Below are 111,118 nucleotides of genomic sequence, written 5' to 3' on the forward strand. Positions count from 1 at the left end.
AGAATCTGCCTGTCAATGCAGGAGATGCAGGAGACCTGGGTTCAATCCCTGGGTCAGGAAGATCCCCTGGAGAAGGAAATGACCACCCATGCCAGTATTCTTGCCTGGGAAATCCCATGGACAGAGGAGCCTGGCAGCCTGGCAGTTTACAGTCCATGGGGCCACAAAGAGTCAAACGTGACTGAGCACTCATGCATGGTTTATTGAGAAGATGAAGCAAGAAGGAATATGTAAAGTACTTAGTACACCACCTAACATACTCAAGAGCAGAAGAGGTCTAATCTTATTCTGAAATCAAAGCCATCAAAGAGGACTAAGAGTACCTTGAATATACTGAGTTGTTTTGCTGAAGTAGAGGTTTTCGTGTGCTATGCAGCCTGCTAAATTAATGGCATTTCACCGGGGCATCTCATGCTCTCAAAAATTTGTTTTCAAAAAAAATAACATGTAAGATACTTTAGTGCTTATTGCAAAGAAGTAAGAGGCTAAGAGTGTAATGTGCTGCAGGTACCCAAGCTAACTCCTCCCTACAAAGCAGATAGCAGCAAACTTCATCCTTAGGCTGTTTGGATTTGTTGAATGATAAGTGTGGACAGTTATCAGTGATAAGATATAAGAAAGAAAGTTCTGAAGAGACCAAAAAGCTTCTCAGACTATGTAGAGACTTTGTGGTTGTCAGGAGAGGCAGGTGGGAAATATTCCTTTCTTTTTCTCTCTTTTCATAGAGCAAAGGGAACCATTTCTTACTTTAGAAATCCTGAACAATTTCCTTCTAGGGCCAATTTAACACCTTGAACATTGGCTTTATGTTATCAATATCAAGGTGCTATTTTCAGAAAACAAAGACAGCAAGTAATGACATTGAACACAACATGTCAGGGCTTTGAGAAAGTGTCTGTTAAGAGAAAAGGCCAGTTTCTTAGAGTTTATCAGTTTGACAGATCGTGGTTTAGAAATCCCAGCACAATCAATAACTAACTTCTTGCTCACATCAGGATCTGCAATAATCCCCATTCTCTAAGAAGGTCAGAGAAATCATTCCATCTACAGTTGTTCAGTTGCTCAGTTGTGTCCGGCTCTTTGCAACCCCATGGACTGCAGCATGCCAGCTTCCCTGTCCTTCACCATCTCCCAGAGCTTGCTCAAACTCATGTTCATTGAGTCAGTAAAAGGCATAGGAACCAGAGATCAAGTTGCCAAAATCTGCTGGATCATCGAAAAAGCAAGAGAGTTCCAGAAAAAACATCTACTTCTGCTTTATTGACTATATCAAAGCCACAACAAACACTGGAAAGTTCTTAAAGAGATGAGGATACCAGACCACCTGACCTGGCTTTTGAGAAATCTGTATGCAGGTCAGGAAGCAACAGTTAGAACTGGACATGGAACAACAGACTGGTTCCAAATAGGAAAAGGAGTACATCAAGGTTGTATATTGTCACCCTGTTTATTTAACTTATATGCAGAGTACATCATGAAAAATGCTGGACAGGATGAAGCACAAGCTGGAATCGAGATTGCTGGGAAAAATATCAATAACCTTAGATATGCAGATGACACCACCCTTATGGCAGAAAGTGAAGAAAAACTAAAGAGCCTCTTGATGAAAGTGAAAGAGGAAAGGGGAAAAGCTGGCTTAAAGCTCAACATTCAGAAAATGAAGATCATGGCATCTGGTCCCATCACTTACTGGCAAGTAGATGGGGAAACAGTGGAAACAGTGTCAGACTTTATTTTGGGGGGCTTGAAAATCACTGCACATGGTGATTGCAGCCATGAAATTAAAAGTCACTTGCTCCTTGGAAGGAAAGTTATGACCAACATAGATAGTATATTAAAAAGCAGAGACATTACTCTGCCAACAAAGGTCCATCTAGTCAAGGCTATGGTTTTTCCAGTGGTCATGTATGGATGTGAGAGTTGGACTGTGAAGAAAGCTGAGTGCCTATGAATTGATGCTTTTGAACTGTGGTGTTGGAGAAGACTCTTGAGAGTCCCTTGGACTGCAAGGAGATCCAACCAGTCCATTCTGAAGGAGATCAGTCATGGGTGTTCATTGGAAGGACTGATGCTGAAGCTGAAACTCCAATACTTTGGCCACCTGATTTGAAGAGCTGGCTCATTTGACCCTGATGCTGGGAAAGACTGAAGGCAGGAGGAGAAGGGGACAACAGAGGATGAGATGGTTGGATGGCATCACCGACTCAATGGGCATGAGTTTGAGTAAACTCCAGGAGTTGGCAATGGACAGGGAAGCCTGGGGTGCTGCAGTCCATGGGGGTCACAAAGAGTCAGACATGACTGAGTGACTGAACTGACTGAACTGAATGCCATCTGAGGCCATCCAAGGCCACTCCATCTATAGAGTTTGCTGGAAACTGGTACATGTGCATCTATGTTATTTCCATTTAGAGTAGCATTTTCTTTATAAAAGCTTATATACAACCTACACATATTAACATTTTATATTGAATAGTTTTACCTTGAGTAAACGAGGAATGTATCCACAACCTAAAATTCTAGCCCATATTTTATGATGTGAAAGGACTTAAGTCTTCTCTAAGTTAACCATTTTAAACTGAAAAAGCGAGAATTTCCTCTTTTGTTGTTGTTTAGTTGCTAAGTCATGCCCAACTCTTTGTGACCCTAAGGACTATAGCTCGCCAGGCTCCTATGTCCATGGGATTTTCTAGGCAAGAATACAAGAGCGGGTTGACATTTTCTTCTCCAGGGGGTCCTCCTGATCCAAGGATCGAACCTGCGTCTCCTGCATGGGCCTCATCTCCTGCATTGGCAGACAGATTCTTTACTGCTGAGCCACAAGGGAAGCCCAATATTTCTTCTTTAGCATCATGAAAAACACAGTGTGTTCACATGGACACCCACCCAGCACAGGAAAACCCTTTACAAAAATCCTGCAAATGGTCATCTAGCTTCTCACTTAATGCTTTGAAATGACAGCAAGCTACTCACTAATTTTCAGGTATCCTTACAATTGTTTGCCATATTTATATTTATACCCCTTGACACTTATTATGCTTCTGAGGTCAAAAGAACCATTTCTGATGCTAACCCTCGGATTTAAAAGAGAAATATAGTTCAGTTACCAGCTTACCCAGAGGATTTGTTTCAAGGAAAGACACAGTTACAGAGACTAGTTTTGTAATCAACTTACAGATAATGCAGCTGACATAATCCTGCAAAAGATTTATAGTGAAAAGCATATTCCTGGAACTGGTCTTCAATTTTTGAAAAAAATGACTACCTCTCATAACAAAATACCCTTTCAAATACATGACAGTGGTCATCATGTCCACCCTATCTTTTCTATACCCAGCTAAACTTTTGAAGTACTCTCAGAGATTTTTTCCAGCCCCATGAACATCTGGAACATCTTCTATTTTGTCAGAATCTCTCTCTCTCTTTCTTTCTTTTTTTTTTTTTTTTTTGATAAGTTGGCATATGGGATCTTAGTTCCCTGGTCTAGGATCAAACCCATGCCCCCTGCATTGGGAGTGTAGAGTCTTAACCACTGGATCACCAAGGAAATCCTATGAGCATCTCTCTTGAATCTTCACATTAGGAACTGAACTGAATAACCCAGAACAAGATACAGAAGAACTTTCTGGCCATGGGATGTGGCCAGTGCCTTCCAAGGCGGTGTGAGCTTTTTTTGGAGATAATACCACACCATTGGCAACTACTTTAAAAATGTCAAAATGAACTGCTTTACTTTGAGATGTGAGATTTCACTTACAGTCTCACACATGATCTCCATTTTCTGTAAAGCTACATTTACTGAAGTAGTTATATTATAGGCTACCACTGACCTTGTTGCTGTTTAGTTGCTAAGTCATGTGCGACTCTTTGCAACCCCATGGACTGCAATACAACAGCTTCCATCCTTCACTGTCTCCCAGAGTTTACTCAAACTCATGTCCATTGAATCAGTGATGCCATCCAGCCATCTCATTCTCTGTCACTACCTTCTCTTCCTGCCCTCAATCTTTCTCAGCATCAAGGTCTTTTCAAATGAATCAGCTCTTCCCCTCAGGTGGCCAAAGTATTAGAGTTTCAGCTTCAGCATCAGTCCTTCCAATGAATACCCAGAACTGATCTCCTTTAGGATGGACTGGTTGGATCTCCTTGCAGTCCAAGGGACTCTCAAGAGTCTTCTCCAACACCACAGTTCAAAAGCATCAATTCTTCAGTGCTCAGCTTTCTTTATAGTCCAACTCTCACATCCATACACGACCACTGGAAAAACCATAGCCTTGACTAGATGGACCTTTGTTGGCAAAGTAACGTCTCTGCTTTTGAATATGCTGTCTAGGTTGGTCATAACTTTCCTTCCAAGAAGTAAGCGTCTTTTAACTTCATGGCTGCAATCACCATCTGCAGTGATTTTGGAGCCCCCCAAAAATAAGGTCAGCCACTGTTTCCACTGTTTCCCCATCTATTTGCCATGAAGTGACCAGACCGGATGCCATGATCTTCGTTTTCTGAATGTTGAGCTTCAAGCCAACTTTTTCACTCTCATGATGTACAGAGTACATCATATACATATATGACCGCTGGAAAAACCATAGCTTGAACTATACAGACCTCTGTTGGCAAAGTGATGTCTCTGTTTTGACCTTAAACAAAATCAATTGTAAGAAGTTAATTGCTAATGCTGGACAGGAAATGGTTCTTTTGTTGGCAAGCAGAAAGGTCACTAGATGTCTTGCATAGAAGTAAACTAAAACTGTCTTTCAAATTGGTCGTTTTCTATGACACGGAGAAAGAATGAGAAATGATGTGTACAGCAACTTCCTAGACTGGAAGAAAAATAATGAGCCATGAAAAGCAGGAAAGTCATATAAAATGACACTCACTTTAATTAAGTGACACACTGTGCAAAGACTGGATAAAATAAAAGAGAAGGAAAAGCAACATACCATTTTTGATGCCAACCCCCTGATTTAAGAGGGACAGCTCAATCACTGGCTACCCCAGAGGATTCGCTTCAGGGGAAGATGCAGTTAGAGACATGGGTTTTTTAAGTCAACTAGTGGACAATGTGCCCGACAATAATCCTGCAAAAGATTTATAGTGAGAAGCATGTTCCTGGGAAGAGGGCTCCAATTTAAAAAAAAAAAAATTTAAAACATTCTAATTTCTCTTTTCTCTCTCTCTTTGAATATATCTCAACTATAGTTGTTAAAACTATAGGTTGAAGCAGGACAATTACTCTTTAAAGAAGGGTAGCTTACAAAACAAGAGCTGCTGCTGCTGCTAAGCCGCTTCAGTTGTGTCCGACTCTGTGCGACCCCATAGATAGCAGCCCACCAGGCTCCCCTGTCCCTGGGATTCTCCAGGCAAGAATACTGGAGTGGGTTGCCATTTCCTCCTCCAATGCATGAAGGTGAAAAGTGAAAGTGAAGTCGCTCAGTCGTGTTGGACTCTGAGCAGCCCCATGGACTGCAGCCTACAGGGCTCCTCCATCCATGGGATTTTCCAGTCAAGAGTACTGGAGTGGGGTGCCATTGCCTTCTCCGCAAAACGAGAGCACATGGCATGAAAATGAGAATGATTATTGTTAAGCAAGGGTCAGACGCTATGTACTTTCTGACGAAGATGTTGACTGGATGTTCTATGTGTACTCAGTAGTGTCTGCCTCTTTGGGACCCTATGGACTATATAGCCTGCTAGGCTCCTCTGTTCATGGAATTTCCCAGGCAAGAATACTGGAGTGGATTGCCATTTCCTCCTCCAGAGGATCTTCCCATCTCAGGGGTAGAACCCGAAGTCTTCTGCCTCTCCTGCTTTGGCAGGCGGACTCTTTACCCCTGAATCACCTGTGAAGCCCTGACTGGATGTTTGTGTCCTCTCAAAATTCATATGTTGAAATCCTAACCCTCAAAATGATGGCATTTGGAAGCAGGGCCTTTGGGCGGGGCTTAGGTCATGAGGGTGGAGCCACTATGAATGGGATTAGACACCCTGGAGCGTTTGCTGTGTCCTTGGGAAGACACAAAGAACCAAGAACAAGATACACTTACCAAGGTCCTCACCAGACAGTGAATCTGCCAGCATCTTGATCCTGGGCTCCCCAGCCTCCAGAACTGTGAGAAAGAAATGTTTGTTATTTAAGTTGCCAGTCTATGTTATTTTTGTCATAGCAGCCTGAGTTAAGGCATGATAACCAAGTGTGCTATGAAAATGTTCCAGAAGAGAACCATGAGTTAAGTACTCTAACCACAGCCACACCTTTCAGAAATAAAGATAAGTTTCTCACATTATCAGAGGAGCTTCCGTTTAGTATAACTTCATGTGAACTCCCTCTCCCCACAGGTACCCAAAACCACTTTTTTTAGCCTCCATGGATTATCTGAAGCTTAAGAAGAACATTTGTACCTGACTGATTTCAATAAGTGTAATTATAAAGCACACTATTTGACGTAGGTATTAAGCATGAAGTGTATGGTCTATATCCACTCTGAGAGTTCTTGGGCCACTCTTCTTTTTCCCATTATTTTCTCTCCCAAATATCACCATTTGATCACTTTCCACTAGCTCAAAATCACCTCCTGTCTGCTATGGGACTAATCTTCTGGTTGTATGCCTGTATCACAGCTTATTACATACTATTTCTGTTCTCTTGTGTACGTTAAGTGTTAAACAAGGATATTCCCAGTTACATCTCTGAAGTGATAGATTTCAGGCCTACCTGCATATTAGAATCACTTGGGAAGCTTTCTTATAATTAAAGTACCAGGGCTTCAACCTCAGAGATTCTAATTTAATGGAAAGCCCTGACACCAGTAATTCTTAAAAGCTTTTTGGGTAATTCTAATGTGAGCCAAGGTTAAGAATTACTGTGCTAAGGCTTTAACTTACCTGCAAGCTGTGATGTAAGCCATCAGTAAAAGGTTCTCATGACTTCAGTTACTTTAGGGCAGAGGGAGGGATATTCCTAGGATAGACAGTTTCCAACAGAGTCCCAGAACACCTTCAGAAATAAACAAAATCAAGAATGAAATGTCTCATAAAAGATGTTCCCTAAAAGGCACATGGGAAAATAAAGGCTAAGAAAACACTGACAAGGAAGAGTTCTGGGGAGGACTAGCTGATCAGATGTTAAAGCAAACTACAAAGCCTCTATAGTCAAATCAGTGTAGTATTGGTACATGAGTAGAAAACAAATCCAAGAAATGGAATGAAAAGCTCCCACACAGATTCAACTACATATAAAAATCAAGCACATGATAAAGACAGGATCCCAAATCACTAAAGCAAAGATAGTCACTTTTAATAAATGAGATTGGGACAATTGGATGGCCATTTGGGAAAAAATCAATGCTTATACTAGATAAAAGAATAAATTTAAAAAGGATCAGAGACCCAAAAAAGTGAAACTACACAAGTAAGGGAAGAAAACATGAGTGAATCCTCTCTAACTTCGGAGCAGAGAAAGGTTTTCTAATTGTGACTCAAAATTCAGAGGCAATAAAAGAAAAGATTGGTAAATTTGACTACATAAAGAAAAGAATAAAAACTTTTGCATGGTCAAAAATACTGTAAACAGTCAAAAGACAAATGATAGATTGGGAATAAATATCTGTAATATATATCAAAGCTAATATCCCCAATTTATCTTTTTAACTTTTTAAATTGAGGGGAAATGTCCAAAAATAAGTAAAATGGGCAAAAGACATGAACAGACAATTCATAAAGGGATTTTAACATAGACTTTGAATAAATGAAAAGATGTTCACTTACAATAAGTGAAATGCAAAACTTTAAAACTTTACTGAGATAGCATTTATCACCTATCAGTTTGAAAAACAAAATAAAAATGTTGCAGTGCCCTCACTGGACAAGACTGTGGGGAAAACCGGCACTCCCACACATTGCTGACGGAAAAGTAAAGTGAAATAGTCCCCAAGGAGGGAAATTTGGAAATATCTTTAAAAAACTACATCAAACTAGTAATCGCATTTGTGGGAATTTATCCTAAAGATACACCCACAATAGTACCAACATATACGTGCACATGATTATTCATGACCGCATTACTTGTACCTGCAAAATATTGGAAACTTCCTAGATGTCCGAAACAAGGGAATTGGTTGCATACATTATTGTATGTACATCCAAGGGAGTACCATGTAAAGAAGAAAGAGCAATCTCCCTATGAACTGAAGCAATTTCCAAGAGACATTAAGTTACAAACACTTTTTGAGGAACTTCCCTGGTGGTCCAGTGGCTAAGACTCTGTGCTCCTGACGCAGAGGGCCTGAGTTCAATTCCTTGTCAGAGAAGTAGATTCCGCATGACACAATGAAAACCCAGAGTGGCCAGATAAATAAATAAAAGGAAGTATTAAATTTTTAAAAAAATATGTTAGCCTTCATAGGTGAAAAGTAGAAGGGACTTTTCATTGTGCTGGCACTCAAGAACTGTTGATATCCACTAGTTTGCTTTCTATATTTATATTTGTGAGTCCAAGTGGTTACCAGTGGGGAGAGGGAAGGGTAGAGGAGCAGACAGAGGTGTGGGATTAAGAGGTACAAATACTAATGTGTAAAATAGATAAGCAACAAAGAAATATTGTACAGCAACAGGGAATATAGCCATTATTTTGTAATAACTTCAATGGACTATAAGAATATTGAATCGCTATGCTCTACACTTGAAACTAATATAATATCTTAAATCAACTATACTTCAATTTAAAAAGAGAGAGACATTAATAAACATCCTTTGAACTCTGGACTTTAGAGGTTGCCAGGAAGCTCAGAGACCCATCAAGAAATTAGTATTAGTCAAATTTGTATTCCCTGTGCCTGCTGAAGAGTCTAGCATTTAACAAACGTTTGTTCAACTCAAATGAATTGCACGTCTTTGGTTATAAGTCACCCAAGTCCTTTTGCGGAATGAAGAGGATAAATAAATGGAAATGTGAAATTTTGTGGGTGAGAAAGAAGTAAATCTACTTCTCAGGAAAAGGAACAGTCCTTCTTAGAAATTCCCTTTTGTAAATCGTAGGTATCACAGTAGTGAGAAAAAGGACAGGGACTTTATCTGATAATGAACTGGCTGGTTTGACTTGTGGAAAATAAACCTCTAGTGCCATCTCTCTGGGTGACTGGGATTTTCATGTGAGAAAAAGCAGCTAATTATTCACTGCTTAATTATAGCACTGTCTTGCCTAGAAATGAGAAAAGTAATATATTGAGCTGTGTTGACCTAAGGCGAGAGCTTATAGGAACATTAAAGTCAATGTAAGGAACAAATCACATTCCCTATAAGTTATATATTGCCCAAACTTGTGTTCTTTGTTTCATTATGGCAGTAATGAGCTACTTGAGTTGTGTTGTTGCTGTTGTTTAGTCACTAAGTCATGTCCAACTCTTTGCAACCCCATGGCCTGTAGCCTGCCAGGCTCTCTGTCCATGGGATTCTCCAGGCAAGAATACTGGAGTGGGTAGCCATTTCCTTCTCTATGGGATCTTCCCGACCCAGGGATTGAACCCTCATCTCCTGTGTCTCCTGCATTGGAAGGCAGATTCTCTACCACTAAGCCAGCCACCTGGAAAGCCCAAGCTATTTGAGTTGTTTTTAGTCAGACACAGAAGAGGTTTCTTATCCTTGAAAATTAAGGAATGAAATGTTCATTTGATTTTGTCACCTCTGAGGAGTTCATCTCTCACTCCTTTTCATGAGGTCTGGTGTTCTTCCTATTCCTATACAGCATTAACAGCTTTTCTGGAATGTGATTATAAAGGCACCACACTCTTATACATTTGGTATCTGTGTTCTTAACTAATGCCCACTCTGCCTTTGCTATAGTTTCCCAAGTAGCCTATTTTCCTTTGGGTGAGTGTTTCTCAGTTTCTTAACTTGGAGCATAAAATCCAGTCCAAATATTGATACATTTCAATTTGATGAATTATGGAGTATGTTTATCTTTGCACCCCAGAGTGTGCAGGTTCAGGGGTTCTTAGAGTCTGTCCCCTGCTCCTGCCAATGATAGAATGCTATAGCTGTGAGGTCATCTACCTTTCCAGAATTTCCCTGGTGCCCGCCAATGCAGGAGACTTGAGTTTAAGCCATGGGTCATGAAGATGCCCTGGAGGAGGAAACAGCAACCCACTCCAGTATTCTTGACTGGGATATCCCACGGACAGAGGAACCTAGCCTGGCCGGCTATAGTCCATGGGGTCACAAAGAGTTGAATATGACTGAGCAACTCAAGAAGAGCAACAACATCAACCATTCCAGTCTGAGAGATTTTAAAGCCTGAGCATCAGCAGAAGGGAAGAGCCAAAAAAAAAAACAACAGAGAGGAAAGATGGGCAAGCAGAAGGGAAGAGGGGAAAGGAAGAACTGAAACAGCACAAGGCTGGTGAGGGGTAGAGGAGTCCTACCAGGAATGGCCCCTGTATGAATTCTCCTATTCAGAAAGGGAATCTGAATTGACTTCTTCCAGCAACTACTATCAAATGACAGAATATTCTATACCCTAACACCACCTTCACTTTAAAACCAGCAACATATAGAGGAAGTGTGTGGAAATATAGTTTGGAAAAACTTGGAATTTGAAGCCAGAAGGCTGGGTTCAGTTCACATTGACCTGACCATGCAAAGATGCAATAGTAATATCAAGGATTTGTTGGTGTTGTTCAGTTGCTAAGTAGTGTCTGACTCTTTGTGACCGCATGGACTGCAGCACACCAGGCCTCCCTGTCCCTCACTATCTCTTGGAGTTTGCCCAAGTTCATGTCCACTGAGTCAGTGATCCTATCCAACCATCATATCCTCTGCCACCCTCTTCTCCTCTTGACCCCGTGGACCGAAGCCTGCCAGGTTCTCTGTTCATGAGATTTCCCAGGCAAGAACACTGGAGTGGATTTCCATTTCCTCCTCCAGGGGATCTTTCCGACCCAGGGATTGAACCTGCCTCTCCTGCATTGGCAGGTGGATTCTTTACCACTGAGCCACCAAGGAAGAGGGAAAGGAACTATAACAGGCATCGAATGTCAGGAAAGCTGGGTCAGACGAAGGTGTCAGATATGGCTCCTTATGTGATCTTCTTGGAAGAAAAGCATTAGATTAAAAAGATTCAGATTTATGTCTTCCCCCTTCACAAGAATCTTGGCCCACCAGACACAAAGTAACTCATCACTCAAACCAGTATTTCCATTTCTTGTCAGCCCACACAGTCTTATACATTTGGTGTTAAATATTATAGTTCTTTTCCTCTAGTAGAATCTGAATCATCAGAAAGAGGAAAGTTAAAATTTTCACAAATAAACAGTGATGACTTTGACAGTAAATGACTGAAGGGAAATTCCTTTGCCTGTGACATCCTGTGCCATGGTTTCCTACCCCAAATAAAAATTAAATAAAGAGCATGTCTTTAAATGCTAGTTTCATATACACATACATATACATATATTTATGTATATGTGTACATATACATATATGCATGCTAAGTCACTTCAGTCATGTCCGACTCTGTGCAACCCCATAGACGGCAGCCCACCAGGCTCCCCCATCCCTGGGATTCTCCAGGCAAGAGCACTGGAGTGGGTTGCCATTTCCTTCTCCAGTGCATGAAAGTGAAAAGTGAAAGTGAAGTCGCTCAGTTGTGTCTGACCCTCAGCGACCCCATAGACTACAGCCTTCCAGGTTCCTCCGTCCATGGGATTTTCCAGGCAAGAGTACTGGAGTGGGGTGCCATCATACATGTACATAATATATACATACATATATACATATATATACACATACATATATGCTGAACGCGGGAGACCTGGGTTCAATCCCTGGATCGGGAAGATCCCCTGGAGAAGGAAGTGGCAACCCACTCCAGTACTCATGCCTGGAAAATTCCATGGATGGAGAAGCCTGGTGGGCTACAGTCCATGGGGTCACAAAGAGTTGGACACGACTGAGCGACTTCACTTCACTTCACATATATACTGAGGCCATCATAGCTCAGTTGGTAAAGAATCAGCCTGCAATGTAGGAAATCCCAGTTCGATTCCTGGGTTGGGAAGATTCACTGGAGAAGGGATAGACTACCCACTCCAGTATTCTTGGGCTTCCCCTTTGTGGCTCAGCCAGTAAAGAATCCACCTGCAATGTGGGAGGCTTGGGTTCAATCCCTGGGTTGGGAAGATCCCCTGCAGAAGGGAAAGGCTACCCACTCCAGTGTTCTGGCCTGGAGAATTCCAATGACTATACAGTCCATGGGGTTGCAAAGAGTTGGACACGACTGAGCGACTTTCGCTCACTTCATATACACACAAGAACACATAGGAAGTTGGTATGTAAGAAAGACAACATTCCAAAATTGGTGAAATGGATGAAATAGTAAACAAACTGTGTTTGCAAAGTTGGCCAACAATTTAGGGGGAGTAAATTTCTGCATTCATAACTCAAGTTCAGACCTTATACCAAAGAAATGAAATTATATTATAAATTAAGTCTTTCAAAATATGTCATGAAAAGCAGAAACCACAAAGACTGTACATTTGAGTATATTAAAAAGTACGTATGAGAAAAATACTGTATGATTCCACTTATATGAGGTATCTAAAATAGTCAAACTCACAGGAACAGAGTAGAGTTGTGGTTTTCCAGGGGCCGGGGTAGGGGACATGAGCTGCTGTTCAACAGGTGTCAAGTTTCAGTTATACAAGATGAACAAGTTCTAGAGGCTTGCTCAACACCAGGGTACCTACAGTTAAGAATACTATCTATGTACTTAAAATCTTGTTGAAAGGGTAGATTTCCTACTGTGTTCTCACAACAACTTAAAAAAACTACATATGATGAAACATTTGCAGTATATAACAAATGGCTAATCTCAAATATGCAAAAAGTTCTTAAATATCAGTAAGAATGAACAATCACTGGAAAAATAGTCAAGGAGCATGACGTGGAAGTCATATACACAAGCTTCTCCACAAAGGACTAGTAAACAGATGAAAGTCCAGCCAATATTAAACAGGAAGAATCTGGCTTTTGCCCATTTGGAGTTAGGAGCGCACTGTTGTTAAACCTTGGAAAAACCATATGCACTGCAAATGGGAGAGTAACCAGTACAGATTTTCTGCAAAGCAGCTCAGTAACTGCCATGGAAATATTACATAGAGTTATGCTTTGGGCCTTCCTTGGTGGCTCAGTCGGTAAAGAATCTGTCTCCAAGGCAGCAGACCCCAGTTTGATCCCTAGATTGGGAAGATCCCTAGAGAAGGAAATGGCAACCCACTCCAGTATTCTTGCCTGGAGAATCCCATGGACAGAGGAGCCTGGTGGGCTACAGTCCAAAGGGTGGCAAGAGTTGGACCCGACTGAGAGACTAAACCACCACCAGTTATGCTTTTACACATCTATTCCACCTACAGGTTTTTATCTGAATTAACCACGTGATGAACATATGCACCAGAGCATTCACCTCTGTTATTTATAATGTTAAAACTGCAAACACTGGACTTCCCTCGTGGCTCAGTGGTAAAGAATCCGCTTGCCAATGCAGGAAACACAGGTTCCATTCCTGGTATGGGAAGATCCCATGTGCTGTGGAGCAACTAAACCCGTATGCCACAACTACTGAGTCAGAACTCTAGAGCCTGGGAACCACAACTGCTGAAAGCCTGAGCACCCTAGGGTCCACGCTCTGAAAAGAGAAGCTACCGCAAAGAGAAGCCCACACACCACAGCTAGAGGAAAGCTTGTGCAGCAATGAAGACCCAGCAGGGCCATAAATAAATAAATAAAATTATTTTTTAAATGTGGAAAGTAAATGTCAATAATACAAGACTAGGTTATGTAAAACGGTAGTATGTGTATTCTTTTGTGTGTGTAGCCATTGAAAGTGATGCAGACCTATATCGGACACCAGGGAAAGTGGTCCAAGTGTTTTACTGAAGAAAAGCGAATTATAGAACATTATATATAATTTGATCCCATTTATGTAAAAGTATCGGAGAAGGCAATGGCACCCCACTCCAGTACTCTTGCCTGGAAAATCCCAGGGATGGAGGAGCCTGGTAGGCTGCAGTCTATGGGGTCGGTAAGAGTCGGACACGACTGAGCGACTTCACTTTCCCTTTTCACTTTCATGCATTGGAGAAGGAAATGGCAACCCATTCCAGTGTTCTTGCCTGGAGAATCCCAGGGACGGGGGAGCCTGGTGGGCTGCCATCTATGGGGTCGCACAGAGTTGGACACGACTGACGTGACTTAGCAGCATGTAAAAGTATATGTGTGTGTATGTGTGTGTGTACAAATGTTCATATGTAGAGAAGACCAGAGGTAAGTTTACCAAACTGTTAACAAGTCATCTCTGGGATCTGGCTTTGTCATTAATTTTTTACTTGTCTTATACTTTCTGTATTGTTGGGGGTTTTTGTTTTTACAATGAGTGTGTATCATTTTCACTAAACCAAAGGTCTCTTTTTGTAAGAAAATGCTAGTTTTGAAAGGTTGTTGTTGAATCACGTGAAGACACCGGGATTCTTGGCCCCCGGAGGAGAAGAATTCAATCCGGGGCCAGAGACGAGGCTTGATCGCTCAGAGCTTTTGTGTAATCAAGTTTTATTAAAGTATAAAGGAGATAGAGAAAGCTTCTGACAGAGGCATCAGAAGAGGGTAGAAAGAGTACCCGCTTGCTAGTGTTAACAATGAAGTTATATACTCTCCAGTGAATCCAAAGAATGTCTGGAGGTTGTAAAGACCTCATCAGACCTACTCCCATAATTTACATTTTAAGATAACACTGTCTTCAGGCAAGATACATCCTTGTAAAGACCAGGTCTACTCCCATAATTAACATTTTAAGATAACAGAAGGTTGAATCCAAAGACTGTCCTTAGGCAGGATACATTATTGTTATATAATCCTAAGGAATGTGGAGAAAGAAAAAAAGTTTGTCCTTTCTTCCTCCTTGAGAATTCCAGACCCCTCTCTCCTTGGGGACCCCTAGACTTCCTATCAACCTGCCTAGGAAATGACTCTCTCATTCCCCCCTTTTCTTTTAGGAGAATTATGTTGCCTAGGGAAAAGGGGCGTTGTTTTCGTTCCATAACTGCTTCCGAGCTGACAAGGGGCGTTGTCCCTAAATTGGTGAGGCAACATATTCTAATCCTCACATTGAGGATATCTGATCCAGGGGCCCCAAATAGTAGCTGGAGGAAGCTACAGCAGTAGCAGGAGTTTGAGCAACCATTTGTAACTTAAAAGCTTTCATGCAGCTAGAAACAAATCCAGTTATACAATTACAGATGCAGGGAGCAAACAGCAAAAACAAAACAACCAGAATTATTGTAATTAAGATAGTTGTCCACCATGGGGAACTAGTTAATGTCTCCCAAAGTGAGGCAATTGAGGAATCAAAATTAAAAGTCACATTATGTCCATAGTTAGAGTACAAAGTTGCACCAGTCCATTTTAGGGTTGGTAGATGTCATCAGATGAAGAAGAGGCATCGCATGTGATTGTTGTCGAAGGTTATTCACAGACTTGGAGAAAGTCTTTTTCTTGAAGTGGGGATGTCCACCACAGGAAGCCTTCCACTGACGAAGAGGGGAGCTCTCTGCAGACCCAGCAGTTAGACCAATTGTGGAATGCAGCATAGGAGTGAGCCCAGGACAGGAAGATATTGTCTTGAGGATACAACAGCAGACTCAGGATTTTTGGAGTCAGCAGAAGTAGACTCACATAGATTATCAGGCCCATCCGCTGCCCTTTGTCTAACTCTAGAGCTCGGGTCAGAGCCACAAGCTCCACTAACTGAGCACTGGTTCCCTAGGGGAGAGATTTTGCTTCCAAAACCTGTTCAGTAGTCACCACGGCGTAACCTGCTTTACGCTTTCCATCCTGAACAAAAGAACTGCCATCTGTAAATATTTCCATGTCAGGATTGTCTAATGGGGTATCCTTTAGATCCTCCCGAGCTGCATAGTTTAAAGTTAGGAGTTGAGAACAATCATGATCAGGTGTTTCATTTTCCTTCTCAGGAAGGAAAGTGGCAGGATTTAAATTTACACAAACTTTAAGCTTAGTTACTGGTCCTTCTAACAACAATGACTGATACTTAAGAAGCCTACTGTCTGTCATCCAAATATTAACCTTAGAATTTAAGATTCCACTCACATCATGAGAAGTCAGTACAGTAAGGTTTCGTCCATTAATTATTTTTAAAGCTTCAGATGCTAATAAAGCCGCTGCCCCAATTACTCTTAGGCAGTGGGGCCACCCACGTGAAACTACATCTAATTCTCTGCTTAGATAAGCAATAGGTTGCTGATGAGGCCCTCAGGGTTGTGTCAAAACTCCCAATGCCACACCTTTTCTTTCAGTGACAAACAAATCAAATTCTGACCCTGTGGGCAAGCTCAGAGCTGGAGCTAGCAGGAGAGCAGTCTGAAGAACCTTAAAAGCCTTTTGAGTTTCTGGAGACCAAACCAGTTTGTCGGTTTGGGCCTGCTGAGTTTCAGCTATAAGTTTATATAAAGGCCGGGCAAGTTCCCCGTAACCCGGAATCCAAATTCGACAGTAACCTGTGATTCCCAAAAATCCTCTCAATTGTCTTAAAGTCATAGGTAGGGGGTGATTTAGTATAGGTTTAATTCTCTCAGGGCCTATGGCCCTAGTCCCTTCTGATATGATTAGGCCCAGATATCTAACCGATTGTTGACAAAGCTGAGCCTTTTCTCTTGATGCCTTGTAACCACAGCCTGCCAGAAAGTTTAAGAAATCTTCTGAGGCTCGCGAACAAGCTTCCTCTGTCTCAGCACAGAGCAAAATATCATCTACATATTGTAACACCACTGCTTCAGAGCTATTAAAATTTTGTAGATCACGTGAGAAACTGTCCGAATAAGTGAGGACTGTCACGAAATCCCTGGGGCAAAACTGTCCAGGTTAACTGAGAAGCTGGCTGCGTAGGGTCTTCAAAAGCAAATAGGAATTGACTTTCTTCCGCCAAAGGCGCTGAATAGCAGGCATCCTTTAAATCAATTACTGAGAAATATTTGGCCCGTTCAGGAATTTCAGACAATAGAGTATAAGGATTAGGCACCACGGGGTGTAAAGGAACTACAGCCTCATTTATTATTCGTAAATCTTGAACTAGTCTCCATTTACCATTCGATTTCTTTATACCCAAAATAGGAGTGTTGCAAGGACTGTTACAGGGAATTAATAGTCCCTGCTCCTTTAAATTTTCGATGATGGGTTTTAACCCTTCTTTAACTTCAGGTTTCAGTGGATACTGCTTCTTATGTGGAAATACGTGTGGGTCTCTGAGCTTAACAACTACAGGAATAGCATTTTGTGCTCGACCCACAGATTTCCCATCAGCCCATACTCTAGGATTTACATTTTGTTCAACTAAAGGGAGAGAAAGGGAGGGCTCCATATTCATGAAAACAGAGGCATGGACCTTGCTCAGTATATCCCTTCCCAAAAGGGGTGAGGGAGATTCTGGCACGATCAGAAACTCGTGTGAAAACAGCACAGAATCCCAGTTGCAAGATAAAGAATAACTGAAATAATACCTTTTGGCTCGTCCAGACAGTCCCATTACGGAAGCGGATCGGGAAGAAAGTGGGCCAGGGGCTTCAGTAAGCACAGAATAAGTTGCCCCAGTATCTAAAAGGAATTCGACGGATTGGCCCCCCAAAACTATTAATACCCGGGGTTCCTCAGGTGTAATTAGGATGGGAGCTTGTGTGGGGACCCCCGGGCACCTTCAGTCCTGATTGTCTTGAGAGTCCAACCCGGGAGACCTATGCCTCTGGGGGCAGTCTCTCTTCCAGTGTGGTCCTTTGCAGACCAGACATGGAGCCGGGGGCGGCTTAGATGCCTGAGAGCAATCACGCCTGAGGTGCCCCTCCTTTCTACAGTAGTAGCAAGCCCATCCCTTTTCACCTGGGCCCCTCTGGGCATTTTTCTCAGGCTGTTTAAGAATTCCAGACCCCTCTCTCCTTGGGGACCCCTAGACTTCCTATTAACCTGCCTAGGAAATGACTCTCTCAGTTTCATCAAGCACATAATATCAAAAACAGAATGAAAGGATGCTTCCTGCTTTTGGAGTTCATCAGAGAAATAATCATGCAATATTCAAGGTTTGTCTCCAGTTTCCTTCGTATGAAACGTCCACCCCATCAACCTGGAGCATGCTGCCTGCACACGCAAGATCTCAAATGGTGGTCAGGTAACTCCTACTAAAATGTTGATAATGTCAGGGCTCAGTTAGCATCATGAAACTCAGGGTACTCCTGGCCCTTTCATTGCATTCCCCTCTAATTCGCTAAACAGATAAATTTCTACATAAAAGTCAACTAGATTCTAGGGCATAAAGAAGTCATGTGGCTTTTTTGATGAATTGCAATTGCTTCAGAGATTTACAAAGCTATATCACAATGTTCACTAGAAACTATTCAGTTAAGCCTTTCAACCCTAGATGTTTGCTTACATCCTACTTCCAATTCGTGTGTTTACATTCTCACAAACTGGATGTGACGGAGCTTCTCTCAGTCCTACTGAAATTGTGATCTGTGTGGACTAATGCTGATCCATGAACAGTTCACAAACCTCAAAGGCAGAAGCAGATATTTTAGGGTAAGCATTTAGAAACCCTTATAGCAATTTGAAAGAGCAATTTTATGCTGTTGAGTCAAAAATAAGTAAAAGATTCAGGGCTCATACTTTGCATGCTTTTTAAAATTTTATTTCTTTAGTAATAGTTTTTATTATTAATAGTGTGCTATAAAACAATCAGTCCGTGATAGATTAAAAAGGTATAAATTTCTAATTTTTAAAAAAAGCTCCTTCACCTCAGTTTAAGGGGTGAAACTCATTTCCAGCAGTCTGAATATATTAGCATATAAATTTCCCATTGCTGCCATAACAAATGACCACCAATTTTAGCAGCTTAAAACAACACAAATTTATTATCTCCCAGTTCTATGGGTCAAAAGTCCCAGTGGGCTTTTCTGGTTTCTCTGCCCAGTCTCACAAAACTGAAATTAAGGTGTCAGCCAGCTACGTACACTTTCATTAGGAATGCATCCAACTGTTAGCAAAATCCAATTCCTTTTGCTGTGGACTGAGCCCTTTCCTCACGGACTGTCAGCTGAGGACCATCTTCAGTTAAAGGCTCCTCTCCAGTCCTTGTGCCCTGAATTCTTCTCATGTCTGGAATTCTCAGCTTCCCCTTTGAATGCATCTCTCTTGCTTCCAGTTGGAGGCCGTTCTCTGCTTTTAAGGGCTTGAGTGACTGGGCCTTGCTACGGATCAAGTATCTGTGCCCCCCAAAATTCATATACTGAAACTTAATGCCCAATGTGATAGTCTTAGGAAGTGCTCCTAGGTCCTTAGGTCTTTAGGAGGTGCTCAGGTCTTCAGTGGAGAGCCCCTAGGAACTAAAGGATTAGTGCTCTTATAAAAGGAACCCCACAGAGCTCCCTCACCCCTTCCAACATGTGAGGACATGGGGAGAAGGTATCAACTAAGAACCAGGAAACAGGCTCTCACCAGACACTGAATCTACTGGTGCCTTGATCTTAGACTTCCCAGCTTCTAGAGCTGTGAGAAACACTTTTCTGTTGTTTATAAGCCACATAGCCCATGGCATTTCACTATAGAAGCCTAAATGGACTAAAAGAGGCCCACAGGGATAATCCTGGATAATCTTCCTCTTTTAAAAGCCACAGCCTTAATCTCATCTGCAAAGTCCCTTTGTAATGTGACACAGGCACAGTTAGAGGGATTAGGATGTGGGCTTCTACGAGGGGCTATTGTTCTGCTGACCACAGACAGGGCAAGGTGAAGTCCAGGAGACCTCACATATTTGTTCTTGAAGCAGAGAACCAAAAGGCTAAAATGAAAGGAATAAAGTATAATGAAGGAATGACAGACAATGGAGGTGACTGTGGAGGACACATGGAACTCCTCCAGGAAGCTGACTGACCGGATCCTGACAAGCTGGACCCTAACAGTCTTGTGTCTCCAAGATGGCTGCTTACTGAGCAGTTTGCTGCCGCTGCACCATCAGTGGAATCGTCAAGTGAAGGAAGGCAAATGGGGGTGTCTCCCCTTGACTACCTGAAGGGGACACAGGACGCAGGAATACAGCAATGTACACACACGATTGAAACAAGTGAAAAATGGAAAGAAGCTGGTTATGCGTGAAGAAACAAAGAGTTGTCCATGATCTTACCTCCTTATGAGGCAAAGCTGTAAGAAAGCCCTTCAAAGTCTTCAGAGCAGAAAAAGATGCTGTCAGAGCCGGCTGTTTGAAAAGGAGAACAAAGACGGCCACAACCTCAATTCCGAGAACATTCAGACAGTAAGGCAAATCCTGGTGCTCAAGGACACTCGGCTTTATCTCGTTCTCTCCTGCATCACTGCAGACAAGCCTTCACTGCCCAGTTCTCTCCTCTCCAGGCTGTCACTTAGATGCCAACTTTTACATCATTATTATTTTATCCCTTCACGTTCACCACTTCGTTTTAAATCAAACATGAAACAAAAATTGATTTCCCAACCTTTCATCTTTCCTCATTTTATATTGCAAACCTCTAAATCTCATTTCAGGTTATCACCACACGATAAATTACATACATCTGAAAATTGATTTTTCCAAAGGTCTTTTCTCACCCTTTACGTTTCAACATGACCAAAGAGCATGATTCTAATTACAGCCCGGCACACCTGACCCATAGCCGACTAACATTTACGCTCATGATTTTTAACTTTTCTTTAAATAGAATTCTCAGCCAGGCAAAGGACTCACTAAACAGCTCACTAAAATGTGAATAGCTTCAATGTACTGCTGGAGTTGTGAGTGTCGCTTCTCTCTTTTTGATTTTCGCTTGTTTTCTCCCTTAGCATGTGTGGGTTTTTTAAATCCCATCTGCTACAAAGCACCAGTATCTATCAAGCTTACTGCTCTAGATTCTATAGCTATAAAGTTGATATAATCAAAATTGGCTATATTCTATGGAGAAACTGGAGAAGTTTATATGGTTCAGTTCAGTTCAGTTCAGTCACTCAGTCGTGTCCAACTCTTTGCGACCCCATGAATTGCAGCACACCAGGCCTCCCTCTCCATCAGCATCTCCTGGAGTTCACTCAAACTCACGTCCATCGAGTCGGAGATGCCATCCAGCCATCTCATCCTCTGTCGTCCCCTTCTCCTCCTGCTCCCAATCCCTCCCAGCATCAGAGTCTTTTCCAATGAGTCAACTCTTCACATGAGGTGGCCAAAGCACTGAAGCTTTAGCATCATTCCTTCGAAAGAACACCCAGGGCTGATCTCCTTGAGAATGGACTGGTTGGATCTCCTTGCAGTCCAAGGGACTCTCAAGAGTCTTCTCCAACACCACAGTTCAAAAGCATCAATTCTTCGGCGCTCAGATTTCTTTCTTCACAGTCCAACTCTCACATCCATACATAACCATTGGAAAAACCATAGCCTGGACTAGACGGACCTTTGTAGGCAATGTAATGTCTCTGCTTTTGAATATGCTATCTAGGTTGGTCATAACTTTCCTTCCAAGGAATAAGCGTCTTTTAATTTCATGGCTGCAATCACCATCTGCAGTGACTTTGGAGCCCAAAAAAATAGTCTGACACTGTTTCCACTGTTCCCCCATCTATTTCCCATAAAGTGATGGGATCAGATGCCATGATCTTCGTTTTCTGAATGTTGAGCTTTAAGCCAACTTTTAGATCCATATAATTGTAACTTAAAAGAATTCAAATATTAAGGGAGGTTTTCTTTCCACATGAAGCAAGTAGGGCTGTAGGGAAGGAAGCCTCAAGACTGAGTAGAGAACATTGATGAGTGTCACAGGCGCATCGCACTTAACTATACTTGACTTCATTGTGTTTCACAGAGTCCGTGAGTTTTACAAGTTTAAGGTTTGTGGAACCCGTGCCTATGGGTGCCATTTTTCCAACAGCATTCGCTCCCTTAGCATCTCTGTGTCACATTACGGAATTCTTGCAATATATCAAACTCTTTCATTTTTATTATATCTGTCTTAATGATCTGTGATCAGTGATCTTTGAAGTCACTAATATGACTCATGGAGGGCTCAGATAATGGTCTGTATTTTTTAGCAATAATGTTGTTTTTATTAATTTTTTGATGTGGACCCTTTTTAAAGTCTTTATTAAATTTGTTACAATATTGCTTCTGTTTCATGTTTTGGTTTTTTGGCCACGAGGCATGTGGGATCTTAGCTCCCCAGTTCAGTTCAGTCGCTCAGTCGTATCCGACTCTTTGCAACCCCATGAACCACAGCACACCAGGCCTCCCTATCCATCACCAACTCCCGGAGTCCACCCAAACCCATGTCCATTGAGTCAGCGATGCCATCCAGCCATCTCATCCTCTGTCCTCCCCTTCTCCTCCTGCCCTCAATCCTTCCCAGCATCAGGGTCTTTTCAAATGAGTCAGCTCTTTGCATCAGGTGGCCAAAGTATTGGAGTTTCAGATCAAACCCACACCCCCTGAAATGGAAGGTGAAGTATTAACCACTGGACCACCAGGGAAGTCCCTGCAGTAAAAGTTTTTTAAATGAAGGTATGTACGTTGGTTTTTAGACATAATGCTATTGCACACGTAAAACCACAGCATATCTTGGAAAAACAAAAAATTAGTATGACTCCCTTTATTAGATATTGACTTTATTGCAGTATTCTAGAACCAAACCCACATTATCTCCAAGGTGTGCCTGTATGTGTGCTTGGGGGATGAGGAAGGAGGGTGTATAAGTAGACACCAGTCAGTTATCTCCACTCTCTCTTCTCCACAGAACTGACTTCTTTCCCCACCATTACATTATAATCATTCTTACCAAGATTAGTTATAGCCTGCCGCTTCAATTCCACTAGTTTTTGTCCGGTTACCTGACTTCTCAGCTGTAACTGATACTATCAGTGTCCACCATTCAAGCAGGGTTTGAACATTAGCAGCCAAGGCACTCTCCTCTCAGTGGTCCAAGCCTCAGAACTCTTCCAAGATCCTAGATGCTGGCCGCACTCACCTTCTGTGATGGCCCACACTGTCTGTAGAATGTGCTTCTCTCTGAATAAATCCACTTCTTACCTGTCAAAAAAAAAAAAAAAAGAAAGATCCTAGATGCTCATTACATCTCAGTCTGAGCAGCTATGGATCTCTGAAGTCAGCATCCACGGTTTGCTTTCAGTACCCAGCACACATTGTGATTTAAAATATGTCAACAAACTCCTTGATATTTCCCTCTTCAAGAATGGAGATGAATTCCCTTCTTGTAGACTGAACTTAGTGATTCTTTTTTTCTTAAGGTCTTTAAAAATATATATATATCTATTTATTTAGCTGTGCTGGGTCTTGGTTGCAGCACCTGGAATCTGTTAATCTTTGTTGCGACATGCGAGATCTTTAGTTGCGTGTGGCATGAGAACTTAGTTGTGACGTGTGGGATCTAGTTCCCTAACCGGGGATGGAACCTGGAGCCCCTGTGTTGGAAGCTCAGAGTCTTAGCCATTGACCACCAGGGAAATCTCTGGACTTACTGATTCATTTCTAATGGTGTGTCACAGAAGGGACAATGAGATGAGAACACAAATATCTGAGGTTAGAACACAAAAGGCAGGGCGACTTCCTTCTTGTTCCCTTGGATCACACGCTCCGGAGGCGGCCAGCTGCCCTGTCACAAGGACAGTCAAGCAGCCCCGAGGACAGGCCGACACGGGGAGAAATGGAGGCCAACGGCCATGAGCGGGGGCCATCGTGGAAGCAGTCCTCAAACCTGCAAGGAAGTGCATCACCAGGACCACCACCCAGATAAACTACTTCCAAATTTCTGACACATACAAACTGTGAGGTTAAAATTTTGTTATTTGAAAATCACTAGTTTGGGGATAATCTATTATGCAAGAATAGATAAGAAAAAACTAGTATTACCAGGAGCCTGTATTACATCCTCTCTAACATACCAAGCAGTCTTTAATTCCTGACTAGACCCAACCAAAACAAATGTCAGTATTTTCTGAGCTAATCACTGGCTGGCGTTTTTTGGAATGATTTCTTTTTTTAATTAAAAGCTAAAGGCTTTGGACTTTTAATTATAACTATCACAATTCTAAATGGTTCAATGGCTCTGATTTAGTCTTTTAATGTATGGCTGGGAAGACAGACCATATGATATAGGTGGTTTGAACATATGTATGTTTCATGTTCTCCCTATATAACTGCCCCCCTTCCTCTCTTTGCCTCTATCTCCCTCTCCCCACTAAGTAATTCTAGCGAGGATGAGAAAGGGGCTAAGGAAATTGAGGTACACTGAAATTTAGAAACTTGACCAGCTTATATAGCTAGTAAGTAGTGGAAGCAAGATTCAAACCAGATAGTCTACTTTCAAATTCTGTGCTCCCTTATTGTGCTATGCTGCCTCTCATGTGTGTGTGATCACATTTCAAGAAATAAGTAGAAGTTCTCAAATTCACCAGTATGTTTACATACAGAGTCTACTCCTTGGCTGATATTTCCTCCCATGGTACTTAACCTGTTAATAGTTAAATTATCAACTGTCCTATGCAATGAAGATGGACATCTACACACACACACACACATGTATGAACTGGGACACCAAGGACAGCGTAGGCTTTTCTGGAGAAGAGCACCAGATGGCACACACATAAACAGTGGAATTCAAGTGAAGTATCTTTAGACTGCTTTATTATATGCAAGTATCATTCCTAGTACACAATCTACAAGTCAGTTCCTCAGAGGTATTTAGTGCAATGATAAACATATCACTTTTTACTGTGTTTACTTAAAAAGGAAAAAAAAATTAATCCAAATCACATTGGGAGATCTTTATTAATTTAAATTGACATTGTTAATTTTGTCTGCCAAGTCCTTAGTAAATATACCTTTACTTGATACAAACTTCCAGGTTCTCAATAACACAGGATCATCATGAGGACTAGCAGTTATCAAGAGTTTTGTAATGATTAAAACAATGTTCAAATAATTCATAAGTTACTTCACTGAAATACATAAAAGAATATTCTGGGGAGTGTTTGAAAGATCTGCTTATAAATAGCGACTGATATACTTAGTTAAGTATTTGGTGCTGAAGATAAACACTTCTTATATAAAACATTGTTTTAATACATTGTTCTACTGATGAAACTAGTTTATTAGATATAATACATTTCTAACACTAAAGAATAAAGTTTTATCTTCATATTTATTTTATTCATAAGACTCTTTATCAATGAAGAATGCTGTACCCAAAAATAATAAACTGGCATACTGCAATAATAAATGGGCATATTCTGTAAAAGTGAAAAAGAAAGCTGCAACAGAACAAACTAGATAACTGCCTTACACATTCTTTATACAAACAGCCCCTTTTGAATAGAAATAAACGCGGACCAAACGCTTTTAGTTTTTATGCCCAGGTGGTAATTACAAAGCTTCACACGCTGAAGAGAAAAGGAACAATAGTAATACAGAACACAGTATTTTTAACAATTATAACACATTTAACATCCTCAGTTGACCACTGGATTCTCAGATCAGATTGGCAACTGAAATTTCACATCCACCTGGGCTTGCTTGGCTAAGGTCACTATCTCAGAGAGCTTTACAACCTGAAAGGAAAAGAAAACAATCTTTGTCTCTATTTTCACCAAAACATAGAATCAGAACAATTGGTCAATGCGAAATTAACTGCATCTTCAATCCTTTTCATTTAAAACATCTGGGCTATTCTGACATTGGTATAAACCACTTCACAGTCTCAGAAGCATTTGCCACTCTGGCATGCATCCATGCTAGGTTGTTTCAGTCGTGTCCAATGGTTTGCGACCCTATGGACTGCAGCCTGCCAGGCTCCCCTATCTGTGGGATTCTCCAAGCAAGAATACTGGAGTGGGTTGCTGTGCTCTCCTCCAGGGGATCTTCCCAACCCAGGGATCGATCCCACATCTCTTACCTCTCCTGCGCTGACAGGAGGGTTCTTTACCACTAGTGCCACATGGGAAGCCCTTGCCACTCCTAGAAGGACAGTCAAATCTAACACTTCATAACCTGCATATTATAACCCACACTACATTTTATTCACATATATAAAATCAGAAGGTATTAAATGGATACATGTCTGATATATGTATATACCTCTTTTTCATTGCCCTATTTATATCTATCTTTATTTTTTTCCTCTTTTAAAACTGAATTTTAGTTGATTTACAATGTTGTGCTAGTTTCAGGTACACAGCAAAGTGATTCAGTTATTCATATATAGATTCTTTTCCAGATTCTTTTCCCTTATAGATATTGACTATAGTTCCCTGTGCTATACAGCAGGTCCTTGCTGATTATCTATTTTATATATAATAGTGGATATATGTTAATCCCAAACTCTTAATTTATTCCCCTCCCCCTCCCTTTCACCTTCGGTAACCCTACGCTTGTTTCCTATGTCTATGTCAGTTTCTCTTTTGTAAGTAAGTTCATTCGTGACATATTTTAAACTCCACATGTAAGTGGTATCATATGGTATTTGTCTTTCTCTGACTTACGTCACTTAGTATGATGACCTCTAGGTCCATGCATGTTGCTACAAATGGCATTATTTCATTCTTTTTTATGGCTGAGTAGTATTCAATTGAATGTGTGTGTGTGTGTATACATACATACATATATATATGCATCGTCTTTATCCATTTGTGTGTTGATGGACATTTAGGTTGCTTCCATGTCTTGGCTATTGTAAATTTGCTCTATGAATACAGAGGTGCATTTATCTTTTCCAATTACAGTTTTCTGCAGATATATCCAAGAGTAGGACTGCTGAATCATATGGTAGTTCTATTTTTAGTTTTTTGAGGAACCTCCATACTGTTTTCCATAGTGATTTCACCAATTTACATTCCCACCAAAAAACGGTAGTACATTTCCCTTCTCTCCACACCTTCTTCATCATTTGTTATTTATAGACATTTTAGTGATGGCCATTCTGACTGGTGTGAGGTAATACCTCATTGTAGTTTTGCATTTCTCTAATAATTAGCGATGTTGAGCATTTTTTCATGTGCATGGTAGCCATCAATCTGTATATTTTCTTTGGAGAAATGTCTATTTACATCTGCTGCCCTTAACTATCAGAGAAGGCAATGGCACCCCACTCCAGTACTCTTGCCTGGAAAACCCCATGGGCAGAGGAGCCTGGTGGGCTGCAGCCCATGGGGTCATGAAGAGTCAGCCACGACTGAGCGACTTCACTTTCACTTTTTACTTTCATGCATTGGAGAAGGAAATGGCACCCCACTCCAGTGTTCTTGCCTGGAGGATCCCAGGGATGGGGGAGCCTGGTGGCTGCCGTCTCTGGGGTCGCACAGAGTCGGAAACAACTGAAGTGACTTAGCAGCAACAGCAGCCCTTAACTATCTTTGACGACAGAAATAGTGACTGTCTTGGCTGGATACTACACAACGCAAAGCACATCTAAATAAAAGTTTGGGGAATTCCCTGGTGGTCCAGTGGTTAGGACTTATAGTTTTCACTGCCAGGGCCCAAGTTCAATCCCTGGTCAGAGAACTAAGATCTTGCAAGCCACATAGCATGGCCATAAATAAATAAATAAGAGCTGATTTTAAAAATATGTATATAATCCTAGAATGTTGGGATAGGGGCTTGAATCTAGAAGTTACTATTTTACTTTCTGTCAGTAAGTTAACAATTATCAACCTGAATTCCAATGTTCTCTCTATAAATCTATCTGAGAATATTCAGCTGGTACCATATAAAATACACAAATTAAACATATCTAAAACCAAACAACAAATTTAGCTTCTCTCCTCTCCAGCAGAATAGTTAAGAGAAAGTTTTAAAGTTAGACACCTTGAGTTCAGGTCCCACTCTGATGTTTACAACATGTGATCCTGAATAAGATTAATGTATCGAGCTTTTGTTTCTTCATCTATAAAAGTGGATATTATATCACCAAACTTATATTAAGTCAGGTAATAGTGGAAGGGGAAAAAAAGGCTTAGCATTGCATGCATAATAAATTATAAATGGTAGCAATTGCTAATATTATCACCATATTATTAATACTGTCATGACTTCCATAACCTCTTATTCACTAGAAAAACACTACAGATACAACTTAAATCAACTGTTCACTTTTATCTTTCACGGTCTATTTGATCAAGCTCCTACTGACTCTTATCCTTTCTCTCTATGTCCAAAAAGCTTTTCCTAATTCAGGCTCTCACTGCAAACAAGCATATTTTCAGAGAAAAGTTCTAACCTATTCATTCCCTTCACCTCACCTCACATCTAATTACTGAACTAGCCAGACTCCTACTATCCCTCAAGTCTATAGATTGAATTACCAGTTTACAGGAAGTATAGGAGCAAAGGAACATGTTAACGCATTACTGACCAGGGGATTTTTTGCAGAAACTAACACCTGTGACCAGCAATATGTTATGTAAGTTAATACTGAAACATTCCAGTATAGTGAAACATTATAATAGTGAAACATTCCAGAATAGTGCTCAGGTAACAATGTATTAACACACCTCTGGTCAATAAATTGTTAAATGACACCCCATAGATAAAATCATTATCTATAAAATCATTAAAATCCAGACTACAGGAGACACTACTAGCCCATCAGCCTGTTTTGTTTTCAACAAATGAACTTAAAAAGGGGGGTGGGGGATGGGCAAGGGGGAATCTATAAGGAGAAATTTAGTGATATATTAACCAATTGCAAGCATAGATTTATTTTGATCCTAAATCTAACAAAGATTATAGGCAAAATATATTTAAGAAAATCAGACATGTTCCAACACTGACTCCATTTTTTTTCATAAAATATAAACATAATACCACTATCCCATCTGAAATAACAATAATTCCTTTATATCATCAATACTTTTATCTTTTATAGGTACATGATGGTATGTATGAAATGATATAGTGTCTGGGATTTGCTTCCAAATAATCATGGGCAATGGAAGGAAGTAGGTAAAAATTAGATGAGACAAGGTTGGGCATGAGTTGGTAACTGTTTAGGATGTTGGGATATGGGATATGATAGGTATATGGGATTCAATACTCCTAGTATTTAAGTGAAACACTAATTATTAGCAGTATTAGCTGTTCACTTTAGAATCTAAGTGCCTATAAACTTTCAGACACTGCAAATTTTTCCTTCGATCAACATAACCCGTTTACCATTTTAGCAGCTTCATCCAAGTCATCACAAGCAAGGATTTTAAGTCCACTGTCCGCTATCAGTGCCTTAGCATCATCAACTCGTGTACCTGGAAATGATTTATGCAAATATAAAGGTGCTTTAAATACATACACAAAATCATTTAAAATGTTTGTCACAATATACCACAAATATAAAATTTCAACCAACTTCTGTCATTTAATACAAATGCTTCTAAACCAAAGAAAATATTGTAAAAACCTGGAGCCATCTTGTAAAATACTTTGCCTTATCACATTAATGGTAATTCAGACAAGTCTGAATTCAAGACAAAACATACCAAATAATGTATCAACTTATACCTAACAAAACTATCAACAATTTTGTCCCAATGTTAAGATTTTGTTTAACTCACATTTAAAAAATTCTCTATTATACACTCTCATTTTAAAAATATAGCTATTTAAAACTAAATTTAAATAAACCCCTTGGAATTATGAACTTTTAATAATGATCTTTTAAAAGTTTAAATAAAAGTTTAATTATGAACTTTTAACTTTTAGAGTTAGTCAAACAATTACAAGATACCTTTTACACTCACCTTGTAACCGTACCACAATAGGTATTTTAATTTCCAAATCCTTTACTGCCATGACTATACCCTGTGCAATAACGTCACACCGCATGATTCCTCCAAAAATGTTGACCAAAATAGATAGTACCTGTCAATAAAATGTTTTGGGAGATTAAAATTTTAAAGGAATGACTCTTTTTCCTTCCTTCTCAGGAGCACACTCGTATCTGGGCCTTGTGTGTGTGCTCAGTCACTTCACTGGTGTCTGACTCTCTGCAACCCTAGGACGACAGCCCACCAGATCCTCCGTCCGTGGGATTCTCCTAACAGGAATACCGGAGTGGGCAGCCGTGCCCTCCTCCAGGGCATCTTCTCCACCCAGAGACTGAACCTGTGTCTCCTGTGTCTTCTGCATCACAGGCAGATTCTCTACCACTGAGCCACTGGGGAAGCCCTACCTGTGCCTTATAGAAGTTAACCCCACAGAAACATTTTCAGACCAAACAGCCATACTCTGCATGCAGCTCTCACCACTGAAGTCTGGCAGTTCACCACCCACCAAAATTTCCTTCCCCTCGTTGGGTAATTTCAACACCTAGTTCATAGTTTTTTCTCTCCTGTTCCATATTAACAAGACCTCCCTCCCGATTCTGTTTACTTGCTTCCTATTAAGCAGAGCCATTACCCCAGGCCATGTGGTAAGACAACGTTATATGCAAGATCTCCAGCTTAGTCCTTACTATCGTTTCTTCATTCTTCCCCATCAACTCTACCACTTTCCACAAACACAAGGTCCCCCAAAGCACTCAACAAGTGTGACCACTCCTGAATACATGCCACATCCAAACCTCAGGGCTTATTTGGGTCAGCATTCTCTCATCATCACAGTCAGGCCATGCTGATTCTCCCAGTTTATCAGCCCTGTCTTCTGTTCTTCTATAGCACTACATTCATTAGCTTCAACACACTATAAAAGGCCTTGAAGGAAAAAACCATGTGTTCCAAAATCCAAGCCCAGTGTCCAATACAAAGGGACATATGTATACAGCTACTTCAATGCTATCCACATTGTCACCCCCGGCTCCTGGCCTGCTTCTAACTCCAACGCCCCAGCACAGGAACTTTTCACATGCTTTTCTCCATTCTTGCACACAGGCCTAAAAAGCCATGCTTAGAAATAGAATATGAACTCTAGTTCATATTATTGGGATTCCCTGGTGGCTCAGACAAGTAGTCAACAGTTAGGTAATTAAATAATGCTCTGCTTTTAGAGTTTTTGCCAAAGGAAACTATAGGAATATAGTTCCAATAAAATTTATTTTAAAAAGAATAATTATAAAACAAAAGAAACAAAGCATATTTTGTATCTCATTTTAGTTTAATGCTTTTTATAAAGTTGAATATGGAAAATAAGTCCACAGACTCAAAGGGAAAGAGCAATAAAATAAAAAATTGTATTAAACAATTCTAGAATCTAACACCAAGAAAAAATACAGAGCACCATCAATAACAAATATTTATTAATGACCTATGTATGCTCAACAAGTAAAACTATGTACTCTACTAATTAATCAAGTTACTTCTTACCATTCAAATCTAAAACATAGGTTCTGCCCTTACCTTTTTATCTGAAGTGATAAGTTTAAACGCTTCTGTTACTTGATGGACTGTGGCACCACCACCAACATCAAGAAAGTTGGCTGGAGTCCCTCCATGGAGTTTTATTATATCCATTGTAGCCATAGCCAAACCAGCACCATTCACTATCAAGAGAGGAAAATGATTTGTGTAAGCGACAAACATAAAGAAAATAAGATTAACCAATCCAGCTCTAACACAAGAACACGTGGTACCTAGACAGCCGATATTTCCGTCAAGGCCAATGTAGTTGAGATCTGCCTTAGCTGCATCTTTGTCCCTTTCATCTTCCTGGGTCCAGTCCTGCAGGTCAAAGATTTTCTTCTGACGATAAGCTGAATTAGAATCAAAATTGATCTTTGCATCCATACACAGCACTTTAAAGGAAAAAAAGAAAGCGATTTTAATTTCAAGATAGACCAAAAAAAAAAACTATACAATAATCAAATGTTTTTTTACTTTAGGGGAAAAACACATTTGGTTACTTACTGAAAGTATTTCAACTCATGTTCACAACTGATTCAAACTATCTCCTGAATAAGAATATGTGAGAATTTAAAACTGTCCCATTAAAGTTACTGCTTCTACATCTGTCCTAAGCAACAGATAAAGAAGAAAGAAAAACCTCAGAAGCGCATTTAATGTTCTTTTTAATTACCAAGAAAAAACAGTCCATGCTCTTAGCTAATTCCATTGCTTGGGTTCTGGGTCCCAACTCAAGGGCACTGTCACAGCAATTCTGCTTTTCCAGCACCATAAATTCCACTCCATTTTTCCATGGGCTAAATTAAACTGGCTTGCAAAAAAAGCTATCCTTTCCCCCACCTAATAAAAAGAAAGAAGAAACTCTTTTACCCGCTACCTCCTCGCTTACTCTCCTCTTCCCATACAGCACCATTCACAGAAAAAGTTATCTGTTTAAACCTGGGGTCAGCAAACTATGGCCCGTGGGCTAACAAAGGGTTTTACATTTTTATGAATAAATAGTTATCAAGAAGAAAAAAGAAAGGGTAAATGAAGGAGAAAAACAGCAGCAACTGAGACTACACATGGCCCACAAAGCCTGAAATACTTATTATCTGCCAATACCTGCGCTTAACTCACTGTACCAAGTTTTCCTCCTGCCATTCTCTTTTAAATTCACTCTCATCAGGCTTTTACCTGCAGCACTCTACCAAAACGGTCCTTACGAAGGCTAATTCTCTGACTTCATCTTTCAGTATTTTATCCCTTCCTTGCTCCAATCTAACCACAACATTCTCCTTACTCCTAAACAGACAGAGGTGAAAAGAACCAAGCAGTTTCAGCTGCTGCCCAAAACAAGAGACAAAGTTTGGAGTCAGCCAAGTTAACTAACAACAACAAAAGCCAACCATTCTTTCAGAGGAAGACAGAATTCAGCCTCCCAAAATGTCCATATAAAAATTCCTAGATCTCTTAAGAAACAGGAAAATGTAACAAATGGTAAAAAGGAAAAGCAGTCAAAAGAAACAAAACCCAAGATGACTAAAATTTTAAATTATCAGAGAACTGTGAAACAGCTTTTTTAAACATGTTTAAAACGACTTAAAGGAAAATATGTTCGTAATAAAGCACTAGGTAAGAAATATCAGCAGATAATAAAACTATGAAATGAAACATATTGAAAATCTAAACTGAAAAGTACAGTATATGAAATCACTGGTGAATGATAATATATGTTTCTTAGACTGTAATGCTTCAGATCCCTTGTATTTTCATAATCACTTACAAATTTATAAATTGTGGCATATCTATATATGACAGGATTATAAACATTAAAGTAAATGTTTTAGAAGAATATTTCAGTAAACACAAAAAGTGCTCAAGATACATCCCCCCAAAAATCTGCATATAACTTTATATAGTCAGCCCTCCATATCTGTAGCTTTGCATCCACAGATTCAACCAACTACAGACTGTGTAATACTGATGTACAGTTACTGGAAAAAAAGAAATCTGCATATAAGTGGACCCTCACAGTTCAAATGCAAGTTTTTCAATGATCAACTGTGTATCTATTTTTTTAAAATGAGGATTACATGGATTACATTACTAAGGAACCAATCCTTAGTAGGCTTCCGAGGCATACAGACTCAAGATCAAGACAGGTTCACTCAGTTGAGGGTGATTCTCCAATAAAAACAACCTGGGGTGAAATACCTAGGAAGCACATTTCCTAGGCCTGAGCTCTGTAACAGTCAGTAGAACCAGCCACTGACAACTCTGCTAACTAAGCAAGGGTGTGTGTAATACCAGTAAACAGAGCCCACGCTCAATTCATAGTGTTCAAAAGAGGGAAAGCTTTTAAGAGATGTACATATTTGGTTTTTCACCCCTATAAATCACAAATGCCAAATTAATTGCCAAAATGACTGCTAAGTCACTTGAGTCATGTCCAACTCTGTGCAACCCCATAGACGGCAGCCCACCAGGCTCCCCCGTCCCCGGGATTCTCCAGGCAAGAACACTGGAGTGGGCTGCCATTTCCTTCTCCAATGCATGAAAGTGAAAAGTGAAAGTGAAGTCGCTCAGTCGTGTCCGACTCTAGCGACCCCACGGACTTCAGCCCACCAGGCTCCTCCGTCCATGGGACTTTCCAGGCAAGAGTGCTGGAGTGGGGTGCCGTTACCAGGCCAAAATTAATTTGCTGCTCAGAGATTTCTCTCAACTGATTTGAAGTCCACAAGTAAAATAATCACTGGCGTCCTGGTGAGACTAAAATCAATCCACTCTCCTTTATTCAGCTTTCACTGAGTTTCTGCCACGTGCTGTGCTGTGCTTAGTCACTTAGTCATGTCCACTTTGCAACCCCATGGACTGTAGCCCACTGGGTTCCTTTGTCCATGTGGATTTTCCAGGCATGAATACCAGAGTGGGTTGCCATGCCCTCCTTCAGGGAATCTTCCCAACCCAGGGACTGAACCCAGGTCTCTCCACATTATAGGCAGATTCTTTATTGTCTGAGCCACCAAGGAAGCCTGAGTTTCTGCCATGACCCTTCATAAAATGAAGTACATGGTTCTGAGAAATAACTGTGCCTGAGATCACTGTTCCTGGCAGTGGGAATGGCCTGGGTTTGGTGGTGGTGTTTTTTTTTTTTTCCAAATTTGGTAACAGAGGGGCAAAGCTGTGATAAACTTATATGTATTATTAACCTTTTGTACACCATTAGAATTGAGGCCCATAAGAGATCTGAAATTCAAATAATGCAACTTCTGAGACTACAGAGAATATTCCTACGAAAAAAAAAATCCAAACTGCCCTGGCTGAAAGAATTTAAACTGTATCTAGAATTCACAACCTCTTGTTCAATGAAAATAGTTAAGAAATTACTAAGAACATTAATTTCTTTGAATTTCTAACTCAGATAAAAGAATCTGACTTGGGACTTCAGTTCTCTAGGTCCTTTGGACTTTATCACATTTGTGTCTTTATGTCTCAGGTGTGTCTTTATGCAGTTTACTATTAAAGTATTTCAGAGAATTTTAATGCTATATAATCTAATCTCACCCATGAACTTCTGATACTCCAATAGATGACTGGACATAATCTGGAGTCAGAAACAGAAAAGAGTAAATTTCCAGAATTAAGCCTAACACCTTCTTAAAAGGCTGACACTGGTATACTGTTCTGACCCATTCTGGAAATTTCTGGAGGTAAAAATTCAAACTACCTATCGGTGTGCCCATAACATTCAAAGGAACAACGGCTAGGACTAGAATGACAGCCTCAAAAGCAGAACAAGACTATGCAAACAGATAGCTAATCTCTGTCCCTCAAAACTTCCACATCCACCCTGATAGATCACAGGCTTGATGGCTGAGCTCAGTGGGTAAAGAAAATACTGTGGAATGTTTGGGAGCAGCTGAGCAAATCCCCGACTCTGAATGTTTCCTTTCACATCCAAAGGGCTCACTTAGTGTAACATCTGTGTCCTCACTGTCTCTTTACTTACTTCTTCCCAGAGGAAGGGAAGTAAATTAACTATCTAGTTAATCTAGACATTGTAAAACCAGACATGCATAATTTAGCTCAAACTTTCTTCCTTTTGGGAGTAAGCTTCCCACAGGGAACAAGCATGTCCAACTGCTATTCCCAAGGCATAGCCTATCCCTGAAAGGACTGCCCTGTTAAAGCCTCATATGTGAATAGATTTATTAAGTCTGTCTAATTGTAATTTAGCTGTCAGATCCATTTTAATTAGAACTCAGGCAGGGAAGACGGGTAGTCACTGGAAGATCTCTCAGAAACCCCAACAATGGTATGACAAGCTATTTAAGCAATTCTATTCAAATATATATGTATATTTTAATATTACCCTATGTTTTCAGAGCATTACTAGGAAAGTAAGTCTACGGTCTACAAGCTTGCCTCTTAAAATTATTCAAACAATTAAACCAGTAAAAATTAACAGGTATACTTCAATTCTGTGCAGCAGATATGTTCCAAAAGAACTGTGCACAAAGGAAATAATTCCAAATTTAGTCATTCAAAATGTCCTTAAACTACTATTTTAAGGAATACGATGATAATTTCCCCAAATGTATATACTATCTTGTCATATGGTAACTTAGAACAAAAGGAGATAATATTTCCTATTTTTTAAATATTACTTTCAAAACTCAATATGTACCTCATAAATAAAACATATCAATTTGTAGATGTTTAGAACTACCCAGAGTACACTGATCTGAAGCCTCCATTCAAAATACATAAAAGAAGGTACTATGAGAAATGTAGATGCGTTGACAGAGCCTGAGCTTGAACTCATCTGTAAAATAAACCCTTCTCCTCTCCATTCCCACTGCCTCTGTTGCCTTCTGTTTGGACTACTACTAAGCTTCTTAGCCTAAAAGACTGCTGTTGCTGTTTAGTTGAGAGGTCATGCAACCCCATGGATTTTAGCCTGTCAGGCTCCTCTGTCCATGTAATTTCCCAGGCAAGAATACTGGAGTGTATTGCCATTTCCTTCTCCAGGGGACCTTTCTGACCCAGGAATTGAACCTGACCTCCTGGCTCAATGGTAAAAAATCTGCCTGCCAATGCAGAAGACTCAGGAGATGCGGGTTCAATCCCTTGGTCAAGAAGATCCCCTGGAGAAGGAAATGGCAACCCACTCCAGTATTCTTGCCTGGGAAATCCCATGGACAGGAGAGCCTGATGGGGGGCTACACAGTCCATGGGGTCACAAAGAATTGGACTGAGCACACAGCACACACATCCTCCCACATTGGTAGGCAGATTCTTTACCACTGAGCCACCAGGGAAGTCCCAGACTAAAAGATTACCCTAACAGCTAATCCCTTACTTCTCCAATACTGCTGATAGACTCATCTCTACCCAAAATATCCCTGTCATACAACTGTGTCATATCTAAGAGTACAAGTTCTGCAGTGGACTACCTGGATTCACAGTCCAGCTCTACCATTAGCCATGTGTCCCTGGGTAAGTCACTTAAACCTCTTGATAACTCAGTTTCCTACCCTATAAAGTAAGGATAGTAATAGGACCTACCCTCACAGAACTGTAATAAACATCTAATGAACTACAGGGTTTATATTTGAAAAGCTCTTACAACAGTGCCTGGCACAAAGTATTTGCTATGTTTTTGTTTATAGAGAGAAATATTTTAAAAAAAGAAAAAACTTTACTGTAGGAAACCAAAGTATACATAAAATGTCTCTTTTGTACAGTCAAAATTCAAAACTATGTACTATGAAAGAAGAAACTGAAAACAAACCCAAACATGGGAGGGAGACAAGCTGAAACATAGTAGAGATACTTTTCAGACTAAGGAAAACAAATATAATGACAGAATTAAAATCAACAAATAAAGAACAAAATCAAAAGTCTCTGTACAGCAGCAATAAACAGTAAGAAAATACAATGGCAGAAAAAATCCTATTCAAAATAGCAACAAAAAATATATTTCTACAAATATATCTAAAAAGAAATATCTTCCAAAAGATGCCTTATTTTAAAAAATATAAATGGAAAAAAACTGTATTTCTAGTTGGAAAACCTGACTTCTAGAAATATGTCAATTTTCCCCCAACAATTTATAGGGATGATACAATTCCAATAAAATTCCAGCATGACTGGTTTTGAAACATGAAAAAAAGATTCTAAAGGTTGCCTAGCAATAGGAATTAGTAATGTGACATCCAAGTACCAAACGCAGGACTAAAGGCTTTAAGGAAGCTGAGGATTTCTAAACCACATCCAACTTTAGACTTCCACAGTGCATGTGCACATGCACCCATGGCAACACTGGTGATTCCTTGGTGAGTGTTACTCGCTTTCATACCATTTTCACTGCATTTCTTAAAATTTGTCCTTGACCCACAACAGGTTAAGTAATGTCAATCTAAAATAAATAGGTTAAGAACTGCCTCCCTTAAAAAAAAAAAAAAAAGGAAAAAAGAAAGCTTTATACAGATCAATTCTCCTATACAAATTATTAAAATTTCACTTTTAGAATGTGTTTCAGCCCTCACTCTTTAAAAAATTTAATTAATTTTAGTTTTATAAACTACCTCTATAATCACAAGAGAATTTACTCCTTTGTCTTTACACTACTTTATAAATGACCACCTAAAAATTGATTTCTACAATAACAGAACTCATTAGAAGTACAAAAGTGAAAGAGTTCTACAAATGCTGAAGGAGATTAGAAATGCCCAAAGAAATGTGAAACAAAATCTAACAAATCACAGCAAAAGAAGCAATTAATGTGAAATACCAAGAAAAACTTAGGCTACAATAAAGCAGCTTATATTTTTAGAATATCTATACAGGGAAGGGATGATAATTCAAAATCTGACTTACCTTTTAAACACATATAAAAGGAAAGCTGTCAAAGTGATAAGCTAATCTTTTTTCCCTAATATTAAAAGGATTCCAGTATCAAAATGGACGGTGGAGCCTGGTAGGCTTCAGTCCATGGGGTCGCTAAGAGTCGGACACGACTGAGCAACTTCACTTTCACTTTTCACTTTCATGCATTGGAGAAGGAAATGGCAACCCACTCCAGTGTTCCTGCCTGGAGAATCCCAGGGACAGGGGAGCCTGGTGGGCTTCCGTCTACGGGGTCGCACAGAGTCGGACACGACTGAAGTGACTTAGCAGCAGCAGCAGCAGCAGTATCAAAATATACTCTTTGTACAAAAACAATCATGTCTCTAAAGTCTGAAACCTGGGGAGATTAAAATGGCTAATTTTCCCAAACTATAACTATCCACTACCGTGCTAAATACTCTAACAAAACACTCCCCAGCAGAACTTTTTGCAAGAATGAAATTGTTCTGTGTGTGTGCTAATGCACTAACCACATGGGGCTACAGAGTACCTGAAATGTAACTAGTGCAACTGAGAAATAGTTTAATCTTATACCATTTCAATTCATTTTAACTGCCACATGTGACTGTTAGCTGCCATACAGTACAGCTTTAATCCCTCTGTGTGTAAATATATAAAGTGTTCGTTTAATGTGTCTCTTTGTTCACATTCACTCTTTTCAAACGTTCACATTCACTCTTTTCATTATAAAACAAGTTTCTACATAGCAATGAGTTCACTTCCTTATGAGTTCAATTCCTCAGTGAAGCATATGATAGGGGCTAAACAGATAATCAATGTCTGATGAAAGAAGATACTTTACCAGCTCCATCTGAATCCTCTACCATTGGATTTATTTCTACCATGGTTGCATCGTATTTCAGAAAAAGGTCATAAAGCTTGATCATGTTTTCTGCTGCAGAATCCACAATACTGGCTGGAAATCCCATCTTCTGTGCAAGCTGAAAGCAATATGTCTCTTTGTTACAAGAATGCTGCATAACATCCAATCAACATTAAATTGTTGCAAATAAATAACCTTGTAGTTTATCATTTAAATAATAAGCATGAATCATTTATGATCAAATATTAATTATTATCAATAAATGGTTAAACAAAACTATGCAAAATCCTCACAAAGCAGGTAATATGCCCATTTTACAAAGAAAGAGATTCCGAGAGGTCAAATGACTTGCCATTCACCTCAATTTCTGTTCTCATGTTTATCCCATACCCTCCATACTGCCACTGAGTCTTATAGCCAACCTAAACTGAAAAAAGAGGCTAATATTTTATTAAAACTACATAGAAAAGGTAGACTACTAATCCCACTGGTCTAAAAACAATGGCCAAAATACTAACCCTATTTTACCTTTTAGGTAATTTATGAAGAGTGTCTACATTCAGTAAAATGACTAGTAAAATGAGTATCATCCTATTCATTCAAAAATCTACTGCTGCTGCTGCTAAGTTGCGTAAGTCATGTCCAACTCTGTGTGTCCCCACAGACGGCAGCCCACCAGGCCCCCCCGTCCCTGGGATTCTCCAGGCAAGAACACTGAAGTGGGTTGCCATTTCCTTCTCCAATGCATGAAAGTGAAAAGTGAAAGTGAAGTCGCTCAGTCATGTTCAACTCTTCGCGACCCCAAGGACTGCAGCCCACCAGGCTCCTCCATCCATGGGATTTTCTAGGCAAGAGTACTGAGCACCTAATAAATGCTAGATTCAAAAGATACCTTAAACTTAAACTTCCCTGGTGCCTCGGCTAGTAAAGAATCTACCTGCAATATGGGAGACCTGGGTTCAATCCCTGAATTGGGAAGATCCCCTGGAGAAGGGAAAGATTACCCACTCCAGTATTATGGCCTGGAGAATTCCATGGACTATATATAATCCATGGGGTCACAAAGAGTCAGACATGACTGAGCGACTTTCACTTTCAAGCTTCCAATCTAGTAGAAGAGTTCACAGTCTTGAGCAAAGATTTCTTGCTATATACCTGAAGAGCTTTTTAAAAAAATACATACACCAAGGTCTCAACCCAGAGGCTATGGTTCACAAGTTCTATAGGTGATCAAAAATCTATAATTTTTTAAAGTTTTATAAGCAATTTTGAACCTACAGAAGAAGCTACATGTATGGAAGTTACATGTCTCTTTTTTTAATCCTAACTGCCACAGCTGCTCAGGAACCCTCTGGAGGAGTTTTCTCCTGTTTTCCAATTGTTATCTAATACTACAATACATTTAACTTTAACAATAGAAAATATTAAATTCTTTGAAAGTGAATGTGATTTCTATAAGAATTCAAATGCAAACAATTAAATACAAATAAAGTGGATGATCTAATTGAGAAATGCCATTTGGGGTTAAGACATTTCAAAAAAAAGAATAAGAAGAATTAAAAGTACCATTTCATTTAGAAATTTTTCAGAAGTCACAATCTACTGTTTTAAATTTAAACATCTGAGAATTGCAAAAGAATTCTGATCAGCCCAGTATGACATCAGTTTGTCTCGCATTATACTGAGTAGTATTTCCGTTCATCCATCACTCAAAAAGCTACAAACTTAGTACATTCTTCCTTCAAATACTGTTGTAAATCAAGTGTTTTCTCTCTCATCTAAATTCAAGACTCTAGTTACCACTCTCATATAACTATCTAATGAGTCAAATCTCTGTCCCCTTTAAACATTTATACCACTCACTTGCCTAAATGACTTGCTTCACGCTTTATCAGGGAGGTCTCTGTATCAGTCAAAATTCCTGCTCTACTGTACTTCAATACCATTAGCTTCGTTTGACAGTTTCCTGATAAGAGATGTTAATTTCATTCAAACTTTAATACTCAAACTTCTTTTTAAGATGGGTCACTTATTTTTTATATATAAACAATTTAATAGCAATATTACAAACATTACCAAGCAACTCTCACACACCATAATTAACTTCATACTTAAGTTTTTGTCTTGGAGAGCTCTTTTTGAGGGGGGAATGTAATGAGAGGCAGAGGCACACAAGAAGGATGGTACAGAAAACTAGTGAAATTGCAGGCAAAATGTACTGTGCATGTGAATACACTGAGAGAAAGCCCACAGCTTTAATCAGCATCTTTAAAGCACCCATAAGACCCCCAAAATAAAATCACTGATCTATCAATACGGGTATATGAGACAGTGTCCCTACCATTCCATACAGTGTTTAGGCAATAAAGGGGGGACAGGAACACATTAAATGCCACCATGCAGATGTAAAATCCAGAGTATGAAAAACAAAGTATCACTCCAGATTCTTCAACAAATGAAAGAAAATGGATGAAGAAAGTGAAGAAAAGGAAACCTATAAGCTATTAACAGAAGGAGACCTATGAGACCTATTAACCAACTGCAATGAAGGAACTTATGTGGATCCCAACTCAAACAGATTCTAAAAGAAAAAAAAACATGAGACAACTAGGGAACGGGAATGACTGGGTAAGTGAAGATACTGATTTTACTAGGTATGGCTATGGTACGTATAGTGGCTCTTTTAAAAGAATCCTTATCTTTTAAAAATACATATTAAAATATTTATGGAGGATATGAAGTAAAATGCTGTACATACTTCTAAAAAGTTTCCATTTCAAACAAGATTTAACATACCTGACACTCAAAAAAAATGTTTTCAGAAGTTTTATCAAGCACTTCACTTACATAAAGTTAATTCTCTTTAAGTGTTGCAATAATCCAATTAAAAGCTAGAAATGTTTCAAAACACAACATACCCGGACAGCTTGTTCCTTTTTGATGCCTTCTACGATATCGATAGGCTCTTTAACTATGGCCTCGGGAGTCTCAGCAGCAACATCTTCAATGTTGACACCACCGTGAGAACTTCCTATTAATACAGGACCCTAGCAGGAAGGGAAACAGAAAAAACATCTAGATTTTATTTTGGACCCATCAATAAAATCTTAAAATCTATTCATGCATACTATTAAACTTATACATCTGTCACTTCCCACTATTTTTTAACCCCCTTGAGAATTTGTCCTTGCATCTCCTACACTGTTCTTCTAAACATTCAACTGAAATAATGGAAAAGGAGGAGGAAGACACTGTCTTACCAGTGAGGGGAAAAGGATTAAAAATATATACAAAATGTATACCAAACAATATAAATATACACGTATATGTGAAATATAACCTCTACATTTCTCACAAGAACTGAAGGTTCATTAAAGTATTGTTTAAAGAACATTTAAAAAAATAATAGAAACAGTTGACTGGTACTTAAAAGGGAAAATCTAATGAACAAATGTTCAGATTTATAATCTCTAGGCTACTGGAGGTCAGTGAAAAAGAAAGCTGCTGCTACTGCTGCTAAGTCACTTCAGTCGTGTCCGACTCTGTGCAACCCCACAGACGGCAGCCCACCAGGCTCCGCCATCCCTGGGATTCTCCAAGCAAGAACACTGGAGTGGGTTGCCATTGCCTTCTCTGAAAAAGAAAGCTATCTGCCTTCAAAGAAGAGCTCCAGCTATTATCGTGAATATAATGAGACATAAATACTAATCAATTAAGTTAACTTTTAAGTCTCCTAAGCATCACTACGAACAAAGCTAGTGGAGGTGATGGAATTCCAGCTGAGCTATTTCAAATCCTGAAAGATGATGCCGTGAAAGTGCTGCACTCAATATGCCAGCAAATTTGGGAAACTCAGCAGTGGCCACAGGACTGGAAAAGGTCAGTTTTCATTCCAATCCCAAAGAAAAGCAATGCCAAAGAATGCTCAAACTACCACACAATTGCACTCATCTCACACGCTAGTAATGTAATGCTCAAAATTCTCCAAGCCAGGATTCAGCAATACGTGAACTGTGAACTTCCTGATGTTCAAGCTGGTTTTAGAAAAGGCAGAGGAACCAGAGATCAAATTGCCAACATCTGCTGGATCATGGAAAAAGCAAGAGAGTTCCAGAAAAACATCTATTTCTGCTTTATTGACTATGCCAAAGCCTTTGACTGTGTGGATCACAATAAACTGTGGAAAATTCTGAAAGAGATGGGCATACCAGACCATCTGACCTGCCTCTTGAGAAATCTGTATGCAGGTCAGGAAGCAACAGTTAGAACTGGACATGGAACAACAGACTGGTTCCAAACAGGAAAAGGAGTACGTCAAGGCTGTATATTGTCACCCTGCTCCTTTAATTTATATGCAGAGTACATCATGAGAAACGCTGGACTGGAAGAAGCACAAGCTGGAATCAAGATTGCCGGGAGAAATATCAATAACCTCAGATATGCATATGACACCACCCTTATGGCAGAAACTAAAGAGGAACTAAGAAGCCTCTTGATGAAAGTGAAAATGGAGAGTGAAAAAGTTGGCTTAAAGCTCAACATTCAGAAAGCTAAGATCATGGCATCCGGTCCCATCACTTCATGGGAAATAGATGGGGAAACAGTGGAAACAGTGTCAGACTTTATTTTTTGGGCTCCAAAATCACTGCAGATGGTGACTGTAGCCATGAAATTAAAAGACGCTTACTCCTTGGAAGGAAAGTTATGACCAACCTAGATAGCATATGCAAAAGCAGAGACATTACTTTGCCAACAAAGGTCCGTGTAAGTCAAGGCTATGGTTTTTCCTGTGGTCATGTGTGGATGTGAGAGTTGGACTGTGAAGAAGGCTGAGGGCCGAAGAATTGATGCTTTTGAAGTGTGGTGTTGGAGAAGACTCTTGAGAGTCCCTTGGACTGCAAGGAGATCCAACCAGTCCCTTCTGAAGGAGATCAGCCCTGGGATTTCTTTGGAAGGAATGATGCTAAAGCTGAAACTCCAGTACTTTGGCCACCTCATGTGAAGAGTTGACTCATTGGAAAAGACACTGATGCTGGGAGGGATTGGGGGCAGGAGGAGAAGTGGACGACAGAGGATGAAATGCTTGGATGGCATCACTGACTGAGTCTGAGTGACTCATGTGACTCTGGGAGTTGGTGATGGACAGAGAGGCCTGGCGTGCTGTGATTCATGGGGTCGCAAAGAGTCGGACACGACTGAGCGACTGAACTGAACTGAAGATCAGTTAAGGAAAAAACCTTGAAGCAAAATTATCTAACAGATTTGCCAATCTATGCACAAAACTGGAAATAATCTTAATATGCAAAAATAGGAAACGGTAAAAAACATTCTACTGAAGATTATTTAATGCTTCTGGAACGGAAAATGATTCAGTAGTATAATATGGAGAAAAAAAGGTACAAAACCCTTGATTCTATACTCAAATTTTTTTTAACATAAAGTGTGTTTAAATGTGCACCCTCCCACTATTCACAGACACACAAAAAAGATAAGAAGTAAAACATTAAATAAGACTTCTATTATTTTACTTTGTTGTGTCACTATTTGGCGATGAGCAACAACATTTTCTGAAGAAAAAAAAAAAATAACTTCTACAGTGAATATACGATTCTTAATTCAGGAAAGAAAAAAAAAAACCTAAAGACTAATTTCACTCTTCTACCCCAGCATCTAAATGTTTCAGTAACAAATTCATTTCAAGATATAAAGTAAAGAAATAATATTATTGAGTTGGCCAAAATCTTCATCCGGTTTTTTAAGTAAAAATAAAAGCCACATTTTGGAGAAGGCAATGGCACCCCACTGCAGTACTCTTGCCGGAAAATCCCATGGATGGAGGAGCCTGGTGGGCTACAGTCCATGGGGTCGCAAAGAGTCAGACACGACTGAGCGACTTCACTTTCACTTTTCACTTTCTTGCATTGGAGAAGGAAATGGCAACCCACTCCAGTGTTCTTGCCTGGAGAATCCCAGGGACGGTGGAGCCTGGTGGGCTGCCATCTATGGGGTCACACAGAGTCGGACACAACTGATGCGACTTAGCAGCAGCAGCAGCAAAAGGCATAATTGATCTCTATCAACTTCAACTGGTCTACTCGACCGAGCAGCATTGTCCAATGAAAAACATCCAGCACAAAACTTCACAAACCAATTCTGACAAATTCACTCAGTCACAGCACCTTATGCATACACTGCACAAGTCTTTTTTGTGTATTTCAGTTGCATTTTTACTTTCTTGAAACAATAAAACACAATATGCCAAAAACACTGCTTTTTTCTTCCATCTTCAATATTAAAATGGCTATACAAAAATTCACCAATTGTGATGTCCTGTTTTTTTTAAAGCTCACTGATCTGACAGCTGTCACAACACAAATCTAACAAAAGTGTTTCAAATGAAATTAAAAACAACTAAGCACTACTATAGCTGTCTTAATGGTAAAAACTGAATGAACCTTTTGGCCAAACCAAAACATTCAGTACTGTTTGGAAAACAATACAGTGTTTCAAATCCTCAAAATACAGCAATAGCCAAAGAGATGAGGCTGGGAGTATTTATTTATTTTTTTTTTTTAAAGAGAGTTATTATACTTAGGCAAAAAAAGATTTTTAAAAAGTATCAGTCTTCAAGGAAAAAAAACTGTGTGGTAGAGGAATAAGGGTGGGTGGAAGATTTATATTTCCCTGTACATCTTTGTACCTTTTAAATGTAATATTACATGACTAGATTTCAATATTGTTGTTACTGTTCAGTGGCTAAGTTGTGTCCAACTCTTTGTGACCCCATGGACTGTAGCATGCCAGGCTTCCCTGTTTTCACTATCTCCAGGAGGCTGCTCAAGCTCATGTCTACTGAGTTGATGATGCCATCCAACCATCTCATTCCTTGTCATCCCCTTCTCCTCATGCCCTCAATCTTATCCAGCATCAAGGTCTTTTCCAATAAATCGGTTCATTGCATCAGGTGTCCAAAGTACTGGAGCTTCAGCTTCAGCATCAGTCCTTCCAATGAATATCCAGGGTTGATTTCCTTCAGGACTGACTGGTTTGATCTCCTTGCTGTGCAAAGGACTCGCAAGAGTCTTCTCCAACACCACAATTCAAAAGCATCAATTCTTCTGCGCTCAGCCTTCTTTATAGTCCAATTCTCACATCCATACATGAATACTGGAAAAACCACAGCTTTGACTATATGGACCTTTGTCGGAAAAGTGATGTCTCTGCTTTTCAATACACTCTCTAGGTTTGTCATTGCTTTTCTTCCAAGGAGCAAGAGTCTTAATTTCACGGCTGCAGTCACCATCCATAGTGTTTTGCAGCCCAAGAAAATAAAGTCTGTCACTGTTTTCATTTTCCCCCCTTTATTTGCCATGAAGTGATGGGACCAGATCTTAGGTATGATACACATAAAAGCAGTTGAAGACAGTAAATTTCATATTCTATGTTTCTGACCACAACTTTAAAAAATGACAGCTCTAGACCACAAGTTCAGTGAGCTTCTGAGGTTGCACAATACTCTGCATGTTGTCACATATCAGTATGTAAGGAAGGGGACACAACCCTGAAGCAAATGAAAACTTTATGTGTGGGACTCTCCCAGACCGCACCCTGTGCATTTCCATTTCGCTGGTTCTGGCTTTTATCCTTTGGCTATAATAAAACTGTAATCACAAATACAGTATTTTCCTAAGGTCTGTGAGTCATTCTAGCAAATTATGAACCTGAGGGATACTAGGAATCCCTAAATTTGTTGCCAGTTAGTCAGAAGTGAGGGTGACCTGGGGACGCTAAACTTGCAACTGATATCTGAACTGAGGGCAGTCATGCAGAGGAATGTGCCCTGAACCTGTGAAGTCTGGCTCAACTCTGGGTATCCTGGTGTCAGAACTCACTGCAACACACACACACACACACACAATTTAACATAAGAATTCACTGTTGCTTTCTGAAACTAAAGAAGAAAACAGACGCAAGCCCAAGTAAAGGGAAATGTTTGAAATTAAAAGTATAATTTTTACTTTCTCTACTGTCAGGAAGCATTTAACAGGAGGCTTCCTGTGTGCTGTTTTGGATCTGTCAGGAATTCTGTTCCTTATTAATTCCTGAATATTCAGGAATTAAGAGGAGAGGCAAGCCTCTCCCAGAGACTGAGGAATCCAGGCATTTCTTTCCTTAGTTTTTCTATACGGTGATAAGTACCCTCTTCCTTCTTGTGAACCATATGGTAAAAGTGATTATTTACAACTCTCTATTATGGATCGCCTATGTTTTGTAAGTCTGGAATGTTAATCTTTATCTTTGCTGAGAATAACTACAGTATACATGCCCACACCATGTTGATTAAAACCCCTCTGCTCCATCAGAGCTCTGGTCCCCGTGTCTTGCTTTCTCTTTCTCCTTCTCTTTCTCTCTCTCTCTCTCCCTCCCTCTTTCTCTCTCAGGCTATTTCTTTGGAGCACAGAGGCTCTCTGAGTTCACTTTCCTGCCCGGGCTTCTAAGACCCACTCGAGAAGGTGCTCTGTGCCTTCACCCCATCAAGAGGGCGCCTGAGGCCTCCATGAACAGAGCAAGGCTGGTGCCAGGGACTTTACTGGCTTTCTGTGTAAACCAAGGAATATCAGCCTCTTTCTCTCTTCTTTACTTTCTTATCGGTCCACTCTGGACCACCAGGTTCCGGTCCATTAAAGGACCTCAGCAAGTGGCGCCCAGAACAGGGACTTGGTACACGTATGCACATTCGGACGGAGTGACCCCAGGGCCTATTGAGGCCGGTAAGTATTAAGACATGGGTAAAACGGCTGGAAAGCCCCATCACTTTTCTACTTTACTTCATCACTTATTTAAAGTTCAGGGACTTAATGAAAGGTATGCTGATTTTTTAGCTAGATTACAAACTGCTATTTCCCATACTGTAATTAGAGAAGCAGCCAAAAGGCAACTAGAGAAATTACTTGCTTATGAAAATGCAAATCAGGAATGTCAAAAAGCTATAGCTCCAATTCATGAGACAGGGACTATTATTGATTATTTGAAGGCTTGTCGCAATCTAGGATTAGAAATTCAAAAGATGCAAATGGTAGCTGAAACAATAGCTGCTGCCTTAAGAAAGGGAAATAAAGGATGCTTTACATGTGGAAATAAGAACCATTTAAAAAGGGACGGCCCTAAGAAAGCTTAAAAAAAAAGAAAAAAATATGAAAAAATATAAAAATAAAAAACCTCCAAAAATCTGCCCTCACTGCCATAGAGAAATGCATTGGGCCAAAGATTGTAAGTCTAAATTTGACACTGAAAGAAAACCTATTCCAGGAAACTCCAAGCAGAGGACCCCCCAGGTCCCCTTCAACAAAAACCTGGGGCAAATTCCATCTTTTCTCTCAAACCCTCAACATCCGGCAGTGCTGCCCTCGATATACCAGCTTTGTTTTTAGATAATATGAAGTTAATGAGCTCTATTTAAATTCAAATTCACGTGAACTGAAAAATATTAAATATAATGTTTATTTAAATATAAATATAATATAAATATAATTGTTTGCTAATCTAATTAAGACATGTCTTAAGTCATCAACATTATATAGTACTTTTATTATGCCTAGGTTTAAGGTAAACTAAATTTGTCAACAAAAAGGTAACTCTTTATATATATATATAAATATATATATATATATATATATAAACGAGATGAAAACTTTTAGATAAACTCTACTAAAAAAAATTATATTTTAATAGAATAATCTATTATTATAATCTATTATTATAATAATCTCTTTAGTTCAGTTGCTCAGTTGTGTCCAACTCTTTGTGACCCCATGAATCGCAGCATGCCAGGCCTCCCAGTCCATCACCAACTCCTGGAGTTCACTCAAACTCACGTCCATCCAGTCGGTGATGCCATCCAGCTATCTCATCCTCTGTCGTCCCCTTCTCCTCTTGCCCCCAATCCCTCCCAGCATCAGAGTCTTTTCCAATGAGTCAACTCTCCGCATGAGGTGGCCAAAGTACTAGAGTTTCAGCTTTAGCATCATTCCTTCCAAAGAAATCCCAGGGCTGATCTCCTTCTGAATGGACTGGTTGGATCTCCTCGCAGTCCAAGGGACTCTCAAGAGTCTTCTCCAACACCACAGTTCAAAAGCATCAATTCTTCAGTGCTCAGCTTTCTTCACAGTCCAACTCTCACATCCATACATGACTACTGGAAAAACCGTAGCCTTGACTAGACAGACCTTTGTTGGCAAAGTAATGTCTCTGCTTTTGAATATGCTATCTAGGTTGGTCATAACTTTCCTTCCAAGGACTAAGCATCTTTTAATTTCATGGCTGCAATCACCATCTGCAGTGATTTTGAAGCCCAAAAAAATAATCTCTTAAGACTGGGATAACTTAAATTTCTAGAGTTGTACTAAACTAAATAATAAAAGTTTATTAAATAACTAGGTCATTTCCAAATAAAATAAGATTTTAAAACATTAATTACTGAACATTAACTTCCTCTTACAAAAAGTTTTTCTTACAGAAAAATGAAAGAGATTTTAAACTATTAATAAATATATAATGTATTATATATAAATATATTTTATATACTAAATATATATAATATAATAAATATATTCACCAATCTATAAAATGCTAATATATGACACTTCATAGTTGCTAAGGAAAAGCTAGATATATGCTTTTAATAAAAAGATATAAGATATGGCAAACTCAGATATACATTCCACATTTTTCCTGGGGGCCACTGCTCATTTAACAAACAATATAATTATTAAAATAACTTGGAAGTATGACAAGCCTATTTGGACAGAGCAGTGGCCCCTCATGAAAGAGAAATTACAGGCAGCTAAGGAACTTATAGATACACAACTAGAATTAAAGCATATTGAGGAATCTTGTTCTCCTTGGAACTCTCCTATTTTTGTTATAAAAAAGAAATCTAACAAATGGCGTCTCTTAACAGACCTCTACCCATCACACAAGGTATTAAGCTTTTATTTGGGCCACACCTCTTCGTGGTGAGGCTATACAACATGTTATAACTCACTTATTAGCTTGTTTTGCTGTAATGGGAACTCCTAGTTCTATAAAAATAGACAATGGCCCTCCCTGTATTTCTGGACACTTTAAACAATTTTTACAATCTTCTTCTGTTAAACATATTACAGGTATTGCTTATAATCCACAGGTACAAGGTATAGGCAAACGAGCACATCACACACTAAAACTGCAAATAAAAAAATTTAAAAAGGGGGAATACACAGGAACCATATGGTAAAAGTGATTATTTACAACTCTCTGTCTCTTTATTATGGATCGCCTATGTTTTATAAGTCTGGAATTTTAATCTTTATCTTTGCTGAGAATAACTACAGTATATATGCCCACACCATGTTGATTAAAACACCTCTGCTCCATTAGAGCTTTGGTCCCCGTGTCTGTCTTTCTCTCTCTCTCTCAGGCTATTTCTTTGGAGCGCAGAGGCTCTCTGAGTTCACTTTCCTGCCCAAGCTTCTAAAACCCTCTTGAGAAGGTGCTCTGCACATTCACCCCATTGAGAGGGCGCCTGAGGCCTCTGTAAAGAGAGCAAGCCCCATGCCAGGGGCTTTATTGGCTTTCTGCGTAAACCAAATAATATCAGCCTCTTTCTCTCTACTTTCTTTTCGGTCGACTTCGGACCACCAGGTTCCGGTCCATTAAAGGACCTCAACACTCTACAAACTTCAAATGAAAAGGTATTCTTCATTTCCTCCCTAGAAAGGCAATTCATAATTATAAGCTTTTACAGAGATCTAAAGAGAGAGGAAAAAATTCAGATTTAAGAGTCTATCTACTACTGTCCTCCTACTGAAGTATAATATAGATGAATTAATCTACAGATTAATATTATTTTATTCAAAAGAAGAGGTAGAATAAATAAACTTTTAGAGTTTATTTGAACATTTTATTTTAGTTTTACAGTCCTTTTCTTCTCATATCTACTAATAAGAGAAGTGAAGAGCCACATAAAATGCAGCGCTACTGGGGGAAAATAGTTAATATTAAATTCTCACTAAAGTAATGATTAGATCTCTAAGAGTTGGCTATAAGTTAGAGAAAAATCTAAAAAAATACAGAAGAAATTAAATATAGAAACTGAACTGCTTATAAACTGAACTGAAAGTGAACTGCTCTTTGTACTAATTCCCTGACTAGAAAGAAACCCTCAAATTTGTAGTCAACTGTTCAGAAGAAAGCTTACATAGGAAAATAAGAAAGAGATCTGTTAAAACAATGGCTGTAGTTTTGCATATGGTCATGCCTGTTGAATGAATTGGTAGTTCAAATAATCTGCATTTCAACTCTGAAATTTCAGTGATAAACTTTCAGAACAGTAAGTTTTAGCAAAGAATTATAATTTCAAATAAATTAATAATGCTATTTTCACATTCTTAGCCTAAATTTCTCTTTTCTTGTCAGTCTTACGAAAGGTTTTGCCCTAAAATGGAACTGAATTTAAAATTATATGACAAAGAAGCCACTTCATATATCTCTTTTTAAAGAAATAAAAGTATGGAAAATAAAATTTGGAATTCTTGCAGCACATTTTATATCTAATCCAAGAAAGTAAAAAAAAAAAAAAAAACTGACAGAGTTAAATGTACCATTCATTTACAGCAGCCTGCAATGTTTTACTAGAAAAATTAAGTAGCAAATATGATTTGTTAAATTAGATTTGTCTCAGCCCAAAAGTACCCAATGGGTACTAGGCAAATGTTAAGAAATTTTAAAGTGCCAAAATACTGAAGAGGAACTTAAAATCAATTTTGGGGGGCACATCAACCCTATGGTACATATCTGCTCAGGCTTCCTTATGTGATACACACTGAAGAAGACCAGTAGAGTTTATGATTCATCTCCTAAAAACAGATAAGCAACCAAATCAATTTTTAAAAAGCTATTAACTCAGAAGCATTTGACTTTAATTCAATCAAAATGTGCTTTTCTTTTTAATTTAAATGGCTGACTTATTTTTTGTTGTTTAATAAGCAACTGTCCACAGGGATTCCCAAAATAGTTCACTGTACCCCCAAAAGTAACACCAACCAACTCCACATTGGTCTAACATGATAGTATCAAACTACATTATAATGTCTTTGGCTGAATGGTTCAACTAGTACTACTGAATTTTCAGCATGAATTACTACAACTATGTATACTTGTACAAATGAAATAAAAACAGTTTTCCTTAATAAGACTCTGAGTTCTCTGAAAATTCAAGTTCTTAAAATGAATTCAAATTTGATCATTTTCTCTATTGCTTTAACATATCTTTAATAAAACATATTCACAGTGTTATAGCTGTATCTTTAAAACACATTCAGTTTGCTACATTTATTCCCATAAAAATGAGCTACTCTGAATGTGCAATATAACAGGACTCATTATTTCAAACTGTTTAGGCACATGTATCCTGTTCCTGGCTATAACAAAAAGTAAAAACATAATAACTAACAGAATGATAGATGTTGATATATAACATCACTGAAAAGGAAAAGAAAATGTAGAAAAACATAAATGAATTTGTAAAAACATAATTTTTATAAATGTTTGTAATATACAAGATTACTGTCATGGGATTTCTAAGGCAACTTACAAAAGCAAATTCTATCACATGAAGAAACCTAGAGGTAAAGACATCACTTCCAAACAAAACAATGCTTTTTATCTTATATCCTGAGCGGGTTTTTACTACCATCTAGTGTTATACCTTAAGAAATACTTTCTTATAAAAATTAAAAGTTACAAAAGACATTTTATAATATCATTCAAAAATTATTAGAAGACTTAATTAAATGTTAAAAAAAAAACACAGTATGGAAAACAGCTATTTTTTTAAAAGACATTTTATATAAGAAAATAGTTTCATGACTCTTAAAATTTATGTCATATTACCAATTATATAATTTAGTGATGTTCTACATCAAATCTTGACCAGGGCTACCAAATATGAACCCAGTCTTCAAAAGACAAGGTAGTTAGCACACAGATTCAGCTCATAAAACTTAACCAATGCACTCAGAAAGCCAGATAATTATACTATAAAATGACTCAACACCCTCTCCAAGCACAGGATCTACGCAAGAAATTTCTCTTCCCATGATGCCTTAAATTCATTGCTAGCATATTAAGTTCCACAAAGAAAGCAAGGCAGAATAAGGTTATGTTTTTTAGAAGCATACTGTTTGCTACTGAATGTCTTCCTTGAACTTATCCAGTAGCAGGTCATCATGAAACAAACCTCAAAGTATAAAAATACCAAAAAGCTGAAAAAGACAAAGATGAAGCCAGGGGTACACATTCTCTTAGTGGATACAGAGACTTTCTCTTTGGTTAGACTATTTTACTGTGCTAGAAGTTATTTTCTCAGTTTATGGAATCTAAAGGTGAATCAGAGATGATTTAAGCTGCTCTTATCAAATTAACAATTTAGAAATTCTGTGGGTTTTATTTCAGCATGGTTTTACCTACAATTTTTATTACAAGATTCTATTAAGTTTTACGGCATTAATCATGTTGTTTTTTTAAACAAAAACATTGTTCTCCTGACATACACAAATAGATTATGGACCATACCTTTTTAATCTTTCCCATACAAATAGAAATAATGATCAACTTTTGAAACTGAATGTAATAAGATCATCCTAAATGTATCATGTCTACAATTACTCACTTGAAATGACCTTTCCATTGTGATTGCAAAGTAGTATTCTCTCCTGGGATATCTTCGTTCACAAACCAATACTTGATTGCATATCCTGCCCTTTTCTCCTGTTTGCTTGGTAAACAACTTTTTCCCAATCATTTGTGAGGAAACAGCTTTTGCTTCTTCTGGACTAAAATAAGAAAAAGAACTCAAACTCTTTTCTCCTCCAAGTGAGATAAATATAAGCACATGACAGCCAAAACCTTATCTCGCCTACTACTTATCAATTCAATAAGGGCATCTTTTATAATATTCATTATTTCTTTAATAGTGATGATTTAAAAAAAAAAAACTTACGAGAAAACTATCTTCACTCCTCCTTTGAGGCCACTTTCAAATGTTCCTTTTCCTCTGCCACCAGCCAAAACTTGCGCCTTTATCACAACATCTTTTGAACCTAGAAGAAAAACACTTCTATTAGATACGAAGCATGGAGCAGCACACAACACACAATACTTTGCTATTAAACATACATATTTAGCAACCTTACTAAACGTAGTAAATTAAAGATCCATTTACCCACAATGTTGAAAAATGAGGCACTCCATGTACATAGATTTTCTAGATTAGGACACTAAAACATTCACCACCTAAAGATTCACAAACTTAAAAAAATCAGCCACTCATTAAACCATTTCTTAAGCATACTGAAAACAAGTTTACCTTTATCTGGTACTTTAAATATTAATTACTCTGCAAGGTACTAAATTTACAAAATTGAGAGTCAAATACCTTCCTAACAGTTTCCTCCCTCCCTGCTGCTACTGCTGCTAAGTAGCTTCAGTCGTGTCCGACTCTGTGAGACCCCCTAGACGGCAGCCCACCAGGCTCCCCCATCCCTGGGATACTCCAGGCATGAACACTGGAGTGGGTTGCCATTTCCTCCTCCAATGCATGAAAGTGAAAAGTCAAAGTGAAGTCGCTTAGTCGTGTCCGACTCTTAGCGACCCCATGGACTGCAGCCTACCAGGCTCCTCCGCCCATGGGATTTTCCAGGCAAGAGTACTGGAGTTGGGTGCCATTGCCTTCTCCATCCTCCCTCCCTATTGATATGTAACCTTGCTATCCTATGAAACTTTGAGGTATAAATGCTGCTTTGAGTAGAAATGTACCATGAGTTTGAGGGCAAGTTCCACTACTGATACCAGCTCACATCATCCCACTGACACTCTCCAGCTGTACTGTTGTGAGGGAGGTGACAGGAATTAAGGCATGTTAACCCAAAGATTCCAGAATGTTATGCTTCCAAGTCTTTAAGACATTTTTTTCAGCAAATAATTGAATTTTTCTTCTTTAACAGGTAAACTGATCTCTTTTCTTTCCTTTTCTAACATGATGAAGAAAATTATCAAACTAGCTATTTAGCTTAGGTACTACTCTTCATGATTCAGAGCAACACTTTTTAGAGGTGCATTCTGTCTCCCAAGACAGGTAGAATTTCAGAGCCTTCTCATTTCACGTCTCAGAGTATTTTGCCCATACTCAGGTGGTGCAGTGTTACCGCCTGAATCTGCAGAATCCACCTGCCAGTGCAGAAGACAAGGGTTTGATCCCTGGGTGGGGAAGAGCCCCTGGAGGAAGAAATGGCAACCACTCCAGTATTCTCGCCTGGAAAAATCCACGGACAGAGGAACCCAGTGGGCTACAGTCCATAGGGTCTCAAAGTCATGACTGAGCACAGATGCATGCTCAGTTACACTGTTAAACTGTTACAGCAGTGTAACATCACTATTACATTACAAAAAACAATTACCCTTTGAGGTCAGGATTAAGGACATTGTTATATTATTTGTTGTATCCTCAGCAGGAAGAGGTCCCTGGGAAGTAACGACCACTCCATAAATGTGTATCTGAATAGGCTAAAGATGGGAATTCTACCACCAGGAAAGGCCATCTCTAACATGCATATACCAAGCCAAATGAGAGGGCACCCTCACCTGATCAAGGAGGTAACAAATACAGATTGTGATCAAATAAGAAATGATCAAAAGTAACTTCCCTGGGAGTTACAGGCAGAGTCCTTACAATGGCCTCAAGGCTCTGTGTAATCCCCTAGAACCCCTGCCCCTTGTATTACATCCCCCTCGCTGTTCACACACCAGCTACTCTAGTCTCTCTGGTCCTGAGCATGTTCCTCTCTTCCTTCAGGATCTGGCTCCCAGCAACCTCTCTCCCTGGAATACTCTGCATACAGGTATCCATTTAGGAGAGGTACCCATTCCTTTTCAGTTTTTCTTTAAGTCTAAATTGTCCATGAGGTTCAGGTTCACCCTGATCACTCTACTTAACACTCTGACTGCCCACCACCAATCCGCCTTACCCTGATCTTTTTTTTTTTTTTTAATAGAAGCCATTGCCTTCAAACATAATTTCTCGTGTTTATTATTTTTGTTTTGTTCCCTCACTAGAATGTAGACTCCAGAAGGGCAGAATCTTGTTCAGTGATATTTACAAGATCCTGGGAGAGTTCCTAGTACACAATATATTCTGAATGATGAATAAAAGAACAGTTACAAATCAAGAGAATTCTTATGAATCCAGATTTTCCACTGTTCTTGAAAAATCTGAATTGGAAATCCTGGGCCCTACATCCAGAAATGACTAAAAGTGTTTTGTTTACATAAGACATTATTTCAATTTGCCACAGTCCCCACCATTCCCAAATGTAACAACTAATTTTAGATAAAGATTAGAGAAAGTTGAGAAATTTCCTTAAAACTGACAATCATTTCCTTATTGAGAAGACAACAGGTAGCCTCAGGGACTACAGCAAATTAGAGTGCATGCCCAAATTATTGATAAAAGCAGCAGCCACTAGTCATTTTACCTGTTTCTGATTACCTGTTGAGTCAGTTTTCCAGTACTTAAATATTCATTTAAATCCAAAGAGGATATCTGTAATCCAAACAGTATAAATGTAATATAAAAATGGACAACAGTTAAACTGGTGCTTTGCTGGGCTAAATTCAAACATTCCTATTCATCAAGCTGGGAACTTAACATACTGATCTATTAAGTAAGAGTAATGAAGTTCTATTTCTTCAAAAACATTTTACAAAACAAAAAGCTCTTCCCCCAAAGTGTCAATTTTTGTTTTCTTAGGCAAATAAACTCCTTAAGGGCACAAAAGATTCTTCAAAAGTTACTTCTAAATAAGTCCTTCACAACAAAAGAAGAGAGAAAAAAAAAAAAAACACACACACAAGTAATGACACACAATCTCATCATCTAGCAAAACAGGGAGAATAAGAAGATAAATCTGAGGACAAATGATTGAAAGAAGATTTTATTCAATTCCATTAATTCAATCAACAGTTACATCTACATACGAGATAACTGTGCTAGAGTTCTTGATACAACAATGAGCAGAGAGCTCAGTCTTACTGGATTTGGCCCTTTCTCTAGTCAGACAAGAGCAAAATTTGTGTGTCTCAAGATTATTTTTAAAGTATATTCACCATCCCGCCTAGCTTTTGACATTGACATTGACAAGTCGCTCAGTTATGCCCGAGTCTTTGAGACCCTATGGACTGTAGCCTACCAGGCTCTTCTGTCCATGGGATTTTCCAGACAAGAGTACTGGAGTGGGTTGCCATTTCCTTCTCCAAGGGATCTTCCTGACCCAAGGATTGAACCCGGGTCTCCCACATTGTAGCCAGACGCTTTACCATCTGAGCCATGAGGGAATCTAATCACTCACAAATGTTGTTAAGCACTCCTCATATACAGTCATCTAGTAAGACATTGGTAAAAGGAAAAGGAGGCAAAGTCCTGTTGCATGCCAAAAGAAATCTGCCTCCAAGCAGACATTCACTAATCGGCACCCTCCGCATGTTTATTTATCCAGAGAGAAATTCTATCTCAACTATACTAGAATCCAAACTATATTTCTACAATCAACAGGGAAATCATAAGAATTCTACCAAATGCCTTAGTGAAATCATGTTTTCTTAAAGCAGTAACTGTAAGGAGGAGATGGGAACCTGCTCTTAGAACTGACCCCAAATGATAACTATTTCTCTGTACTTAACAACCCTTTGATAATCCATTCCAGAAATGCCTCCATTATCTTCCAACTCATCACCCTTCATTGTATGGACTCCTATGAGTCTTAAAATACTGGAATTAGATTTCTTTCCAACCATTCTCCTATCCCTAACTTCAATTATTCACAATAGGTAAAACTTGTCCCTAGGGCAGTGTTTTCAAACTTTTATCACAATCATGCCAGAAAATGATAGAATTTGTAGGGAATACTGGGGAAAGAGGTCAGAGCTCTTTTGGAAGGAGTTACCAGCTACAGGGCTCAGGGGTCCCAGGCCTCATGCTAACCAGACTTCTCTTGCCACCCACAGGACTGAAGGGAAGCAATACTTTGTCACATCTGTAACACATTTTTGCCCTAAGTTTATCAGTTGGTGAGGTAAGACTTTAAAAAAAAAAAATGGGAATTAACATTTTATGAATTTTGGAGTAACTAAGAAGCAAAAATCAGCCAAAATCAGCACTGAAAATTGCTAGCTAGATGGAAAGAATCAGGTGTATTTCTAGCATACCTCATAACACAACTTGTACAATTACATCCCATAATCGGTATCTTCTGATATTAATGACTCACCACAAAAAACAAAATTGTTTCAACATTCTTCAAACAGCTATGAAATGCATCTTTTAAAATGTAGTGTTTCTGATTCTTTAGATTTAAAGGTCCTATTTGTCACTAATCCCGCTCCATATGACAATCATCATTTGCAGCCTTCTTTGACAAAAGCACACTTTCTAGATAAACATGATGCCTTCTGTTCCAAGGGCCTCAAAATCAGAGCTGCTTATCTGCTCCTTACTACTTCTAAGTCCTGGATCCAGAGAACTTGCCAGAAATTTCACAGCTATAATATATCCTACATATTAACTATTGTTTCTTCCACAGCTAGAAATCATTAAAGATTTTTACAGTGAGTAAATAAATCGAGAGACTGGCATCTGAATAAATCCTGCTTGTTTTATGAAAAAGTCTGTACATAGATTTTTTTTTTTGACAACATAGTGAAATTTGACTAAGTGAGAAAATATACAGAAAACTAAGAAAACCAATTATAATAATTTGGAAGCAGAAAAAAGAAACACTAGCTTTAACTGACTTCATTAAATCTGGCCCTTTTATCACATAAAGTGTATGGAAAACACTTTATGCCTTCAGCTTTATGAAGAAGGAAAGAACTAGTAAACAAAAAATGAATCACTCAAAAAATTAACAAAATTAAAAGAAGAAAATCAAGTGTCTGAAATTCATCCTTAAGTACAGAAGGGTAGAATAAGAAAAACTTTTGCTTCCTAGTTATCTGGGTTTTCTTTAGAAATTAACATTTAGGTCACATATCTAAGACTGAATCTCAAGAGGGTAGTTATTAAAAAGTGCCTTTGCAAGAAATACTACAGAAATATAATCATGAGTTTTCTTTAAGCCGTGACCCTTAAAAGCCCCTAATATACATAATGTTTTAAAGGTTAAAATGAGGTACATCTTTTACCATGGACAAGTTCAAACTTCAGGTTACCATTAATTAACAAAAATTTCCCCCAAATTAGTATGAATTTACATCAGACTTTTACTAATAAAAAGAAGTTTGTTTGTAATCTGAATAAAAAGAACTGTTTTTCTGATTAAGAATAAACTGCAAATTAAAAATCATACTTCCAAGACAAGGAAATCAAGAGTGCCCCATTCAAAAACATATCATATGATATATGACAACCTTCTAGTCTTCTACATGCTTTCACTTTTGAAACAAAAACCCATCCTAGAAACAAGTAAGTATAAATAGAGACAAAAACTTTTACAATTTTCAACAGTTTAAAATGTTCCACATCTTTCCTAAAAAAAATAATAAAAGCAAAGTCTTCACCAAAGCACACTGAAAAGCATATTAATCAAATGTACATACAAGAGAGATTATGATAATTATTAATACATAAAATTGGTGTGATTTTAAATACTACTAAAAGAAAATGCAGTGTATAGCTAGTACATTACTCATTAACATGTTCTCTTATTAGATCCTTAAAAATATAAAGCATACTTTCCAAACTCCAAATTTATTTTTTAATTGAGATTAACATAAATTCAAATTAATCAAAGCTACTAAGGTTTCTATTATCAATAAAAGAATCTAATAAACATGGGGAACTATTTAATTCATTTAAAAATATTAACATTTATATTGATTACCTAAGTGTCAGGCCGTCTTCTAAGAGATTGGGGTCTATCAGTGAATAAAAGACAAAGAAACCCTGCTCTCATAGAGCTTACATTCTAATGCTAAACTTCTTTTTTTCTCCTTCTGATTCTCTATTTTTCATGTCCAAAAAAAAGATGGGGAAACACTGTACCTCTCTTTGTGTTCTCAGTCATTCAGTCATATCTGACTCTTTGTGACCACATGGACTGCAGCCTGCCAGGCTCCTCTGTCTGGGGAATTTTCCAAGAAAGAATACTGGAGCCGGTTGCCATTTCCTACTCCAGGGGATCTTCTCGACCGAGTCTCTTGGGTCTCCTGCACTGGCAGGCAGATTCTTTACCATTGTGCCACCTGGGAAGCCCCAGACTTCTCTTTACAAATACATAAACAGCTAAGATCTTTCACCATTCCCTGAAGAATCGACACAGCCAGAATTTCCTTCCCTAAAGGACTTCAGCTCAAAAAACTAAAAACAGGACTTCAACTTCTTGAAGGTTTGATTCTTAAGTTATGGGCACTATGGGAGCTCAGAAAATCTCAATAATTTTAGCATGTCAACAATTGTCTTCTCTTTTACATTAATAAAACTTATTTTTAAAAATATAAAAGAAAAGCCAAAAGTTGTTATTAAGCCAAAAGTAAAGTTCGTATCTTATCTGAGAACCTATTTCTTAATTTAGTACCTAATTTTTTGGCAATCGCATAAGCTTCATCTGGTGACTTAGCCACATGTCCTTTGGGAATGGAGACGCCAGCTTCCTGCAACAATTCCATACTCAGGTATTCATGCAGCGAGAGATTCCTTTGCTGTTGATGCTGTATTTGGACTCCATGGTTGTTAAACAATCCAGAGCTTCCCAGGACCTAGAGAAATTGGGGACATATTTATATAAAGAGTGATTTAGCAGGAATTCTTGTTAAAAACACTTTAAAATACTTTAGAGTACTTGATTCTTCAAAACTATAACAAAATTGTCATAGTAAAACATCAAAATATCATATTCAGAGTAAATTACAGCACAAAACTAACAACTAAATCTACTAAATGTCAAAAGTGACCCTTATAGTTTTAACTTTTTCCTCATTATCTCTAGTTTTTAACTTTCATTTGAGCTTTACTACCATATCCCTAATGATCTACAGAGCATTTCTACCTCAAAGCCAAATTCTGCAGATCTAAAACCAATCTCCTATTTCCACCAAATCAAAAATCCTTCCCATCTTTCTTCTCTCCATCATTCCTCCAGGACCTAACAAATTGCCTGACACGAGAGATGAGGCACCTGTATGATGTGGTACCATCAATCTTTCATACATTCAAAATTCAAACCCCGACTTCATCAGCACTGCACATCGTGGTGTGCCGCCCAGATCCCCCCTCAGGACCAAGGCATTCATAGCCCCAGCTGCTGGGAGGGCTGGCAGCTGACAGGCCTCAGCTGAGTCTGCTCATTGGAGCCTTTCTGCCCAAAGTCATACTCCTTTCCCACTGTCAGCCTATAGCCAACGACTGGCCAATGAGAGTTAAGGTAGGGATGTAAAAACCTCGTGTGCGTGTGCATGCTCAGTGGCTCAGTCAGTCGGGTCCGACTCTTTGTGACCCTATGAACTGAGGCCGCCAGGATCCTCTGTCCATGGGACTCTACAGGCAAGAATACTCGAAAAACTGGGTTGCCATGCCCTCTCCAGGGAATCTTCCAGACCCAGGGATCGAATCCACGTCTCTTATGTCTCCTGCATTAGCAGGTGAGTTCTTTACCGCTAAGGCACCAGGGAAGCCCAAATACCTGGCACCTCACCCCAATTTGGGACAATTCAGGATCATCCTATTGCAGACCTCCCACAGGAAGAGCAGAGGTCCCACTGCACTGCACTGGAGTTGCGGTCAATCCTCCTTCCTTCACTCTCCCACAGGTACTGATCCTGAGATCACTTTTAATAAACTTCCTCCATGAAACTCTCCATTGAATACTCGGCAAATTACAATCTGCAATATCATCTTTAACGCATTCCTTCTAAACTACTCCCTTTATAAACCCCTTCAGGTGTACATGCTTCACAAACAGTCAAAGCTTCTAAGAAAGAAATGACCCACCAACCTCCTTTTCAATCTATGTAAAACATTCATTCACTCAAAAACTCACTGAGCACACTGGAAATAGAGAGGTCAACCCAACAAAACCCTTGCATCTAAAGCTTACAGTCTAGTATGTATTTGTATGTCGGGGGTTGGGGGAGGCATAAACAATAAAGAAAGAATATATGCCAAACAGCAGTAAGAGTAAAAAACATAGAAAATTAAAAAATAAGAAGTGCTATTTTATACAGTTGCAGGAGTTTTCTCCACTAAAACATCCCTCGGGGCGGGAGCGGCGGGGGGGAGGGGGGGAGGGGACGCTGAGTTAAGAATTATCTTTTCAAAAACAAATAAGTAGGAAACAGAAATAAGATATTCCTCTACAAGCTGAATAAGTCACTGTTGAAAGACAAAGGAGTATGAGAGTTGCCAGCGTCTGGTTGCAGGGCCACAACAATGAGAAGTACTGAAAGAAGGATGCAATCAGAAAGATCTCGAGCATCTATGGGTCCCAAAACTCCCCCCTAAGTTCCTAGTCTTAAACCATCAACACCACACAGAAACACTTCTCAACCTTTTTCCAGACTACTCAGTTCTATCAACTTTATATGGCAGAACAAATTAAGTGCTACTGGAATCACACATTTAAATGTTATCCATCCGTACACTTCTATTATCACCACACAGAATGCTGAAACATTGCTCATATGAAACATAGAACATCTTAAGAAATGAATTTAAAGGAATCTCACAGAAAATCCGTTCAGTTCAGTCACTCAGTCATGTCCGACTCTTTGCGACCCCATGAATCGCAGCACGCCAGGCCTCTCTGTCCATCACCAACTTCCGGAGTTCACTCAGACTCACGTCCATCAAGTCAGTGATGCCATCCAGCCATCTCATCCTCTGTCGTCCCCTTCTCCTCTTGCCCCCAATCCCTCCCAGCATCAGCGTCTTTTCCAATGAGTCAACTCTTCACATGAGGTGGCCAAAGTACTGGAGTTTCAGCTTTAGCATCATTCCTTCCAAAGAAATCCCAGGGCTGATCTCCTTCAGAAGGGACTGGTTGGATCTCCTTGCAGTCCAAGGGACTCTCAAGAGTCTTTTCCAACACCACAGTTCAAAAGCATCAATTCTTCGGCGCTCAGCTTTCTTCACAGTCCAACTCTCACATCCATACATGACTACTGGAAAAACCATAGCCTCATAGAAAATAGTCTGCTTCTTAAAGAGGGTTCATGAACCACCTGCATCAAGATTCCCTAGGAATGCCTCCAAAAATGCAGATTCCAAGGCCCTACTCTCATTTATAAAAGCAGAATCTCTGGACTGTGCCTCAAAAAATCTGCATTTGTAAAGTTATTCAGTTGATTCTTAAGCTCTCTACAGTTTGAGAACGAATAGTCTAACAAATCAATCATATAGAATAGCAAGCTATTTCTGATTCATTTGGTAAGCTAAAACCCTGGATAAAATTTCTCTTGGTAGCTCAATCCCCTGATTTAGTTTCACTTTAGTATTAAAAACTAACAACCTCCTAAACTTCAGTGTACATCTACCTTGTGAAATCCCACTCTTGGGTAAAGCCTCAAGAGAAATGAGTGCTTAGTCTATCAAAAGGCATATATAGCAGGCTTATTCATAATAGACAAAAAAATGGAAACGACCCAACTGCTCATCAGCAGAAGAATGGGTAGGAACTTCCTTGGTGCTCCAGTGGTTAAGAATCCACCCTTCAATGCAAGGAACATGGGTTTAATAATATCTGGTAGGAGAAATAAGATCCTACATGCCTTGGGGCAACTAAGCACCACAGTGAAGACCCAGCACAGCCAAAACAGAAAAACAAATAATTTAAATTGTTTTAAAAATAGAAGAATGGGTACAATGTACTATATCAATAGAAAAATCAAGAGCAAAAAAGGAAAAACGTATTGCTCACACAACAATGGATTCATCTCACAAGTACAATTTTAAGGGAAAGAAGCCAGACACAACAACACAAACTTACATGATTTTTTAAAATACAGTTCAAACTCAGAATTAACATACAGTGATGGAAGTCAAAATAAGTGGTTGGTCACCTTCTGTTGGTGAGTACTGATAAAGAGAGTGCCTTCTGAAGACTAAAAACACTATACACACACACACACCACAATTTGAACGGCAGCTACACAGATGGATCCATACATACAAATTAATCTAGCTACTCACATGGGATCACAAAGAGTAGAATACAACTTAGCAACTGAACAGCAAAAACTGAAGTTAGACATAAATTATGTACTTTGCTGTACAGAAATTATACCTCAAAATAATAAAAATAAGGGGGCCAAGGGAGAGTACCTAGCATAAGCTTGGTAAAAATAGTCATACACTGAAACATTTTTTGGATGCCTATATACCAGACACTGTACTCAGTTCAGTTCAGTCGTTCAGTTGTGTCCGACTCTTTGTGACCCCAATCGCAGCACACCAGGCCTCCCTGTCCATCACCAACTCCTGGAGTCCACCCAAACCTATGTCCATCGAGTCAGTGACACCATCCAACCATTTCATCCTCTGTCGTCCCCTTCTCCTCCTGCCTTCAATCTTCCCCAGCATCAGGGTCTTTTCAAATGAGTCAGCTCTTCGAATCAGGTGGCCAAAGTATTGGAGTTTCAGCTTCAACATCAGTCCTTCCAATGAACACCCAGGACTGATCTTTAGGATGGACTGGTTGGATCTCCTTGCAGTCCAAGGGACTCTCAAGAGTCTTCTCCAACACCACAGTTCAAAAGCATCAATTCTTCGGCACTCAGCTTTCTTTATAGACCAACTACTAGGAACACTAAAAGAATGAGATCAACTTGGTCCCAACCACAGAGTTCACAGATGTGTAAATAAACAGCTGCAACAAGTCTAAGAGCGAGCATAATCACCAGGTAGTACGTAATTATCTAGACAGACCAGAAAAAAAAAATACTACAGAGGCTTGATCCCAGTTTTAAAAAAAAAAAAAAACCTAACAGCTAAAAAGGACATTTTGGGGACAACTGGGGAAATACGAATCTGCCCTATAAATTAGGTATTAGTATTATGGCAATTTTATATTTCTAAAGTATGATAACTATATTGTGGTTATTTGTGTCTCTCATTCTTAAGAGACATACGTTGCAATATCTAAGGATGAAGTGCCATGATAGCTGTAACTTATTCTCAAATACTTCAACAAAAATATATGAATGTAATTTATACATACACGCATATGTACATCGGAGAAGGCAATGGCACCCCACTCCAGTACTCTTGCCTGGAAAATCCATGGACGGAGGAGCCTGGTAGGCTGCAGTCCATGGGGTCACTAAGAGTCGGACACGACTGATCGACTTCACTTTGACTTTTTACTTTCATGCATTGGAGAAGGAAATGGCAACCCACTCCAGTGTTCTTGCCTGGAGAATCCCAGGGACAGGGGAGCCTAACGGGCTGCTGTCTATGGGGTCGCACAGAGTCGGACACGACTGAAGCGACTTAGCAGCAGCAGCATGTGTATATAAGTTATATATATTATATATATAATATTTTTAATTTATATAATATTTTAAATGATATAATTTTGTAAATTATAAATTATATAAATTGAATAACATAAATTTTTAAAGAAAATGTGGCAGAATGTTAAATGAAGGTGAGGGTAGTACGGGTGCTCAATGTATAGTTGAAACATACCTATCAGTTTGAAATTTTTCCAAAAAAGCTTGGTGATAAATCCATGACACAAAACTTTATTTTTATGGTTTCTTTCAAATGTCTAAAAGAATTAGTAGTACTCATAAGGTGTTGCTGACAGTTTTTCAGACCATATTAAGGTTTTTTTTAAATATCAGAAATATTTTGATAATCCTTTCCTTGTGCCACTAGAAGCTATAACTTGAAATACCATCAGCTGGGAATCATGATGGTAATACAAATCCCTGCATAATCACAAAGATTCCCCACACTGATGCATTTTTCTTTCCTGATGTATCACTTAGAAGATTCCTCCTGCCAAAAGGCCACCAACTCCTGGCCAAACTCCTCCACCACCACCTCTCCAACCCATACTGAGTGTAAGTAATACTTATTCAAAAGTGGGGAAGTGTAGTTACTAGGGAGTATGATTCACAACGAACGAAGATATCTTAAATTGTTTAATATGCTAATAACTTGAACTATTTTTATCAAATATACACTAGACAAAAGATACACAGAAACAAGAAGAGGGTCAGAGCACTGAACAAAATGTTTAAGCAAATTTGCTAAACCCAATGGGTGACCTTGAACAAGATTCCTTAAGCTCTGCACCTCTATGTCCCCATCTACAAAAGCAAGGGGTTAGACCCAATGTTCTTGATAGTATTATTTACAATAGCCAAGATAACGGAAGCAACCTAAATGTCCACTGTCAGAGAACTGGATAAAGAAGATGTGGTACATCTTTACAATAGAATACTACTCAGTCATAAATGAATGAGATAATGCCATTTGCATGAACATGGGTGAATCTCAAGATAATTATACTAAGAAAGATAAATATATGATATCACTTACATGCAGAATAAAAAAAAAAGATACAAATGAATTTATTTACAAAACAGAAACAGACTCACAGACTTCAAAAACAGTGTTATCAAAGGGGAAACTTGGGGAGGAAGGATAAATCAGGACAATGGTCTCCAACCTCCAGTATCTAACGCCTGATGATCTGAGGTGGAGCTGATGTAATAATAATAGAAATAAAGTATACAATAAATATAATACACCTGAATAATCCCAAAACCATCCCCGCCCCCAGCCCATGGAAAAACTGTCTTCCACAAAACTGGTCCTTGGTGCCAGAAAGGTTGGGGAACACTTAATTAGGAGTTTGGGATTAACACATACACACTACTATATATAAAATAGATAATCAGTAAGGACCTATTCTATAGCACAAGAAACTCTACTCAATATTCTGTAATAATCTAGATGGGAAAAGAGTCTGAAAAAGAATGAATATATATATGTATACCACACACATATATATCCGTATATAACTGATATATTAAATATAACTGAGTATAATACATATATATATAATTGAATCACTAAGCTGTACCTGAAACACAACATTATAGATCAACTGTACTCCAATACAAATTAAAGATTAAATTAAAAATAAAAGCAAGGGGTTAGACTAAGGTGAATTCAAATTCCAAAGCTGTATTTCTTAATGTGAGGGTGGAAGAGATGTTTAAGACAATATATCAGGCATCTCTATAAGAAGAAATAAAGACTTTTAAAGGAATTTCCAAAAGTATAAAGACAATGATTAGAAGGGAAACAGATCTGTTCACCAAAATCTCATTTTCTAAAAACCAGACAGCACCCTTTAAGACCCAAAAGAAGGAAGTTCAAGGCTAAAAAAAAAAAAAAAAAAAAATCACTTCTCCTATTAGGAAGCAAATTCACAGAATTCACTAGATTGAAAGAATGAATAGCTTTAAAAAGAAAAAAAAATATATCTAAATTCATTTACAGCATGTCTGAGGTTACTTCAGAACACAACCAAAAGCTCTAGAAATGACTTATGAAGCCAATCATACCCTTCCACAAGTTTATTAGTGTCAACATATATTGGGAAGAATTGTCTAATTCTTATGTTCTAGAAAACGACTGTAGAGCAGATTCAAACACAGACTTTGGAGCTACATGCTTCCAGAATGAAGGCTCAGTTCTGATCTCAACTGCTTGGTGATCTAGACCAAATTACTCCTTCTCTCAGCCAGAGTTTCTCCATCAGTGATATGGAGATTAAGGACTTCCTTACAGTGTTGCTCAAGAGCCTAATGAAAGACTACATGTACAATGCTTGGCACAGTTCCTGGCATACAGCAAATGCTCCAACACACAGGAAACCAAGGCCTCCTACCACCAAATTCCCTTACCGAATTGATGATTAATCTCTTTACCCAAAACTTTATCCCCTTTCTTGTCCCCCCCCCCCCACCTCAATCCTGTGCTATCTGAACACTAATCAACCAGAGTCTGATGACTAAAACTGCTGTGTTGATGACATCATTAATGTCCTAAACCGGGTACTGAAGATACCATTAGTAAAGAACAAACTCAGGCTGCTTCTCCAGGGCAAGATGAGCTAATAGGCCCCAAGCCTTGGACCATTTGATCAGAGAATCGTACATCATAGACAACTCAATTCCCTGATACTAGAATCAGAAATGTCACAGAAATTACACAAGCCAATGATTACTCCCAGCTTCTTTGTTCTCCCCCTTTAAAAAACAACTCCTTAAAAAAAAAAAAAAACGAACTCCTAACTGAAAGATCAAGTTGCAGTGGATCTGTGAATTGCCTGGAGCCCTGCAAATAAACCCTTATTTTACTGCAAACAACCCGTCAGAATTTGGCTTTCTATGCCATGGACACTCAAGCCCTTGCTCCGTTACTTTTACTTACACACACACAAACTTAAACTGAGGCTATGATGTTATGGTGTATGCAGGAAAAAAAAAGTGATCCACAAGATTATTTTATTTCCCCAATTGATAAGTTGGTGAACATCATCTCATTCTCACTATTAAACAACTACCTGGGGAAGCTTCCCGACCTCATCTCAGGAAAGGCCAGTCAGCAAGCAGTACTGGTTCTGCGAAGCATCCAAGAGACACAAAAGTGTATCTGAAGGGCATGCCCTCCTCCTCAAAGAGCCGCGGAAGCCTCGGCTCACCGCGAGGGAGGCAGGAGCAAGCAGGAGAAGGTGCCCAGCCCCCGCATCTCCTTTCGGAGCCCACCCCCGAAAGGGCTCCAAAAAGAGGGCTCCCCGCCGCCGCCGCCGCCCTCTCAGTAACGAGGTGAGCAGCCCTACCCAGACAGCCGGAGCTCCTCGCAGATTTCAGGCTGCAGCAAAAAGGCGCAAACATGAGCCCGTTCGCAGGCCTGGCGGGCAGCACTCCCGGGCAAGACGCCCGCCACTCCGGCGGGGCACCCCCCTGTCACCCAATGTCACCGACTGCGGAGTGACCCGGAGCCGGGCCCCGGGCCCCCTCACACCTCGCCCACAGGAGCCAGCCCTCCACCTCGCCCTTTCTCCTGCCAACCCTCAAAGCGAGAGCGGGCAGGGCCTCAATACCTGGGCGGCGGCCGGCAGCGCCGTTCGGGGTCGGTGGCTCCTCAGGGTGGCGGCAGCCAAGAGCCGGCTGTAGAACACGGAGGCCGCCATTTCTCAGTCCGACCAAGTCCCCTGGGCGCCGCGCGCAGGCGCAGAACCTCGAGACGACCGGAGACGCGGCGGCTCCCTACGCGCGCACCGCCCCTAGCCCCGCCCATGGGGCGGAGCCTCGGATTAACTCTGCAGCGGTGGCCCTGGGCGAGTGCCGCAGGCGTTACTGTTGATAGGCTCGCGTAGGCGGACAGAGAGCAAACTTTAACCTTGGTAACTGGACACCGCAGCCTGAACATCAGACCTGAGGTCGGCGCTCAGAAACCCGGAGCTTTCCTAGTGAAATGTAATGGAGATGATCAACGCCACTACCTGTGTGATCTTAACATCTCTGAGTCTCAGGTGCCTCAGCTGTAAAACGGGGTTCCTTCAGAAAACAAGAACTTGCATTCCTGTTTTTGTGCGAAATACTGCCTTTGGGATACAGCAGTATCCCAAATCCAATATCCAGTACTTTGTCCCAAAATATCCCATACTTTGTCCAGTATCCCAAAGTATCCAATACTTGGGCCACCTGATGCAGGGAACTGACTCTGGAAAAAAGACCCTGATGCTGGGAAAAATCAAAGGCGGGACAAAAGGGGACAACAGAGGATGAGATGGTTGGGTGGCATCACCGAGTGGATGAACATGAGTTTGAGTAAACTCGGAGAGTTGGTGATGGACAGGGAAGCCTGGCCGGGCTGCAGTCCATGGGGTCACAAAGAGTGGAACAGGGCTGAGCGACTAAACTGACTGAATACGTACAACAGAATGATTCTGTCCTCAAAGGGAAGATGATCAAACACTAGTTACTGAGGACCCTAGCCAGGACATAACTTCTCAGATAGCTCTGAGGAACTGCTCCCAAAAGGTAAAGAGGAGCCAGGATGTACAGGACTTTTTTTGCTAGGGGAAAAGAACATGTAGTTAAACATAAAACAGTCACTGCTAATTAAAGAACAGACATCTCAAGTTAATGATTTTAGAGCTTTTCTAGGTATAGGAAGATATAAGGATCTCGGTTTATTGAAATTATTCCTCAGAAATGCATATTAACTATCTGTACATACAGTCCATGGAATTTTCCAGGCCAGAATACTGGAGTGGGTAGCCTTTCCCTTCTCCACAGGGGAATCTTCCGGACCCAGGGATCAAATCCAGGTCTCCCGCATTGCAAGCAGATTCTTTACCAGCTGAGCCACAGGGGAAGCCCAAGAATACTGGAGTGGGTAGCCTATCCCTTCTCCAGGGGATCTTCCCAATCCAGGAACTGAAGGGGGTGTGGGTGGAGGTGGGGAGGTTCTTCTTCATTGAAGGTGGATTCTTTACCAACTGAGCTATCAGGGAAGCCCCTTAACTATCTAGAGCCAGTATCCAGAGCACAGAATGTTTTTTGCCATCCTGATTTCCCCTCAGGGCACACCAAGGAGAGGAGGTGTGTGTGCTTGTGCAAGGCTGCAGTGGTTTAGGATAGCCTGATCCTTTAGAAGTGGAATCAGGGGGTGACATTCCACATTATCAACCCAGAGGGTATACCAGAATCACCTGGAAAGCTTTTTTTTTTTTTTGATGTGGACCATTTTAAAAGTCTTTATTGAATTTGTTACAGTATTCCTTCTGTTTTGGTTTTTTGGCCCCAGGCATGTGAAGTCTTAGCTTCTGACCAGGGCTTGAATCTGCACCCCGTGCATTGGAAGGTGAAGTCCTATGGACCACCAAGCAAGTCCCTGGGGACTTTCGTGAAAAACACCTTCACCAGAACCCATCTATGGAGCGGGGTCAGGAAGTGAATCCAAAACAAGGAGACTATCGATTTAGAGAATGGAGAGGAGCTTTTTGCATCCCTCAAAGCTCTTAAGTTCTTAAAGGCAGGAAAGGTCTTAAGGACTTCATTGTTTCACTGACACTCATGGGGGACTGACCTCAAGGCTCAGCATTAACTGATATTCTTTGCAATTAGAAACAGGGAAACGGAAAACAGACATTAGTACTTCAGATGTCTCTTGCTCCTCCTTTCTACTGCCCGATCTAACCAATCAAATAAAATCTGGATAACCAGTCCCCCAAATCGGCATTGAGACCTGCCAGTTTCTGTTAGGAACACGTTAGATATGAATATAGCACATTTATTGGGGCTTCCCCCGGTGGCTCAGCGGTAAAGAATCCACCTGCAGTGCAGGAGTCACAGGAGACACAGGTTCTATTCCTGGGTCTGGAAGATCCCCTGGAGGAGGGCAGGGCAACCCACTCAAGTATTCTTGCCTGGAGAATCCCATGGACAGAGGAACCTGGTGGGCTACAGTTCATGTGGTCGCAAAGAGTCGGACACGACTGAAGTGACTTCGCACATTGTCAAACCAGCTTTTTAACTCTTAGTAGACACAGAAGTTGAGCTACCAAGTACCACCCACCATCTGAGCCCAAGGCCAGTTATTTAAAGGGCACCCGGGGAAAACCAGAATAAGACAGCATACTAAAATAAGATGTAATGCTATAGCCCTGTTAGGATCCTGACTGGGTTAACTTTGCTTCACAAGCTTCAAGTCGGTCATAGTTGATTCATTAAAGGAAACATCTCCACTGCCATGCCCTCTGTAATACTGGCTCAAAAGCAAGAACAGCAACAGCAGAAGTACCCAATAGGAGCAGGAGTGAGAAAGAGAACATGCAGGTCCCCTGGGGTCCAGCTCTTTTGGAAGCCTACACAAGGCAGGGGGAGGGGGCAGATTCCTCCCACAGCACTTCTTGTCTCTGCTCAGAGCTCTCTACCTCTGGATACGTCTTTAAAGAACTGAGTAGGTAATGAGATGGTGGGCCTACCTAAGTGCTTCATCACCACACAACCAGCCTTAAAAAATGAAATCACTTTATCAAGAAACTACTTTTTGCACAGCAAAAACTTTTGCAGTCCTTATCTGCAAGGATTTTAGAAACTAGTAGGCATGGGTTTGATCCCTGGGTGGTGAAGATCCCCTAGAGGAGGGCATGGCAGTCCACTCCAGTATTCTTGCCTGGAGAATCCCATGGACAGAGGAACCTGGTGGGCTACAGTCCATAGCGTTGCTAAGAGTTGGACACGACTGAAGCGACTTAGCACGCACACAGTGGGCAGTAAAGGATAGCAGAATACGATTAAGTAAAATAGACGCTAAGGGGTTTTGGTTTGCTTTTTTTTAACTTGGGGGAGGTAGGAGGAAGACTATTTGAGGAACTGGGGAAAGAAAGAATTGTTCTTCAGGTACAGTGGTATTCCAATCCTCCACATTTATTTATTTTTTTTGTTCGTCAAGGCTGTATATTGTCACCCTGTTTATTTAACTTATATGCAGAGTACATCATGAGAAACGCTGGACTGGAAGAAGCCCAAGCTGGAATCAAGATTGCCAGGAGAAATATCAATAACCTCAGATATGCAGATGACACCACCCTTATGGCAGAAAGTGAAGAGGAACTAAAAAGCCTCTTGATGAAAGTGAAAGAGGAGAGTGAAAAAGTTGGCTTAAAGCTCAACATTCAGAAAATGAAGATCACGGCATCCAGTCCCACCACTTCATGGGAAATAGATGGGGAAACAGTGGAAACAGTGTCAGACTTTATTTTTCTGGGCTCCAAAATCACTACAGATGGTGACTGCAGCCATGGAATTAAAAGACGCTTACTCCTTGGAAGGAAAGTTATGACCAACCTAGATAGCATATTCAAAAGCAGAGACATTACTTTGCCAACAAAGGTCTGTCTAGTCAAGGCTATGGTTTTTCCTGTGGTCATGTATGGATGTGAGAGTTGGACTGTGAAGAAGGCTGAGTGCCGAAGAATTGATGCTTTTGAACTGTGGTGTTGGAGAAGACTCTTGAGAGTCCCTTGGACTGCAAGGAGATCCAACCAGTCCATTCAGAAGGAGATCAGCCCTGGGATTTCTTTGGAAGGAATGATGCTAAAGCTGAAACTCCAGTACTTTGGCCACCTCATGCGAAGAGTTGACTCATTGGAAAAGACTCTGATGCTGGGAGGGATTGGGGGCAGGAGGAGAAGGGGACGACAGAGGATGAGATGGCTGGATGGCATCACTGACTCGATGGACGTGAGTCTGAGTGAACTCCAGGAGTTGGTGATGGACAGGGAGGCCTGGCGTGCTGCAATTCGTGGGGTCGCAAAGAGTCGGACACGACTGAGCGACTGATCTGATCTGATGATTGTATTGGTTTTGCCATACATCAACATGCATCCGCCACAGGTGTACACGTGTTCCCCATCCTGAACCCCCCTCCCACCTCCCTCCCCATACCATCCCTCTGGGTCATCCCAGTGCACCAGCCCCAAGCTTCCTGTATCCTGCATCAAACCTGGACTGGCGATTCATTTCTTATATGATATTATACATGTTTTAATGTCATTCTCCCAAATCATCCCCCCTCCCTCTCCCACATAGTCCAAAAGACTGTTCTATACATCTGTGTCTCTTTTGCTGTCTTGCATACAGGGTTGTCGTTACCATCTTTCTAAATTCCCTATATATGCATTAATATACTGTATTGGTGTTTTTCTTTCTGGCTTACTTCACTGTGTATAATACGATCCAGTTTCATCCACCTCATTAGAACTGATTTCCTCCACGTTTAGTCTCCCACTTTGTCTCTTTTTTCTACTAGGAAATTAATGGTAGGATGGTATGCAGGGGAAAAAAGGGAAAAGAAATTTTCTGAGAGAGAGAGTGTCTTTAATCTTTTAATATTTCTTTAAAAACATTAAAGTTATATACCCTCCACATTTTGATGCCCAGAGCAAAGCCTTGGCTAAACTGTTGTATGTTAACTATAGAAGTAATAGAATTACAAAGTGCCATAGAAACAACTTGCAATATATCTGCTTACCTCAACCCAAACTTCTGAGGGCTGAGATGAATAAAAGCCATCTACTGAACACTTGGCTCAGATGTTAAAGTGTCTGCCTGCAATGCGGAAGACCCAGGTTCGATCCCTAAGTCAGGAAGATCCCTTGGAGAAAGAAATGGCAACCCACTCCAGTACTCTAGCCTGGAAAATCCCTGGTAGGCTACAGTCCATGGGGTCACAAAGAGGAGTCAGACACGACTGAGGGACTTCACTTTCACTGAGCACTTAAAGCCAGGTCTTTTCTTGTTGTTCCCTGACCAGAGATGGAACCCATGGCCCCTGCAGTGTTAGCCGGAATCTTAACCATGGGATCACCAGGTAAGTCCCTAATGCCAGATTCTTCTACATATCTTCTTTCTCTTTTTTCTCCTATCCTTCATTTTGCCATGAGACATTTCCAGAATTCTCTGGTTTTCATCTTACTCCATTTTACCCGTCCAGCCTCTGCAAGAGAAAGAAACTAACCAGATATATACAGTCTCTTGAACTAAAGTCTGGGGATGAAGGAAGATCAGTAACACAACATGAGACAGTTGGATGTTTACACAAGGTTTCTCTTAGTTCTCTTGAAGTCTCAGAAATGTTAGAAGGAGGAACACTCATCTAGACCACCTTTGAATGGCAGTGCCAACAGAGCAAGATACATACATTTGCACATTAATTCTCACAACAAATCCTGCATTTTGCAGAAGGGAAAATTAAGGCTCAGAAACAATAAGTAACTTGTCCAGTGTCATAGCTTTTACTCAGCTGTTCCAGCACAATATTCAAACCCAATTCTCGGTGGCAGGATGAGTATTTGAGAGAACAACTGAGATTTATACCCTCCTATTTTCTTTAATCCTTTACTACTTACACTATTTAGCTAAAAGTATTCATCATCTAAAGAAAAGGGTGATAATGCAGATCAGCAGAGGATAGGTTTTGAACTGCAAGTTCAAGAGCTTTGAAATGCAAGAGACTGAACTTTAACTCAAAGTCCAGTAGGACTCAGGGAAAGTTTATGCCTCAGAAATGGAATTGGAAGGATCCTGCCCCCCAAGAAAATGGAGACGAACGTAGAAGGAAAGAAAGACACTCTCTGGTGGTTCCTTAAGGAAGGTCCCCTTGCTCTGTACTTGCCAAGGCCATCATCTCCAGGCCAAAACTTAATTCTACCCCCACAGAGATTCAGGAATCTAAAACAAGGAGCAGTAGAAGGAGACTGAAAATCCTTGACTCCAGGGATAGCATGAGGGTGGGAACCTCTGGCAGGCTAGTGCCTCCCTGCAGATGCAGCTGAATCATATTCTCAGTATTTGGGAGAGTCTGCCAGGGCTTTCTGAACCCTTTTCCAGCTTCCAGTGGATGCTAGCTCTCCTTAGCCTGTAGCCATGTGACTTCAACCTCTGCCTCCTTCTCTTCAATCCGTGTCAAATCTCCTTCTGCTCTTTTTCTTACAAGGATACAGGTACACTGAGAACCAACCATAGTCCAAGATGATCTCATCACAAAACCCTAGTTTAGTCAGATTGGCCAAGTACTTTTTGCTGTGTAAGGTTTAAAAAAAAAAAAAAAAAAGTAAGGTAAAGGTAATTAGGAGCAAACTAAAACAAATATGTGAAAGTTCCTTTAAAATGTTAGACAAATATTGTACAACCTGTAATCGTTATTGCCAGTTTCCATGACTTGGCTTTTAAAACCCCCAGGGACGTGTGCTGTGCCCCTGGCAACCTCCCAGCTCCTCTCCTGGGATATCTTCCCTGGAGGTCGAACCAGCATCACCCCACATCTATAGTCTCCTATGGAATTAGAAAGCAAAGTGATCCCATCCTCAGGACACTTCGCTTCTGCCTGTTGGAAAATTAACAAAATACATACTACCATCTCTCAAAGACTTGTAAGAGGAATTAAGCAAATAGTGAATATATTAAAAATCATGGGATCCAGGTTTTTCTCTATCAAAGAAGGAAGTTAAAATATAGAAGGAGAGTTTTCTCTCAATTGGAGTTAATTGTTAGCATAAACTCATGGTTGTCGATATACAGATATATAAATAAGTATAAATATGTGTTACGAGTATATACTGTTAGGAGTCTCCAGAGAAACAGAACCAATAGGATATGAATAGAGAGAGAGAGATTCATTTTGGTAAATTGAAAGTGTTAGTCACTCAGTCGTGTCGGACTCTCTGAGACCCCATGGACTGTAGCCCACCAGTCTCCTCTGTCCATGGAATTCTCTAGGCAAGAATATTGGAGTGGGTAGCCCTTCCCTTTTCCAGGGCATCTTCCCAACACAGAGATAGAACCCAGGTCTCCCGCATTGCAGGCAGGTTCTTTACCATTTGAGCTAGCTCATTCAATAATGGAGCTAGATTCTGGATTTGACCAGAATCTACAGAGTGAGTCATCAGGCAGGAAACCCTAGGAAGAGCTGATGCAGTGGTTCAAGTTCAAAGGCCAGCAGACAGCAGACGCATGAAAGAGATGTTTCGTTCAAGTCCAAAGTCCATCAAGTTGGAGAATTTCCGTTTTCTCGGAAGTGGTGAGTCTTTTGTTCTAGTCACGCCTTTAGATGATGGGGTAAGGCCCACCCACTCTATGGAGGACAGTCTGCTTTTCTCAAAGTCCACTGAGTTAAATGTATATCTCATACAAAAACACCCTCATAGACACATCTAGAATAGTGGTTGACCAAGTATCTGGGCACCATTGCCCAGGCAAATTGACACATAGGACTGACCATCACAGATATAAATATGTATGTGTGCTCTGTTCACGGAGAAGACCTGGGAGCAGCAACCACCAATACCAGCAAGCACATCTAGTGCCCATGTATAACCACCCTTCTCCAGTGGAAGGAACTCGGAGTTCTTAGAGAAATGGCTGCTTAAGGATTGAGCAGGGAAAGTATATGATGAGCCTGGAATATTTTGTTAGCCCAGAAAGTTAGGGTGTATTCAAAGAATGATGGAAATGCATCAGAAATATACAGAGGCCAATATGAAGGGTCTCCCAGTGGCCAGTTATGAGACAATTTGAACAACAAAATAAATAACAGTGGGGAATATGGAGTGCAAGTACTTTTCCTATTCTCCCCAATTAGTTCAACTAAAAACTGTAGGCATTATATATAAAACAATCAAAACAAGACTCTGAGAGCAGGAGAGAAGACAAGCCAGCCAGGGATCCCTAGAACCAAGGAACAACATGGCGGTGAGTTCTCTGGATTTTCTTCTCTGTCCTGTATATCCCAAATCAGTGCCAAAGAAGCTAGCAAGCCAGAAATGCCATTGGGTACAGACCAAAATTAAAAAAGTACCCCCACCAAAGTCTGTTCTCTGTAACTAAAAAGCAGTGTACAGCCTAACAAGATAGAAAATTTTCAGACAACAACATTCTGCTCTGGCCAAACACCACAAGAAAAACCGTGGCCCCACATCCACCAATGCCAACAAAGTCTGAGGAGACCCTCAAGAATTCCATCCTTGGGACTTTCCTGGCCATCCAGTGGCTAAGACTCCACCATGCTCCTAATGCAGGGGGCCTGGGTTCGATCCCACATGCTGCAACTAAGACCTGGCCCAGCCAACTAAATAAATAAATATGGCGGGGGGGTGGGGAGTGGAGGATTCCATCCTTGCAAACTACAGCTAGGGTGGTGTCAGAAAAGAACACTGAGTACCGCACTTTCACTGACACTGAGCCCCCTCACCCCTCAGTTTCAGTGGAGATCATATGGGGAAGCTGGTTTTCTGCCCCAACCCCAAAGTATTGAGGTTCTTCCCTCCTTCCCCACTGGGGTGGTGTCAGAAGAGACCCGACAGAGAGTCAGTACTTTCATCCTTGTAGAGTGGTAATAAAACTGCCTCCTCCCTGGTGCTGGTGGAAATCAGGACTCCCATTCCCACCCAGCAATAATGAGGAGCTCCCCACCTTGGGGGTCAGTGAAGGCCAAGAGGAGAATCTGGTCTTCTCCCTTTACCTGGCAGTATCTAGGCAGCACCCCCTTTTCCTTGACCGAGCAGTGTCAAAAAAACAAACAGGTGAACAGGTTTTAATAAAATCCCGAATCTCATAACATCATACACAATGTCCAGATTTCCATCTGAAGGCATCCATTCTATGAAGAACCACACAATCTCAAACTGAATGAATAAAAGACAATTAATACATGCCAACACAGAGTTGATACTGACATTAGATTACCTGACAAAGATTTTAAAGCAGCCATGATAAAAAATGCTTCAGTGAGCAACTATAGACATGCTCGAAACAGACGAAAAAAATCAAAACCCTCAGCAAACCATTGGCGATATAAGGAGGAACCAAATGGAAACTTTAGGAATGAAAAATACAGTAACTGAAATAAGGAAGTTCGGTGGTAGGCTCAACAGCAGAATGGGAGCAGAACAAAGACTCTGTGAACTGGAAGAACTGGCCTCCCCGCTCCATTTTTGTCTGCCTGCACTGTGATGACTCCATGGTAATTTCAGTTTGTCTTCTGAACATGCACCTTCGTCAGTGCATTAATTACACACGTGTGATATAATGAAAAGAATACATCGATACAGTGCATCTATCCACGTGGATAAGAGTATGGGATGTAGAGCTAGACTGCCTGGACCCAAATCCTGGCTGTATGATTTGCTTGCTCTATAACTTTGAGAAATTTCTTCAACTGTTCATGCCTCAGTTTCTCTAGTGTTTATTCATTTATTCTGCCCATGTGGCATGGGGAATCCTAGTTTCCTGACCAGGAATTAAACCTGTGAGTCCTGCACAAGAGCATGGAGTCCTAACCACTGGACTGCCAGGGAAGTCCAATTTCCCTGCCTTTGAAATAGATGTACATCAAAACCAGGCCTAAAGTCATCATGCGTACAAAGTGAGTTAAATTGTATAAAAGTGCTTGAAACAGTGGCTGGAATAAGTGCTCGACAAATGTTAGCCCAAATTGTGAAGGAACATAAAGAAAATATGAAGCTAATAGTTCTGGAATCCAGATTTATTTCAATTAGGATGGTTTCCATTGAAAAATGGATTATATTTTAGTTCCTCCCCCGAAACAGAAGACTGGTATGGTACCAGGATACTACAAGATTGAACAATGCTGTGTTTCTCTGTGTTCGGTTATTAAGTGGAGCTGCCTGTTACAAACAACTCTACTCCCATTGTCTTGAGAGCTCTTTGCCCTTCCCCTAGGCAGTACTAAGAGCAATTTAATTTGGGGTTTCCTATAATAGAGAAACCCAAGGAGCCAGGTGACTAGTAAAACCAGAAATGTAAGTTCGTGGTGAAGAACAAACAATACCAAAAATTACCAAGAAGGAAGTAAACAGGGAATCTAGTCTCCCTCCTCTCCAACCCCTCCCCAACACACACACACACATACATATTCATACAAGGTAAATGGTAGAAGTCACAGCAAGAAGTCCAGGGGCCGGACTCAGATACAGCTTAGCAACTGAACAACAATAGCAGCAAGAAGTCGCTGTCTTTCCTCCATTCCCCACCCTAATATAATGAGGGTGTTTCTTTAGAAAGAGGCTGAAACTAGGAGAGTGCAGTGATGTGTTAGAAGAATTTCCTTGTCAGAGATACACAGTATTTAGAACAGTGCCTGGTACATGGCTCTCAAAATATATTCCTTATTACTGTTGCCATTATTCTCATTTATAGTTCTTCAGTTTCCAAATAAATACCCCGCTTAGGAATTATATGATTATATTTAGAATACAGAATATAAGCATAAGAATTTTGTCTTTTTCATTACGCTGGGACCTTTAACAGGGCTTCTCAAGTGGTGCAGTGGTAAAGAAACTGCCTGCCAAGCAGGAGATGCAGGTTCGATCCTTGGGCTGGGAAGATCCCCTGGAGAAGGAAATGGCCACCCACTCCAGTATTCTTGTTTGGGAAATCCCATGGACAGAGAAACTTGGCAGGCTACAGTCCATGGGGTAGCAAAGAGTGGGACACAACTGAGCAACTGAGCACACCTGCTGCACAAAGGACCTTTAACAGTCAATTACGTATTTTAGACACTCAATAAATGTTCACTGAATAAGTCAATGACTTAATTAATGAAATTAATCTAGACAGCAGGTTAGCCAGGTTGCATGGGTAATTTTCAGATTGTTGACTTGAACGTAAATATCAATTTTGAGTTTAAGAATTTTATCATGAAACCGGTAATGGAAATTTGTCATTTTAATTTCTTGTCTTTTTATTATCTGATCAAGAATTTTATAAAGCTTATTCCGATAAGTAGTAGGACATTTCGGCATGGGGATGTTGACCTGATAGCTCAGTTGGTAAAAAATCTGCCTGCAGTGCAGGAGATCCTGGTTCAATTCCCGGGTCAGGAAGATCCACTGGAGAAGGGATAGGCTACCCACTCCAGTATTCTTGGGCTTCCCTTGTGGCTCAGCTGGTAAAGAATCTGCCTGCAATGAGAGAGACCTGGGTTTGATCCCTGGGTTGGGAAGATCCCCTGGAGAAGGGAAAGGCTACCCACTCCAGCATTCTGGCCTGGAGAATTCCATGGACTGTATAGTCCATGGGATCAAAGAGTCAGACACGACTGAGCAACTTTCACTTTCAGCATGGAATTACAAAACCTCGCGCAAGTGCATTATAACCAAAGTATTTCAGAGTGTGATCCAAGCATTGTGACAAACTGTTAAGAAATGGTTTGCAGCCATCCTATACATTGTTCAAGAACTGATCATAGAATTTATGCAACAAATGAAACAGAAGTATCATTTCTATGACAAATCTACACAAGATAGTATACACCTGAATTAACTGTTACATCTCCTGTGTTACTTTTCTGAGGTTGTATCTAACTTGATAAATGAATTAACTTGTCTCCTGTACAGTTGATATCAGCAGGCATTTGAAAATAAATCCATTCAGACCTTAAATTTAACTTTAATTATTGTAGATTGACCTGTAGAAACATAACACATTTATATTACAAACTATAAAGGTACTTATGTGACAATTAGCAATATTATAGTTAATTAATGCACTAAAAGAAAAAGACAACTCAGTTGAAAAATGGACAAAAGAGGTTTACTTAATTCTCAATGGAGTATAGGATATTAAAATTGTACATATATCCCATTCTAAATGAGCCTTTAAATTAATTCTGTTTAGGAAACTTTATCTAAAATTGCTTCATAAGACAATTCCAAATAGTTTGAAGATTTGAAATCCATCTCTTCAACATGAAGAATGGCTTCCCTTTGGCTCCTGGTCATGATCAAGTGCTGTTGTATTCTTCGGTCCACCGCACCCTAGGACGTGAAGGATACAGAAGTAAAGGCAGTCTCTAGTGTCCACTCTGTCGTCTATGAATAGTAACAGAGCCAGCTGGTGTAAGCCCTAACTCTTTGGCTCTGGTCCTGATGAGAACTAAGAATTCCAAAGGAGATAAGTTTACAATCATTATAAGAATCTAGGCTAGCTATGCAAAGCAGACAAAACCAGCAGTTCTCAAACTTTCTGGTCTCAAAATGCTTTTATACCCTGAGACTTGTTGAGGATCCCAAAGAATTTTTGTTTCTGTGGTTTTATCTCTCAATGTTGTGTACCATCTTAATTTGAATTGAGAAAATTTAGATTTACTTTAAAAATAACTAAAATAACCTATCACATGTTAACATAAATAGTATGCTTTTATGAAAAATAATTATTTCCAAAATAAAAAGCATTAATGAGAAGAGTGGCAATGTTTTACATTTTTACAAAGCTCTTGAATGTCTGGCTCAACAGTACATGTTAAACAGTAAGATTCTCATATATATTTCTGCATTCAATCTACTGCAACATGTGTTTTGGTTCAAGTGTGTGAAGAAAACATGTACAGATATGTAATTGGGGGAAAAGGGGAGTATTTTGTTATTTTTATTATTTTCAGATAATTATGGATATTTGTCTTTGACACTACCCTGAAACTCAAAGGATGATAGTTCCTTAAAGATGTGCTGCAATGTAGAATCTGCAACTATATCAGTGAATTTCTCAGCCTGTTATTTTGAAATCCATTGATCTATTGTGAATGTTGAATGAATATTTACCTATGCATGATTTTGTACCGGCATGTATTGATCATTTGAAAAAAAGTACTGGTTCACTGAGTTATGGAGCATTTGCCACATCCAAAACTTAGCTCCTGGGTTTCTTTCCCAAGCCTGCTCCTCCTGAAAGTTAATGTCAAGTATACTTTTCTAGTTGCTCACATCCCACATTTTCTTGCATATCCAATCCATCAGCAAATTCTATAGACTCCCCCTTCGAAATACATCTAGAATCCCACCACTTCTCAATCCTTCCATTAATACCACTGTTGGGCTTCTCTGGTATCAAGTGATAAAGAATCTACCTGCCAATGCAGGAGACACAGGTTCAATCCCCGGTCTGGGAAAATTCCACATGCCATGGGGCAACTAAGCCCATGCAACACAACTACTGAGCGAACACTCTAGAGCCCAGGGGGCCGCAACTACTGAGTCCATAGTGCCACAACTCCTGGAGCCCAAATGCTTTAGAGCGTGTGCTTTGCCACAAAAGAAGCGCCACAATGAGGAGTCTGCACACCACAAATAGAGAGTATCCCCCGCTTGCTGCAACTAGAGAAAAGTCAATGCAGCAACAAAGACCCAGCACAAATAACTAAAATTAAAAAAAGAAATACCACTGTTGTCCAAGTCACCATCATCTCTTACCTGCATTATTGCAACAGGCTCTTGACTAATAACCCAGCTCTACCCTTGCTCCCAGCAGCCAAACTGGTCCTATGAAAATACAAGTTAGATCGTGCCACTTTGCGCGTCTTAGGGTAAAAGCCAGACTTCTTCGAAATGACCTGCAAAGCCATGGTCCAGACCTACTAACAACTAAGACTGAATCTCCCGTTACTCTCCCTTGTTTTTTCCACTCCAAGCATGCCAGCCTCCATGCTCTTTCTGAAACACATCAGGCATGTTTCTGCCTTGACCTTTAGACAGCTGTCATTCCTTCCTCCGAGAATGTTCTTCACCCATAAGCTGCCTGACTCACCCTCTCACCTTAAAGTGAAACGTAAACAGAGGAGTGAAAAGGTCAACATTTGGGTCAAGAATAGCACTGAAAGTATGTTGACAATAATGATCCCTATTAAGAATGGACCCAAAGCAGATCCCTAAGCCTTTCTGTACGCAACTAGTGAATTATGTAATTTAATTGCAGATACATAAATAGGTCATTGTTCAGGACCTTTACATCTGATATTAAGATCAGGCAAGAGTTTCTTACACAGGGATCACTGTGTAAGGTCACATGGGACATAATGGAAAACATATTTTTTCAGTTCTACTGAGAAATAGATATACATCACTGTATAAGTTAAAGTGTAGAGCATGATGGTTTGATTTACGTATATTGTGAAATGATATCACAAAAGGTCTAGCTAACATCCATCATCTCATATAGATACCATAGAAAGAAAAAACTCTCCCTGTAATGAGAACCCTTAAGATTTACCCTCTTGATGACTTTCCTATATACCATACAGCAGGCTTAACTATAGTCATCATATTGTGTATTACAGCCCTAGTACTTATTTAACATTAACTGGAAGTTTGTAGCTTTCAACCACCTTCCTCCAATTCCCCCTACCCCGGCTCTCTACCACTGCTCACCTCTGAAAATTACAAAATTGATCTCTTTTTCTATGAGTTCGGTGTGTATATGTGTGTGAACTGGGGGGTTGGTTGTTGTTAGTTTCTGAAAATCATTTTTTACAATATCCTTAGAGTAAGTAAAAAAAAAAGCAAAATGGCTATCTGAGGAGGCATTACAAATAGCTGTGAAAAGAAGAGACGTAAAAGGCAAAGGAGAAAAGGAAAGATATACTTATTTGAATGCAGAGTTCCAAAGAATACAAAGGAGAAGTAAGAAAGCCTTCCTCAGCAATCAAAGAAATAAGAGGAAAACAATAGAATGGGAAAGACTAGAGATATCTTCAAGAAAATTACAGATACCAAGGGAACATTTCATGCAAAGATGGGCTCAATAAAGGACAGAAATGGTATGGATCCAACAGAAGCAGAAGATATTAAGAAGAGGCGGCAAAAATACAGAGAACTATACAAAACAGATTTTCACAACCCAGATAATCATGATGGTGTGATCACTCACCTTGAGCCAGACATCCTGGAATGCAAAGTCAAGTGGGCCTTAGAGGCATCACTACAAACAAAGCTAGTGGAGGTGATGGAATTCCAGCTGAGCTATTTCAAATCCTAAAAGATGATGCTGTGAAAGTGCTACACTCAATATGCCTGCAAATTTGGAGAACTCATCAGTGGCCACAGGACTGCAAAAGGTCAGTTTTCATTCCAATCCCAAAGAAAGGCAATGCCAAAGAATGCTCAAACTACCACACAGTTGCACTCATCTCACACGCTAGTAAAGTAATGCTCAAAATTCTCCAAGCCAGGCTTCAACAGTACATGAACCATGAACTTCCAGATGTTCAAGCTGGTTTTAGAAAAGGCAGAGGAACCAGAGATCAAATTGCCAACATCTGCTGGATCATAGAAAAAACAAGAGTTCCAGAAAAACATCTATTTCTGCTTTACTGACTATGCCAAAGCCTTTGACTGTATGCACCACCATAAACTGTGGAAAATTCTGAAAGAGATGGGAATACCAGACCACCTGACCTGCCTCCTGAGAAATCTGTATGCAGGTCAAGAGGCAACAGTTAGAACTGGACATGGAACAACAGACTGGTTTAAAATAGGGAAAGGAGTACATCAAGGATGTATATTGTCACCCTGCTTATTTAACTTCTATGCAGAGTACATCATGAGAAATGCTGGGCTGGATGAAGCACAAGCTGGAATCAAGATTGCTGGGAGAAATATCAATAACCTCAGATATACTGATGAAACCACTCTTATGGCAGAAAGCAAAGAACTAAAGAGCCTCTTGATGAAAATGAAAGAGGAGAGTGAAAAAGTTGGCTTAAAGCTCAACATTCAGGAAACTAAGATCGAGGCTTCTGGCCCCATCACTTCATGGCAAATAGATGGGGAATCAATGGAAACAGTGACAGACTTTTATTTTGGGGGGCTCCAAAATCACTGCAGATGGTGACTGCAGCCATGAAATTAAAAGACACTTACTCCTTGGAAGAAAAGTTATGACCAACCTAGACAGCATATTAAAAAGCAGAGACACTACTTTGCCAACAAAGGTCTGTCTAGTCAAGGCTATGGTTTTTCCAGTGGTCATGTATGGATGTGAGAGTTGGACTATAAAGAAACTGAGCACCAAAGAACTGATGCTTTTGAACTGTGGTGTTGGAGAAGACTCTTGAGAGTCCCTCGGACTGCAAGGAGATCCAACCATCCATCCTAAAGGAAATCAGTCCTGAATATTCATTGGAAGGACTGATGCTGAAGCTGAAACTCCAATACTTTGGCCACCTGATGCAAAGAACTGACTCATTTGAAAAGACCCTGATGCTGGGAAAGATTGAAGGCAGGAGGAGAAGGGGACAACAGAGGATGAGATGGTTGGATGGAATCACCAACTCAACGAACATGAATCTGAGTAAACTCCGGTAGTTGGTGATGGACAGGGAGGCCTGGCGTGCTGCAGTCCCTGGGGTCATAAAGAGTCGGATATGACTGAGCGACTGAACTGAACTAGAGTAAGTGTAATGTTAATACTCCCTAGAGCTGTTTCATGTAGCCCTCAATTCAAAGGTCAATTGAGCTTAAGAAATCAAAACAGAACAAAAAATAAATAGACATTGGAGAGGTGGGGAGAATAATACACTGATAACCCAAATACCCAGGCTAGTACAGAGAAATACTTTGAAGCCTGGATTAGGAGGTGAACTGAATGTAGGTCTTTTTATCTCTTGACCTGGAACATCATTTATTTCTCATTTAAGGTTTTAATACATCTTAAAAGATGGCAAGCTGAAGATTTAACTGTGACCTTGAAAGAAGCTAGTCTGATGTTGCCAGTTAAAGGTCAATTTAGGGCTTCCCTCGTGGTCCAGTGGCTAAGACTTCATGCTCCCAAAGCAGGGGACCCACGTTCCATCCCTGGTCAAGGAATGATTAAGAGATCAAACAGGCCACAACTGAGTTCTCATGTCACAACCAGCTAAGACAGGGCACAGTCACATACATAAATAAATTTGAAAAGAAGAAGAGGAACCCAAAAGGTGTCTCCAGATTCTCCCAGTCACTCTTCAGTCCATCCTCCACAGAGGAGTAATCAATGCAGATGTTGTTGTTGTTGTTTAGTTGCTAAGTCGTGTCTGACTCTTTTTTGACGCCATGGACTGTAGCCCAACAAGCTCCTCTGTCCATGGGATTTCCCAGGCAAGAATACTGAAGCGGGTTGCCATTTCACTGTCCAGGCGATCGTCTCAACCCAGGGACTGAACCTGTGTCTCCTGCTTGGCAGGCAGATTCCTTACCACTGAGCCACCTAGGAAGCCCAAATATAGCAAATACAGCATCACAATGAGAGAGTCATTTCCGAGGCAGGTTGATAAGGAGTCTAGGGGTCCCCAAGGAGAGAGGGGTCTGGAATTCTCAAGGAGGAAGAAAGGACAAACTTTTTTTCCTTCTCTATATTCCTTAGGATTATATAACAATAATGTATCCTGCCTAAGGACAGTCTCTGGATTAAGGACAGTCTCTGGATTAAAGCTTCTGGCTGTTATCCTAAAATGTAAATTATGGGAGTAGATCTGGTCTTTACAAGGATTATATAACAATAATGTATCCTGCCTGAGGACAGTCTCTGGATTAAACCTTCTGGCTAATTCTGTTATCTTAAAATGTAAATTATGGGAGTAGGTGTGGTGAGGTTTTTACAACCTCCAGACAGTCTTTGGATTCACTGGAGAGTATATAACTTCATTGTTAACACTAGCAAGCGGGTACTCTTTCTGCCCTCTTCTGATGCCTATGTCAGAAGCTTTCTCTATCTCCTTTATACTTTAATAAAACTTTATTACACAAAAGCTCTGAGCGATCAAGCCTCGTCTCTGGCCCCGGATTGAATTCTTCTCCTCCGGGGGCCAAGAATCCCGGTGTCTTCGTGTGATTCAACAACAATCTTTCAACAATAGCTTTAGAGGTGCAGTTGTGCTTCCAAGCATAAAGACCATCAGTGGTTCCTTGGCATTCCAAATCTCTTCATGTCCCAGCTCCTTCCACGTTCTTACACAGTCTGGAGACTCACTGAACTCCTTACAGTTAGAGGTCTTTTGCAATTAAAGGTCATGGCCCTGGGGCCAGTGTACATGCTGTTGCCTGTCTTCCTCATCACTCACTGGGCAACTGCCACCTCGTTGGCTCTTAGGACTCAACACAGTAGGTACCTCTTCTTGGAACCCTTTCTCAACTGCCTTTATCTGCCTTTTCTCACTCTCCACTCCCACCCAGGCTGAAGTTGAAGCCTGTGTATGACTTTTCATGGTACATATCACATTATATTGAAATCACTCAAGGGTTTGATCTTTTTTCCTCACTGAACTTGAGTTCTTGGAGGCAAGGCAAATTTTTATCTTTGGTGCTTAATTCAGTGCCTGGAAGCTGGTCAAAAATTAAGTATTGAAAAAAAAATTAAGTATTGAATGGATGAAGGAATTCAACACAAAATATCTATTGATTGAATGTCAACTCTGTTCAAGCAGCTGTGGATCTGGGCACCTGGGAAGACAATGGAAAGCAAAAACTTAACACAGAAATGACCTTTCATATGGCTTATACTCCATTGGAGGAGCAGGCATGAGCTAAATACCCACAGTAATGAATACATAACTGAAACTAAAATGTGTGTTTTAAAGATGAGGAACACAGTTTAATGAGAGCAGTTAAAAAGGACCGTGATCCAGACTATTATGTTCTGTTCATATTTGTTTGTATGGTTTTAGATGGAAAAGATGTGAGTATATTTAGATTGGATGGGAACAATTCAGCTGAGTGAAAGAGGTTAAATAATATACAGGAGAGAAGACAATTAAATAACATCACACTTCTGGAGAGGGTATCTTACAACCCTCATGGGAGGACTGGCCTCTTCTGAAGCCATAAGAGGGAGCATTGAGAGAGTGGATATGGAAGTAGCAGGGTGGCAGGTTTTGTACCAGAAAACTGAATAAGTTTTGATCCAAAAGCTTGGATTTTCTGAGGGAGAGGAGTCACAGCTGTCTACTGGAAAAAAAGGCAGAAGGTGAGAAAGTCAGAGATCTGAAGAGACTGGAGAGGCTTTGAAGCTTTCATCATGGACTGTAGGAAAGCAAGTCAAGTGAGAAGCCCCAGGATGGCTGGGCTGTGTTAAGAAGAACCCATTTGAAGGAGGTGATGCTGACTACATACTGACAACAGTCTGCCTATTGTGTCATTTTCTCCAGCAGACACGGAGGCTCAGGGGCAACCACAGAGACAGCACACAGGTGGTTTCACTCCAGGCTGGGTTTTTGCCAGATGAGAAAGTGTGAGTGGGTGAAGGGAGTTTAGTATAATGTTAAGAATGTTATGGAACTAAGAAACCATGGAACCCAAGACGAGAAGCCTGATGGATTAGAAAGTGGGAGGGTTGTCAATGGACCGGAGGTCCCAAGGAGGAGGAAGAACAACTACAGAGAGAGCGGCTGAACAGAAGGCAGGAAGGAAGGAAGGGCCAGAGCTGGAAGACGGTGGGATGGGGCAGCTACCCTTCATCACACCCTCCAAACATAGAACCTCTTCCACCAAACACAGATACTAAGAGATAATGAAACACTGCTAGAGGAACCAGCATGAAAACGAGGCAGAGGACCAAGCCATTAATAAAGTGGTTAAGAGCTGGACTTATTTAGCTTCGATTTTGCTTCTCTGTCAACCAGAGCATGATAAGCCCCAGACCTCAGCCCACACACTACCCTCTCCCGGGGTTCTTCTCCCCAGTGTTGAACCTGACTAGGCTGCTAAAGAGGGAAGGACACAATTACAGGTCCTTACACATTTTATCAGGGGGCTTCCTGGTGGCTCAGTGGTAAAGAATCTGCTTGCAATGCAGGATTTGCAGAAAACCCAGTTTCAATCCCTGGGTCAGGAAGATCACCTGGAGGAGGGCATGGCAACCCACTCCAGTATTCTTGCCTGGAGAATCCCATGGACAGAGGAGCCTGGTGTTGGACACGGCTGAAGTGACTTAGCATGCACACATTTATCACTGCTTAAATTTGTTACGTTGGAAATAGTTTCAAATGATGGTAAGATTTGGGGTGTGGCTATAGGAGCTTGTGACAGAAGTGGAGAAAAGGCCACTGAAAATGAAGCGAGTCTTGGAGGGTCATCCGTGGAGGGGGATGGCACATGTGGTAGATAAGGCTGTGAGTTGAGCATCAAAGTCTTCACTGAATGATAGAGTACAACCACAAGGTGGGCATACGACAGGGACCTGAAGACAGATGGGAGAGCAGATCAAAAGGCCTGAACCTTAGTAAAGGAGGATTTTTTTTGCAGGAGCGTGAGGGAGTAATGGTCTGGAAGAGGCAGTGAACAGAAGGCAGACAGAAACTTAGTGACTCAGTGGGTCCAACTCTTTGCGACCCCATGAACCATAGCCCACCTGGCTCCTCTGTCCACGGGATTCTCCAGGCAAGAATACTGGAGTGGGGTGCCATTTCCTTCTCCAGGGATCAAACCAGGGATCTTATTGAACCAGTGTCTCCTGCATTGGCAGGTGGATTCTTTAGCACTGGGAATGCTGATTCCTGAGGCCAGTGGAGTACAAGGGCATAAACAGCCAACATTTAATCTAGGCAAAGGGACACATAAGAAGAATCATTCCATAAACTGTGACCCAGTGGACTGTATCAGCCCAAAAGGCATGGCATTCAGGTCTGCCGAATGCAACCTCCAGGTTCATTGTGATCTTGGCTGGGAAAGTGCTAACCTAAGGAAGAGTCAGATTTCAGTTAAGACAAGGAGATGGAAGGGATGGCAGAGAAACGCTGATTAGGGTTTAGCCCAGGGTACAGTCTAATAAATAGTCACTCACTCACTTAAGAGAAAACTTAGAGCTAAGGTTTTATCTCTCGATTGAAACCTGGATGGACAGGCTGCATCTTGTTAACCACAGGGCCCAGCACTATCTCTAGCAGATAGCAAGTTCCTGAAATATGTTTGTTAAAAGTAGGAATGAATTTCCTGTTACTACAGTTATAGTATGGAAGGGAATGGGGGACTTCCCTGGTGGTCCAGTGGCTAAGACTCCAAGCTCCCAACCCAGGAGGCCCGGGATTTGATCCCTGGTCAGGGAACTAGCTCCCACATGCCACAACTAAGAGTTCACGTGCCACAGCTCAAGATCCTTTGTGCCACAAAGAAGACCCAGCTCAGCCAAACAAATAAAAATTTAAAAAAGGAAGGGAAATGGGTGAGCAAAAGTAGTGACACGCACGTTACACCTCCATCAGTAGAAATAAGGTGTGCATATAGAGCGCAAAGGAAATGCAAAGTCTCTGCCCTCAAGAGAAGCTCCGCCAAGTGCCCTTGTTCCAGGCCAAAGGCATTGTTCCAGAAGTGGGCTGTACCCCGGGATACCTCCACCCAAGATGAGTTTTCAAGTACTACAGTAGAGGCGGGGCAGTAGCTAAAGTGGGGGAGAGGGAGGGAGGGTGAAAAGGAGAGAGAGTTGGCTCTATTAGAAGAGGGTGTATTCAAGCCCCAATTGATTTTACTGTTTTATATGAAGGAAGGAGAATAGATAGATAAGATGCTTATTAATTTTCCAGTGGTGTCTTAGGAGAGGAACTGGAGATATACAGCATAAATGCTAACCATAGTCATCTCTGGCTGGTAGATTTGGTTTTCCTCTTTGTACATTTCTTCATGGCTACATTTTCTATATTGAATATACCTGACTGATTTTTTTTTAGAAAAACTCTAGAAAAATATTATGTCTCTTCTAAATTTCTCACAGGCTCAGACTATCTACTCTTAGGGCAAAATTGGCTGCAAACTAAAGGGATGATAAGACTTCAAAGGAAATAATCTCTAGTCATTTCAGCAGTGGTGCAATTGTGAAGAATCAATAGATACCCACTTAATAAAATGAAATGTGTTAGAAAAGTAAACAACTTGCAAAACACCAGCTGTGTGGCTTAATATTGCTATTGATCTACAGTATAGAAGAAGGAAAATTCAAGGCTACAAGAAAGTTTGCTACTTTAATAGGAGAAAGACACATTTTTAGTTAATCTCAGGCAATGACAAGTTACCCAAGGGAAAATAACTAAACTATTATTATAAATAGTCTGAGTGACACAAGTTTGAAACTAGATGAGAAATTCTGAAATTAAACAGAATTTTTTCTTACTTGAAGTATCTACAAGGATACACCCTTTATTCCAACTAAGAACAAGAAATATGTACTTGATTTCGCTAGATCATGCTGCAGAAACAAACAGCCCCGAAAATCTCAATGGCTTACAACAAGTGTATTTCTCATTCATATTACATGCGAAGGGCTGCAGGTCGGCTATGGCTCTCATCCATTTTGCTTCTCATTCTATGACTGGCACCGAAGGAATAGTCTTTATCCGGACCTGACATTCTCATGGCAGAGGACAATATTAAGTGAGTTAGTAGAAAACAGCAATGGTTCTTAAAGTTTCTCCTAAGAACTAGCACATTATAATCTCCTTTTGGTTTGGTTTTGGTTTTGGTGGAGTTTTGTTTTGTTGTTAAAGAAAGTGACAAGGCTAAGCCTAGTGACAGGGCAGACTTATACTCCTTCCAGGGGATGCAGTGCAGTAGACAGGAGTGTATAATCATTTTACAAGGAAGGGATCTGTGGATATTTGGGAATAACAATACAACCTCTTACAAAACGTAGTCACTTACACATGCCATGAACACGCAAACATTCTTGTATCTTAGGAGCACAAGGCACAGCTACATAAGAGTGCCTGCTGTAGGGCATTTGTTGTTGATGCTTAGTTGCTAAGTCATGTGTGACTCTTTCCAACCCCAAGGGTTGCAGCCCGCCAAGCTCCTCTGTCCATGGGATTTCCCAGGCAAGAATACCGGCGTGGGTTGCCATTTCCTTCTCCAGGGGATCTCTCCGACCCAGGGATTGAACCCGCGTTTCCTGCAATGGCAGGGGGTAATTCTTTACCCCTGAGCTACCAGGGAAGCCCCACTGTGAGGCATATACCACAGCAGACCCTCTACTCACTGTGTCCTATGTAAGTTTTTCAATAACCCTTTCAGCTGTCATAGGCACTCATTATTCTCATTTTACTTTAGAGTAAGCTGGAGTTGGCTAACTCTACCAAGGTCTCTCTGGTAGATTATGAAAATGGCCAGTCTTCTGGCATCCACACCTCGCAGTGTCAGTTGGCAGACGTTCCCACTGAGGAGCCGAGGCAATTTTCTCCATTCTTAAATCAGGTTGGCCAGCCACGTGGCTGGCTTTGGCACATGAAACATTAATAAATGTAACGAGCTTGAAAAGTGCTTGTGTGCTGGGACTTGCCTTTTTGCTGCTCTTGAATCACTCACCATGAGAACAAGTCCAGGCTGCCCTTCTGAATGATGAGTGACACGTGACTCACTCCTCCTCTTATCCCAACCACAGCCTGCTAATCACAAGGAAGGGAGGCCACCCCACATCATCTAGTCACCAGACAAACCACCGCCTGACAACAGACACACGAAGTGGATACAGAGATTGAGTTGGGAGTGCTGAAGCTTTATTGATGCTTCTTAAGAAACAGTGAGGGAAAAAGATTGAGCAGGGAAGCCATCAAACAATAACCTGACCACAAGACTGCTAACCCAGTAGGGAGCTCTGGAGCAAAAACGGCCTGTTAGATAAATCCGATGTGGGATAAAAGTGCCTTGTACCTCTGCCTCTAACTGTGATCTCAGTCACTGACTGAGGAACACCACAAGGTGACCTCAGTCGAAACACTGAGGGTGGGAGGATCTGAAGGAGCTAATAGCTGGACAATGCTGGTTAACCACACAAGGGTTTATATCTTGGTTCTCTGTTCTATTCCTTTGGTCTACGCATGTGTGCTAAGTCGCTTCAGTAGTGTTCGACTCTTTGAAACCCTATGGACCATACCCCGCCGGGCTCCTCTGTCCATGGAATTCTCCAGGCAAGCGTACTGGAGTGGGTTGCCATGCCCTTCCTTCTCCAGGGGATCTTTCCGACCCATGGATTGAACCTGGGTCTCCTGCATTGCAGGCAGATTTTTTACCATCTGAGCCACTGGGGAAGATCAGATAACCTTCTGGTAAAAAGCTGACTCAATTATAATAAATAGAAAATGTATGGAAAATAAACAGACTTTCATTAAAATAACGATGTATTGAAGTTGGACAAAATAGTCAGTCTGGGGGATTTCCAGCACCCTCCATGGTGGGTATTCAATATTTTTGCCTGGATGGGTGGGAGGAGAAGTGTGCCCTCCCAGGAAGTCCTGGAACTGGGCATGGGAGTCCCCCGTGCCTGAGAGCCTTACCCTTCAGCTGAGAATCTAGGTAAACTAAGAAGAGACGCAGTGCTAAGATGTGTCAGGTTCTAATGCTGCAGTAACTATTGGTATGCCCTGTTCAATGGGTTGGCAGTCCTGCAGAAAGGAATTGTGCTATGTGGATTGTCTAATTAGAGTAAGCAACATCCATGCGGGCTGATTTACACTTCTCTTGTAGGATCCCTAAACATCAGGTCGGTGCCTTTTCCCTTTTATAACCATTTGTATTGCATGTCAATCAGCATAAAGATTTTGAGAAAAATTTTTTTTCTAGTTTCCTTAAATGATAATGTGGACAATAGCTTTTGTTCAAGTATCCAAGTATATAAATGTGTTAAGTACAGCTCCGAGTACATAGTGCAGTGAGATCAAAGACTGATCAAATGGCTTTGACATTTGATGCTCTCTCAAAGCTCTCCGGCCTGATGCCCTTCTTTTTCCTTTATTCCTTCATAGGAGGGTAAACTCAGGCCCATCCTAACTCTTCAAGGCAAGTTAAGACCAGGCTGTAACGTATAACCAGATTTTATTGAAGGCTTCAGGATAGTAAAACGAAATTACAGCATAGTAAGGGAAAACTTCAGGCTTCCCAGGCAGCACAGTGGTAAAGAATCCGCCTGCCAATGCAGGATACAAAAGAGCCGTTCAATCCCTGGGTCAGGAAGATCCCCTGGAGGAGGAAATGACAACCCACTCCAGCATTCTTGCCTGGACAGTTCCATGGACAGAGAAGCCAGGCAGGCAGGCTATAGTCTATGGGGCTGCAAAGAGCTGGACACAACTGGGCACAGAACAAAGGAAAACTTCAAACTGGCTACTAAATGCGACTTCTTCTGAATCTCCTTATCTACACTCCTATTAGCCCCAGACTTCCTACTGTGTTTTAGGAGTAGGCTACCCTCCTTACCAAGAAGGGCTGTGACCATGAACATCACCCACCAGAGCTCAGGCTCCCTGAATCTCCTAAGGCCCAGTGAGCAGAGGAAACTGCCTGCCCTTATCTCCAGCGTAACGCTAGCTTTCCAGGAGATGTCATCACTTCCACAACTCCACCCACAAGGATGACAACTTCAGGTATTGTTAATAGAGCAGTTTAGCTCTGAAATGTCTCTCTTTTTTTTTTGGCTAAGCCGCCAGCATCTGGGATCTTAGTTCCCCGACCAGGGATCAAACCCATGCCCCTTGCATTGGAAGTGCAGAGTTAATCACCAGGGAAGTCCCAGGCTCTGTAAGATCTTGAATCTTACCATTGCTAAATTGCATCTTGACTTTTCCTTTCTTCGACTTCCCTGGTGGCTCAGACGGTAAAGCGTCTGTCTACAATGAGGGAGACCCGGGTTTGAGCCCTGGGTTGGGAAGATCACCTGGAGAAGGAAATGGCAATCCACTCCAGTACTATTGCCTGGAAAATCCCATGGACAGAGGAGCCTGGTAGGCTACAGTCTATAGGGTCACAAAAAGTCAGACATGACTGAGCGACTTCACTTCACTTTTCCAAGTCCAAAGTGCACTCTGCTTTTTTTTTTTTTTAAGTCAGATTTAATGAGATTTAATGTACATAAAATAAAATTCACCTATTTTAGTGTATAGTTCTGAGCTTTGACAAACACATAGCCATGTCACCACCACCACAATCAGTTCCAGGACAGTTGCTTCACTCCCCAAAATCCCTCAGGTCCTGTTGTGCTCAAGCTCTTTACACCCTCAGCCTCAGGCAAGAGTGGCCTGTTTTATGTGTCTGTAGCCTTGCCTCTTTCAGAGTGTCATATAAATGGATCCAAACAGCAGGTAGCTTTTTATATATGATTTTTTTCACCTGAGACCCATCCATGTTGGTTGTTCCTTGTATTACTGAGTCATTTTCCATTATATGAGCATACTATAGTAGATTTATCCATTCACAGTTGAAGAACGTTTGAGTTATTTCCAGTTTTTGATGATTATGAATAAAGCTTCTGTAACATTTGCATACAAGTCTTTGAATGAACCTAAGTTTTCATTTCTCTTGGGTATACATCAAAGAATGGAACTTCTGGGTTGTGTGATAAGCATATGCTCAACATTATATGAAATAAGTTATCTGCCAAACTGTTCGTACTATTTTGCATTCCTACCAACAATGTATGAGAGGTCTAATTAGTCTGTATGCTTACCAGTACTTGGTAATACCAGGGTTTTTTTGCATTTTTTTTTTAATCTTATTCATTGTAATATGTACAGGTACTTCAGTGTAGTTCAGTTTTTAATGACGAGCATCTTTTCATGTGCTTATGTGCTACCCATATTTCTTTTTGGTGAAATATTTTCAATTCTTTTCAAATATTTCAAATATTTTCAATTCTTTTGACTATTTACTTATTGACTTGTTTGCTTTATTGTTGGGTTTTGAGGATTCCTTACATATTCTTATTCCAGTCCTTTAGTAGAAATATGCTTTGCAAATATTTTCTCCGAAGCCTATATTTTGTCTTCTCGTTTTCTTAAACAATTTGTATTAGCAGATCAACCTCTATAATCAAATATCATAGACTGGGTGGTTTAAACGGCAGACAGTTATTTCTCACAATTCTGGAGCCTGAAAAGTCCAAGATGGGGATGCCAGCAGATTCAGTATCTGGTGAGAGCTCTCTTTCTGGCTTGCAGACTGCCACCTTCTGGCTGTGTCTGCACATGGTGTGGAGAGAGAGCTCAAGCTCTCTGGTGGCCTTGCTGCGGCTGTCTCTTCAGTCGTGTCCGACTCTGTGCTACCCCATAGACGGCAGCCCATTTACATAAAGGTACTAATCCCATCATGAAGATCCCACCTTTATGACCTCATCTAAGCCTCCTAAGTGAGTGAATGATAGTCACTCAGTCATGTACCGACTTTTTTCAACCCCATGGACTTGCAGGCTGCCAGGCTCCTCTGTCCGTGGAATTCTCCAGGCAAGACTACTGGAGTGGGGTGCCATTTCTTCCGCCAGAGGATCTTCCTCACCCAGGGGTTGAATCTAGGTCTCCAGCATTGCAGGCGGATTCTTTACCATCTGAGTTACCAGGGAATCCAAGCCTCCTAAAGCCCCCACAATCAGATAATTGAGGGGGCGAGCCTCCAATATATGTCTGTGGGAAAATACAATTCAGTCCATAGCAATGTCTCGCAGAGTAAATTTTAAAGTTTAATGAAGTCCAAATTAACAATTTTTCTTTTATGGATCATGTCTTCGGTGTCACATCTAAGAAGTTTATGCCTAGCTCAAAATCACAAAAATTTTCTCATATTTTCTTCTAGAAAGTTTATACTTTCAGCTGTTTTTATGTAGGTCTAATCCATTTTGTTATGTGTGCTTAGTCGCTCAGTAGTGTCCAACTCTTTACGACCCCATGAACTGCAGCCCGCCAGGCTCCTCTGTTGATGGGATTCTCCAGGCAAGAATACAGGAGTGGGTGGCCATGGCCTCCTCCAGGGGATCTTCCTGACCCAGGGATCAAACCCAGGTCTCCTGCATTGCAGCGGATTCTTTACAGAATGAGCTACCAGGGAAACCCAAGTATACAGGAGTGGGTAGCCTTTCCCTTCTCCGGGGGGAACTTCCTGATCCAGGAATCCAACCAGGGTCTCCTGCATTGCAGGGGGATTCTTTACCAGATGAGCTACCAGGGAAGCCCTGGTATGACTTGTTAGATATGGTGCCAGATATAGATCAAGGCTCTTTCTTTTAACATTTGTATGTCACATTGTTCTACCAACATTTACTATTATTGTTTTTTAATATCTTGTCTGGGACTTCCCTAGTGGTCCAATGGGTAAGACTAAGGATCCCAACACAGGGCACCCGGGCTTAATCCCTCATCAGGAAACTAGATCCCACCTGCCACAACTAAAAGATCCTGCATGCTGTCACAACCAAATAAATAAATATTAAAAAAAAAACTCATATAAAAGTTATCATCTTAACCATTTTTAAGCATATAGTTCAGTAAGTGGCACCCTTTTAATGGTTCCCGTTTGCTTGTTTCTTAAATCTTGAATGAGTACTGAACTTTATCAGATATTTTCCTGCATCTATTAAGATGATTATATTTGTTTCCTTTTTCCCTTTTTTAGAATGGTGAATTACATTGAGTTTTCAAATATTAAGCCTGACTTGTATTTCTGGAAATAACCCCATTTAGCCGTGATATATCAATAGTCTCCTTTTCATATGTTGCCAATTTTTATTTGGGAAAATATCATGGAGTATCTTTATGGACACAACATACTGAAGGCTGCTGAGTTTCTGGGTGGAAGAAGAGATACTTTAAAAATGTTTAATCAGTTCATTTACCATAACATGCAGTGTAAGCATACTACTCAAAAATATGTAAGCAAGTGTCAGAAATAACAGCTCAGAATTAAAAGTGAATGGAAGCAGGAGTAGAAAATTAGGTTATTCTTCCACTGTTTGTACCACCTGTTAAAATTATGTGCACATTATTTTAGAAGTAAAACAATTTAAATTAAATTTAAGAAAAAGATCCTCCCCAACCAGAAACCAAACAACTCTGATTCAGCTGGGATTTTTTTGTTGGTGCATGCCATGCAAACTGGAAAGATAAATAGAAAACTAATTTGTACCAGCGTAACTGATTAATTAGTCCTTAATTTTCTTCCCATGATTTGTTAATACTCTTGTATCACGGTGTTTCTGTACTATTTGTCCTTGCTCGGATACTACACTGATTAGAGATACCGTAGCATGAGTGTGGGCTTCCGTGATGGCTCAGACAGTAAAAGAATCCGTCTGCAGTGTGGGAGACTGGGTTCGACCTCTGGGTTGGGAAGATCCCGTGGAGGAGGGCATGCCAACCCACTCCAGTATTCTTCTCTTGGACAGGGCTACAGTCCAGGGGTCGCAAAGTCGAACACGACTGAGCGATTGAACATACCATGAGTTAACTGTAGTGAACCTCATTTTAAAAAAAATAAAAAAAGGATGTGCAAAGGCACAGAGGTTTATAAAAAAGTAGGTGGCTGGTAAGCGCGTGGAGGAATCTGAATACATAAATAATGAACGTTGAAACATCCACAGTAAACGGCACTCGTTTAAACGAAAAACTCCGGCCGCGCAGTTCCCTGGGAGGAAACAAACATCACAATTTGAAAGCCGTAAGTGAAGCAGAGACGTAGAGACTCAGACCACCAAGGCCAGGTTTGCAGGCCCTCACCTGCTCAGGCTGATTGGCAGCGGCTGCGGGGGCGGGGCGAGCCGAACGTCACTTCCCGTCGCGGCCGGCCTGGTCCTCTCGCGCGATGACGGCCAGCGTGGAGCCGCGGGGGCGGCGCCCGGGGGTCGGAGTGGGCGTCGTGGTGACCAGCGGCAGGCATCCTCGCTGCGTCCTCCTGGGGAAGAGGAAAGGGTCGTTCGGAGCCGGCAGTTTCCAGCTTCCTGGGGGCCACTTGGAGTTCGGGTAAGCAGCCGCCTGGCTGACTGGGAAAACGAAACGGACGCGCAGAGGACGACGTCGCCGCCTGCGCGCATCCGTGCGTGAGTGCGCGCTGACGCTGCGTCGTTTCTCGCGCGTTTGTCTTTCTCGCCTGAGGCCGGCAGAGGGCGCTGTTCTGGGCGAGGCGGGAGCAGGAGTCGCCACGTCCGCGTGCGAGCTGCCCTCGAGGGGTCAGCTCCTCTCGAGCCCTGACGCGGCTGGGCGCTGTGAGTTGTCTTTTTCCTGCTGCTTGCGCTTGAAAGGCCGGAAGTGCGTATTTACAGGCCTCGAGTAGTGTAGTTGTCCCTTCAAATGTTTGCACGGTTTGCTGGCTATTTAAACGCAGGCAGTATAATATTTTCCTGCTCCCGTACGTCTTCGTAGCGCTCCAACCAAGCGAATGATTAACGGAAACCCTGGGCCTCTACCTCCCTCGTTAAAACGGGGAAATCGTCCGAAGTACTCCCTAAGGTCTCCCTCTCTGCTTTGACTTTCTGTGAATTGAGGTGTCAGACCGACAGAGAAAGTTTAGTTGTACACAAGGGTGAATGAAGAAAGGCTGAGAGTGACCTAGAAGGTGGGTTCACCCAGGCTCTTGGACTCTTTAATCGACAGAAATTGGTAAGATGCCAGAGGAGGAATTTAGGCAGAGGTTTGTCGGGGCTCGTGCTGTAGCCGAAGGGAGGGAGCGAGAACAAGAAACAGGTGCCCTTGCTCGCTCTCCTGGAGCGGGAGGTGGTGGTGAGCTGGTTTCTTAAATGGAGTGGGGCGTAGGTATGGATCTGCGGGTTGCGCAGAAGGTGCGGCTTAAGTGATCCGTCTGCTCCTTTGGTGGTTCTGTGTGCGGAAATCATGCCTGGTAACCCTGCTTCGCTCTGAGCAACTCACAAATGGCTGTAGGTTTGTGGCTTTTTTTGTAGTTTGTCTTTAATTGCCCCAACTGTGCATGCGTTATTTTTAGTCTCTAACTTTGTCCAGGTGCGAGCATCCCGGAAAGGGTCCCATCCTATCTCATAGTGAGAATAAGGATGACCTCTGCAGCAGATAAACAGCATCAGAAACGTTCAAGGGGCTTCCCAGGTGCCGCAGTGGTAAAGAATCCGCCTGCCAATGCAGGAGATATAACAGAAGCAGGTCGGGAAGATCTCATTAAGGAGGAAATGGCAACCCACTCCAGTATTCTTGCCTGGAGAATCCCATGGACAGAGGGAGCCTGGCGGGCTACAGTCCATAGGGTCGCACAGAGTCGGACACAACTGAAGCAACTTAGCAGCAGCAGCAAGCTATCGCTTAATAAATAATAAAATTACTAGATTAAAAATCAAATTGCACAGACAAGCACACCCCTTGATGGTGCTGAGTGCAGAAATCATGTGAGGTACCCTGCTTTTGCTCCTGGCAGCTCACAAGTGGCAGTTGGGTTTTTGAATCTTGTTCATAATTTGTGCCAGCTGTGCATGGCAGCTGTGCTCTGGTCTACTTATTTTGGGTCCCTCATTGTTTCTTTTTGTTCTGCCGGATAGAGGAGAGGAGACATAAGGGTCCCAGGTCTCAGCCTGTCCCACCATCAACGGGATGGAGGGAGGGGGGATGTACAATTATGGCTGATGGCATTGTTGTGTGGCAGAAACCAACACAACATCGTAAAAATTAAGAAAAATAAAAGTAGTATTTTGGTATTCTGGTCCTCTTCCAGGCGTTTGTGTTTCCTTTGTGGTGGGGAGAGGAGGTGCGGGCCCATGTTTTGCTCTCTCTCTCTGCCGCCTCCTCTTCTCAGTGTTTCTGATTTCTTTATCCCGAGAGTGCCGAAGTCGGAGGGGAGGGCGCAGAGCGTTCCCTGGGTGGTGCTGCTGCGCTCCAGGTGCCCTCTGGGTGCAGTATTCACGTGTGCGCTCTTTCTGAGGGTGTGTTTGGTGGCTGGTTGGAAGTCCTCCAATCCTACAAGGATTTCTGCACTGCACAGTTCCCTAACACAGGTGACCAAAAACTTCTTGTGATGCTGGCCGCCAGCTCCTGGTGCTAGCTAGCACACCGCGCTACATTTTCTTTCTGCCGGGTTCCCGGTAGTCTCACAGCATCTGCTTGGCCCGGAGAAAACACGATGCTCTCACGGCCGCTTATTTTCTCTGCTCAGCCATCGTGGGCTGCTTTCGCCAGTCCCCTACCGTCCAAATGCCTAAAGAGGGGATGAGCTGCTGTGTTCACGTGCATCCCTGACACCTCGGGATGCGCTTCAGACTTCCACAGCTCGTTCCCTGCTGGTCCTCTGCTCTGAGGCACCGGGCAGCCCTGTATGCTTCCACAGCTCAGCCCTTTAAGTGGGGGTAACGCACCGGTGCCTCCTTGAGAGTCAGTGGTCACCCGTCTCCGTGACCATTTATTTCTCTTGGAGCGCCTCTTGGTTTGGGGGCAGAGTTGGCCCCCCATCAGGAAGGAAGGGAACATTCCTACAAGCCTGAAAACTCACAACTTTCCTCCTTCCACAAAGATCTGTCTAATGGGTAGAGTGAGGGTAGATTAGATAATTAGAGAAATAGTCAAGGTAGAAAAAATAGAGAAACAGTATTCTTTTTTGCTGAATATCTCACATACTAAAGTGCTTCATAAATATAAGGAAATTTAATCTAAAAGTCACTGAACCACACAGATTTCTTTTCATACTTGTTTTCACTTGATACTCACATACTTTATCTGACTATAAAATTCCATTTGGAACCATTTCTAAAGGGGGATACTGTATATTTTTAATCTTGTTTCATATATGATAACTGTACAGTGAAATGTTTTAATTTATATGCAGGTTTTGGTAACTTTTAGAGTATCAGTTCTTGTCAATATCTAGTTATTATGGATCATATTGAAGGTGAACTAATCACATAAGTGTATTTTAATATTTTATGAATGCCTTTTGTTCTCAATTTTGAGGCATAAACTGAAATTCTGAACCTACTGGAAAAGACTTTACTTACTTCTTGATACACTTACAACAAGCCTGTGAGAAAGTAGCATTATCTTTTTACTTATCCAAAGTGGAAAGGAATGGACTTTGAACTCAAACCTAGGTCTAGTTAACGACGAGGCCTGTGCTCTTAACTGATACATCAGACCACCTGGTTGCATGCTGCTTCTGGGCAAGCGAACTAGTGCTGGATTGGCTAAATGTTCGTTTTTTGTTGTTCAATATGAAGTCCTTTTGGTCTTCAGATAACTAGATACAGGATAAACAGTATCTAAGGGTTGTTGTTTTATTGTTTTAAAGCATGGATCAATTACAGCTCTTTTGGGTTACACTGGAAATTTCTAGCCAGAAATTTCATGACTAAAAAAAAAAAATGAATAAATAGAATCGAATATGGTGGTGTGTTTCTGTTTTCCAGTGAAACCTGGGAAGAATGTGCTCAAAGGGAAACCTGGGAAGAAGCAGCTCTTCACCTGAAAAATGTTCGCTTTGCCTCGGTTGTGAATTCTTTCATTGAGAAAGAGAATTACCATTATGTCACTATTTTAATGAAAGGAGAGGTGGACCTGACTCATGATTCAGAACCAAAGAATGTAGAGCCTGAAAAGAATGAAAGTAAGAGAATGACATACAATAGTGCGTTTTCTACGAGAGCATGTCTGAAGGAAGATTATGTCACCATATGAAGAGAGTTAGAATGTAATTATACTTTAATTAGAGCTTAAATCTACTTAAGTTCTGAAGACATAAGGATAGAACAGGAAAGAGAATGGGTCTAGAGCCAGACTGCTTGATTCTTCCGCGTAGAGATTTGTGACCTCCAGCCAAGTTCTTTAGGTCTCTGGGCCTCTTTTCTCATTTGTTATAATAGTAGCTACCTCAGATGGGTTGTTGTAAGGATGAAATGAGTTATTACCTACAGTGGGCCGGTCCTAATGAACACAGTAAGTACTCAGTGTTAGTTTTATTGCTAGTGTTTAATTTTGTTTCAAACTGACTTTTTTAAGCAAAACATTTAATGTGCCTTCCTCAGTTTTCTCACCTGTGCAAGAGAGATAGTAACTTTCTTTTATAGAAAATGATTAACTTGCAAAACACCTAATCTGTTGCCTTCTGTGTTGAATTGAGTGCTCTGAAAGCTTTAATGACAGTAATTGATATCCTTTTATTTACTGTGTACTACACTTTGTCCCTGGGGCTTCCCTGCTGGCTCATAGGTAAAGAATCCACCTGCCAGTGCGGGAGATGGGGGTTCGATCTGTGGGTCAGGAAGATCCCCTGGAGGGGAAATGGCAACCCACTCCAATATTCTTGCCTGGATAATCCCATGGACAGAGAAGCCTGATGGGCTACAGCCCATGGGGTCACAAAAGAGTCAGGGTTTAAACAACAACATGGCAAGGTGTGGGGGCGGGGGCATGGATGCACCACCCTCCCAGCAGCTTGACGTGTTCAACTCTGAAGCTTTCTGAACCCAGTTGTGTGGAGTTTTTATGAAGGATCATTACGTTATGGGATTATTATTATTGTGATTGAGTAAACCATTGCCCATTGATTAACTCAAACCTCCAGCCCCTCTCCCCCTCCCTAAGGTGGAGTGTGGGGGTCAGCGGTGGGCTGAAAGTTCCAACCCTGTGATGATGCCTCTGTCTTTCTAGTCAGCACCCACTTCCCGAAACTGTGTAGGAGCCACCAGCCATCTCATTAACATTGACTCAGCCTTGGTTGAAAGGGGCTTATTATGGAAAACAAAAAGATGCTCCTCTGATCCCTGTCACTCAGGAAATTATTAATACAAAGGTTTTAGGAATCCTGCCAGGAAACAGAGATGAAGACCAAATACATATTTCTTATTTCATGATATCACATGAAGAAAAACACAAGAAGGATCCAAAGGCCTTCAGCTGGACTAGGGTACAAAAAAAATGATTCACGCCTTAAGAATGGGAAGGCAGGATTGTACCAAATTCACTAGGGGAGCTGATAACTGGCCAAGGTACAGTGGCTCGGGGTCTTTATTTATATTACAGGCATGCACTCTGCCCCGTGTTCATCGGGCCCTGGATCTGAACAGCCTGCTTCAGTCCTCTAGTCACTGCATCTTTCCTCCGGCCGTCAGATTATAATTAGAGGGATTACCCAGATGCTTCCTTCTCTAGGAGGCTCAGCTAACTGAGCATCTTGCAACACGTGGTTAGTGTGTGCCTCCCCTCTTCGTCCCCCACCTCTCCTCGCCCCCACCCCCATTCTGTGTGGTCACAGGTACTGAGCAGCCCTTCCAGAGCTTGTTCCAGGTTCATGGATTCTTTGTCCCCTTCCTTCCCAGAGTGAAACTACATATCTGTATTTTATAGGCAGAGAAATGCTTAATGAAAGAAACAGTAATTACACATAGATATATACATGTAATCATAAACTAATTTAGAACATAGAATTCTTAATAATCATTGTATTTTTGTTGTTAATATCATAATATTTAAACATTCACCTGTCGTGAGCATCTGTACACACTCAGTCATGTCTCTTTGCAACCCCATGGACTGTAGCCCACCAGGCTCCTCTGTCCATGAGATTATCCAGGCAAGAATACTGGAGTGGGTTGCCATGCCCTCCAGGGAATCTTCCTGACCCACAGCTCCTGCCACATACCCGAATCACAGGCAGATTCTTTACTGCTGAGCCACTGAAAATCATGTTTGTATAGCCAAGATAATGTGTAGCATCACTCTTGCGCTTCATTTTATTAGTAGCAAATCACTTTTTAATTTTTCTTAGTACAGGTTAACTAGCCAAAATGAATATGCTTTGTTTCAACTGAAGAAATTGCTTTAATGTCTTTCTTTTCTAGGTTGGGAGTGGGTTCCTTGGGAAGAATTTCCTCCCCTGGACCAGCTTTTCTGGGGACTACGTTGTTTAAAAGAACAAGGCTACGATCCTTTTAAAGAAGATTTGGATCATCTGGTAGGATATAAAGGAAGTCACCTAGAGGTGAACAAGGAGATTCACTGAGTTGGTTTTTTTTTTTTAATGGGTTGGCCAAAAAGTTCAGTTAGATTTTTTTTGTACGATGCCTATAGTCTTGCTTGGTTGTCTCTAACTTCATTTAAAACAATTTTGTGAGATTGTATTATGACACCTGTCACAGCAATGTGCATTTTTTAAAAGAAACTTATCAAAATTGGTGAATTTGGGGGGTAGCCATTTTAATATTGAAGATGGAAGAAAAAAGGCAACAATTTCGGCATATTATGCTTGATTATTTCAAGAAAGGTAAAAATGCAACGGATACAAAAAAAAAGATTTGTGCAGAGTATGGAGAAGGTGCTGTGACTGAGCGAACATGTCAAAAGTGGTTTGCAAAGTTTCGTGCTGGAGATTTCTCTCTGTATGATGCTCCACGGTCAGGTAGACCAGTTGAAGTGGATAGCAATCAAATTGAGACATTAATTGAGAGCAATCAACATTATACCACACGAGAGATAGCCGACATACTCAAAATATCCAAATCGAGCGTTGAAAACCATTTGCACCAGCTTGGTTATGTTAATCGCTTTGATGTTTGGGTTCCACTTAAGTTAAGCCAGAAAAACCTTCTTGATCGTATTTCCACTTGTGATTCTCTACTGAAACGTAATGAAAGTGTTCCGTTTTTAAAACAAATTGTGACAGGCAATGAGAAATGGATACTGTTCAATAATGTGGAACGGAAGAGATCATGGGACAAGCGAAATGAACCACCGCCAGCCATGCCAAAGGCCGGTCTTCATCCAAAGAGGGTGATGTTGTGTATATGGTGGGATTGGATGGGAGTCCTTTATTATGAGCTCCTTCCAGAAAACCAATCCATCAATTCCAAGAAGTACTGCTCCCAGTTGGACCAGCTGAAAGCAGCACTCAATGAAAAGCGTCCAGAATCAGCCGACAGAAAGTGCATAATCTTTCATCAGGATAATGCAAGACCACATGTTTCTTTGATGACCAGACAAAAATTGTTACAGCTTGGCTGGGAAGTTCTGATTCCTCCACCATATTCCCCAGACATTGCACCTTCAGATTACCATTTATTTCGGTCTTTACAAAATTCTCTCAATGGAAAAAATTTCAGTTCCCTGGAAGACTGCAAAAGGCACCTGGAACAGTTCTTTGCTCAAAAAGATAAAAAGTTTTGGGAAGATGGAATTATGAAGTTGCCTGAAAAATGGCAGAAGGTAGTGAAACAAAACGGTGAATACATTGTTCAGTTCAGTTCTTGGTGAAAGTGAAAAATGTGGTTTTTATTTTTGCTTAAAAATCAAAAGAACTTTTGGGCCAACCCAATACATAAAAGGCAAAATAAGGTCCTGTTAAAGAATAAAAAATATCTACATTTCAGAACAACTCCATTTTACCTGAGAAGTCCCACGTGATGGACAGTTTATTTGTAGTCTCTTAATATACCCAACACCTTTTCATTCAGTACTTGTGAAGAATTTTCAGAGATTGTGTCATGAACTGTGCTTCAGATTCAGAACACGTGACAATTGGTGATGTTATAAGTGGTAATTCCGCTTTCTGTATTGCTCTGGTATTGATGTGTCACTACCAGTGTGTGTGGAGGAGAGTGCAGTGGAATTCGTCTTAGTGTTTCAGTTCTAGTAGAGATCCTAATTCAAGTGCTACCACAGAATTTATCACACTTGTTGGTTTTCCTTTCCTGTTCTGTTGTTGTTAATATATTTTGACAGTTCCTACCACTAGAGCAGACAGGACAGGTCGTTAGGCTGTATTTCTGATTGGGAATGTAAACCTAGGGAAGCGAGTTAAACCATCCAGGATCTGTATCCCATTGTTAACAGGCCTTACCATTTTGGATCTCAGTTGATCTCTCTCGAGATTCAACTTCCTTGTATGTGAAATGTAATTAGACTAGGGCGGCAGTTCTCAGTATGGTCCGGAGAAGTCCTCAAGGCCCTTTCAAAGGTCCTCGGGGTCAGAGTCGCTTTTGTCACATCCACAGAGGAGTTTTCCAGAAACTGCGTGTTATAGGTTACTCTAGTAGAGTGACTGCAAAGCAGAGAAGAAAATCTAGCTCTCTCCTAGTAAGCTAGATGTGGAAGAAATGGACAAAAAAATGTAAAACAATGCCATGCATCCACTTTTTTTTTTTTTTAAGAAAAACATCTATATTTTTTATAAAAATTATGTTAACATACAAGTTTTGTGTTATGGGTTTTTGTTATTTGTAAATAAAAGAATTCTTAGAATTTATCAGTTTTAGTTGCTAGTATGATACTATTACTAGATAACATCCTACAAAAACTGTTTGGGGCCTCAGTTTTTTGTTTGGTTGGGTTTTTTTTTTTTATGAAGTATAGTTGTTTACAACGTAGTGTTAGTTTCAGGTATGTACCAGAGTGATTTAGATAGGTATTAATGCACACACATTTTCAGATTCTTTTCCATTACAGACTGTTGTAAGATAAATATAGTTCCATGTATTATACAGTATGTCCTTATTGTTTATCTGTTTTATACACATAAAGTGTGTATTTGTTAATCCCAAACTCCTAATTTGTCCCTCCCCATCTCCTTTCCCTTCTGGTAATCATGCCTTTTCCCTGCATCTGTGAGTCTGTTTTGTAAATAAGTTCCTTTGTATCATTTTTTTAGAGTCCGTGTATTAGTGATGTCATGATATTTGTCTTTCTCTGCCTGCCTGAGTGTGTCTGGGTCCACCCGTGTTGCTGCAGGTGGCGTTATTTCATTGTTTTTGTGGCTGAGTAATACTCCATTGTGTATATGTGCCATTCTTTATCCATTCATCTGTTGATGGACGCTTAGGTCGTTTTCACGTCTCAGCTATTGTAAATAGTGCTGCTGTGAACGTTGGGTGTGTTAATTTTTTCAAATTCATCTTCATCTTTTCTGAGTATCTGCCCAGAAGGGGGATTTCTGGATTGTATGGCATCTTAGTTTTTTTAGGGAACCTCCTTCCTGACCTCTTCAGTGGCCGCACAGTGTACATTCCCACCAACAGTGTAGTAGGGTTCCATTGTCTTCCCCACCCTCCTCAGCATTTACTTGTAGACTTTTCAATGATGACCGTTCTGACTGGTATGAAGTAGTACCTCATCATAGTTTTGATTTGTGATATTGAGCATCTTTTCTTATGGCTCTTGGCCACCTGTATGTCTTTGCAGAAATGATGTTTAAGTCTTCTCACTTTTATGATTTTGGGGGTTTTTTTTGATGTTGAGCTGCATGTCGGTTGCATAATTTGCAGATATTCTCTCCCATTCTGTAGGTTGTCATTTTGTTTTGTTTATGGTTTCCCTTGCTGTGCAAAAGCTTACAAGTTTGACTAAGTCCCATTTGTTTATTTTTGCTTTTATTTCTTTGGCCTTGGGAAACTGACCTAAGAAAACATTGGTACAATTTTATGTCAGAGTTTTGCCTGTGTTCTTTTCTAGAAGTTTTATAATGTCATGTCTTATTTAAGTCTTTAAGCCATTTTGAGTTTATTTTTGTGTATAGTAAAAGGGAGAAAAAAAATAAAAGGGAGTGTTCTAACTTCACTGATTTTGATGCAACTTTCAAACTTTTCCAACACCACTTGCTGAAGAGACTGTCTTCTCTCCATTTTTTATCTCTTTTGTCAAAGATTAACTGGTGTGGGTTTATTTCTGGGCTCTCTCTTCTGTTCCATTGATCCGGATGTCTGTTTTCGTTACTAGTATCACGCTGTTTTGATACCCTAGTGTTGTCAGAAGTCTGGGAGGGTTATACCTCCAGCTTTGCTCTTTTTCCTTAGAATTGCTTTGGCAATTCTGGGTTTTCTGTGGCTCCATATACATTTTAGGATCATTTTTTTCTGGTTCTGTGAAAAATGTTTGGGTAATTTGATAGAGATTGCATTAAATATGTAATTTGCTTTGGATAATATGGCCACATTAATAATATTCTTCCAGTCTGGGAGCGTGGGATAGCTTTACATTTTTTTAAAAATCATCAATTTCCTTTATCAATGTTTTATAGTTGTCAGCATATAAGTCTTTCTCCTCCTAGCTCAGGTTTTTTCCTAAGTGTGTGTTTTGTTTTTTTTTTAATGTGATTTTAAAAGGGATTATTTTTCACTTTCTGATACTGTTTTTAGTGTAAAGAAATATAATAGATTTATGTAATTCATCTTATATCCTGCTACCTTGCTAAATTCATTTATCAGTTCTAATATTTTTTGTTTAATGACAACCCACTGCAGTATTCTTGCCTGGGAAACCCCATGGACGGAGCCTGGCAGGCTGCAGTCCATGGGGTCACAAGGAGTTGGACATGCCTGAGCACGCACATATGCACCTTATTAAGTTTGTTTATCAGTTAGAAAAAGATTTTCTTTTAATCTTTAGGTCCTCAGTAATTTTTAAGAGTGTAATAAGATTCAAAACCAAAGTTGGAGAACTGCTGAATTAGACCATAAATTCATCTTTTTTCATCATGAACCCATTTCTATAAAATCCCTTGCTTCTCCTAGAGCTTGTTATATTTGAATTTTGCCCTGTCAGAAGACTCAAGTACTGTTGTAATACATGCTACAAAAGAATTTTTCCAATGAATGAGGATCATTTTTAAAGTTTTTAATTGCTTGCTTTTTCTAAATTGTATGTGCACATTGTAGAGTTTACCATTTACAAATCTCATTTTCTGTTCTGACAAACTTGTTTTAGAGTGAGCTCAAGTAAAATTAGTCTATGTTCCTTGAACTAATGAATTTCAGTTCTTCCTACTCCTATTTGATTATTCACATCCTTCTCTTGCCTGCTCATTAGTTTTACTGTCTTCAACCGACTTAACCCCTTTCTGTCCCTGAAAGTGAAGTGAAAGTGTTAGTTGCTCAGTTGTGTCTGACTCTTTGCCACTGCATAGACTACAGCCCACCAGGCTCCTCTGTCCGTGAATTCTCCAGGCAGGAATACTAGAGTGGGTTGCCATGCCCTTCTTCAGGGGATCTTCCCAACCCAGGTTTCAAACCTGGGTCTCCCACATTGCAGGCAGATTCTTTACGAAGCCTCCTCCTTGAATGGCAGATATGGGAGGCTTAATAAGAAGAACCCAGGCAAGCCTTGTGGATGAAACTCAATAATTTAATCCCAAGTATGTTGATTGGGAATTCATTGAGGTATGTCTTTATGCTAGCTAGTACTATATAAACAGGTTATAGTTTCAGAAACTTAACATAAACTACAAGTTTCTTCCATTATCTACTTTTTAAAAATTTTAGTAGACAAATTCATTAGGAGCTTGTGAGGTTTTCCATTTGTTTTAAATTCACCAAACTAGACATGACGGTTTACTTCAATGGAAAGAGAAAAACCAGTCTGGGCTCTTTATTTATAGCAAAAAGTAAAAAGGTAACTTTTCTATTTAGAGGGGGATTGCACTTTCTCAGCATCTGACATGTACAGTGGCATCCAGTCATCACTCTAAATATTTCTCTAAAAGAGCGAATGGCCAGAATAAGATTTAGAGCTGTTGAGTAAGCAGTTAATTCTTAAATGGTTGAGAATTGCCTTTAATAGAAAAAACTAATACACTGACTAGCAATATTCTCCTAAAATGCAGTGTCTATACCTTACTCTGCCAGGATGCTGGCAAGTCTGAAATAGCTCTTCATGTGTTTGTTCAGTCAAGCCCCGATGTGTCCTCTATCCCAGGCAAGTCCTCCTACACCGACCCTCCAAACGTCTGAGGAACATAAAGGACAGCTGTTTCTAGAGCTGTAGAGAGAGAAGCAAAAGTCTGAAATAGAGATGTCCTGAAGGTTAAAGACCTGTACAAAGTCCAAAACCAGGCGGGAGACCAATCATCAGTTTAACAG

The 111,118-nt window shown here is 40.5% G+C and overlaps 2 protein-coding genes and 1 long non-coding RNA gene across 3 annotated transcripts; 1 reads left to right on the forward strand and 2 right to left on the reverse strand.

The window, feature by feature from the left end:
• Positions 1-24,861: 24,861 nt before the first annotated feature.
• Positions 24,862-69,473, reverse strand: SUCLA2 (succinate-CoA ligase ADP-forming subunit beta). The gene is given in 11 exon segments (NM_001075493.1): positions 24,862-25,659; positions 29,258-29,346; positions 29,839-29,959; positions 31,432-31,574; positions 31,665-31,826; positions 39,131-39,269; positions 42,070-42,198; positions 53,862-54,024; positions 54,192-54,291; positions 60,817-60,997; positions 69,361-69,473. Coding segments are annotated over 11 exon segments (1,392 nt in total). The 5' UTR covers positions 69,451-69,473; the 3' UTR covers positions 24,862-25,584.
• An 11,749-nt stretch (positions 69,474-81,222) lies between these two features.
• LOC107132977 (uncharacterized) lies at positions 81,223-99,329 on the reverse strand. Its single transcript, XR_001501473.3, has 2 exons — positions 83,038-99,329; positions 81,223-81,606 (listed from the first exon to the last, which is right to left on the reverse strand). It is a non-coding gene; the product is annotated as an uncharacterized lncRNA (long non-coding RNA).
• On the forward strand, positions 99,126-107,514 carry NUDT15 (nudix hydrolase 15). The gene is made up of 3 exons (XM_003586697.6): positions 99,126-99,293; positions 102,686-102,882; positions 105,116-107,514. The coding sequence occupies exons 1-3, from the start codon at positions 99,136-99,138 to the stop codon at positions 105,274-105,276; spliced, it is 516 nt and encodes a 171-aa protein (XP_003586745.1). The 5' UTR covers positions 99,126-99,135; the 3' UTR covers positions 105,277-107,514.
• The last annotated feature ends 3,604 nt before the right edge of the window (positions 107,515-111,118 follow it).

The sequence above is a fragment of the Bos taurus genome, chromosome 12, assembly GCF_002263795.3.
Source record: "Bos taurus isolate L1 Dominette 01449 registration number 42190680 breed Hereford chromosome 12, ARS-UCD2.0, whole genome shotgun sequence".
NCBI classification, from domain to species: Eukaryota; Metazoa; Chordata; class Mammalia; order Artiodactyla; family Bovidae; genus Bos; species Bos taurus.

Excerpts from the sequence above, each read along its gene's own strand:
- NUDT15 (XM_003586697.6), top strand. The coding sequence starts at position 99,136 with ATGACGGCCAGCGTGGAGCCGCGGGGGCGGCGCCCGGGGGTCGGAGTG. Across the intron at positions 99,294-102,685 it reads GGGGGCCACTTGGAGTTCGG|TGAAACCTGGGAAGAATGTG; the intron begins GTAAGCAGCCGC and ends TCTGTTTTCCAG. Across the intron at positions 102,883-105,115 it reads AGAGCCTGAAAAGAATGAAA|GTTGGGAGTGGGTTCCTTGG; the intron begins GTAAGAGAATGA and ends TTTCTTTTCTAG.